The 140,775-nt window shown below is 29.4% G+C and overlaps 14 protein-coding genes and 1 pseudogene across 32 annotated transcripts; 7 read left to right on the forward strand and 8 right to left on the reverse strand.

Annotated features, from left to right (window-relative positions):
- Nucleotides 1–2,143: 2,143 nt before the first annotated feature.
- On the reverse strand, nt 2,144–3,983 carry LOC149891506 (uncharacterized). The gene has a single exon (XM_090077080.1). It carries the CDS (start codon nt 3,736–3,738, stop codon nt 2,227–2,229), a length of 1,512 nt encoding a protein of 503 aa, XP_089933206.1. The 5' UTR covers nt 3,739–3,983; the 3' UTR covers nt 2,144–2,226.
- A 4,382-nt stretch (nt 3,984–8,365) lies between these two features.
- On the reverse strand, nt 8,366–10,360 carry LOC145194591 (uncharacterized). Its single transcript, XM_080072249.2, has one exon. The coding sequence runs from the start codon at nt 9,873–9,875 to the stop codon at nt 8,433–8,435; it is 1,443 nt and encodes a 480-aa protein (XP_079928375.2). The 5' UTR covers nt 9,876–10,360; the 3' UTR covers nt 8,366–8,432.
- LOC145186823 (lysosomal Pro-X carboxypeptidase-like) lies at nt 10,271–34,900 on the forward strand. Of its 2 annotated transcripts, none has more exons than XM_090078226.1 (15): nt 10,271–10,346; nt 23,383–24,739; nt 27,085–27,225; nt 29,644–29,745; nt 30,341–30,415; nt 30,827–30,884; nt 31,180–31,228; nt 31,317–31,371; nt 32,044–32,149; nt 32,233–32,349; nt 33,173–33,228; nt 33,422–33,586; nt 34,159–34,224; nt 34,318–34,439; nt 34,550–34,900. In XM_090078226.1, exons 2-15 carry the CDS (start codon nt 24,602–24,604, stop codon nt 34,770–34,772), a joined length of 1,473 nt encoding a protein of 490 aa, XP_089934352.1. In that variant the 5' UTR covers nt 10,271–10,346; nt 23,383–24,601; the 3' UTR covers nt 34,773–34,900. The 2 variants fall into 2 exon arrangements, with proteins under 2 accessions (XP_089934352.1, XP_089934351.1); XM_090078225.1 differs by having other exon boundaries at nt 10,318–10,439.
- Nucleotides 15,281–22,535, reverse strand: LOC149891507 (uncharacterized; annotated as a pseudogene). The gene is made up of 3 exons (XR_016449719.1): nt 21,500–22,535; nt 21,116–21,281; nt 15,281–17,448 (listed from the first exon to the last, which is right to left on the reverse strand). The product of XR_016449719.1 is annotated as an uncharacterized LOC149891507 (transcript).
- On the forward strand, nt 18,150–19,091 carry LOC149891508 (uncharacterized). Its single transcript, XM_090077178.1, has one exon. It carries the CDS (start codon nt 18,150–18,152, stop codon nt 19,089–19,091), a length of 942 nt encoding a protein of 313 aa, XP_089933304.1.
- A 1,530-nt stretch (nt 34,901–36,430) lies between the features above and the next one.
- LOC145192944 (L-threonine 3-dehydrogenase, mitochondrial-like) lies at nt 36,431–39,625 on the forward strand. Of its 2 annotated transcripts, none has more exons than XM_090080232.1 (8): nt 36,431–36,967; nt 37,539–37,581; nt 37,845–37,915; nt 37,993–38,315; nt 38,442–38,532; nt 38,623–38,790; nt 39,046–39,147; nt 39,262–39,625. In XM_090080232.1, the coding sequence occupies exons 1-8, from the start codon at nt 36,847–36,849 to the stop codon at nt 39,399–39,401; spliced, it is 1,059 nt and encodes a 352-aa protein (XP_089936358.1). In that variant the 5' UTR covers nt 36,431–36,846; the 3' UTR covers nt 39,402–39,625. The 2 variants fall into 2 exon arrangements, with proteins under 2 accessions (XP_089936358.1, XP_089936359.1); XM_090080233.1 differs by having other exon boundaries at nt 36,595–36,967; nt 39,046–39,144; nt 39,258–39,487.
- Nucleotides 39,626–44,107: 4,482 nt separating this feature from the next.
- On the reverse strand, nt 44,108–56,769 carry LOC145182927 (uncharacterized). 4 transcript variants are annotated; one of them, XM_090078684.1, is made up of 10 exons: nt 56,170–56,765; nt 53,888–53,958; nt 53,631–53,709; nt 53,444–53,550; nt 52,338–52,374; nt 52,100–52,219; nt 51,382–51,595; nt 50,385–50,795; nt 44,388–46,139; nt 44,108–44,267 (listed from the first exon to the last, which is right to left on the reverse strand). In XM_090078684.1, the coding sequence occupies exons 1-10, from the start codon at nt 56,491–56,493 to the stop codon at nt 44,245–44,247; spliced, it is 3,138 nt and encodes a 1,045-aa protein (XP_089934810.1). In that variant the 5' UTR covers nt 56,494–56,765; the 3' UTR covers nt 44,108–44,244. The 4 variants fall into 4 exon arrangements, with proteins under 4 accessions (XP_089934810.1, XP_089934814.1, XP_089934812.1 ...); XM_090078688.1 differs by lacking the exons at nt 52,100–52,219; nt 52,338–52,374 and having other exon boundaries at nt 56,170–56,769; XM_090078686.1 differs by lacking the exons at nt 52,338–52,374; nt 56,170–56,765.
- Nucleotides 56,770–58,908: 2,139 nt separating this feature from the next.
- Nucleotides 58,909–60,452, forward strand: LOC149891509 (uncharacterized). The gene is made up of 3 exons (XM_090079520.1): nt 58,909–59,098; nt 59,172–59,816; nt 60,073–60,452. The coding sequence occupies exons 1-3, from the start codon at nt 59,050–59,052 to the stop codon at nt 60,354–60,356; spliced, it is 978 nt and encodes a 325-aa protein (XP_089935646.1). The 5' UTR covers nt 58,909–59,049; the 3' UTR covers nt 60,357–60,452.
- Nucleotides 60,453–66,973: 6,521 nt separating this feature from the next.
- On the forward strand, nt 66,974–91,287 carry LOC145187767 (sodium channel and clathrin linker 1-like). Of its 2 annotated transcripts, XM_090077861.1 has the most exons (26): nt 66,986–67,085; nt 67,533–67,597; nt 67,689–67,714; nt 69,520–69,592; nt 69,685–69,740; nt 69,974–70,079; nt 70,511–70,582; nt 70,707–70,757; nt 70,959–71,024; nt 74,209–74,279; nt 77,377–77,467; nt 77,638–77,729; nt 79,173–79,259; nt 79,354–79,444; nt 81,312–81,410; nt 81,711–81,782; nt 86,670–86,744; nt 87,144–87,292; nt 87,704–87,816; nt 87,906–87,985; nt 88,081–88,217; nt 88,461–88,520; nt 89,510–89,588; nt 89,668–89,763; nt 90,049–90,149; nt 91,049–91,287. In XM_090077861.1, the coding sequence occupies exons 1-26, from the start codon at nt 67,043–67,045 to the stop codon at nt 91,116–91,118; spliced, it is 2,121 nt and encodes a 706-aa protein (XP_089933987.1). In that variant the 5' UTR covers nt 66,986–67,042; the 3' UTR covers nt 91,119–91,287. The 2 variants fall into 2 exon arrangements, with proteins under 2 accessions (XP_089933988.1, XP_089933987.1); XM_090077862.1 differs by lacking the exon at nt 74,209–74,279 and having other exon boundaries at nt 66,974–67,085.
- On the reverse strand, nt 81,549–86,462 carry LOC145187744 (glutamyl aminopeptidase-like). The gene is made up of 7 exons (XM_080064213.2): nt 84,969–86,462; nt 84,519–84,840; nt 84,020–84,162; nt 83,628–83,950; nt 83,144–83,394; nt 82,804–82,992; nt 81,549–82,731 (listed from the first exon to the last, which is right to left on the reverse strand). The coding sequence occupies exons 1-7, from the start codon at nt 86,098–86,100 to the stop codon at nt 82,359–82,361; spliced, it is 2,733 nt and encodes a 910-aa protein (XP_079920339.2). The 5' UTR covers nt 86,101–86,462; the 3' UTR covers nt 81,549–82,358.
- A 6,952-nt stretch (nt 91,288–98,239) lies between the features above and the next one.
- LOC145187755 (ubiquitin carboxyl-terminal hydrolase 4-like) lies at nt 98,240–115,653 on the forward strand. 5 transcript variants are annotated; one of them, XM_090079816.1, is made up of 27 exons: nt 98,240–98,753; nt 98,995–99,113; nt 102,271–102,522; nt 102,857–103,002; nt 104,195–104,253; nt 104,888–104,915; nt 105,194–105,222; nt 105,573–105,739; nt 105,830–105,960; nt 106,547–106,705; nt 106,955–107,065; nt 107,148–107,261; nt 108,466–108,549; nt 108,636–108,730; nt 109,022–109,099; nt 109,223–109,351; nt 111,149–111,195; nt 111,366–111,457; nt 111,542–111,662; nt 111,801–111,868; nt 113,814–113,929; nt 114,057–114,161; nt 114,243–114,287; nt 114,394–114,466; nt 114,746–114,776; nt 115,163–115,251; nt 115,347–115,653. In XM_090079816.1, exons 1-27 carry the CDS (start codon nt 98,605–98,607, stop codon nt 115,461–115,463), a joined length of 2,754 nt encoding a protein of 917 aa, XP_089935942.1. In that variant the 5' UTR covers nt 98,240–98,604; the 3' UTR covers nt 115,464–115,653. The 5 variants fall into 5 exon arrangements, with proteins under 5 accessions (XP_089935942.1, XP_089935943.1, XP_089935944.1 ...); XM_090079817.1 differs by having other exon boundaries at nt 105,576–105,739; XM_090079818.1 differs by lacking the exons at nt 98,240–98,753; nt 98,995–99,113 and adding an exon at nt 99,360–100,055.
- Nucleotides 115,654–120,602: 4,949 nt separating this feature from the next.
- LOC149891510 (ankyrin repeat domain-containing protein 40-like) lies at nt 120,603–128,022 on the reverse strand. Of its 5 annotated transcripts, none has more exons than XM_090078927.1 (2): nt 127,883–128,022; nt 120,603–121,447 (listed from the first exon to the last, which is right to left on the reverse strand). In XM_090078927.1, the coding sequence occupies exon 2, from the start codon at nt 121,425–121,427 to the stop codon at nt 120,801–120,803; it is 627 nt and encodes a 208-aa protein (XP_089935053.1). In that variant the 5' UTR covers nt 121,428–121,447; nt 127,883–128,022; the 3' UTR covers nt 120,603–120,800. The 5 variants fall into 5 exon arrangements, with proteins under 5 accessions (XP_089935053.1, XP_089935056.1, XP_089935055.1 ...); XM_090078930.1 differs by having other exon boundaries at nt 120,603–121,428; nt 127,883–128,008; XM_090078929.1 differs by lacking the exon at nt 127,883–128,022 and adding an exon at nt 126,478–126,612.
- On the reverse strand, nt 121,335–124,403 carry LOC145183519 (vesicular inhibitory amino acid transporter-like). Its single transcript, XM_090078926.1, has 4 exons — nt 123,705–124,403; nt 123,360–123,444; nt 121,880–123,276; nt 121,335–121,428 (listed from the first exon to the last, which is right to left on the reverse strand). The coding sequence occupies exon 3, from the start codon at nt 123,231–123,233 to the stop codon at nt 121,887–121,889; it is 1,347 nt and encodes a 448-aa protein (XP_089935052.1). The 5' UTR covers nt 123,234–123,276; nt 123,360–123,444; nt 123,705–124,403; the 3' UTR covers nt 121,335–121,428; nt 121,880–121,886.
- Nucleotides 128,023–131,492: 3,470 nt separating the features above from the next.
- On the forward strand, nt 131,493–132,975 carry LOC145195635 (vesicular inhibitory amino acid transporter-like). The gene has a single exon (XM_080073395.2). It carries the CDS (start codon nt 131,597–131,599, stop codon nt 132,872–132,874), a length of 1,278 nt encoding a protein of 425 aa, XP_079929521.2. The 5' UTR covers nt 131,493–131,596; the 3' UTR covers nt 132,875–132,975.
- A 128-nt stretch (nt 132,976–133,103) lies between these two features.
- Nucleotides 133,104–138,995, reverse strand: LOC145183471 (retinal homeobox protein Rx-B-like). 4 transcript variants are annotated; one of them, XM_080058831.2, is made up of 3 exons: nt 138,813–138,995; nt 135,531–135,706; nt 133,104–134,803 (listed from the first exon to the last, which is right to left on the reverse strand). In XM_080058831.2, the coding sequence occupies exons 1-3, from the start codon at nt 138,928–138,930 to the stop codon at nt 134,363–134,365; spliced, it is 735 nt and encodes a 244-aa protein (XP_079914957.2). In that variant the 5' UTR covers nt 138,931–138,995; the 3' UTR covers nt 133,104–134,362. The 4 variants fall into 4 exon arrangements, with proteins under 4 accessions (XP_079914957.2, XP_079914962.2, XP_079914971.2 ...); XM_080058836.2 differs by lacking the exon at nt 138,813–138,995 and adding an exon at nt 137,221–138,616 and having other exon boundaries at nt 133,979–134,803; XM_080058845.2 differs by lacking the exon at nt 138,813–138,995 and adding an exon at nt 135,883–137,069 and having other exon boundaries at nt 133,979–134,803.
- Between the last annotated feature and the right edge of the window lie 1,780 nt (nt 138,996–140,775).

Raw genomic sequence — 140,775 nt, forward strand, 5'->3', positions numbered from 1 at the left:
TGCAGGCATCTTGACAACGTAACGTATAAATATAATTAAATAGCTGCTAATTGACATTCAATATAGAATTTAATTGACATCAATAAAGAAATGGTTCTAATAAGCATGTTATACTAATTATTCGAAAATCAGATGCATAATTATATATGAATTTTATTCGAATAGCCACTTTGAATTTATTGAACTATTCGATCGTAATTTGCTCCAATCACGACCTACTATGTTTAAAAATGTATCACTATAGGCCATAATTTAGCTCCTTTACAAGTAACCTCTACAAGTACCACAAGTGCACGTTTTTCTAATGTGTTTGATGGTAGCATGGAATCAATCATGTAGTCTACAATCAAACTGTCAACTTTCCTCTGATTTCGCTGTGAATTGCTGGATGTGACAAACAGATCAGTCTGAATTGCACTTTTACCCTTGTCGTCATTAAAGTTTTGTTCTTTTGTATGCTGATTTTGCCATACTTTTCTTTTTTGTATCATATTTGCTAATCAGTAATCTGTGTTCAATCTGGATATTTAGAAAGTACTACTCTCTGTATCTTTACTTTCACTGGAAAGCTTCTAATCCAATATTTTATATAAGAGAAAGACGAATATTACTAACTCTCAAATTTAGCAAAAAATTGCTAGTTACATTTTTGGCTCCTGATTGCTCATAGTTGACGTAATTAACACATTGGGAAATAACTTTATTGTCTTTCTTTGAATTCTTTCGAAAAAAAACTCCATCAAGAATAATTGCTAAACTTATATCACCGGGAATCTTGTATCAGTTTTATATAATTTAAATGTAAGCAATACAAGAAATGATTTAAATCATGATTTTAAATCTTTTACCCAACATTGTATATAGTTAAAAATAAAAAAATAAATAACGATTTTTTCAGTAAATTAATTCATTATATTTTCTTTTTTATTTAAAGCATTGTATTTTATTGTCTCCCATTTTTAATGACCTAATATGCTTTGAGTTTTCATCGTTTTTCTCTTTTTGTCTTTATTTTTACTTGATGAGATGAGACTTATTTTTATAAGCTCATTTTTGTGACAAGAATCATGAATCTTAAACTCTTAAACCCCTTTTTACGCGTTTGTTTTTTAAAAAAGTATTCATTTGTTACTTTTCTTTACTCGGGTAAAGACGGAAATTCGACCTATCGAAAACTTATTAACATCTTTTATCTGTAACTTTTACATTTGTCTTCAGGCGGATGTAGATGGTAGATGTTATAACTATGCTGAGTAAAAATACTTGTTTTTTATCTTCACTTATTTCAAACCGTTTTTTATCTTCATTTGGGCCCATTCAGTGGATTACAATCTAAATTTCAACAAAAACTTGGTATTTTAAAATATATTCAATATTTGAATGTTAAAAAATTTATTCAAATATAATCTTTTATAAGATTTATAAGAGATGCGTATTTGAGATCCCGACCGAGATTCCATCAGTAATCAATCATCACATATATGCCCCACCGCCCTTGGTACCGTTCTTTTATCGTGCAAAAATCCTGGTAAAATCTTTCGTCTTGTTATTCACACTGAAATCTCAAAGATTTTCAGGAAATCAATCCAGATTAGAATGTAAATAATGTAGTTTAATGCTCATGTTGCATCCCAAATGTTTCAAATGAGACAACATATCGTTGACTAATTGTAAGTAGTTTTCTGATTTACGATTCCTAATAAAATTTTGTATCAACGAAACAACTTTAGGTACACTTTTCAAATTAAAACAAAACAAAAAGCCAGTTCAAGTTCAATAAAATTCTCTTTAAATATTTCACGGTTAAAACTTTGCTTTGGGTTTCTATGAGTTTGTACAATCAGGCTTTTTTTTTTTCCTATTTTAGAAATTTGCATTTCCTAATTTCATCAGTTCTCCAAAAGTTTCATCAGTTCTCTAAAACGAATTTACCTTTCGGGTTTTAGACTTGGTTATTGAACCTGAGGTTTATAACCAATTATAATTTTTTGGTCTTTAGAAAAACATGCCTTCTATGTTATTTGAACATTTTATCTTTCAAAGATCATTTTGAGTAATATTTTACCGGGAGTAGAAAAGAAAAGAAAGCTTTAAAAACTTAAATATATAATCAATAACTAAAAACTTAAATATATAATTCATCTTTTGTTAAAATATTTCATTTTTGTTATTTTACTTTATTCGTGTGATAACTAAAATATTTAAAAACAATGAGTTTTTAAAACATCATGCATTGTTCTTTAGTTCATTTCGATGAATAAGTTTTTTTACACGCCTAATAGAGCAAGAAAGTCCTAATATAGCTAAAAGACACGCTGCTGAAGCTCCTATTCCATAATATTTTCGCTTTTCTAACACAAAGCTCATACTAATAGGCCCTGTAATCATGGCAATACGTGAAGCCACGGAGAAAAAACCTTGAATGATGCCTTGATTTTCGAGCGGAAACATTTTCATTGTGAGGTTTTTTGTCGAAATAAGGTTAAATGGTAAAGCTACAAACATTAGTGAAACTATGATAAAAAAAATGATGACTCGTAAAGCTAACTGCTTAGTCATGCTTTCAAGCACGACCAATCCTGTCGAAATAGAAGTCAATATTAGTGAAAGCAATATAAGATACAACTCTTGAATAGTTATTTTTTTGGATAGGTAGATGATAATTAGAAACACTATCAAAATAATGCAGCTACCACCAACATATACCAAACTGGCTGCAGCTGGACTCCAGTGATAATCAAATTCAGTAACGTAAGGGAGAAGCAATTCAAATTGAGTTTGAATCATCCAAAGCACCAGATCCGCAAAAAATACTACTAGAAACTCAGCCGAAGAGATTGCTTTGATTGTGTTCAACCAATAACTACGTAAGAGGTTTGTTTTTATAGACTCTTCGCTTTCGTCGTAATAACTATCTTCTGATTCTAATATGTATCTATCTGATAGTAAACCAGTTAATGAAGACTTGTCGCTTTCATTCTCTGATTCATCAAAATTATCTGCATAAATCAATTTTTCCTGTTTCACTGTTTGAGTTTCAGCATTTTTCCTCTGTTCATCTTTTCCTTTTAAAAGATTGCAATAGTACTCCTCTTTTTCTTTTCCAATATTATAAACGCAACAGACTGTTAAAAGCTCATAAATAATCCATATACATGCCATTACAACTCCTGGAAGCGTAGTTTTATCCAACACCCACGTATAGAGTATAAAAGAGTTTCTTCCTATAACAACATTAAGCGAAGGCCCTATCATCAGACCAAAAACGCGACCTATTTCTAGAAAAGAGAGTATAGCCAATCTTGTATTTGACGAATATAAATGAGTTAATTCTCCTGCAGCGCATGCAATAAAACCATCACCTAACCCACTAATAAACCTTCCAGAAAGAGGATACCAGATGGAGAAATTTATTGAATACACTATATTTCCAATGATCTGAAATAAGTTCAACACAAATAAAAGTTCTTTAACTCTGTTGGTTTTGTCATACATGTACCCAAATATTGGTAACGAAGTAATTGCACCGATTGGGTACAGAGCAACAACCATTCCCATAATAATTCTACTTTTATTAAACCTGTCCATGTAAATTAGTGCTGTCGGCAAAATAACAGAATATTCTGCACCTGAAATAAACATTCTTAAAAATAGCATTCCGATTAAAAGTTTTTTCTTAATCTTGAAATATTCTTCCACCATCGAATTCTTATTGTTAGATACTTTACTTACAGCCATCTTAAGCTAATGTCAAATTTTTGAATCGGTTGCTTTCAAATCTTTTACCGCTTACAAAATATTTTTAACAGTAAATCCATTAAAGAAGATTTAAAAACCATTGTTAATTGAGGAATAAAAATTAAGCGTATAACTTCTTCTACACAGTTAACGTTGTACATGAACTTCTTCGCAGATTTTTTACACTTTTATCAATCTTCTGACCTCATGATCAACCAAAAATTTTGATCACGAGGATACAAGCACAAAAATCGCGTGGCATCAGACATTTTTTAAACAGTTTAATCTTTAAGGAATTGTTCGTATATGATTATTCACATTGGAATATTTCTAATTACCAGATAACCGACAATGAGTGATAACGAACAGGACCGATTATTATTTTAGACTATATTGTGGCTTAAAAATTTATTAGAAAAAAATAATAATAATTAAGTAGGAAAAAAGGAAAATCGTATTAAAACACGCCTACACCCACACTCGCACACACACGATAAAATAATCGTATTATATCATTACTCCTAATAGCATGGAATTACAAATTATACGATAGAAAGAATCTAAAAAGCTTTTCTTATTCGTGAATCAGGATTAGTGATGTGTAGAATATGTAGATAAAAACGTCCAGACTAAAAAACTGTTTTCATATGGTCCGGCACAATACTTCAAATCATTCTTCGAGATCATATTCCTCGTATTCTGTTTTTCGGCTTGATATTTAAGATACTTTTTTCTGTCCAGGCAAAAAGCTGATACTGTGGTGTTACCTTACAAAGTATAGGCTTTAAGAAAGTCCTAATTTAAGAAATGACAAATTTCGTATATATAAAAGAAACATTTGCGGAAAATAGCTTTGTTATTTTAACAAGATATCTAGTTAGATAAAATAACTAAATTTTTTTCTCTAAATGTTTATTTTATGTATACAAAATTTGTCATTTCTTAAATTAGGACTTTCTTAAAGCATAGGACTTTGTTTGTTCACACCACGGTACAAAGGGACAAATGCTAAAAAAAAAAAAGGAGGTATTTTTAATAGGGACTTAGTTTAGTGGCTTAGTTTGATAAATAAAAGTGGTTTGTTAAGTGACCTAATTGCGTTACGTAATTAATATATACATTAAAAGAACGAGATAAAAGACGTGTTAGATTACACTAACCGAAAAAAAAGTTTTTTTTTCTCCTAAGTTTTTTTGGTTGAAATAAGCAAAGATTGTTGAGCAGATTTTTAAAAAATCCAATAATCCATAATAATAATAAATCCATAAATAAATTCATAAATATTCTATCACGTACAGTTTTTCTCATAAGATTGCTGGTTGATGCGTATGTTATATTGTAATTTTCTCATAAAATTGCTTGTTAATCTGTATGTAATGCTGCATTTTTTTTCCAGATTACTAAAAAGTTTAAAATAATTACAATCAAGAGCGAGTTGAGCATGAGTTAACTATAAGGACAATTTTTGATACAACTGTGGGAACTTCATCACTAAAGGTCAAAGAAAGAATTTAGTCGAGCGACTCAAAGCTGCATATCAATTTTCTCTGGTATCAAACTTGGTGACGAGGATAAAAGTTGGACTCCTCATTGTTGCTACACAATATTTATTCTTGGCTAACACAATAGCTACTCGGAAACAAATGTTCAATGCCTTTCTAAATACTCATGGTGTGGCGTGAACCAACCAATCATGTCCGATTGTTACTTCTGCATAACTAACATAGCAGGGTTCACAAAGAACAACAAACCAGCTGTAATCTATTCAAAATTTCCGTCAAGTTTTGCGTGATACTGAAAATTCTGTGCCCTTCAACCAACGCATCATCCAAACACCACAGCTGATGATGGTTCAGATGAAGTTTAGTGTGATGTCGAAGACCAAGAAGATGGTTTTTATAAAGAAGAATTGGACAAGAATGAGCCACACTTTTTAACTCAGGTCAATTTTAACGACCTTGTAAAAGACCTATAACTTTCCAGGTAATAGGCAAAGGTTTTGGGGTCCCGCCTTGAGCAGTGAAATCTTCTGCTAGCTGAAACCAACGTAAGCCATTTCAGAACTAAACATACAACATTGTTTACATTTTATGCTAAGGAAGACACTTATTGTTTAGGCACAGATATTAATAGTCTGTTTCAAGAGCTTGGCATTGAGCATTTAACAAACAGGAAACGAATCATGCCTATCCAAAATTGGTCCTAAATTCAATTAAGAACTAATCTCTTTAAAGGAGAAAATCACATTTAAAGTTTTTTAGATTTTTGCGAACTTGCAGCGCAGTTGTAAATCCTTTTTTTTTTTTCTTCACTTTTTGGTAAAAGCAAATTTAAAAATATCAAAAGCTCTTTATATATATATGTGTGTTGGTTATAACAAGAAAAAGCATCAACTCTTTAAGAGTTGGTTTTTGCACAAGGACGTAGAGCATTGGTTTGGTATTTAAAGCCTTTTTAAAAGATGAAAACGGATGTTTTACGTTTTTATTCTGATCTTATTATTGACTATAGAATTTTCAAAGTTTAACAGAGCAATGCCTTGGCACGTAGTTTGCTGGCAAAAAAAAAAAGAAGCCAGATATTTTTTGTCTGTGCAAAGATATAGCTCTTAAATTAGGAATCACGCCTTTTAAAAAATGCCCATAATATAGGAACTTTTTGTGCTTTTTATGCTTTTTAAAGATTCAAAGTCCCATCAAATAACTTCTTTAGTAATAATATCATGCGACTAGTGGTTATGGGAATCTATGGTAATTAGATTTCACATTTGCGTGTACTTTGCCTACAAAGGGTCCTTTTTTTAATTAGTTTTGTATAAAATTTGGGGTAGAAACCTCTTTGTAGGAGGCATTTTTTCTAATTGTTCTGAATTTTAAACATAAAGACCTCTTTATATTTTAGTTGTTAACCCAAATGTTGGTTTTGTTTCTATTTAAAATGGTTGACAAAACTTGTTTAAAATGGTTGACAAAACTTGTAAATAAACACAATATAAGAACTTTTTAAATTTTATAATTCAAAGAAAATTTGTAGAAAAACCTCTAAAGTAATGTTAGGGCTTCAAGTTCTTTTATTTATGTAAAATATTTATAACCTTGTTATTTATAACCTTGTTGTGCTTATTTTCTTGTATTAAAATATCTCCCGAAATCTTTAATGGCTTTGAGCAAATTTATTTAACTGTTTAAAAAAGTGAAAATGCTTCTTGTTTTCCGGAAAATGTTGCAACATCAAAGTAGCCAAAAGTAAGTTGTCAACTGCCAAAACAACTAAATTTTTTTTGCAATTAAATATTTACCAACACAACTTGTGCTGAAGTTACTTTTCAAAGATTCTCACCACTGATGATTCCATGTAACAAGAAAAACTCATCAAGATCGTCGGCAATCTGAACGCATCCTTTGTTTTTCAAAATCTGACAGATAAATTATTGATTTAATTAAGGAAAGAATATTAGGTCTTTTTTTTTGGGAATCTCATTGATTTCAAAGAAAATAGAGTTCGATTGAGCATTTGTAATTCCTGCAGAGCAATAACGTAAAAGAATGGGAAGGGAGACAGAAACTTGCCTTTTCCCAAGCTACAGACTATAACAAAGTGGTTGTTAGACCACAGACCAGAGGATTTGGTTTTTGAGATTGTTTATTTTGCCAAGTTACCCACCTAAAAAAACATTCTAAAAAGCCTAATTTTTCAACGAATCAAAATTTTAGAGAATTATCAAGTAGCTTTTACAAACTATGCTCAAATTATATCTCAGTGTAATCAAACTAGGAGTAACACATGATTGTTAACAAGCCGCTAAGTTTGAAAAAAAAATAGCAGCTGATTCCAGACCTGCTGAAAAAAATGCTTCCAGCAGGTTTAACTGATGGAACTATGTTAAGTGAGTCAAAAATCAGCGAAGGTCAAGAGAAACTGTCCATGAAGCTCCTTAGAAAAAGAGACTAATTGTCCATGAAGGGTATCGAAGTATCCAAAAAAAAAAAAAAGGATTATAGCGTCAAAAAGTCTACTTTGAACATGAATGAAAAAGTCTACTTTGAACCGAAAATTGAAAAATACCTTGAATACAAAGCAAATTCAAGTATACCAAAACCGGAATCAATTAGAATATCAAGTTTACCAGAACATTCTTGGGATGAATTAGCTTTAAACAATTACATTCGGGAAATGGTTACTTTTTATAAAGAGGATTTTTATTCCAGATACTCTTTAACACTTAACATTGTAAACAAATTGGAAAAAACTTTAGCCATATTTGGACATCCTAACAAAATAAGAAACGATAGCCGTACCCCTTTCAAAGTGAACCGTACATCCTTTTAAAGTGAAGTTTGAAAATCGAGTTTTAAAAATTCTAAAATAAAACATATCAAAGTAACCCCGAGGTGGTATGGTTGAGAATTATATGCAGGTAACAGGAAAACAACATGTATGTAATTATAGATGGGCCCCTTACGCTACAACAGGAAAATCACCAGCCACGTTATTATTCTAAAAAAATATCAAAAAACAAATCGCCGCCGGTTGAAAAATCACTTTTCAATAAAGAAGTTAGAAAAATTAAAAAAAAAAAAAATGAGTATGCAAAAAATGAGAAATATTTAGACAGGAAACGTTAAGCTAAAACAAGAAATGTTGTATTTGCTTTCATTCATTAGTATTAAAAAAAATTTTTTTAAACACTCTGCTCAATCAAGCAATATCTTTTTACTTTTTTCTATTTGAGCAATCATTTCTTGCTCTTGTTTCTTGATTCGCTTCATAGAAGTGAACAATAAGATGATTCCAAATAAACATGCACCAGATGCTATTGCTGCATAAATTTGTCTGTGGCCAAAAACCAAACTAATTAAAACAGGTCCTCCGATCATTGAAATCCTAGAAGCAGACGAGTAGATTCCTTGAATGACTCCTTGGTTTTGCACTGGAAACATCCTAGTAAATAAGTTTCTTGAACACACCAGGTTAAAAGGAATAGAAATAAATACAAATAAGCATATAAATAAGAATATAATAACTCTTTGATAAATCTTTTTCAGGATACTTTCGCAAATTAACAATGTTAACGAAGACTGGGTAAGAATCAGAGAAAAAAGCAGTAAATTGATATCATGAACCGGGTATCTAGGAGAAAGTATGTAAATCAAGAAAAAAATCACCAACAAGAGAACTCCACCACCGATATATATTACACTTGTTAACAATGGTGTCCAACCATATTCAATTTCTGTAATGTAAGGTAACAAAACTTCAAACTGTGTTTGAATAAACCATAAAACAAAGTCCGTGTAAAATATCACTAAAAACTCAAATGAAAAAATTGAATTTCGAAGGTTTGCTAAATAGCTTTTGGATAAAGGTTCTCTATTGGATGCAGGATCTACACTAAGTATAAAAACTTTGTTTTGCTGTTCAGTTGAATTTTGTTGTATTAAAAAAGCATAATTTTCTTTTGGATTTTCAACCAACGTTTCGCTTTCTTCTTCTTGTTTAACATCAGAAAGAGACAAATAACCAACCACACTACAGTCTTTCAAAGCTATATTTGTTACACAAATTAAAGTCACAAAACTCATTAACAACCAACCTATCGCCATGGCAGCACCAGGCAAGGTTTTGTAATCCAAGATCCAATGATGAAAGGCATAAGAATGATGCGAAATGAAAACATTTACAGCAGGTCCAATTATCAATCCAAAAACTCTTCCTGATTCTATTATTGACATCATGCCAACTCTTGCGGAGATTGAATAAATAGCAGTCATTTCACCAACGGCGCAAGCCATAAAACCATCTCCAAGGCCAGCAACAAACCTTCCAGCGATCGGAAAATACTCTGAATAGTGTAGTGCGTATATTAAATTACCAGCAATCTGAAGGAAATTTAAAAATAGCATAATTTCTTTCAACCTCTTCGTCTTGTCATAAATAAATCCAAATACTGGTAATGCCAACATGGATGCAAACGGGTATAATCCGACAGTAACTCCTATTTGCAAGTCACTGGCATGCAAGCTTTTCATGTAAGGAATCACAGATGGTAGAATAACTGAGTACTCTACTCCACAAAAGAACATTCTGATAAAGAAGGAAAATATAAGCAAACGCTTTTGAATCTTTCTTTCGAACATTACTGCGTCTTTAAGGCAATCGTCCTACTAAAAATCCCCAATAGTTTCATTTGACGTTGAAAACTCACGTTGCATTTTTAAAGTGATAAACTCTTTTGGTGCCTTTAAACTGGCAAAGATGCAAAACTAACAAATTCAAGAATATTTTATCAAATATTGAAATTGCTATGTTACTTCATTTTCGTAATGTTTTATTTACCCAGCTTTATTTGTTTTTTTCTTTTAGGTTAATGATGCTTCCAATCTGGCTATCAAACTGCAAAAAAAAAATTCTATTTGTTATCACCATGTTAAATTTCAACATAAGTTTCATAAGGATAGTATTTATGTTAAGATTGCTAACTACCACATTCCGAAAAAAGACATGTCAGGCCTTTGATTTATAAAAAAATATTTAGTCCTATCGTTAACAACACACATACAAAAAAAAAAAAAAAAAAAAAAGAAACTGCGATAAAAACAATGCCAGTGGTATGGAGTTTAAGTTCATTAAAAAACTTTTTAAATGCTTCTTTTTTATGAATTCGTTTCCGATCGTTTCAAGTAAAAAATGTCTAACATGAGGTATAATCGGATTTAAATTTCTTTTTACTATCTTAAGTTTTAAGTTGACAAAATAATAATGTTATTATTGAATTACATTATAAAACAAAGAAAAAAAAAAGGTTATATTTAATGTTAATTATTTTATTTAATGTTAATTATTTTATTTAATGTTAATTATTTTATCTAATGTTAATTTTTTTATTTAATGTTACATATTTTAAAATAAAAACAAAATCCAAAACCATTTGTATCGTAAACACGCTGTAAAATTAACTTTTGCTACAATGAAGTCGATTTTTATTTAACTCCATGTAAAAAAAATGAAAAGAATTACGAATGAAAAACGGTTCTAAAAGATATTTTTATTTTAAAGTTTAATTGTACCAAAGTGAACAGTGTTTGCTTTTGGTGAAATGAAATTTCTAATTTATTCGATAGTTTTAGAAAAAAAACACTGTTTCAATTATTTTACATAGTTAAAATTTGACAACTAATCATATAAAACGCAATTTTTATATCAAATTTTCAACAACAGCACCTGTTTTGATTACGGAGGCAAAAAATTAATCAAATCTTCCAGGTATCTTCCCAGTATCTTCTCAAAGCATCAGCAAATCAATTTTTTTCAACTGCACATTTAAAAATTGCAAATTTAAAATATTATGTTTTGTTTCATAACAGACAAATAGACCTATTGATTTAAAGCATTTAGAACTTTTGAATATTGCCCAAAATCAAGACGCGGCTTGATATAAGTTTAACTTTAAGGATTTTACTTCAAATGTTGGAAAAAAGCCACTATACAAGGGGACAGGGGGCCCAAAACATCCAAAAATCATTGTCAACATTACATGCTGAAAATTTATCATTATCATTGACGCATGTTGAGAAAACTGCAATTCCAACGGAGGGGATTGCAGTTTTATACTTATGCAAGCAGCCCGCCTTAAAAAAACTTCAGGGTCCCTAAAGGGCAAACCCTTCAGGAACCCTAATGAGAATGTCCGCGCCGAATATCAGGGTCCTTTAAAGGCTAACCCTAAAGCGGCCAAAAAAAAAAACCACGCTTTACTAGTCATCCTTAAAGTTAATGAGAAAAAAAAACTAAACTAGATTTCAATATTCAAAAACTTACAATTGGCTGGATAGGTGATACAGGTTGTTGAAAACTGGGAACCTTTAAAAAAAAAATCTAGCAACAAAACACATTCATATAAGAACAAATAAATCATCTCATCACAACAAACAGCAGAAAAATAACTTTTACTTCCATCAGATAAACTAAGAGATGTTCTTATGCAATCAGATTAGAATTAAATGAAAATGATATTATAAAAATGATGATATTAAATGTTCGAATTTTTTTTTCACTCTAATTCAAACAGAAATATAACAGCTTTATATGAAGAGATGAAAAATTGATATTTGTTTACTTTCGTGACTTTCTCTTAATAGAACTTCATCTGAAAAAAACAATTTTCTTTTAAAATAAACCTTTTAGCACTGTAAGGTTCAGCAATCTATGAGTTTGTTCAATTAGTTTGACTAATTACACTTAGTAAAATAACTAACAGCAATCTTTATAAAGTTTAGATAAAAAAAAGGCAGTCAGATACTTGTCTGACAGTCAGTAAGTAGGATGAGATAAAAGCAACAATGTACTATAATTACTTTTATAACATTACCTTGATATTCTTAAATTATCAAGATTATTAGCTGCTACATATATTGTTGTATTGCCTTTTAATCTTGAAACAAAAATATCAAGTTGATTACGACGTTTTCTTCTTTCAATTCTTGAAGCCATTATTAATTTATACAACAAATATTTTGTTTCTGTTATAGAATTATAACTTTATTATATTTAATAATTCATTAAAAATATTTCAAATAAAAAATGATCATCATGATTAATGTCCATCAATACTTAGAAGCTATATGAACGGACAAAAAAATTGAAGCAAATCTATTATCTAACCATGTAGCTTTCTCGCAGCGAACACAACGTTTCAGTTCTACATTTTCTCTTATACTAAAATACTCTCCTCTACATAAGTTTTGCATACAATTTTTATTTACTAAAATCCGTAAACATATCTCAATTACTAACATAAAAAAACCACTCAAATCATATTTACAATATTAAAAAAAAACAAGGTCGCTTTATGGAGTTTCTTTCTGAAGGGTGAAAAGTTGTTCTGTTAAATCTTTTTTTTCCAAGTTTTAAAGTTCCAGAAAATTAGAGCCGATTTCGGGCCAGCCCGAATTTAGCCCTTACCCACCCCTTATTAGGATCTGCCCAAAACACACCCTAGTTTTTAAAAATCATCAAAAGTAAATTAATTTCAATCTGAAAAGAAATGTAAGCTACTATTTTTAAGTTTTAATAAAAAAGTTGTTTTATTTACCATGAATCGTCATTGAGTTGACTACCATCACACTTTGCGATAAGATCCATTACAATGAATGTTAAGACATCAACCGCTTCACTTCCAAGAGTACAATTATCTGAGAACTGGAGCCCGTCAGTCGATTAATGGAGCTCCGTCCCTCAACCATTGTTTAACTGTTTCAGATGGGCCCATTAATCTATGATTAGGTGTTCGACTACCAGCAAAGTGCTCATTAGCACTGAAGATTTGAGAACAACTAGCCTCACTGAGTATTTGATTCGCCTCAACAGACACTTCTCTGATACAACCAGATAATTCTTGGTATGTATCTTCAACAAAACGTCTGGAAAATATATCCTGTGATTAAATTTTCGAAGAAACATCATTTAAACTAATATTATGGTGGCAGGCCTATGAAAACAGAGATTTTTGATCAAAAATTGAAAAAAATAGGTAATTTATGTAAAAAATAGGTAATTTATGTAAAAAATAGGTAATTTATGTAAAAATTTATCCTCTATCTGCTGATATATGACTTGTTTAGGTTTGATCAAACGAAAAGGGTTTAAAATAACATATTTTATTAGCTAATTTATTTTTTGGATTTTTCTCATTTTGAGATTTTTAGTTGTTTTTTTTTAAGTTTAAAACATGATATAACCAGTTTAAATGAAACAACTAAGCTGAAATTTTCAGGATATGTTCTTTATACATGTAGAATTCATTTGTCATAAAATTTTTAAAATTTCTTTTTTTGGGGGGTTACAATGTGGTTTTATCTGCCAGAGTTTTTATAAAAATATATATTCAAGTTTAAAAGTCAATATAATCTGAACTACAAAGGCAAATTTAAAAATCCTGTGACAAACGAATTTTATACATATGTAGAACTACTATACCAAATTTGGAGTTTTGATTTATTGTCATTTTTGAAAAATTGTGTTTTGAAGTTTTCGTTTTTTTACACTTTTTAATAAAGTTTCGAGGCCAGCGAGGCACTTTTATATATATTTTTTTGATTTTATGTTTAGTTATTTTATGTTTAGTTAATTTTATTGTAAATATAACTTTGATGCTTAAAAAAGTTTTTCATAGGCCTACCACCTTAAGTTTACATGGGTTAAAGACAGCAAGTATCTTTTTAGTCTGCATAAAAAACACCATTGTGCTGGAATACATAATTATTGCATACTCAAACCATTGACCCGCAATGTTTACTTAAAATATCCGATTGTCTGAGTAGCATCACGGTTTACACTGTTTATACTACGGTGGCGGACTATTCGCTTGAAGGGCAAGGTAAATTTTCCAGTGGCTTTCAATGCTAAAAGCTCAAGAGAGCAAAACTGTAGGGTAATATTATTACATGAGTAGTTTGTTGACGCGCTGGTTTTGTCGCTGAAAAAGCCTCTGAGCGATCAATAAAGACAATCTCATACTCAAGCAGATCCCTAAATGGTTAAATCCAGTTTTGCGCATAAATCTTTTTCTTCGGTTAATAGTCGGTAATACAAAAGTTTTTTTTGTATTAGGGTAATTCCGTGTCAAAACAACAACAAAATTTCAAAAAAATAACCCACTATCTCTAAATGACTTAATTCTTTCAACAAAGATACTTAACTAGGCTAAAAAGAATTCCACAAAGTTGTTTTAAACAAATCGGAATATTTTAAAAGTTATGCTCGTTTAAAATTCAAAACTTTGTAACATTTTTACTTATCATGCGCCCCTAGCAACGTCCTTAGTAACAAGAAAATGTCAATACATACGTTGTTACCTTAACTATATTATTTCATAATTTGAAATTTTCCACATATTATTAGATGCTAAACCATAAAATTATACTAAGAAATAATAATTTTTTATATTTATTAATAAATCAAAAAGAGTAAACTGGCATTTTTAATAAAATTTAAAAGTAAACAGGCTTACTATAAGAGGAATTACAGAAAAGGTTATGATCTATATATTTCCAAACTTCATATTCTTAAAGTATATATAAATACCTAAAAAAAAAAAAAAAAAATTGAGTTGTTTTTCGACTCACTAATCTAAAAAATTTAATTTTTATTTTTGATTGAAAGAATATTGAGAATGAGACAGAAAATTGATAGGTATTTATGTTTAGGCACAACCAGAAAGTAAGAGTTCTTACTTATGTGTAAAACTACAATATGCATATGTAATAAACTCAATTAAAAATACTTAAATATTAAAAACAGGCATTTTCACTCAGAGCTAGTCAAAAATAAGAGGTATTTTCACTTAGGTATAAAAATGCAATATTCATGACATACATGTCTATGAATAGTATTCATGTCCGTAAATAAACTCAATTTTAAATATCAAAACACATTAATTCTTTGAATTCCATGTTTTTATGAATTGACAAATTTATATTCAAATCAGTGAACTTCTTCACATATTCCTTTGTTTTTCTTTGGACTGTAAAATAAAACAAAATTAGGTAATATTTGTTAACAAATGAAAAAATATTGCCATATACATATCATAGACATATGCAAACTGTCAATTCTAAGAAATAATTGATAAAAGGAAGCAAGCAAATGTTTTTTAAGATTCAAGGGCCATGTTGGTGCATAAATTTAAATCCCACATCAACTTTGCACATCACTTTGCATCTCACAATTTTTAAACTTGTAAGTCAAGATAGGGATAGTGTCATCACTGCAGTATTTCATCTTAACTTCATTTTGACATACAGGAATAAATTCATGAAAGTCTCTTGTTCCTGGTATTGTTTTTACATTTTTAAATCGTTCAGATTGTAATAATCTTGTTTCTATCAAACTTTCACTTGAAATATAAATAAAGTTTATACCTTTGATGTTGTTAGTGCAATATGTAAACATATCACGTGAGTTTAATATTTGATTTGTAGAAACTCTCTACAAACTAGCATTAGCTACAAGCCGTTTAACTGTTCCTCCTATACCATCACAAGGTTGCTTTCCATGGCTGGTTGCAAAGAAAACCCATTTTGCATCTATTCCAAAGTCTGATTTATGCTGACATAGATTAAAAAAATTTTTGCAGTTTTTATATTGAGATGAACAGCCATCAGAAAAGTAGATCACATTTACAATGCTGGGTATCTTTTGCTTTAGATTATTGATAATTGATTTTTGTATCTCGTAAACCATTGGTACATCATGATTGTTATCATCTGATATAATGCAATATGAAGTGGATTGCAACACTTGATTTTCTTTATAGTACACAACTACTGGATGAAGTGTGCACTGAAGATTATTCCAATGAAAACCTTGTACTTCATCCTGCACAACAAAACTATAGTTTTCTGCAAAATCTCCTAGAACTATTGCACTATTTGATGGCAGTTCTTCTTTAAGATTTTTTAAATATTTAGATTGGCATTTAGAAATATATGAATGTGCTGTTAGCTTGACTAGTTTTTCCATCACCATATTTACAAAATCTGGTATGCTTACAAGCTGTATAACTAAATCTGATCTATCAGTAGTAACCCATTGGTTAAATTCGATAGTATCTTCTTCCTCAAACTGTCCTATTAGTTCGAATAGCTTTTCTTCTAATTTAGATGTATTTTTTGGACATTGTGTACATCGATGTAACATGCATTCTTTGTTTTGCATATCACAAACAATAAATTTATATAGTTCATGGTAATCAATTTTAACGGGTAGGAGAATTAACTTCATGTTTTGATGGTAGATACAAATGCACACAGAATGGGTTCCTGATGAGTTTGGCAAAACACACCATTTAGGTCTTAAAACACAAAACTTGGAAAAACCTAACTTTACATGTGGATATCGAACTTTAAATGAAACAAATAACTCTTTTAAGCTTGATAAAAGTAGTCGCTTTTGCATATGGAGTTTCCAACTAACACTTACAAAATCCTTTTGACCAGGCATCTGGCGAGAGTTTTCATCATCTTCATAAAAATTTTTTACTAAAGTATTTATTTGATCAGGGAGCATTTTACCTCGCTTAGTTTGTGGAACTGCAAGAATTCCTTCCTTCTTTGCTAAAGATCTAGATTTTATTATTAGATACTTTGAAACACCAAAATACTCACTAGCTGCTTCAATTGACCATTCTTGTGGGCACAAAGTCAATATTTGAATTTTGTCCCTAAATGAACAGCATTTTTCAAGTTTATCTTTTATCAAAACTAACATATTTTCGAACTGAACAACTTTTTTTTTTAAATCAAGAATATATTCATTATCAAAAACTTCAACTTCTGTCAATGGAATTTTTAAAGAACTTGATAACTTTTCTTTGAAAACTGTTGTAATAGTTTTAATTTTTTTTTCTCCCAATACTCATACGATTCGCAAATGGCTGTCCATGAAGCTTGACTGGTGACACGCCAATTATACTGAGACAATCCGAAAGTTCTTGTCTATTTTTATTTATATCAGCTTCTTGTTGAACGTGAAATACATTTTCTTTATTTATACTTTCATTTGTGTAATCATCAGAAATATCAATGTTATCAGTATTAATTTCAGTGGAAGCTTTTAATTTGACTAAGCAATTTGTACAAATTTTTTGACCAGGTACAATATTGAACCTGTTGTTTAAAGCTATGGTTCTTAACGTGACTACTCTGAGAGATGCTAAATTAAAAAATATAACTTCATAAAATAAAATATGCCTAGTATTAACAAACATAAAGACCTTAAAGGCGCTACTCCACTTTCTCCCCCCCCCCCTAATTTTATGATTGATTCTGATAGAGAATTTTATGCTGATTAAGAATCGTATAAAAACATGGGTCTCAAAATCAACGGAAAGTGCTCTAATCTGATGTCGAAAGTACAAAAATATACCACAAATCGCTAATATTCGCCATCTTGAAAAGTGATTTTTTTTTGTTTAAAAGTTATCCTTTCAAAGTATCAACAGCCTGGTTTTTATTTTTTATATAAAAGATTTCGAATAAAAGAACAAAGAACCGGTGCGTTAAGTTTCATAATCAGGTGTATTGACCGCATTTTTTTTCTCTTACCAGGTAATGAAATTCAATGGCATTTACTCTTATCGCGTCAATTTGCTTCAACTGGATTCTTAGTTTGTTAGCTTGAGTGTCTTTTAAAACTTTTGTCAAATAAGTTGAAAAATTCTTTCATTGATTATATTTTACAATTCACTTTAAAACAAGATAAAAATTTTTTAATTATAAAAATAATTCTTTAAAACTATTGACTTTCTTTTAAAACTTCAAGTTAACCCCCCGTGAATTCATTTTCATTATGTTTGTCATATAAAAAGGAGTGCTTCAGAATAGTTTTTCTGCTTCTTCATTTATCTACATATCATGGCTCTTCGAAGACCAACAATAGACGTTTTTGACTCACTTTCTTTGACAGAAATAGGAGCAAAATTCAAATACGATATCGAAGCTACAATTCACTGGTGCAGAACTTATGGTTTACTCGCTGAAAGCATGAATTGTAGTGTATGTAACGTGCCCTGCACACAGCAAACAAAGAATGGGTCAGTTGATCAAGTTATTTGGAGATGTCCAGTCAAGCGCTGCAAAAGAACCTTTAACATTAGAAAAGGCAGCTTCTTTGAGAAATCTCACCTACAATTGTGGCAAATATTGGGCTTAACTTACGCTTGGAGTAGAAGTGCAGGTAAGAGCCGGGGATTATCAATAAGTGATTTAAGGCAAGAGTTAAATATCGGAAACGACAGCACCATTGTTGATTGGAATCAATTTTGCAGAGACATTTGCGTCTCATATTTCCTCAATAACCCTGATCCAATAGGCGGTCCAGGGTGCATTGTTGAAATGGATGAATCTGTTTTTTGTCGAAGAAAATATCAAGTTGGTAGAATAATCCCGCAGCAGTGGATATTTGGTGGGTATGAACCTGCAACGAAGAAAGGCTTTTTGATTCCTGTCCAGAACCGCGATGCTGCAACATTAATTCCTATCATACATCAATGGATACTTCCTGGCTCTATTGTCTGGAGTGACATGTGGAGAGCATATAATGATTTGCAAGCTCCAGCATATTTACATGGTACCGTTAACCACACCCTCAACTTTGTAGATCCACAGACAGGTGTAACAACAAATCACGTGGAAGCTATGTGGTGTCGAGCAAAAGCAAAATTCAAATCAATGATGGGGCCAACTAATCGCGAAATGGTAGCTGATTATTTATCCGAGTTTATGTGGATGCAGAGATTTTCCGAACACCGGTTTTTTCACTTTTGGGATCAAGTTTTAACAGCATATCCTGTTTGACATCCTGTGTGCATCAAACGTAACATACATTATAATTCATGCCTAAGGTTGTGTAAATCAAAAAACGGCTATTTTCATAGCCACACAAAATTATTAAGAACATTTTTTGCAAAGAACATTAAGAAAGCCCTTTTTTATTACTCCATGAAAGTTTGTCTTTCCAATTAATTTTTTTCTTTAATAACAAAAAAAAAAAAATAACCGAAAAAATAATCGTAAATTCTGTTACAAAACTAAATTTCATAAGAAGGAATCGCAATTTCGCAAGAGCGACACGTTTTATAACTTTATAACTCGATCGTCTGCCTGATAGCTCTGGAAAGAACTTACGCGTCTATATTAGCCATTCCAGACGATTTTTTTATAATTCAAATAAACATATACAATGATTCTTACGTCGCGAAAATAAAAATAAAAAACGTCATAAAATATGCGAAGGAATATAGATATATATATACATAATTTCTGTATACAAATCCTTAGAATCTATTCTTCAAAAAAACATAAATAAATACTTGTTATAAAAAGAGAAAAGAAAATAAAAAGAAAATTTCGTGTTTTTTGTCAAACGTCAGATGTTTTTCGTTGAGCCGTGGAATCGCTATCTATATTAAACCAGAAAAAATTCCTTATAGTAAAAACCAGGCTGGCAATGTTTTGCGGTTAAAAACAATATCAACCGTAAAGTTAGTGAATTCAAGATGGCGAATATTAGCGATTTGTGGTATATTTTTGTACTTTCAACATCAGATTAGAGCACTTTCCGTTGATTTTGAGACCCATGTTTTTATACGATTCTTAATCAGCATAAAATTCTCTATCAGAATCAATCATAAAATTAGGGGGGGGGGGGGGGAGAAAGTGGAGTAGCGCCATAATCTCTCTATGGAGATTATAACCAAAACGGTAAATAAAAATGCAAAAATAAAATTGCAAAAATAAAACAATAATAAAATAGATATGTGCATTAAAAAACAGTGAAATAATTTTTGAGTCTTACAGGTATTTATATATAAACTATTATTGTAAAGATTTAAAATGAATAGATCAATACCTTTTCTGCAATTAATCTTAAACTATTCATGTTTACTGAAAAATTATTGATAAAAACCCGGTTTTCATCTTAAAGTTTTTATTCAAATATAAGATCTAATAACTTTAAGTAATGATTTTTGACTTCTTTCTTCAAAAGTTTCTATGCCTATTAAATTTTGTAAACATATAGTTAATGTAACTGTGCATACTTTAACATTTAAGTGTTGCTATAGACGTTGCTAAGAGCGCGGAGAATAAAAAAAATGTAAAAAATCTCAAACTTCAAAGACCCATAACTCTCAAAATAATGAAATTGGCTCCAAATTATTTTTGATTATTCCTAACGACGGTATTAAATACATTTGTGCCAAAAATCAAGTATTTCTGAGATGGTGGGTTATCTCGATTTGTTGTTTTGACATGGAATTACCCATTACCGGCTATTAACAAAAGAAAAAGATTTATGCGCAAATATTTCCTAAGAACTTTTTAGCTTCTAATCTATTATCTAAATTGTGTTAATATAAATATAAAATAGTTATTTAGTGAGAAATACTGGCAATGAAAAAAACGTTTTTTGTGTGTAGATGTTGATTGTTACTGCTTTACCCCTAAACCAAAAAATAAACTTTGGAAATCTTTTTAGAATATCTACTTTTATTACATTTACTTGATACAGTACTCATTTTTTTATAGTTGCTTTGAAAAAAACAACAATAATTATCAAGAACAATGCTAAATGGCTAGACATTGAAATTAAATTAATTTCAATGTAACAGCAATAAGTGCAATAGCAAATTCTTCTTCGAGCTTCGATGGTCAACCATCAAAATTATACTTTCAAGTGTTCTTCAAAAACTAAGTTCGATGTGTTTGCGAATTTCAACAAAGCCACTTTTTAAATGAGTTATTATTTCAAAAGTTTCACTGAATAAATAAATAAAAAAAAAAAAAAAAGCTAAAATTATCAACAAAGTAAAATCAGATACCAATGTAGAGTCACCCATAAAACTGGAAATAAAGCATCTGTAATTGAAGTATTGTCACTGATGCTAGATTTAAATATGACCAGGGTTGTATTTCAACTTCACAGAAAAGCTGCAATTACGAAACAGTGTAGGAACCCAAAATCTTCGTCTACTTTATATTGTTAACCTTTAAAAGGTTTAAAAAAGAATCAATTAGTTTAATATTCATTGAAGAAGCCACTTTGAAAGATGAGATTTCTAATATTGTTGAAACTTGAGCTGAATTATCTTATGGCGAGTTCATTTTAGTCAGATGTAACGTTTAAGTTATACTATGATCAGAAGAAAAAAGAGAACTTGATCAGAAGAGATTTCAACAAATAACTTATTTAAATAATGAATAACCGGTATTACTCTTTGATCACCATCGGACCAACGATAAATGACAAAGTCCAAACTGCCTCATCAAATGTAACAAGTTCAATTCAATGCTGTGGTATGTTCACTAAAAGAAATGAACAATGTTGACATAAATATGAAGCTTCCTTATTCACCGGATGGACTTCATCACGGATTTACCTATACCTCATACATTGTATTTCATACAAGTTGCCAATCACAAACTCTTGCTAAATAACAAAAAATCAACATACAAAAGTTATTCCAACTAAAAAAGGGACTTGTTGTTGACTACCCGAAATGTTGAGGATCAGAAATATCAAATGACGGCAACACTGTTTGACGAGCCTTTTCAAAAGAAGATGCATTCGCCAAAATTACAGAAACAAACAAATAATTTTAAAGCTGCACATAATCCTAATTTATATATTAGGTGAATTTTAAATTAATGTCAGCAAGTTTTGCTTACTGTATCTGGCAATCGTAAAACTCTACACCTGCTTGTACAATTGGTATAGCATGTTTTTTCTTGTTGACTTGCAGTCAATAGATGAGAAAAAACTACACAAAGCAATAATTAAAAGAATTAAGAACTGTAACAAAAAAAAAAAGAAGATTGCATGGAAGATCACAAATAACGGCCGAAGCCACCCAAGTTGACGATATTTTAAACATGGAAAACTGACCCTTTATATTCTTTTACTTTACTAGCAAACCTAAGGAGATCTTTTTCTTGATTTTTTCAACAAAAGGGAATCCAAATTAATTTGGAAAAAAATAATTGATTCACCTGGCTTCAATTTTTCTTTCAACTAGTAACAAATCATTCTTCAGTTAACATCGTACTTTGCAGCAAGTTGCTCGTGTGTCAGCTTTTTAGACTTTACATTCTCAAAACATTTGGACCAGTTGTCCTCTGTATGGTCAATGGATTTTCTGATCCTTACCTTCCTTTTGTAATGATACGGCAATAGGGAAAAAGTTTTTATTTCATTTGATTCGACGTAGAATCTACAAAAAAATTAAAACAAAGAATAGAAATGTAATTTTCTGCAGATGTTACTCTGCTTAAAATTTTAAAAAAGTGTTGTTGTCTGATGACCAATAACGTCTGAAGTTTCTTCGCTCTATCTAAACGTTTCTCTATCGACAATAAATTCACTTCAAACCAAATCTATAAAAAATACTATGAGTCATTCACTCTCTTTTGTTCAATTTTGTGATCTGAAGCACAGATAAAAGTTAAAAGAAAAAACTTTGGTTTTTCTCTGTTTAAATAAAACGATTCGTGTTGCCAAAAATCGGGTAATAATAACCACGTTTGACAAAGGTGGTTTTTTTAAATAAAATCTTCAATTATGATAAGTGAATGAATGCATTGCCGATTTGTGCGATAAGAGTTAAGCACGAGTTTGGTTACTATTCAGAACAAGTTGTAGAATCATTTCATTCAAGCTTTCTCAACGAATCTTGAATTAGATTTACGGTTTCCAAAGATGACAGCTTTAATGCTGATTATTTAAAATATTTGTGATCAGTTTTAATAGGAAAAGCCTTGTAAAAATGGCAAAAAATTCCAGGTAACTTAATTACAAAATTAAATTTTGTCCTCCTTTTGTGAAATAGAAGAACCACACAGATGTACAGCTGTCAATTATTACTTATGATTTAATCCTATTATGTAACTTATTCCTGTCATATACTTAAAATTTGCTGATAATGATTGTGGCAGATTTCAAGTTGTGTGGTGTAAAGTGAAAGTTAAACATTCAATTATAAACTTTCAAAAAACTACCAAAGATAACTAACTTATCAAAAATAATTCTCTTTCATAATTTATATTTTATGTAATAAAAAATTATATATTTTTAGTTTTTACTTTATTTTAGGAGACTGAGAGTTTTATGAAGATTACTTTCAATCAGAATTTTTCAACGGGGTGGGAAGATCACATTATTGAACCCTTTGTCATTTTCTTGAACTCTGAGTAGATTCTTAACTTCAGATTCCAGCGGTAGTAAGTATCATGTAAAGCCCCCGTCACTTTGTGGGGTTAACTATGCATGTTAATATTTTCTGAACGCCAAAGTAATTTTTAAGTTTAATATTTTTGATGAGTTTTACTCTTTTTTAAGGAATTAGAAAAGTTTTAATAAAAAATATTTCAGATGACTTTTTTTCAGGGGAGGGGGACAAAGTTACCATGATTTCCTAAAAAGTTGGTTTACTTATCAGGATGCACAACCAATAGTACGTTCTCTTCATAGCTGAGCCTGTTTATTAGTCCTTAACAACATGCAATTAAAATTTTTCAAGTAATCAACTTTTCAATCTAAACGTACTACATTTGACTACTGCCCTCCGAGCTTCACACCGAACACTAAATATTTGGAAATTTTGGTTCCGAAGAAATAATTGGTTGACGTCATTACGAATCATCAACAAATATAAGGTTAACCGAATAGAAAGCATCAAATGTTAAAGCAAATTTTACGTTTCTTTGAATTAATGCAAAAAAAAAAAAAGCCTAAAATTTTTTTTTAAGCTGACAATTCATTAAAAATCATCGTTTGGGTTGTTTTGATTATATGGTTAAAAAGATGTAACAGGGAGTGGTAGAAAGAAAAAAAAAACTGTTCTGTCCATGAACGTAACATTTCTTCGATAAATGCACATCATGTAAAAGCTACAAACTTTTTTTTCACGTTTCTGATGGCACCCCCCACTTTCTGTGATCTACATTAGTACACATTATCTTTAAATATTCAGCATGATATTAACAGGCAAAATAAAGTCTAGGTTTTTAAATTCTGTCCATGACAAACAATAACTTTTTAATTGTACTTAAAAGCTTCTAACTATCTACATACGAATGAAAACCTTGTTCCTAGAAGCATTAATTAAACAAATGTCAAATAATTTTGTCGTTTTAAAAAGAAATTAATGAACTTCTTAAATATCTTTTACTGTCTACAAAATGTTAATGATAATTGTTGAAATGTATGCTTATTATGTGCATATAACTTTTATACATAAGATAGAGCTGCAAATATGCATTGTGTACAGTTCTATATTATGCTATTACATCTCTTTTTAGAAACATTGTAAATGTATTTAGCAGTGGTGATATTATTGTTGTTTGTCAGTATTGAAGGTCTGATGTCTGCTGTGCCTTTATTTCCTAAACAAAATGCTAAGCACAAAGAATCTGGTTATCATTACACAACTCATTGGTTTCCCCAAACAGTAAGTATTATAATTAAACACAGTAAAAGTTTGTAAAACAGTTGCACAAAAAGGTGACTTTACAAACATATAATGTGTATGAATTGTTTAAAAGCTTTATGCAAATTGCATATTTTAACTTCACTGCACCTTAACAAAAAATTAGCTGAAGAATTAAAATGCTAAAATTACTAAGAAATTAAATAAAAATACTTTTGAAAATTTGAAAATCTAAAAATTGTTTTTCATATATTCTAGTTATACTTTATATGTATATTGATTTGATCTTTCTATGTTCTCTTTATCATTACTAAAAATATCCATTAGATTATCAATTACACTGTGCAACAAAAAATTATTTTTGGCTGAACTAGGTAATATATCTAAGTAAATAAAAGTATGTTGGTTGAGATTATAGTATTAGTTTTTTTTTTTTTTATTACTCTCAGCTTTTCCAGAAAAATGAAAAAGTTCTTTTGTAAAAAAGTTCTTTTCTACAAAGTGTTGTATATATTTATTGAATAAAATTTTTTTTATTCAATAAATATATACAACACTTTCTATTTTAAATCTGATTTGATTTATGGGGTTCACTTATATGTAAGGAGTCTGCCAAATGTTAATGTTTGAGATAAAGATTATTCTTAAATCATTGCATTTCTATGACATGAAGGAAGTTTGATACTTCCTAGCATACACAACAAATGTTAAAAATTTATGTAAATAAGTATATCAATAAATAAGTAGTAAAAAAATACAAACATGAAGATAATTTGTTTTTTTCAAAAATATTGAGAAAAAATGAAAAGTGAATGATTATTTTCAAGAATTTGTCAATCTAACCGCAACTCTAACAAATAATGTTAAAGGGAAGGAATTCTTGGTCAAATTAATAAACCAAAAGTACAGGTTTACTCTGTTGCTTGCATCATCTCTTAGTATGGCTCCTGTTAATATGCTTCATTATGTCAGATTGACTTTTTCATTTATATCTTGTTTCTGTTTCTCCCATTTATATGAAACCATGTCTAAATTCAATTGCAAAAATAAATTGTATTCCTTCTGGTATGCTAACAGTATGTCAATATTAAAAATCTTTATCATTATTGTTTTTTAAAGTGATAAAATGCCTTCTTGTTTTGTTTTCTACATTTGCCCATCTGTTTTATTTGCTGTCGAGGAGCTTATAAACTTTATTTAAAGCTTATCTAGAAAACACTTTGTTCTAAAAACTTAAAGAAATCTTTACCTATGTCTATTTCCTAATTTGCAGCCTCGTATTAGATTTAAAAAATTGTTGAATATCAGCATTGAAACTTTTATGAATCTGTGCTGGTAGACTCAAATGGCAGATGCAGATTTCATTGTCAGGTAAAAGGGCTGTCAAGAGAAAAATAGTAATTAAACCTCTCAATTTAGATTTATAAATTTTTAAAGTCAATATAACCTGAAGTAATATAAAGGCTAAAAAACCAACAACTACACTTTTAATGTCTTAAAATATATTCATCAAATGTCATTATCAAGATGAGTTGCAATGTCATATTCAATATTCAAGAAGCTTTATTCAGATAATCTTGTTTATTGACATCAGCTAATAATCCATTCAGCAAATGAGCTGTTAAGTAACAAAGCCAAATAACTTTAACTGCAAAAATATCTGTCTTTCTTCGTTCAGAAAAAAGTTATTGAATGAATCTTTGAATCTGACATGGCTGGCATTTGAATTTGGTGAAGTGCGAAATAAGGGTTAGTTGGATAATCTGTTTGTCTTATTTTAATTGTTTGATTTAAAAAACAAATAAAAAACATAGCTGACAAATTAAAATTAGTTTTTTTTTTATCATGTTTATAATTATTATAAACTGCAATTCACTCAATAAAGAAAGAAGTTCAATAAAGAAATTATGGACAAAGCAGGTACTAATCTATGAATTTAAAAATTTGCTGAGTGGATTATGAAATTAAAAAATTTGCAATCGGACTGGATTATGAATTTAAAAATTTGCAATCTGACTGGATTATTTTGCTGAAAAAGTTTCTAAGAAGTATAACATTTAAAACTGTTCTTCCATCTGATGCACTTGATGGCAAAGAACATGAGACATTGGGATTATAAAATTACTACTAAATTTAATGTTAGTGATGAACAACAGTGATTTCACTTTTCAGTTGTTAAAATGATAAGTCTCATGAATTAATAGAGGACTTTTTTGGTAAAAAAAATGTTATTTATACCAAATATTTGTGGTAGATAGGCGTTAAAAATGTGTATTATAATTTTAGTAAAATCTTACAGCAATTTCAACAATTCCTAATAATTATAATGTGTATTTTTTTATTTTCAGTAACATTTTCTATTCTAGCTTGATCACTTTGCTTTTCGTGCCGAAGATTATCAGTTTGCTCAAAGATATTTGATTAATGATGATTATTTTAAACCAGGTGGTCCTGTATTTTTTTACACTGGCAATGAAGGAGATATTTCTTGGTTTTGTAACAATACAGTATGTTTTTTTGTTTAATTTGTTAACTAAAATATCTGCTCTCCATTCTACAGAATATTTTTAAAGCTGTAACTAATTTCAGAATACTAGCCTTTTTCAGTTTTAGTTCTGGATTGCCCTTTTTTGTAAGTTTGCTTAATTTTTGGTCTTTTTTCAAGGACAAAAACTCTTTGGAAAAAAGTAATTCAAAAAATAAATATGTGATTTTGCTTTTAACAATCTAGAAATTTAAATGAAGCATCTTAAATTAGCTTTTCTTCATCTTCCTTGGAGCTAATAAATAGTCACATAATTTTTAAAATGTTTTTAAATACTTAAAAATTAGAAATAATTATATAAAATATATTGCTATATATTTTTTTAAATATATCTTAACTTCTATATATATTTAATTATATACATACATATATATGTATGTATGTATGTATGTATGTATGTATGTATGTATGTATGTATGTATGTATGTATGTATGTATGTATGTATGTATGTATGTATGTATGTATCTATGTATGTATCTATGTATGTATGTATGTATGTATGTATGTATGTATGTATGTATGTATGTACAGTGTCTCAAAAAATTATCCGACCAAACAAGTTTTTCCCAAAAAAAAATGTTTACGCTCTAAATTATACTAAAAACAATGAATAGCGATACTTACTTTGTCTGTCATTTTAATTCTAATGGGAATAGTATGTTATTTAGCGTTCATATTTTTTGATTCATGCTTCAGTTGGTTTATTATTTGTCCTAAGAGAAACTTAGTATTGAATAGGCTTGTAAAAAAATTATCCGACCAAGCGATATTTAGGTAAGTTTAATTAATTTTATGTGAAATTTGTTGAAATATTTTAGCAAATTTTTATACAATTAATGAAATTGCATAACAAAAAACTGTTTTTTTGTAGTAAAAAAAAAAAATTATGTATAAAAAAAAGGTTTCATGTTTTTTTAAGTAAAATGGTGGGAGGTAAACGTCACTGGACTGTTTCTCAGAGAAATTTAGCTGTTGATCTAGTCAATCAGGGTAAAACCTATCATCAGGTACAGCAAGAGACTGGAATTCCTCATAATACAGTATCCGACATAATGAAGAAGTATAATTTGATCGGAACAACAGCCACAAAAGAAGGGCAGGGTCGCAAAAAAAAGAGTTTTGATAGAAACTTAATTATACAAGTCAAGAAAAATTGCTTCATTTCTGTTCGAAAACTGGCTGAGCAAGCTGAAGAGAATTATGGAATAAAATTATCCCATCAGACAATCAGAAATCGTATCCGAGACTTTTTGAAATCCCTGATTTCAAGGACGACTTGTGTGTAATAAACCATTTTTGAATAAGAAACACATGAATAGAAGATTGGAGTTTGCTAAGAAGTTCAAAAACATGCCGTTAAGTTTCTGGAAAAAGATCCTGTGAAGCGACGAATCGAAATTCAACTTAAAGTCATCTGATGGAGCCCAAAAAGTTTGGAGAAAAGCCGGAGAAGCCTACAAATTAAGCTGTGTGAGAGGAACTGTCAAGTATGGCGGCGGTAACGTGATGGTATGGGGTTAAATGGCTTGGAAGGGTGTCGGAAAACTCCAATTTATAGATACTACAATGGATCAGGTGCAATACAGAAACATATTAAAGCAAAATTTGAAGTCATTTGCTCGAAAACTTCGGCTAGGATCTGATTTTACATTTCAGCAAGATAACGATCCCAAGCATAGTGCCGCTAAAACCAAGGAGTGGTTTGCTGAAAATAACGTTGAGGTCTTGGAATGGCCTGCACAATCACCGGACCTTAATCCCATTGAACATTTGTGGGAAATTTTACACCGAAAAATTGGAGATCGGTCATTTTCCAAAAAAGATAACCGCAAAGTGGCAATTGAAGAAGCCTGCGAAAAGATTCAACCAGAAGAAACAAAATCTTTAGTTGAATCAATGCCTAGACCTCTAGAAGCTGTAATCCAAGCAAAGGGAGGCCCAACAAAGTATTAAAATAATTGTTTTGTTATATAATTATTTGTTATGAAACAAATAATGTGTTTGGTCGAATATTTTTTTGACAATAAAAAAACGACCTAAGTTCCTTTATTTTAAGACTGAAAACCTTGTGATTCATATTTTACATTAAAATAAATAAAATCTATTTAAAAACATGTTCTTTTATTTCATTAATCTTGAGTTTACCAAAAAAGTCTAAATTTATGAAAATACAGCACTTTTTTTAGGAAAAATATTTAAATAAAATGTTTGGTCGGATAATTTTTTGAGACACTGTATGTATGTATGTATGTATGTATGTATGTATGTATGTATGTATGTATGTATGTATGTATGTATGTATGTATGTATGTATGTATGTATGTATGTATGTATGTATGTGTGTATGTATGTATAGATCAAACACATGTTTGTTTGTAGGGATTCATGTGGGATATAGCAGAGGAATTTAGTGCAATGCTAGTTTTTGCTGAACACAGATATTATGGAGAATCAATGCCATTTGGAAAAGATTCTTATAAGGTAAATTAATATATGTTAATAAATACATTTATGCACAATCTTTATGTACAATTATATGTACATATCATAGGTAATATGTATGATATGCACTTTGTAATATGTAAACAAAAAACATGAGAAAGAAAACATTCCAAACAGTGCATTAATTTACAAACTTATTAGGATGGTGTAAGATTTCTCTGCTGGAATGGGGTTCTTTGGAAGATCAAAGTACTATTGGAAATAGCAAAAGAGTGCTGTTGCTATAGTAAACTAATAGTAACAGTATATTGCTGCTATTGTAATGAAACTTTTCCATATTTATGTCAGCTAAAAAATATCCTGTAAGCAATTAAATTAAAATATGGGTGTAAAAGTGTTATGCATATTGGTAAAAAGAGTAATAATCTATAAATATGCCATATTTATTGAACACTATTCATTATTGTTAGAGCATTATATAAAACATTTTCAAGAGAATCTTTAAATTTCAGAATGCAGGACATTTTTATTTTTTATATTTTATATATTTGTATCATATATTTTGATATTCTTGATATTTTAATACACCAAGTTAGAAACTCATTTCAAATTAGTAGTAAATAGTTTTCTTTAGGATGCATCTCACCTTGGATATTTGACTTCTGAACAAGCTCTTGCTGATTTTGCAGTTTTGATTGATTATATTAAGGTATTTTGAATTTCTTTAAGTTTTGCTTTTAAGATAAAATTTTTAGAAATGATTTATTGGGTTTTCATTTCTGTTTCAAATAATGAGTGTTCAATTTTTTGAGATTATTTCAAGAAGTGTATATTATTCTGCTGTTTTGACAGACTTGATGTTTTGTAGCATTTTATAAGGCTTGAAAAACTAATAGTGTGTTTGTTTGTTTGTTTTTTCACTAAGAATCTTTTAACTAACTATGTAAATGAAACTGATGTAAATAATTGAATTTTTTAAAAATTTATTTCAATTTAAAAAACATTTTTTTTTTAATGTTTATGGTTTACTTTTATTTGAGTTTAAATAGAAAGTTTTTAAAAATGTTTGCTTCATTTTTACTTAGCCATAAAAAAACTCTACTTCAAGTTATTTTTTTAGGTATCTTTGCCTGCAACTGCTGAAAGCCCTTTTATTGCATTTGGTGGATCTTATGGTGGTAAAAGTGTTACTGTCATTAATAATTTACAGAGAAAATAAGAATGTGTAACTTAATTTTAATGGTGTTGTAGAAACAACTAAAGGATAAAGTGTTTTTAAGATTTTAAATTTGAAGACAGGAAGAAATTGATATTTTTTTAGTTGTGTAAATAATAAGGTATTGTTATATGTTACAACTTTATTATTTTTTGGAAATAACATTTGCCTTGCTTTTCTTGATGGTATTTTAAAAAACATTCAAGTGTGTTTTTTATCTAAATAAAATTTGTATATTTTTATTATACTTACATTAGGTATGTTGGCAGCATGGTTCAGAATGAAGTACCCTTCTTCAGTTGTTGGGTATTATTTTTGGCTTAGTTCATAAAATATATATGGAAGGTATAAAATTGAAATTCAATGATTATGTCATATTTTTGTGTGTTTTTAGTGCCATAGCATCCTCAGCACCTATACTTGCTTTTGTTGATATGAATGATTGCGAGGTAAAAAGAGGACAGCAAAAGTTACTGTTATATCTTTATTAAATGAAATGAGACCAAAAATTTATGTGAGAAATAAAAAAATTTCCTAGAAATTTTTAAGTTAAAGAAAAAATTTAATGTAAAATTATATAAGCTAAATGTGCTCCATTATCTTATCTTTATGTTTTCTTATCTTATCTTTATGTGTTCTTATCTTATCTTTATGTGTTCTTATCTTATCTTTATGTGTTCTTATCTTATCTTTATGTGCTCTTATCTTATCTTTATGTGCTCTTATCTTATCTTATCTTTATGTGCTCTTATTTTATCTTATCTTTATGTGTTCTTATCTTATCTTTATATGTTCTTATCTTATCTTTATGTGTTCTTATCTTATCTTTATGTGCTCTTATCTTATCTTCAAAAGAATAGATTTTTTTCATAATATTCTCCATCGTTTTAAAATAAAATTTCTTTTCAAATGTTTTCTATTGGTTTCTTGTCATGTTTAGGGTAATACTTTTTTTGGCTTGACAATAAAAAATAATGTAAAAATTAGATTTAAAAATAACAGTTACAAAAGTTATAATAACAGTTAAAATCTTTTATTCTTATTATTTATTACTTATTATTTATTACTTATAATAGTAAATAATAACAAGAATAAAAGATTTCAATAAGATTTGTTTTTAGTTGTTTTATCAAATTTGCACCAATGATTTCAAACTTGCTGGTGGTAATGCCTGTTCAACTTCAATAAGAAACTCATGGCAATCTGTATTAGATATCGGACAATCAGGTAATTTTATGTTTTTACTTGTTTGTATATTTGAAGTTGAAGAATAAAAAAAGACTTTCTCTCTTTTCTTTTTTGAAAATTAGAGGCTGGTCGTTTGAAACTATCTGAATTGTTTAAGCTTTGCAACCCATTGAAAACATATGACGATGTTTACAATCTCAACAATTGGTTTAGTGAAGTTTGGGTTAATTTAGCAATGGGTATGATTCTAATGTTTAGAAACTTATTCTTTCTGTATGAGTTTGTATTTTTTTTGTTTACAGATTCATCATCTGCTAAATTTTAAGTTGTTCTTTTCAAGCTTTGTGAAGTGGCGAAACATGTTTGTATGTGGTGTATTGGAATCACATTTCTATACTTGAGTAGTACCAGGCAAATTCATGTAGCTTCAGAATATATTCCCAAAGTTTGATACAATAATTGTAATATTAACAGTGTTAATAGGTTGTATATAATATTTTCAATAACTTACTAAAATTAAAATGTTTATAGACTTTTTAAACGTCATGCTTTTATAGAAATGAGTTTTTGTTAACTCATTGAATATTGTAACATTGGTACATAATAGTTGGTACATAATGGTTGGTACATAATGGTTGGTACATAATGGTTGGTACATAATGGTTGGTACATAATGGTTGGTGTAACGTTGGTTACAATATAATAATGTAAAGTTGGTTGAAAAAAATTTAATGAGGTTAATAACATCCTTAGTTACTGTTGCATCATCAATCTTCTTTAATGATCTTTTAATGTGTACATATATGAATGTATATGTTAAGCTTATCCAAAAGAATTAAAGATATATTTGGTGTGTAAAAGAAACTACAAGAGCAATATTATGATGATTAAAGAAACTACCAGAGCAATATGATGATTTTGAATATATTTAGAAACTTTTTTACTTTTATTGTGGATTTTTTTTTTTTTTTTTTTTTTTTTTTCTTAACTCAAATCTATTTTTTCTTTCTTACATCATGAATCTATCTTTTTAATGCTAGTTACAATTATTTTTATTTTCAGTTAATTATCCATACCCAGCTAACTTCCTTGAAGATTTACCTGCATGGCCAATTAATGTAAGTTGCATAATTTTCTTATTTCAATTTTATTTCTTCCTTTCACATAAAGTTTTCTATGTTTTTTTTGGAAATAATTTTCAAATTAATTGTGTGTTTGCTGTACAAATGTCTTCATAAAAGTTGTAGAAAAATTTTGATGCAATTTTTTAGTTTTTTTATGTCTTTAATTTTTATGTCTTCAAACTTTTAGGAAGTTTGTAAGCACCTCCAGAACAGCAATGCAACAGGTGATGAATTGCTCACAAATCTTGCAGATGCTGTAAATGTTTATTTTAACTTTACTGGTCAGGCGACATGTTTAAACACACAACAGCAAGCATCTGGGAGTTTGGGCGATCAAGGCTGGGATTTTCAAGTAATAATTCTGTTCCCTTTATTTATCTGTTTTTTTTTCTATTTCTTAAATTTTTAAAAATACTGTCGTCTTTTATAAAGAGGGTAAGGAATTCTCTCTGCAACAATCGTGTAAGCAAGGTTACAAATCGTGTAAGCGAGTAGAATCGTTTTAACCCATTTACGCCGGCCGTCCTCATTTGGGAACGCTTAAAAAAATAAACATGCAACGACGTGGGAAGAATTTTTTCATACCACACATCTGCCTAACGTCCTCATTTGAGGACGCATCATTATTTCAATACTTGGTTAAAAAAAAAAATTTTTTTTTAAATAAATGTAATAAATATAATCTAAACTTCATGTTTTTGTTTCATTTTACATTATATCCTTCCTAGTTTCTTTTCAGGCGTTAATGGGTTAAGAACAGATTTTAAGTTTTTTCTCACAAGAAGAGGTTGCAAATAGTGTAAGCGAGTAGAATCGTTTCAAGGACAGATTAAAAATTTTTTTTTTCAGTATGAGAATGTAAATGTTTGTTTCATTTTGTCAAAAATATCCTTTTACGTCATTCAATTTTTTGTACTGCACTAGGCATGTACAGAAATGGCCATGCCTCTGTGTCAAGATGGAGTTCGAGATATGTGGTTGCCATATAAGGTATAAAGCATGTTTTTTTTGTTTTAATTGTTTTAAACATGAAAATGGAGTAAAGGTAATTTCATGGGGGTAAATAAGTATTTTTTTACTTAGTACGACTTTGATGCGTTTGCAGCTTCATGTAAACAGCAATGGGGAGTAACAACCCGTAAATACTGGACGCAATCCGAATATGGAGGGTTTAATCTTGCTGCTGCAAGTAATATCGTGTTTAGGTAAGAAATAATTTTAATTTATTAATTTTGAGTTTGTAAAATTTTTTTTTTCTTTTTGTCAAAAAAAATCATGGTTTTGTGTTTTAATAGTTATAAAACATAATTTTTAGTAACGGCAAGCTCGATCCTTGGTATGGTTATGGGGTACTGAAATCTGTGTCCCCAAGTGTTAAAGTTGTTATTATCGAAAATGGCGCACACCATCTTGATTTAAGAAAATCGAACTCGCTTGATCCGCAGTCGGTAATCGATGCTAGGAATGAACACAAGAAGAATATTCATAACTGGATAAACGAGTTTCATGCTCAACGAAATTACGTTGGTAAAATCTAGGAAATATCGGTTTTCAGTTTGTAATATCGATCACGTGTAAAATTTTGATATTTTTATGGTAAAAAAGATTTTTGTAATATTTTATAATTATTTGATGCACGTAATAGTAATATAAAGAAATCATCGTTTGCCGGTTGTACTTTTTTCGTCATACATGTGTTATATTATACACGCGTTATACATCCGTTCAATATATATATTGAATGTTGTAACGCATTTATAATATAAATAAAAAATTATACATATCGGTTAAGCACATTGTGAAACAGCTTGCAGTCAGTGTAGAATCGAAGTGAACCAGAATCCTGTTGTGTGCCTAAAAGGAGCATATATATATAACCCAATCGAGAGTTTAACTTAATTTGGAACTAAATAGAATCGATTGGGTTCAAATCTGATAATCGAGCTGGTCAGGCCTTACGTGACTTTCTTCCATCCAAGCTTTGATTGTGTGAGTTCTTCAGGCAGGAAGTAATTCTTGTTAAAATTGCCACCATTTGTTTCAATCAGTCAGTATGTTTGCTGATGGAACTATGCAGTTCTCTAGCGTATCTAGCGATAGGTGTGTTGGTCGGTTCAACCTAGAACATTCTTAATGCATCTATCACTGTGTAAAATGTATAACTGCATTCGTTTGATAATCTCAATTAAGCCAAGTCTCCAAATAAAGATATTCTGTAAATCGTTTTCCATACGAAAATCTCCAAAAATAGTTTAAATCCTGTTTCTGTATGGCATTTTAAGATCTGACATCACTGAGAGGAATGTTTTTTATTTTAAAAGTTGAACATTATTTTAAATATGTTTGATAACGCTCACCAATGTAAAGTTGCAATGAAAGTTTCTAAAATTCATTACTAAAATATACTTAACAACAATAATCTTTTTACAAAAATCTTTTCTCACTTCGGATGACACAACATTATAAAAAATGTGTTTTATTGCTGCAATCAAAATACAATAAAATTTAGTAGGATCGTTTTATGAAAAAACCAAAACCATAAAACTTGTGAAAAACATTTACACATTACAATTTCGCTCATTTAAGGGGAAAAATTTTAAAATAGCCAATTATCGAAACATTTCCGACCAAGCAATAAATATCGTCGGTTGACAAGTAAAACTCGTTAAGTGCAATTAGCTGCAGTGCCACTTAATGGGTTTTACTTGTCAATAGACGATATCAAGTAAATTAAATTCTTTTTTGTCATACTCAAAATAGACCGTTGCAAGGTTTACTTAGAAAACTTGGCCGAGTTGATAAAATTCAGTACGCATAAAATAATATATTAATTGCGTACTGTGTTTTATCAACTCGGCCAAGTATATAATTTATTATATAATACACTAAAACATTATATATTTGGCTGGTATATAATATATTATAATATATTAATTGTAAGGTAATCCACTTTTTGGGATGATTACCTTATATACGACGATATATCAAAAATTTTACAAATATTTGTAGTATTTTATAAAAAAATTTAAAAAAATACTTTACTGTTTTTAAAAAACATCAAGTGCGATTTTTTTAATTATTCTTTTTAATTTAAAAATCAAACATTTAAAAAAAAAAAGATTTAAAAAAAAAACCCAAGTTGAAAAAAAACCGAAAACGATGCGTAAGAGAAATTCGCAAAAGTTTTAAAAAACCCGCTGATTTTTTTTAGAATTTTTGGAATGCTCGTAACGAACGAAAATGATTATCACACCCTCACCTTGCCTTAATTGCTAAATTTTGCTAAAATTTAAGCTTTCTCGTCACCAAACTCATATTTCGTCACTCAAAGAATGAATGAGGTTTTTTTTTGTTAGCATTAGGCGCTAGTGGTCCGAAATATAATAAGCATAGCCAGCGATTACTCAAATGGTGTTAATTTTCGTGTTTTACATGAAAACTCACCTACCTGTAATTATGTGCAAGTTATTCATACTTCATTAGACGTTTATATTTATCAACATCTGCAGTTTATAAATATGCTGAATTTCTAATAAAGTTTTTTAAAATAGTTAACCAGTAGATATATGTAAGTTTTTTAAAAAAATCTAATATTTATGCATTTGTTTGCAGATGGAGCCGTTGTTTTTACTAAGAAGAAGTTACAGACCGCTAAGAAAGTTATTTTTTACTAAAACATTTTGTCAACGAGCTAATAGTACAAAATCTAAAGAACATAAAGTACTAATAACAGGTAGATAATGTTTATGTTAATGCAATATAATTATAAATAATTATACTTCAAGTATTAAAAAAACTTCATAATTGGATGTATAAGTTGGTGTTGCCTTTTTCTGAGCAAGGTTATATACTTTCTCTGAAAAATCCATAAATATACTTTTTATTTTCTGCATTATCTGTATTATTAGATCAATTTAAAAAAGAGAGAAGGTACTGCTTATTAATTTATACATGATATTTTTAAAGTTATCAACTCTTTAGTCAGTCCATACAATTTTAAATTTTTCATCACTTAAAATTTGTTAAATAGTCATCTGATGAAGACATTTGTGCATTATTTTCTTCAGAAAAAGTTTATATGCTAGTTTTCTAATCAGTTACTTCAATAATAATACAGAAAATAAAGAATTCTTAAACTAATGATGATTAACTCAAACCTCTTTTTAAAAAACAAAATTTTATGCTAGTTTTACAACTGTCTATAAAAAAGACAACATCAAATTTATATATTGTTACTAGCAAGGTCAAACTTCAATTTTTTGATCAAAAATATTTTTAGCAACATTTTTGAAATTTATCTTTAGGTAGCCTTGGCCAACTTGGTGCAGGCATTGCAAAAAAGCTAAGGTTAGTATAAAGTTAGCTGCTCTAACAGGACTATTTACAAAAATCAAAGCCTACTTCATAGGTCAATGACTTTTAAAATTGGTTAAGCTAGTTAAGCATTTTTTAATTTCATTTTGTCATTAATTTTCCAATTCTGCAATGCAACTTTGTCTTTACAAGAATGTGTGTAGTTTCTGGTTGTTTCTGAACAAACCTGTAATATACATTTTGTCACTTCAAAAACAACACTTTTGAGACAATTTAGTGTAATCATAAATGTTTAGATCAAAATACGGCGATACAAATGTTGTGATGTCAGATGTTGTAAAAGCACCGGAAAACGTTATTTTAAGCGGTAAGATTCGTAAAAAAATGTTTTTTTTCTTCAGGAAACTGAATGAAGATCCCTACTTAATATTTTGAATTTTTTAGGTCCTTTTATCTATGCAGACATTTTGGACTACAAGAACCTTCAAGCAATTGTTGTGAACCATCAAATAGATACAATTGTTCATTTAAGTGCACTGCTAAGTGCCATTGGAGAGCAAAACTTGTCTGAAGCTTTAAAAATCAATATATATGGTTTTCATAATATCATTGAAATTTGTCGTAGGTATGGATTAAAGTTATTCTGTCCAAGCACTATTGGAGCATTTGGTAGTGATAGTCCAAGGAATCCTACTCCCAATATAACCATACAGAGACCTAGAACAATCTATGGTGTATCCAAGGTGCATATGGAATTAATGGGAGAGGTCTCTATTTAAGTTCTTGCATTTAATTTAAAGAGTATTAGTTTTGCTTATTCCTGTTATAGACAAATAAAGGTAAAATTGCCATTAGAAAAATTTGATGTATACAATACAATTATCTGCTTTTAGTACTACCATCATCGATTTGGTTTGGACTTTCGTTCTGCAAGATTCCCAGGTGTAATTTCTGCATTCACACAACCAGGAGGGGGTACAACGGGTTAGCGTGTAATTTTTTTTTTTAAATATACTTTTCTTTTTTAATTATAAAGTAAACAATTTTAAAACCAAAACATTTAATATTGAATAGACTATGCTGCACATATATATCACAGTGCTTTGAAAACGGGCACCTTTGAATGCAACTTGCGTCATGATACTCGTTTACCAATGATGTACTTGCCTGATGTCATCAAAGCTGTTGATATGATTTTGGAAGCTCCAGAAGAACAACTTAAAGTGCGCACTTACAATATTAGTATGTTTTTTTAACTTATGACATTCTTCAATGATAATCTAATGAAAGATTAAATTTCGTTTATAATGAAGCATAGGCTAATGTTTATAATACAAAATGGTGTTTTTTAAAAATTTTTTTTTTTCACTTTAATCAGTGTTCTATATAGTAAATAGTTTGTGATCAGTCAAAATATGTAAGTAGTATTGATAGTGTTTTTGTGCACTGAAAGTTGTTTACGTTAAAGAACCTCTAAAGTATTCATCAAAATTTCAGCTGCTATGAGTTTCACACCTGAAGAAATAGCAGAATCAATTCGCTATTTCATACCTTCCTTTACAATCACATATAATATTGACCAAAGTAGACAAAAAATAGGTAATCTATTTTTTTCATCAGAGTTTTCTAAAATTGAGATTTTTTTTAATCTTATTTATTGGGAAATAATTTTCTTGTAGTTTTAATATTTACTTTCTGATTATTTTTTTATAGCTGATGGTTGGCCAGAACAATTGGATGACTCAGATGCTCGGAAAGATTGGCAATGGAAACATGATTTTAATATTTTTGAAATGTCGAGAGACATGCTTTTACTTCTGGCTCCTAAGTATGGGAAAAGCTTAATAGTGTAGTTATTTATTTGGATTTATGGAAAAAATCATTTATTGCATTTACTTTTATAGTCTTTATACCACCTATTTTATATTGCTTTGACAAATTTTTTTTTTTTTTTTTTTTTTTAAATAAATTACAACATTATTTATTTTTAATTATGGGATTAGTAATTCATAAATTTTATGTAACTATTTTCATATTGAGTTTTTCAAAGAAGATCTATATTGAAATTGATCAAAAAGTTATTATATCTTTTCTTTTGTGCACTTTATGACAAAGCCAATATTACATCACCTATGCTCTTTTAGTTAACAAGGAATGGTTCTAAGTTTTTGAACTAGGAAGAGACTAAAAATTGTCAAATAATTTTTTTCTTCTCCAAGATTACATCTATATTTTATGTTTTATGGTTTATTAGAACCTGTTAGCAAGCAACACTTTGATTTGTAGGCCATCAAAGTTAAAATCTTATACAAGTGACGAAAAGAATTCGTAAAATTTCTACTATTTCTTTTTAGACACTTGTGGTACTTATTTAATCAGCTGATTCTGCTTTTGCTAGCTGATAATGAACCTTCTAATTTATACAAAAATGTGTAAGTCCAGACAGATTGACCAGCAGAAATTCATTTAGAAAAACTAGCCTCTCTAATGATTTTAACTTTGAAATTAAAAGCAAACTTTCTGTTTAAAAAAAAAACCTATGAAATCATCATTTAAAGTCAATATCTGGTGATGTAAAAGTTACATGTGATGGTAGTCTTATAAATCAAGCGTTTTTCGATTTTTTTCATACCACTCGAGTGGTATGAAAAAAATTACCAAGAGTGCACTCTTGGTAAGCTTTGGATAATTCAGTATAGAGAATACATCTCTTCTTTGACTTATTTTTTAAAAGATAATAGAAATCTATGGCTCAACACATTCGATATTTATATTGATTAAGAATGAGAAAGTTTAGTTAAATTGTCATACTTAAATGAAATTGAACAAGCTCCTAAGCTAGTAGAAAGGCAATAGTTTCCACTTGCTTAAGCGTTTTCTCAGAAAATGCGTCTCATGCCTTACTAACCCATTCAGGAATAATTGAAAGCTGCAAAGATCCTTGAGTAGATTTTCCTGTTATTATCTTTTCGAGATCGATCAAGAACAACACGCTATCAAATGCTTTTTAAAATATTTATTGAGGCAGCATGACACCAAGATTTACGATGATTGAGAATGAGGATGCTTTTCTTTGTTTTTGAATAAAAATTTCAATTGTTTAATTTTAGTTTTCTAAAAACTTATCTCAAGTCGAACGAAAATCGCTCAGCAACTACATATTTATACTTAAAGTACAGATTAAATAGTAATTATTGAAAACATCTTTATTTAAAAAGGTATAATAGGCCCCTGGGGGTTGCAGTTGCACGATGAATAGGCCTTTTGTAAAGACCGCTGTAATATATCTAAACGAAATCTTGTTCAAAATTATTAAGTTAAAATAATTGCCTCTATATGTAATGGAGTTAAAACCATAGTGGTGTAAGTCACATTTTCGTTAAAATTGCGTATGGTGCTGTGTGAATTTCTAAAATAAATTACTTATTTTGAGGTAAAGTAAACTAAGCCAAAACTCAAAACATCTACAGCTAGAAAGCAGCACTTTCCACGTATAATAATAAAATGTCCGCGAACCCTTCTTTTTCTTTAATTGCATGAAATATGGCTCACACCACAACCGTTTTGATACCATGTTTTCTTATTTATGAAAATTGTGCGTCAAAAATCTTGATGTTTCGCGGGTAAAACAAAGTTTAGGACTTTGCGCAAAATTTGTCAAATTAATTTTTTTAAATTTTGTCAACTCTCTAGCGAAATATTTAAAATCATCTGAGATAACAAGCTGCAAATGTTGCATACGTGGTGGCATCGGTGCTCCTGTCTGTATTCTAGCTACTTCATATCGTTTGATCTAATCATTAAGTCAGCCTTAAGAAGAGTTGGTATGTTTATATAAGTTAATTTATATAAGTTAATTTATGTAAGTTAATTTATGTCAATTAACTTATGTCAATTAACTTATGTAAGTTAATTTATGTACGTTAATTTATGTAAGTTAGCTTTTATAAGTTAATTCGTCGTTACACCCGAATTTCTCGCGCTAAAAGCTTATTTGAAGTTCATAACTCTTATACGCAAAAAGAAAAAACGCTTGCGTATTGTTTTATACCACTGGTATTCATGGTGCATTCCCCTTCTTTTTTATCTTTTCAAATTATTTGTAAGCAGCAAAGTCATCGAGTAATAAGAAATGTAAGTTTTTCTTTTACCGGTAGGAAATATGCGTATTTTTTTCTCACTCACTTTGCAGAATGTGAAAGAAATTTGCAGAATGTGTAAGAAACTTGTTTCACTCTCCTATATCTATGGTATTCATTGTGCATGTATTTTATCAATGCACATTGGTGCTTGTAATCTACATTTTAAGGGTTAGTGAGCAGGTGCAGTAGTGACTTCGAATTCTTATTTATAAAAAGTTGCAAACAAATAATTGGATTTCGTTGGAAACGATAAATATCAGCAGCCTAAGAAATGTCATAAGGCTCCGTGAGGTCATTGAACAGGTCGATTTTAATTTTTTACCTGTTCGGGTATTACTTTTTTCAATGCCGCTACTCGTTCGGTACCTGAAATCGTGACCGTTTGGTTCCCGATAAAAATACAAATAATGATAAGCAATAATTCTAACAGGGAATCAAACAAATCAAATCAAACGGGAACCAAAACATCTACCTTTTCGATATCATGTAATTTATAAAAGTAAGTCACAATTAAGGGTCTGCGTATCGTTTCAATTCCGTATTGTTATCATTCCGATATGATAGCGGAAAAAAAAAAGTGTAATCGGAATGATTACGACAAAAAATCGGTAAAATTTTTTTATTCGGTATTGTAGTTAGTTTAAATCTCGGTATATACCAGAAATCTCGTCAATCCGATGACTTTTTTTTTTCTGCTATCATTTCGGAATGATAACGATACAGAAATGAAACGATACGCAGACCCTTAGTCACAATCAATCGCATAAATCGCAGTTATCATTACGGAAATAAAATCTAGAATAATCCCAACTGTGTACTTAGAGTAGTTTATAAGAGAAATTTTTAAATGACCAGTGCTTTTTGGAGATAAGTTTTTCATTTCTTGAGCATTCAAGAATACAAAAACACGAACTGAATCAACTTGTTCATCAAGTACTGCTGGTGCACAAAACAAGGTTAAATGAAATAGAACAAATTAAGAAGTTTCTTAATTAGTTCCGAAAAATTATTGGTTTCAATCGCGTAAACTACCGCCCGAAATTATTCAAATGGCACTACTTTTTAATGTTATCAATATTTTACCAATAGATGAAGGGAGAAATAAAAAAAAAGAAAATTACTTGAACTAGATCCTCTATTACTATTAGTTAAAGTTACTTGAATAAACTAATTTAATTTATAACTTGCTCTCATCTATGTAACCACTTTTAGCTGCAAAAACCACTTTATATATTTCATAATCTCTTCTGTCACTCACTTTTAAGTTTTTACGTAAAAACTATAAAATAATTCCCAAAAGTAAAAAAAGATTTGTGTAATTACACATATCTTTTTTTACTTTTGGGAATTATTTTTTTGACATTTCTATCGACCACCAAGCTCTGCTTCCATCAATCGCCTCTTCACTGTTGTCACAGATATTGGATCTTCTCGGGAATTATTTGTACTGTTTGTACTTTCTGGTGCAATTAATACTCTATTTTTTTAACTAGTGGTAGCAATTCTTCTGTCTTCATTAGCAGAAGCGATTTGCTGACGTCCCGATAGTTTCCGATTGACGACACTTCCAGTTTCTTCTTTCTTTTTTATAATATTCCATACCGTTGAAGTAGAAATTTTTTTGCAATTTGTCCCATTGAATATAATTTTCTCGCCACAAGGTTAATATTGCCAATCGTGTTTCTACTGGATAATTCGCTTTTTCATATCATTTTTTACTTAAAAATATCTACTTTAATAAAATTAAAGTAATAAAATAATAAGAGAAATAAAATGTGTAACTAAGCTTCGCTCTTCTAAAACCGTATCTTAGCTTTCTTTTGAAACGATGGAATTTCTTGAGTTATCTATCTTTGTTTAAAAGAAGAAATTAAATTTCGGCATTTTTTTTATGGACGGTAGTGCCCAAAATATTGTTTTATGAGGTCCCATATTGTGCGGTTAATTTCTGAGCCAACATTTTTAAAAAACTGTGTTCAGTTTTTTAAATCATTAAAACTGGCAGCTTTTCTCTAAATTTGAACTGAGATTTCCTGATAATACAAAAAACTAGATGATTTATTGTTGAATTTTTTATTTAGATTTTTAGTATAAATGTAGTTCGCTTAGCCTTTCTACGAAATTGTCAGAAAATTAAACTTTGTAAAAAAAATCTTAAAAGGCTTTGACAAGAGCTGTTTTCATGTAGCGGGCAATTAATGCTTAATACAGTTGTGCATAAAACGTTTAAGTTCACATTCTGCGCCAGTGGACCAACTTGGTTAATCCGCTCAGATTTAAAATCACGCTTTAGCTCACTATTAGGATTTTAAAAATATATACTTTCACAGTTGGATTTTTAGTCGTTTAAAAAATAAATTCTTACATTTTAATCCGAGCATTGGTTATGGTTTTTAGAGAAATGATAATGCAGCAAAGAATGCATGGGAAATGCGATTGAAAATCAATATTTACAATAGAATTTTGATTAAAATGAATTAGAAAATTAATCCTTTATATTAGAAATTTTTTCATAATAAATAAATCCATTAAAAATTCTATTTTCGTTCCTGTCCTAAACTTCTGACATTAATTCTCCTAAAAGGAAAAAAAAGGTTTAACTGAGAATATTTTAAGATATGAATTAAAAAACTTTCTAAAAAAAAATATTAAAAATTGATCCAAAAAAAAAAAAGAAAGGGAGATATATATAGTTACCGTTTCTAGCTGAATAGCAGAATCGACAATGTAATCTCGAGTCAACAACGCGAACACGAACAATGTGCTTGTCGTTTAAATATGCTCGACAAACAACACAAAAAAAACATTTTATATGCCAGTTAAAATCGTGCCCTTCGATGCTTATTAAACGCTCATCGTTTATAGTCCTTGAGCAAGATGTGCATCTAAATCGAAATTTATTTCCGGTCTGTTTTGGTCCAGCTTGAAATGTCGAAGATTCAAGAAAAGCCTCATGATCAGAGTAGTATCCTCGATTGTGGACTGAGTTATCACGCCGATAATCATTGAAAACCTCATCGTCATCAGAAAAGCAGCTCATGGTTCTTGATCTTCTGATATTTCTGACTAAGTTTGATCGCTCGTATACCGGCTTATTATCCGAAGAAAAGTGCACAGAAGATCTTTGTTTTAAATTACGCACATTTACATGACTCGAAGAAAGGATGGAAGAATGATAAGGTTGGATAAGGTTTTTTTTTTCATCATCCCGAAAAAGATTTTCTTTTGATGTCTCTAAAACGTGAACTTGTTGAGCCCGGAAATGCATAAGACGATTAGCCTCTCTCTCAATTCTAGCTTCTTCCAATTCCCTTTCACTTTCTGAAACTGGACAAGCATTTATTCTTGCGTAAGTACTAATCGGTCGTGGTCTGACTGGCGGTAAAGTATGTTTGTTAAATTTATTAATTTGTTTATCGTGTGATTCTCGCCACTTTTTCAATTCTTGTTGTTTTTGCCAAAAGTTCTCCTCCTCTCTCAAAAGCTCAACAATATCTGGAGAAACTCCTAATCTTTCATGTATATTGTCTTGTGCACTGTTCTTCCTTAACCATTCTTTAAAGTTTTCGTCGCGGTTATTTAAAATGTCTTTTCTAGCAGGAGGTGCGGATGTTACCCCTTCTTTTGAACGTAAATAAACTCGGTGCCTACCATCGGCTGTATCCCAGGTATATTCAGGTTCTTTAATATGAATGGAATTGTTTCTTTTTAATGGGGCATCATTCGGAGGATTTAAGTACTTCGGCGGTTTTAACTTTGATTTGGCTGCTACTAAATTGACAGCGTTTATCGTACTATCTTCCTGTGGTTCTGAATCAAGTTTATTGTATTTTCGATCATTAGATGGCAGCGATTCACTATGGTTTTTTTCATTGCTAATTATTTCATATATTTGTTCTTTATTTTCTGTTTTGGTTTCGACCACCTCCAAATTTTTTTCGTGCTTCGGAGATTTTCTCTTATTTGATTTATCGTGTTTATCGTGTTTGTGATTTCGAGATTTTCGAGTTTCAGAACGCGAAATTCTGTCAGGGCTCTTCGGACTTGCGATAGATTCGTAATGATTTCCACCATTTTGAACATTATCATCTTCCAGTTTATTTTTTGTATTTTTATCGCTACTACTTTTATGCTTCTTCTTTTTTTCTTCTTTTCGGTGTTTCTTTTCATGACTTCCTTCTTTTAGAAGTGCTGGCATTTTCCCGGATATATACTCATCAGTGGATGAATTCTCCTCGCTTGTATATTCTGATACGCTGCTAAGTATTTCTGGTCTGGTTATGGTTTTAAAAAAATTTTCTAAATCTTCTTTTGGTAACAAATTCTCATTCTTTTTAATGCTATAAGTATTTCCTACCGTCAACAAATCATTTACTACGTTTTTTAATTCAGTAGTTAATTGAACATAACTTAGTGCTTCTTTCACGCTTGCTTGAATCCAATTGATTTCTGAGAAGAAAAAAACAATAGCTGAGGTGAATACAATATCTAAACATCTCATTAGGATTGTAATTAAACTATTAGAGCAATGCGTCATTGTGTTTTGGAAAGAACATAAAATTGTTAAAAAATCTGAATTTAATTTTTGTGTAAAGACAATGTTACAATATTACAAGCAAATGAGGCAAAAGAACTGCTATTGCCTCACTTTTTTAATAGCTAAACCGTCAACATTCTGAGTAAAAGAGTTGAGATGTTCAGCAATCTTTTTGAAAAGCAGTAAAGCAGTCTAGCTTTTTTAAAAACTTTTTAAAGTTAATCCACCCCTAGCAAGCGGACTATGGAAAACAATAAAAATAGACTATGGTAAGAATAAGCGCCATTTATACTCGCACATATCATATATTAAGTTTTTTCTTTGTTATGTGAAATAATGCAATATTGCTAATGATCTCTTAAAAAAGTTCTAAAAATCCGACATAATTCAAAAGTAAATTAACAAATTCAAATAATTAGTTTTGTTGCAAAAAATATAGCTTCTCTAAAGAAAACTGATTTATTTAAAGATGCTAGCAATAGAATGGTTGTTTCGTGAGAGCTTTCTTTCGAATTTATGCTTTAATTGTAATATTAGTTACATCCTTGGTCAACCTCAACTGTCTCTTTTTTGTTAATGTTACCGTAAGATAACACCAAGTATGTAAGCACAACAAAAAATCAAAAAATCAAAAAAAAAAAAAAAAAAAAAAAAAACTAGCATTACATAAGCGGGGCGGAGGGAGGAAAGAGAAGACAAAAAAAATATAATTTAGACTTGGCCGGGAGGTTATGTTACGATTGGTTGTATCTAATTAGTAAAATAATTGATCATTTAGTCCTGATATTTTTTACATTGAATTCTTAAAAAGTTTCTTAGTGAAAATTAATATAATAAGACATTTACCTTCTATCCACGCAACTCTGTAGTCATATAATGCTTGAATAGTTTCATTAAATCAAGACTTAGTAAAATTTAAAAAAATGGAAATAAAGCGAGTTAATAGAAATAAGGCTAGCTACCAGTTATACCAAGTGAGGCCAGCTGGCTTGAATTTAAGCTAGCAGTGGCTTGAATTTAAGTTAGTAGTGGTGAGCGTTAAATTTTAAAATAAATCTAAAACTTTTTACATTTAGTAAAATGGTCTACCGGTAAAACTGAATAATTTTTTATGCCTAAAGGCACCAATTGCAACCAGAAAATGACTAACTTTTAATGCCTAAAGGCATCAGCTCCAACCAAAAAATAAAGATGAATAGAAAAATTGAAATTTGAATTGTAATGAATTCCAACGTCATATATCACCCTTTTCTTTTTTATTACGTTTATGTTTATTGGCATTCAGACTCATTAAGGCTCATATCCTACATGTGCATCTTGCACGAAGTGTAAAAATTCAAATGGCTTTAACTGCAGATCTCCTTTCAAAGAAAACTTTGAAAATTTATAGTCATGAAAAAGTTATTTTTATAGATGTTAAAAAAAAACAATCGAGAACAAAAATAAAATAAAAATGACGAACTTCCTTATTCAACTAAAATTTCCCTGAGGTTTTCGCGAACCTTGTTTTAACAAAAACTTTCTCATACAAAAATAAAACAAATCGACGGTAAAAAAATTATTATTTTAGTTTAAAAAGTACCACAAGGCAATTTGTGGCATTTACGGAGGTTTAAACTTGAAGCGTTTTATTTTTAATAAGGAAATTTATTACAAGTGCAGGGAATATTTTGGACATTCGGTTTAAACACCGCATCCAAAAAAAAATTACCGCATCAAAAAGAGTTTAATTTTTTTTGGCATTAAAAGTTTTAACCGTCAAAAAGAGTTAAAATCAAAACTGGAAAAAGCCTTCTAAATTGGAAATTTATTTTTTAAACGTATGAATATTAAATGTTTAATGTTAAGTAAATAAAATGTAAGAATAAAAATAAATAAATGATAAATAAAAAGGCTCTTTAAATAACCCTTATCAAACCATGTTTTAAAAAATTTAGGGCCAACCTCCAAAACATATTCCAATTAGGTATAGGCAATATAATACGGTCTTAGTTTTGATTTTTTCTTTAATTGTGATTTATATTAGTTTTAATTTAGTTTTTTTTCAATTTTAACACGAAATTTAAGCTTAGTTTCAAACATCTAATTAAAAAAGCAATAAAGTTTTACAATATTACATTTACTTCTTTATTTTATTTACAAGTAAATATTTATGAAATATTTTGATTATTAACTTTTTTTCCAAAACTATATTTACTTTTTAAATTTATTGGAAGATTTTTTTCAGTTTAAAAACATTCAAATACATGTAAATATTTATGTAATCGTATAAATTATTGATTTTTAAAAGAAAGAAATTCTTTATATTTGTAGCTATTCTGAAATTTTAGACTTATTATTTTAACTTTAAAACTAAAAAATTATCAAAATCGATTAAGTGGTTCCTCAAAATATTTGAAAAATCTCATGGGTCATTATCATTCCGGACAGTCTTTATAGTATGACACGCATAAATTAAACGTGAGTATGGGATACGTTTACGTGATACTAACGAACTTATATGATTTTTGTTTTGATGTTTTACATGTTAAAAAAATGGATTATTTAAAGAATAAATGGTTTTTGTGTAAAAATAAAAACAAAAAACAAAGAATTAACTTATTACCATGATGATGTATTTTCTAGATAGTGACATACTAAGAGAATTCGTAAGAGTGATACTGGTCAAAATGAGACAGTGGGGCAGAATCCGTTTAAAGTTGGTGCCCAAAGGATAAACGGTTAGGATTGTCATCAAAAACAAGCGGAAAGATAACAACAACAGCCCTGATAGCCACAGCAGACATCTTAGATAAATGTATAGACCATATATATATGGTCTATACATTTATTTAAGATGTCTGCTGTTTATAAAACAGGTAGTAAGAAAGTAAGAAAGCCAGAGGGTGAATAGAAGCATCAAGGTGTTAATAGGTGTCTATGTCATTTCCTATTCATAACTTTTTTATTTAGACTTAAGATTCAATAAATTTATTTATGCAAAACTAACACTAACAGCACATTTCATCATTGAGTGTGAATTTAAACTTTGTTACGTGTAATTATTAAGTATTAAAAACGACGCCGTGCACTCATTCATTTCTAGCTTCGTAAGAATAATCTGTAGTATACCTATGAAATACTTTTACAGCAACTTTCAGTTTGATACAATTTTGATTGTCAAAGTAAATTAAGGATAATGAAATGATCTTTATAAGTCTTAATGATTTTTACATTTGCATAAAGACATTTTTTATTTAAAGAATACATGCATTGGTTTCAATTCTAGTTAGCAAAACTAGAACTAGAAATTCTTCAGTTATATAAATTCATTATTTAAAAAACTTCAACTACTTTTTTAAAATGATCTTCTGTCGCTTTGCTTTATTTAGCACTTTCTTTTGAAGTAATTAAATTGTAAATTTCATATGTAAATCATTTTAAAATTATCTCCGTATGTTGAATACTGAGTTTCTAAAATCAGAATTAAGACAATTTTTTCAAAAGTTTTAATTACATGGTAATTAAAAGTTTAAAACTGGTTTTGGTAAATAAAAGCGCGGCTATCACTTCACTTTTTAAACCGAAACTTTTTTTAAACAACGCCGCAATCGTGATTTACGCAAACCCACTGATGCTAAGAAAGATTCAGTGTCCATAGATTCCCTTATAATGTTTCTGAAAAGTCATTTCTGAATAACGTTTATAAACCGAATTTGAAATCGCTTCTTACGTCAATTTCTGCCCACAATATTAATAGGTAATGTATTACAAAGAATAGAAAAGATTTTCTAACGAAATTAAAGAAAAATTCTTTACTTACGAAATCTATAACGAAGAGAAAAAATTTTCTCTGCTCAGTTTTTATAGCTGTTAATCTTTTGAAAATTTGTCGAAAGTTTTGTAGCAAAACAAATCTCTCCACCTTTGTGCGATAAGAAATGTTTACATAGTTCGAGAATGTTAAATAAAGAGAAAATTATATGTGCAAACTTTGAAATTACCGCGCAGAGAATACCTAGCAAGCATTGCTTGATTTTAGGAGCATTCGTTAATTTTTTTGCGTTTCAAGAGTTTTGAGAACTCGTTTAAGATTAATCAACAGAAACTGTTAAAGCTAAAATTCATAATTTTATGGTGCTGCAAAAGCTGAAATATATATATATATATATATATACCTGCATGTTGATAGAATGTTTTCTGATGCGGTGAATTCTTTGATGGAAAATATTCTTTCTTTAGTTCGTTTTTCACTTCGAGTTTATTTTGTACATGGTTATTTTCTCTTTTCTCGTTTGTAAATTCTTGCAAAAATCTGTTTAAAATATTTATTTCTTCCTCTGAAGGTTTGGATATCGGCTTAACAAAGTCGCTCATGTTTTGTTTTTCAAATGAATTTAACGGTTTATCGGTTTTCGAAATTCGCTCAAAACCTGTCTTTTCTTTTGTTATACTTTTTTTATTGGCTTTTCGGTTTATCGAAAACGTCGCTTTGCTTTTTTTTTGTGAGAATTGCAGAAAGGGTGATCCACAAGTTCCGCTTGAAGTAGCATAACCATCATCCGAAACTGTATTGGGTGATTCTGGTGCTGAAAGAATTCGATTAATATCCCTTTCAGAGTTTTTTAATTTTAGCAATTCTTATAAAATAATGGTTTTTCCACATTTCAAAAAAATCATCAGCAGGAAAATAGGATCATTATAAATGTTATAATGGCGGATTAATAGTGTCGTTATGGCGGGCTAATTACGCTTGGAGTGAAACTTTTCGTTATACAGTTGCAAATTATTGAAAATATATGGCACAGGTTTACATATATTAATGCGCAAATTTTGAAAATGAGGACGAAAAACCAATGATATATTATATATACTAGATGTCTAACTTGCGGGATTTTAAAGTGAACGAAAAGTGAAGCCGCTTTTTTTCTTTAAAAATTAAATCCACCATTTGTAATAAGGGCAAATGCTATATCCGACGTGCGAAATAAAAGTTAAAAATGCATATTTTTGCCCGAATTAGAAATGGCTTCCACGGCTTCACTTTTCGGATCGAAGTTAGACATCTAGTTTATATAATACATCATTGCGAAAAACAAACTCAATCTAATTTTTACACTAAATTTTTCACCCGTTTCACTTTTTTTAAGAAATAAAAAAAATGTAGGAGACTACCTGTTGGAGATGAATATGGGCTTCGAGTTTGTCCATGACTGCGTTTGTTTCTGGTGTTCTTGTTCTTCAGCCTTTGAAGTTTATTGAGAACCTCAATTTTTTCTTTAGGTTTAATGTAAGATCGAAAAGTAATTGGCTGGGGTGTTTCTGTTTCGTCACAATTTACAGGCGAGTTTTTAACAGTGTCTTGATCACTTGGTGAGCATTCAGAACACTAAAAAAATTTATTAGTAAAATTCGGGTTTTTTCACTTACACATGCGTTAAGAGTTATGTTTCCCAACCTTTTTGTGTGGTGCCCACCAAGCCTTTCTAAAACTCATATGCTCACTTTGGAACAAAAAAAATAATTTTTTAATATTCAAAAGTTGAATTGTTAACTGAAGAAATTTTAAAGTCCATTTTTGAAATGTTTCATTAATAAGCAAACTAGCCCCCTGTGGGGTTCGCACAATTTAATGTTTAAATAATGTTCATACAATAATAGATATTATATGATTATGTATAACAGGAGCGGATCCGGGGTGTAGCAAGTGAAGCGATGTATAATATTATTTATTAGAATGTCAAAACTATTGGGAGATGTAAATGTTTCTTTTAAACGGTCAATTATTACTTTTTAATGAAAATTGTTATAAAAATACTCCTAACCAGGTTTTTTTTATCAACTTTTTTTAATAAAGCAGATTTTTAAAAAACCGTCTTAAAAGATAACTAACCATGGTTACATTGGCTAAATCTTCGATGAGAAACAACTGTCGAAAAACATCTAAATTAACTTCCTTCACTTGAACCTTTCTTTTTGACTTTATTATCAGTTGGTAGAAAGTTTTTAAGACCTGAAAATTTATAATACAATTCATTTATCGTTTTCAATTTAAACATTAAAAAAAACATTAACATCACGGCTATATTTTCTGAGTTAACAGTGCTCAGTTATGAAAAATGGAAGCATACTTTTCTTATGCTGTACATCCAAAGCTCATCCTGGAAACTGAAAACACAGACTAAAATAAATTTCAACCAACATGATTGTCATCATGATAATCATTTTGATCACCCTTATTATGATGATTGTTATTTTGATCATTACAATGATCATCATAATCATCATCGTGATCATAACTATAATCATAATCATGATCATAATCATGATTATAATCATAATAATTGATAATGATTATATAATCATAATAATTGATAATCATAATAATTGATAATGATTATCATGATGATTGCCATAACCGTTATCGTTGTCATCATAATGATCATGAAAATGATCACTATGATCATACTTATGATCATCATGATTGTTATCATGATTATCATAATAATTATTATGACCATCATGATCATTATCATGACCATCATGATAATTATCATGACCATCATGATCATCATGATTATCATTATCATGATTATCATCATTATCGTCATCATTATCATCATCATTATCATCATCATTATCATCATCATTATCATCATCATTATCATCATCATTATCATCATTATCATCATCATTATCATTATCATCATAATTATCATAATCATAATCACTATCAAAATCTTCATCTTATCATCAGTACTATTATTATCATCAACACCATCATCACCCCGAAAATTGTTTTTATATAAGCAACGCGAATTTTATCAATATTAAGAGAAAAATAAACGTCTCAGCGTCTTATTTTTAAGAAGATCATTATTTAAGAAGATCGTAATCTTCTTAAATTATGATCTTCTTAAAGATAGCCAAGATAATAAATTGATAAGATAATTAAAAATTCTAGGACAAGTTTTAATTTATAGACAAATTCATCGCTAAAAAAAAAATGATCTGAAGTAATGGAGGCATTAACAGCAATGGAGACATTAAATGTAATGGAGACATTAAATGTAATGGAGACATTTGTAAAATAATGGGAAGTAATGGAGACAACTATGGTGACATTTGTAAAGTGTAGGAGACATTAAAAGTAATTAAGCCATTGAAATTAATGTTGGACAGTTTAATGTGGTATACAGAAGATATAATACACGATTATCATGTCTTAATAACTTACTAACACTCGGGGTGATCAATTACGTATCTCCAATCCTCGACTGTGAAAAGATCGCTTTCTTTGATTCCCAATTTCTTGCATTCTCTTAGAAAGTTAAAAACCAACTCCTAAAAGTGTCAACGACGAAACAATTTTCATAATTGTAATGCGGATGGAGAAAGATGCAATTAGTAACTAAACAGTTTACCCTGCGATTCCACGCAAATTTCGATATTTTGCGATTTATCTTCTTTTTATATGAGCTGTCATCGATTTTTGATAATAATCTGAACAAAAGAGAAAAAGATACGGAGGAAAAATAACTATTTTAAACATTTTTTAAAATTAAAAGAACTAAAATGTTGGGCAGGTTTAAAAAAAAAAATGCTTAAAGACGAGAAAAACAATTTAAGGTATTTGCTAATCCTTCTTTAAAATCGCTCTTTACAAAATACAACACCGCACTTGTAAAGTATTAAACCGTCGTCCAAATTGTTCAACACATTGGTTTCCTCCGACGTTGTTTTAGTTGTTAACTATAAATAACAGTTTAAACCGTTAATTTCATTGTTAAAACCACATTTTAAACAGAATTTTTTCAACACACATATAAATCAACATTTTAAAAAAAAACATGCATTGTAAGTTAATGCGCATAACATAAATATATCACACGCATTGATATTTTAGGATAATAAAATTATGTCGTAAAACATAATAAAAATGTAGGTATAAGAAATTCTATTGCTAAAATGGTTTTTTGTTTTAATTTGTTGAAGTAATGCTTGTTTAACACAATAAAAGGTAAAGGCTTCAAAATGCTTATGCAAACACTTTCGAGATTTTATGAATTACTTTGTTAGTTTTGCTTTAAATTCGCTGAAATCGAGTAAATCATAAAAAGTTAAGTTTTTCCAATGCAAATAAAAAATCTTAAATAATTCTTAAAGCAATAAAGAAAAAATTATGTAGACAAAAGTAACGAAATAATATTAAATGGCAAAAATAAATGAAGGGGTGTAGAAAACATGGAGTTTAGTTTTCTTTTAACTTCTATGGGTAATGTTTTCATTAGGGCATGTTTTCAAGCGCGTGTTTTTTACAAATCTTTTAAAATATTTGTAGCAATAGAATTGTGCCAAAGTTTAATTCCTTAATGCTCATATCCAATATAATCCACATTCTCGTGATATCTATGTAATATATTTGATTATTATTGAATAAACAGATTCGCATGCAAATGACTTTGAAATAAAAATGTTAAATCTAACGTGGTTGAGACAAAACAGAAAAAGGAAACTACACTTAAGGTGGGAGAAACCATGCATAATAGGATTAGAGTTTAGAATTCCTAAGTTTAATGGTTTCCCATACAGAATTGATTTGCAAGAGGATGATTACATACCTTGCCTTTATTTGAAACAAAATTCTATAACGAAGATTTCAGAAAGCTATTAAAATATTCTTTGTGATTAATTGAGAAAAAATAACGCAGTAATGTCAGATGAACAACGCATGAACATATTGCTGGTCTCAGATCAATCCTTTTGTCTCGGGTATCTTATTCAGCCGTATTTCAACCTCAGAGCAGGACATTCAAAATCTTTACTGGAGGAATTCCAAAAAACAGGAGTCCCACTACAAATGACTAAGGGAAAAGTTCGCTTACAACTTTATATTGCACCGACTAAATCTCAGAGCACGCGGCTCCCAATGGATGAAGAGAGAACCAGAGAATACAAAAACATATCCGGTGAAATAGACATTGTATTTTTTTGCTTTTACCTAAACAATTCGAGGACTTTAAACAACATTCGAGGAAAGTATTTAGATGAAATTAAACAATGGTTTCCGAAGGCGCAACGTTACTTGATTGGTTTAAAAATTGAAGAAGTTGTAGATAATAAAAGACAATACCTTAGAGAAACAATCTCAATACAAGATAGGTTCTTAAAAAAAGAAATGGATGTTACCAAAAAGGACATAAAATCATTGAAAAAGTGCATCAAGGCTAAAGCTTATTACCCTTGCAATATTTTAAGAAAAAATGACGAAAATTTAAATTTCTCAGAATACGTTACGGAAAACGAAAGAGAACTTGTTATGTTGTTCGAAACGCCTGTAAAACTATTTTACCGGAAAACGTCAAAAAAATGCATTTTACAGTAAACTCTTCCTCGGCAACCTGGCGTTTACACAAATAAAGATGTCAGTTGTCAATTCTTACACTACTATCCGATGTTAAGTTCTTAGTTACTTTAAAAGTAACTTCAAAACAAAGAGCGAAGTATTTTTCCAATTTTTATTTGATTTTATGGAAGTATTTTTTTAATCTTTTTTTATAAATATTTCATTATTTTATATATATTTCATTACATATTATGTTTTTTTAAAAAAAATCTAAAATTCTCTAGTATAAAAAAATCAAAATCATTTGTGAATACTCTTATTATCAGAGTTGATTATTTACTTTATTTACATTTAAAAAAATGCTTTGATTGGAAATTCAAGTAATATCACAAAAATGCAGCCCTAAAAGTCTCCGACCATTAATTTCGTCAATGAAATAAAACCCTTTTGTCTATACAACTCGATTAACCAAACAATCAACTTATATCTGCAAAACGTTATGCATACATTTAAAACGATTTAAATATTTTGATTTTAAAAAATTTTCACAAAAAACACACTTTTAAAATAAGCTTTTGAGATGTCTAGCAATAAGTTTTGATCTTTAAAGGACTAACCTGTATCCATTTTCTTAGCTCTTCCAAAGAATCAAGGATTAATCCATACTCGTTTAATGACCTTTCTTCGTATTCGTAATGACTCTTGTTTTGAGTTTCAGATCTATAACGATTTGATTGCATTTGAAGATATATGTCTTCAGAAGAGACATACATATCGGACATGCTTTTGTTTTTGTTAACTGCGTAATTAGGTTCGTATCCAAAAGAAAACCTGGTGTCATTTGAAATGTCAATGTTAGAGGCAGAGGCAATATAAGTTAATTCGTCTTCAAAATCAAAACTGTTGTCTTTCGGTGAGCTGGGTTTACTCCATTTTAACATTTTCCGATTTTTTTTTGGACGTGTATTTTACATAACATAGGAAAAGTTTGTTTACAATAAAATAAACAACAAGCTCAAACCGTTTTTGTTAAAATATCCTCTCAATTCCAGCAACGCTAAACAACGCATCTTTTTTTTTTTTTCGTTGACTCTGTAATCTCGTTATTTAAAATAAAAATTTATTTAACTCGTCGGTTCGCAAGACCTTCATTCCATACAATTCTATTAAGTCTGTTTGAATGCAAATATCTTTTCAGCTCATTTATCCTGATAGATTACCGATAAGAAAAAATAGTTGAAATAAAATCTTTTTAATAATTAATGTTGTGTGAAATACATTAACAAACAAACAATTAAAGAAACAAAGACGTTGGTTTTCGTTACGCAAACGTATGTACATGCGATTTTTTCATATTTCCGACGACAAAATTTGCCTTATAGCTGCATGTGTTTCTACATTGAGATTCTTGATGGTTTTAAATCATGGCCTACTTTACAACGGTCTAAAAAAGACACTCAACCTTGAGTGAAAAAGACACTCAACCCTGGGTGAAGCTGTTAAATGAGGAGGAAGATATAAAGGAGCAAAACAGTTGCGGAACAAGATCTTTTACATGCACATCCTCAAAAACTCACACTCAAACACGGGGGGGGGGGGGGGGGGGCGCTCTATTCAGTTTTTTTTAGTAAATGTGGCTACATATTATTTACTAAAGCTTTAAAAATTAGCTTCGGACTGAAAATACCTTTATGTGATTTCTCTGATTTCTAATTTCTTTAATTTCTCTTATTTATAAAGAGAAATGTAACAATATTAATGGGTTTCAAAATTAACAAGTTTTTAAGTGAAATCATTCTGTTGAAAAAGTGTTCATCTTGATCTCTTTTTTTTAATTCAATTTTGGTTTTTATAAAAATTTCTTCATTTTTAACTAATTTTACAACTGAAAAGATTGATTGTGCTGTTTTCTTTGTTGGTGTTTGTACGCCCTAAGGAAAAGTTAGCGGAAAGGCCAAAATAGAAATCATATTACATAATTAAGTAGTATCTTTTAAGAGTTGGATTGCATTATGGTAATGTGCCCACCAAAAACATCGTGATACATACTTTTTGTAAAAGTAGTTCGTTGTTCTTAGTATGGTCAGTTGTTCGTCATAGCGAACAATAACGAGCAATTGACTAATACTTTTAGATTCAATTTTGGAAGAATACTTGATTTCCCTGTTATAGTCTCACAAAACGGAAACTCTAGATTGCAAAGCATCTTCTTGGTTCATATTGAAAATTACTCTTTAAAAAATCATCAAAACAATTTTCGTGTAGAAGAAAACTTTTTTACCCTCTAATTCTAATCTCAAAAATTATAATTAATTCAATTATGTTAATTTTGTGACATGGATTTATAAAGGAAATTACTATCCTTTCTGACTTTAGATGTAAATTTGCTTAATTCAAAACACAATATTATGCTTAATTACACTAATTTATATTATGCTCTAGAAATCGGATGAGGGGTAGAGATTGATATAAAAAAGATCTTTCAATGAGAAAAAATTGAGAAAAAAGAGAAAAAACCGTGAGAAAAAAGATTTGAACAAAGGATTTGAAAACAAGTTCACTAAATTTGCTCATTTTCTTGCAGACGAAAAAATAAATCTCTGAGCTTGAATCAAAATTGAAAAGAATAGTTAACAGATATTTGTATGGACTCTTGTAATGGGGCATTGTTCTAAATTAGACAAACTTCCATGCTTTTGTATAGCTTTTTTGTAAAATTTAGAAAGAAAAAAAAAAGCAAAAAAAGGAGAAACATTAGTTTAGTTTTTTTGTAACAGTTTTGAAAAAAAAAGATAAGACAATTTATTGAGTTAATTTAAGTTAATTAAATTGAGTTTAGTAAAGAAGCACTGGACCTCCGCTAAAAGAAACTTAGCCGTGAGTTTAGTAAATCAAGATAAGATATTTAAATAAGTTGATATGAAAACTAGAATTCCATCAGTGGCTATCATCATCTAGGTATAATATGATTGGGTGCTTGAGAGAAAAAAAGTGTGTTGGAGCGCACTGTAATTATGTTTAAGGCAACAAGACTTATTATCTTGTTAACTTTTAACAAACTAGACTTTAATCGAGAGGCGCGTAGTCATGATGAGCTGAGAGCAACCTCTTCCGCATTTAATCAAGGGCGAAGTCCAACACAAAAAATACTTAGAGATATATAAAACAGATTATAAATATCAAGAACTAAAATGTTAAAGCAAAATACACGTGTGCTGAAAATTTATTTCTCTATTTTATGAATTTTGTTGTAAAAAGTTACAAGAGGTTCGAAAGAGCTTCATTTTTGTTTCCATGGAGATGCCTTATATATAAAAAGTTATTTTTTTACTTTTTTAAACATGCAAACAATTTTGATAAGCCGACAATGTTTTCTAAACAACTAGAAAAATTAATCTAATTTTAATGTAACTTAAAAAAATAAACATTACCTGAAGTAAACACATTGAGGAATATGAAAGTCTTATTAGAAAAAATTTTATTAAGAAGCAAGAAAAATGGTTTATTTCAATCTGATATGTTTATCATCATTTTATTTTGTTTCAGGTAAAGTTTGAATGCTTTGTATGAATGATTTTATTATTTTTGTTGGCTTTTAACGAAATAAAATTATTTTTAGGTAGTACTCAACTTCCAAATCTTTGGTGGGACATGGAAACTTATCAAGATAATATGATCCGTCCAAAAGGAAAAAACGATTCATCCGCCCAACTGTTAGATGGCACTGTTGTTGAAACAGATTCCTCTGGTTTGAGACAGGGTCATTTTCTTTATTTTAAGGGCTCAAATACAGGGTTTATTTTTAATAGCTCTTCAGCTCATTGCTTCATGAAAAATAACACTTCATGTGTTGAGGGGTTCACACTTGCGTTTTGGGTCAAATGGAGCAACTGGGGGCAGACATTCATCATAGCATCGCCCTCTCTGCGAATGTTGTTTTTTACTGAAACAATCGTACCTGTGGAAATTGTAAAAGAAAATCAATCTTTGGTCATATTCCACAAGCTGAAACCTCAATCAGATCAATGGCAGTTTTATACCATTGTATTCAACACAACTTGTTTGGAAATCTTTGTCAATGCGGTTGCAGAGGAAATGAGCTGTAAACTAAATAAAAATTTCGTAACTAAATTTGATCAAGACGTTATAGCAGTGGGTTTACAAGATGAAAACGCTACCCTTTTTGCAGAAATGTATATTGATGACTTAATGATGTGGAATAGAGCCTTAAAGAAGAATGAAATAGAAAACATTTTTACATATGGTAAATTATTTACTTATTATCAAAAAGTTAAATAAATACAAAGTGTAAAAAATTTTTTTACTATAAAATTCATCAGTTTACAAAGTATATAAATAAAAAATCTATTTAAACAAATTTTTGAATAATATTTTTGCTCACCAAAGACATCAATGATTGGCTCTAAAATACCAGATGATAAATACCAGGTGATAAAATACCAGGTGATAAGTACCAGGTGATAAATACCCAGCGAATTTATTATGTTAACTTTTCTTAGGATTTGAAGTCGCTAAGGTACGTGGTGGCTGCTCAACAACTCTGCTAAATAAAGATCAGTATCTTCAAGGGCATATCATCCAAGAAAAACAGTTGCAGTCAGTTGAAGAATGTTTGTCTTTTTGTTTAGAAAATGAAATGTGTCAATCTTTTAACTTTGAATACAATGGAGTTGGGAATAGGAAAATTTGCATTTTGAACTCTTTACAAACTCATAATGCACCCCAATTCGATTTTATAAAAAAAGACGGTTATTTATATTACGATGTTGAAAAAATTCTGTGACTTTCAAATTTTTGGTGAAAATTTTTCTAATTTTTATTTACTAAAATCAAGTGCTAGAATTTTGTATTAAAGTAAAGAGTTAGAATTTTGTATTAAAATCAAGTACTAGAATTTTTCAAATTTTAAACATTTGGATAAATATTTGGTTTTTAAGTAATGATATTTATTATAGATAAAATTGATAAACTTGAATGCCGAAAATTGTACTTAATTTTGTGTCTACAAGCCTCTTAAAATAAAAAATTTTTTACAAAAGATTTTTTAAACGTTATATTGCTTAAGTTGGGTAATTCCATATAAATTTGGGCTTTCACACAACCGTAACGGTAACACTAGAACAGTCAAAACAGCCACCATTTCCACCAAACTTTCCATAGTTGTTAATTACATTAAGACAAAAAGAAATTTCAGAATTTTATGCAAAAGCAGTTCTCATCCCTAAGTTTTCTTCAATGCACAGTGAATCATCTTGAATCATATGCTAGGCAGACAAAAGTCAATTCAAGGAACCAATTGGTAGATAATCCCATGATATTTCTGAACACTCCCTAGAGAAAAATTTCAAGTATTAATCAGCGCACGTGTTTTTAAGTGTTGAATCATTAGCTCTTTAGCGACACTTAAAGATAAACTTATTTTTGTTATCAAGCTAGTTGCAATTTTTTCATTGTAGCAATAGCTTTTAGAAAATTTATTGTGAATAATAATTATGACAGTTGCGATGAATTTTACTTGAGAGAGTATGTACTTTATATTTTATTGAAAATTAAGTTAAAATAAGTGGTATGACTAGTGTTCAGTAGATTTTAAAAACACTTTATAAAAATTGCAATTTATTTTTCTTGTTTTAATTTTCAAAGCATGTAACTAATCCACATATATCCAGGCAAATTTTTTTACGAAAATTAACCACAACCCTGAGGTGTTTAGATATAAAAATTTGGCTGCCCTGGTCTGCGCGTTTAATTTTTGTATAATTTTTTTAAGACCCAGAATATTCTATTACAAAATTGGAATTATTTGAAGAAAGGCGAAAACATACAAAGGAAGAGTAAATTCTCTTCTGTGTGACTTCTGAAAGACAGAAAATGTAACTGTGAAAATAATGATTCGCGACAGAAAGACAGAAAATGTAACTGTGAAAATTGTGATTCACCAAAAAAATCTTGTTGAGTAGAGGCCTTAGCTTATTATGTAGATTTCAAGTGTACTAGTAACTCATGAACAAACAGAAAAGTGGTGTCTAAAAGCAGGACATAAAGTATTTCCGTCTTACCATAAGTTATGCAAATCCAAAAAATTGTGTTACCCTCCAGAAGACTTTTACTTCTTTCTCAGAAACACAGGCTGAAATTAAAATTTAAGCGCCATATTGAATAAAACAGCTGAGTTGTTAAGGGAAACACAAAGCCAATTTTGAACCCTCTAAGTTGTCACTTAAATTAATAAGCAAATGGAGATGTGAAGGAAGTTCTGGCAACAATACCTGCAAACAAAGATTTGAGAACTCCGATGCTAATAATGCTTTACTGCAGACCAATTGAATTTATCTTTTCAAAAGAAAAAAATCAAGTTACTGTAATAGAAGCTAACAAAGTTTTGAAAGAAATATGTGAACTTCTTCCAACACTGTGTACTGTTGGTGAATCTAAATTTACTGTGAAACAGAATCTGTTACTTACGATGGCAGACGGAAAAGTATCCAATGCTTTAACTGATACGCGTTCAACACAAAAATGTTATATCTGTGGTGCTACTTTCTGTATTAGCACCACAGATATAACATTTTTATGTTGGACGTGTGTTGGTAAAAAAGAAATTTACAGTCTTGGTTTATCTACCTAACATGCTTGGATCTGTATCTTTGAATGCTTGCTACACATCAGTTACCGCTTGGACATAAAAAAGTGGTAAGCTAGAAGCAATGAGGATACATGTCATATTAGACAACGTTCGGAAGAAATCAAACAAAAGGTTAAAAAAAAAATGGTACTTGTAGACAGGCCGAAACCTCATTATGGAAATACAAATGAAAAGAGATTACAGGATTTGACGCCTAATTAAACAAAAAATTTAGTGTTTTGTAAAGAACGTTTTCTTCTGGCCATAACATTGATTGCATCAAATTTGAAAAACTTGGTTCTGAAATTAGAACTTAATATGTAGATTTGTATTCGTAGTTGTACATGCCTGTTACATGACTGTTACATGACTGTCACATGACTGTCACATGACTGCTACAGTGCACAAAATTTTAATGCATAGTACTGAAGTTATAAATTCGTGTATTCTTCCCATTGGCCAGCTCTCGGAAGAATCTCAAGAAGCACGAAATAAAGATTGTATAAGATTTCAAGAGCATCATTCTAGGAAAAAGTCGCATATCTACAAGTATAGATTTGCTGAAAATGCTCTTAACAACATCTGACCCTGTTATCAATTCACTTAGAGAACTAACAGAAAAAAAGGAGCAAAAAATTGCTGGAGATTTGATTGTCCCGCTTCCAACAATAGCAAATTGTAATTGTCCGATGAATCATTTAATGCTTCAAATGAAGAATTTTCTGAAGATTCAAGTGTTGAGTGTTCGAAGGATTCAAATGATCAGTTTTCTGATAACTAAATATAATTTTTGCTGTATAATTTAACGCATCCTTGTTTTTTAAATATATTTTTATTTGGTACTTTTTTTTATTATAACAGTTGTCGCAATGATGAGGAAAGGATGGGGTTGTTGCTATGATGAGGGGGGGGGGGAAGGAGTGTGGCCGAGGGGGTTTGCCCCATCTCTCCGTAAAAAAAAAAAAAAAAAATCTCCGCATATAAAAATATAATTTTGCTAAAATTAAATCATGTGAAAAAATAGAAATAAGGATGCTAGGGTAATCATCCTAGCATCCTTATTTCTAATTTTTCACATGATTTAATTTTAGCAATCGTCAATATTGTTGTGATGCTGAACAATTAGTAAAGAGCGAACTTTACAGTTTATCTTGTAACGATAAATTATTTATAAATATTGAGTCATGCGTAAGAATATTATTCATAGCGGCTTTTTTTAATTCAACCAAAATATCTGTCCATTGAACCTAATTTGCTGTATCACATAAACTTAACTCTTAACTTACTATATGTGCCACCACTTCATTAATGATTTTTTTTTTTTTTCTCATCATAGTAACCAGTTAATGCTTTTTAAAACAAAATGTTAAGTAATGAGTTATGGTACTCAGTTAAGGATGCGGAAAAAGTTTTATAAATCTGCCTACCCCAAAAAATGTTTAGCCGCCCCATCTGCCCCCCCAATCTATCTACTCCACTGTTTTTTATTAGTTACGTTTTTGTTAATTTTTTGCTTTAATTTTTGTGAAAAATGATATACTTTACTTGGTGATTTTAATTGTTTGTTTATTCGATTTTAATTCATCTAATAGATGAGATGAATTAAAAATGAATAAAGAAAATGCTCTAGATATAACAACAGCATTTTTTATTGTAACAGTATTAGATACTACCTAGTTTTTTTGTTTACTCTCTTAAAGTTCTATTTGTTTCATAGCATCTAAAAAAAATAAATTGTCAAGCAACATTAAAGTGTGTGATTATAATAAAACTTTTATTCAAATATTTTGACTGAATCGACTTTTAATCGACTTATTCGATTTTAAAAATGCATTAGTCGATTTTCGTCGACTTTGAAAAGTACATTAATCGATTTAGTCGCAGTCGAATAATTTCAAAGTCGTAAGAACACTAATTTTGCTGCGCCATCTATATTCTATTTTTTAGGAAGTTAAAAGTTTTAAAATTGCGGTTCCTTTGCTAAATTTGGCCAATTTAAGCTACTATTCAAATGGTTATAAGTTAGGAGTGAGAAATGTTTATTAGCTAAAATTTGGAAGTTTCTCTTTTCTTAAAAAATTAACAATTGAGCCAAATTTGGTGGTTATCTAAATGTTAGCTTTTTTTTTTTGCTTTAACACGTTCGCTGCCGAGCTATTTTTAACTACGCGTTATTTCTTTGCCGAGCCATAATGTCTGCAATGATTAATATTTGCCGAGGCTGTTTTGCGTGGTTTCATTCTCACTGCCAAGGCTAGATATCAACATTTCAATAAAAAAAAAATTTTTAATCTGAAATAATTCTATACTATTTTTTATTCTGAATATAACTGACAAAAAAAAAAGCACTACGAGTATACTCGTAGTTTGGCAATGGCGAAGGAATTTTTTTCTCCAGTGCCGAAGTACTCGTAACACCGAAACGAGTATAACTCATTGCGGTGACTACATCTTTTCAAGATGTAATTGAGAGCTTGAAAGTTGTAATTAAGAAACGTAAGATGTAATTGAAAAATACAACAGGTAATTAAGAAGTTTTAAAATGTAACTGAGAAACCCAACATGTAAATAAGAAATCGCAATATGTAATTTGAAACATATATTATAAGCTTTTCTCAATTACAACTTTCATCTTCTCAATTACAACTTTTGTTTCTTAATTACATCTTCCATGTTCTAAATTACATATTGCGACTTTTAAATTACATTTTGTATTTCTCAATTACATCTTACGTTTCTTAATTACAACTTTCAAGTTCTCACTTACATCTTGAAAAGGTGTAGTAATGTAGCTTATTTTATGCATTATTATTATAAATAGTGTTTCAATTTTTTTGCACATGCACATTGGCAGTTATCATGAGTAAACAAGGTAATTTATATTTTGTTTTCTTAATTCTAAATTGTTGTGTTTTTTAGACTAGAAGCTAAAATATATTTGACAACTACATTATACTGTATGTTATTGAAAATGTGAAAAAAAATTTGAAGTACACAATAAGATGTTTTTTAATACATTAAAAAACATTTTAGTGTGCACTTCAAATTTTTTACACAGTATACTAATTAATGTGTTTTATAGATGAGTAATTTCTTTTTTATAAATTGATAATTTATAAATTTATCTATCTCCTATTAGCTCAACACAGATATTCCACTATTGGATCAGCACATATGATTATGGAAGACTGTGAGGATAGTGAAGATGATGATATTGAAGATTCGGATTCTTTTTTTGCTTATACTACTACCTCTTCGCGTTTGACTGCATCAGAATCAGATTCTGAAGATAATAACACTTAAGAAAGTGATGACAATCAGTTAACAGACGTTCATCTAGCAGCCACTGCAGAAGATTTTATTAATGCCGCCGAAAAGAGCTAAAACAACGGGTGGTCCATCTAGAAATTAAAACCAATCGAAAGATGAGCCGAGTATTGTAAAACAAATTCAATTTACTGCCGATCCTGGTTTGAAGATAAATCAATAAACATACATTTGTGGTACTTTAAGAACTGACCGAAAGTCAAATCCAAAAGAGTGTACAAAAGCAAAACTGAAACAGGGAGACGTTATAAGCAGAAGCAGAGTGGGTGTAGTGGTTGCTAAATAGAACGACAAAAGAGACGTGCTAATGATTAGCAACTTGCATTCGTTGCAAATGATTGAAGTGACAAACAGGAGAGGAGAGAAGAAAATGAAACCCAACATTATTAAAGATTACAATCAATCTATGTCAGGAGTAGATAGGGCGGAATAAATGGTATCATACTATGATTGCCTAAGAAAGACAATTAGATGTTATAAAAAAGTAGCACTTCATCTCTTTAGTTTTGTTTAATGCTTACTGTCTAAACAGCAAATATGGAGTAGATAACACAATTTTCTTGCTTAAGTTTAGAGATCTATTGAGTGAACATTTGAATGAAATTGTGCCTAGAATCACCAGTAATAGTACTTGTCTTCAATACCACTACTTGTCTTCAATACCACCGAATGAAAAGAAAAAATTCCCAACCAAACCATGTCGAGTCTGCTCTAAAATAAAACGTAAAGAAACACGATATGAATGTGCTGTTTGTGAAAATAGGCCTCCGTTATGTATTGGCGAATGTTTCAGAATGTATCATTCAACAGAATAGGTTTACACTTGAATTTTCATGAAATAAAATTAAATCAATATCAATGTTTTATCTTTATCTGTTTTAAGCTATTTCTGTCTTTGTCCGCATTTTTTGTTAGGTTCCCTGGATTTTTAAAATAAAAACTTGAATGTAATATTTTCTGAAATCAAATATGAAGCTAAGAAAAAAAAAAAAAAAAGAACAGACAAAGCCAGTCATGCACAAATGATATTTGAAATAAGTTAGTATAACTACGAGTATTCTCGTAGTTGGCAAGCTCATGACGCCAGCTTACTACGAGTATTCTCGTAGTTGGCAAATAAATGACGCCAACTTACTACGAGTATACTCGTAGTTGGCAGCGAACGTGTTAAGTGGCTCCGTAGGTTTGCATCTTATGTACTTTATTAGGAATTGTTCTGCAGTTTAGATATGTTTATGTTATTTTAAATATGGCGGTAAAAAAAATAAATTCAAAAATTTGAACTGTTAATTTTTTTTATCTATTTATTTTTTTATTTCTAATAAAATTAAAAATTTGCGTGTTGACCGATAGCTTATGTTTTATTTTTTTGTTTAGATTTATTTTTTCATTAATTTTGTCTATTTACAACATCGATTTTTTTCTATTTCTGTTTGTATATGCTTTTCTGTGTTAGCTAATATATTTACAACATTTATTTGCCAAAAGCTGCCTCTTTAATTAGTCAATTTGTGGAAATGATAGAAAGAGACGAAGAGTTGTTGTTTTTAAAAGATCAAGGTAAGTTATAAACATTATTTAGCTATCTTTTATCATACACAGGTGCTCTAAAAGTCCATCAGCATTTGTCTTATTTAAATATTATATAAAGATTTAAATTGAATTATCAGGGATTTATGTTTAAGCTTTCAATATCATCTCAATCCCTTAAGATGCAATATAGAAGCTCACTTTTACTTTTTTCTATTTCTTGTTGTAACATTACACAATCTTTTTTTCTAATATGGTGTTTACTATCTGTATTTGTAAATTTCAATCTGGTATCAACATTAAAGTTAATTTTTGTAAAAATATATATTTTTTCACAACCTATATTGAAATAGTTATAAGCTACATAAATACGATATAAGTCAAGAATATTTATTTTTGTTGAATTGTTTAAGAAAAAAGTTGTTTTCCAACAATTTTAAAGTTATATAAAGGTTTTAAAAATGCATCATTTTTTAGTAAGTCGTCTGTCATCTGTACTTAAATCATACCAAAAGAAATATCCTCCAATTACTGACATAAAGGTTTTTTTTTTTTGTAAATGGATTGTTAGTATTTTTTTTTTTTTTTATTAAAATAAAAAGCATTGTTTATTAGTTAACTTTCTCTTTTTAGGATGAAGTGTGGATGTACGATTCCAGGTTTGTTGATCAGTACTTTTCCTTATTATCTGACTATTTTGATATTTAGGCTGGATTTTTTTATAAATTGCGTGATTTCAATAGCAAATCATAATTGTCTAAATCACATGATATTGATTTAAAAGTATAATCAGTTTTCATAGTTATACCTGTAACTCAGGACTACTTGTTGACTTTCTTGGTGATGAAATAAGAACATTTTTAAAACTTATTTAATTTTTTTTTTTTTAATTGTAGATATTACAGGGTGCAAAATTTAAAATTGTGTGCTCTGCTCAAGCTTATTCCCTTTCATAAGCTAAATCATGAAATATTTACACAAATTATGTTCAAAATAAAACAAAATTGTAACCATGCAACCATGTATAGGACAACAGTTATAATCTTCTTTTGTAATATTTGTTCCATCCAGCACTATCATCACTTGAAAGTTGTGCTTTACAAAATTGTTGTGGTAATTTGAAGATCAAAGAAATCAAAGAAAGGTTATTTAAGAGTATTATGATGTAAAGATGTTTTTAGAGATTACTGTTAAAGTAGACCAAACAGGTTTTTGGTAAACTAATTTTTTAAAAATGAATAACAATTTTTCAAATTAGTAAATTTACTTTTATCTTTAACATTATTCAAACTCCTAATCAAAAATTTTATTTTTGTTATAAACAATTTATAATGCAAATATTGTTCCATAAATATTGACTGTAACTATTGGAATGTCTCTTAACCCCTAAAGCATGATAAACCATGATCATTTCCTTAGTTTGTATAAAGCCACAATTATAGCCTAGGTTTTTGGTTTAAATTTGCTAGGTTTTAAAACTATGACTAGTATCACTGGAATATCAGTTGTGGTAATAATTGATCCTACTTCTTTTTTTTTTTTTTTTTTTTTTCATGTTTTTAAATTTTACATTTTTTTTTTATTGTAAGCACCAATAAGTGACAAAAACTTCTGTTATATATGACATACCTAGATTGTAAAAAAGACAAATATCTTACTATATATTATTGCCAAACCAAGCTTCACTGAAGTGAAGAATAGAAAGAAGAACTTAATCAGAAGCTAAAGGTAATTACCCTCTATATTCAAACCATGAAGTTTAAATATAGCGCTTCTCTGAACATAGGGCAGTGCAGACCATAAGGTCTGATATAGGCCAACTCTACATCTATGTGCCTAAGCAAATAACAATCAAGTAGTCTACAAATGTGGTCCTTTTTATGTTTGGCTAGTTGTTGTATTATCACAATACCAGTTGTCACCATTGTTAAGTGTATATTTCATGATATTTATTGTTGGAAATTAGGCTGGAGGGTATCATCCACTTAAAGCTTTTATAAAACAATGGATGTTTACAAAACTCCATAATGCAAAAACCATCCCATATCCACCTCAACACACAGTTCATTGGAAGGTCCTTCAAAACAGCCCATTGGTGTGGCTGGGCTCAATTACTTTATTAGCTCAGTTTGGGAGTGTCAAGCCTTTGACATATGAATGTGGCCAGGCTGTTTTAAAGCTTATAACACAAGGTGTAGGCACTAAAGACTTCATATAGACAGTGTACATAGCTTTTGTGAATGTAAAGCATATGAACGAAAAATGATTTTTATGACTTTCTTTTCTTTTTTACTAATGTTTCTCTTAAATTGCTGGCTAAAATTAAAGCTTTGATTTTACCCAGCACTTAAGGGTGAAAGGTTGAAAGTTCTTTTTTTAAGTTCAACCTCTAAGCTTTCTATAAAATTATTTTGAGCTCCTTACTTAAAATGCATGATTGGTTTTACTACTTTTAATTTATTAGTATGCTGTCTCCTCTCCTACTGGAATATGACTCACTTATAAAAAGTTTAAAAGAAGATATTGATTACTATAAGGTAAATGTTCAGTTTCATGTAAAAATAATCAAAAAGTGATTTTGTTTTGTAATTTATAAATTTATTAACAAATGTATCAACTGTTCTCTCAGAATGAATTCCATAAACTACAAAAGCAAACACAAGATGTTGTTCAAGAAAATGTTAGGTATGTCTACAAATATTAGGTATGTATGTAAATAAATTTTAGATATGTACATGAATGTAGGTTTTAATGTTATTTATAACTGTTTTGTATAGAGATTTTATTGAATTGTTTCAGACGGAAACAGCCTGCAGAAAAGGTTGTTGCTGCTAACATAAATTGAGTGTTTGCTGCAGCTAAGAAAATTATATTTGTCTTAACTATCACTAATTTAACATTTATTGCTACTGTTATAGATTACATGGTGAACTTCGTGCAAAAATTCAGCTGCATGCTGATAATTTGGGGGATGATTCATTTAATTTACTACAGCTTGAAATGAAGTTAAAAAAAGTAAATGAGGTATTTTAAACTTTTATTCTTTTTCTGCTAGTTATCTTAAACACTACTCATAAAATATTTAGAAATACTATTGTAATATCACTGGAATAGCGCTGATACTTCCATTTCTTTATTTTTGTTCTATTTACCTTCTTTTATTGAATTTTTTGTTGTTGAACTATTCTGTCTGTTAGCTGTATTTTTAACATTACCTTTTTTTATGTTTTTAACATGTTAAATGATATTTAAAAGATTATTTTTAACCTGTAAATAAAGTTATGGTAGTAAAAATATTTTTAAAGCAGTTCAAGATTCATTCACTCGAAGTTTGTAGTGTTTAAAAATTACTCCCTTGCAGAGTTCTTAATTTTAAAACTTGGTTTTAAAATAATTTCTTGTTGAGCCTATGGCTAATCTCTAAGTGCATAATGGTTTCTTGTTATTTCACACAGGATAAGAATAGCATCACCAAACATTTAGATGGCGCAAATAAAGAACTTGTGAAATTAAAAGAGGACTTGAGGGTAAGTTTAAGCTGTAGGAATCTTTTCAACAAGAAATTTTAATTTATTGATATTGGTGTTGAATATTTAAAGATGGAACTTTCTAATTCATTATTACACTTTTAAATTTTATTCTTGTTATTAGGTTAAAGGGAATGATATAGGAAATTTACTTTCAGAAAATGTTATGCTGAAGGTAAATAAATCTTACTGATAATCAAACAACTTTGAAAAGAATCCACTTTAAAATAATTCGTTTTTAATATAACTTTTCATGAGATTTTGTTGATTAGCAATTAACATGCTTATTGACAATTTGGTTTTTAGTTTGTTTTTTTTTTATTTTTGTATTTCTTACAAACTTAATGCTTTTAGTAATATCTGATAATTTTTTTAGGATGATGTTGCTCAAGCTAGAATATTTGCAACTGATTTACAAAATATAAATCTGCGGTTAAAAGCTGTGAGAAATTTTTTCATTTGATTAAGACAATTAGTATTTTTTGTAGTTGCAGTTGCAGTGGATTTGATTGAGACCATTAGTATTTGTTGCAATTGCAGTACGTTTGATTAAGACCATTAATATTTGTTGCAGTTGTAGTGCATTTGATTAATATCATTAGTATTTGTTGCAGTTGCAGTGCATTTGATTAAGACCACTAGTATTTGTTGAAGTTGCAGTGCAGTTTTTAGGCGATTCTTAATATTTTATTTTTATTTACAATTTTTTACAGGGTTTAAAAATTACTTAGAAGTTTACCAATCATGTATTAACATTTACCGATATGGAACAGACTGCAATTATGAATTTGCAAAAATAGATAATATAATAGATAAAATAGGTTGTTAATAAATAGATAAAATAGGTTGTTAAAAAAAGAAATTTGGATTATATTTTCTGATAAAATGGCAGAATTCATGGTATGATTACTGCCTTAATCAGAACCTTATGATATGCAGACAGTCTGTTCCAGAACATTTGATAGACCATTAAAGCTGTTAAACTACTTGTGCATCCTATTTTCTGAAATGGAACACCTGTCTTTATTCATTGATATTGCTCAAAAATGTTAATTGAAATATTTACCTCAAAAGATTCTAGATGCTAAGCCTAATGATAGAATATTACTTCCACACTATGATTACTGCTGCAACCAGACTTTAAAGGCTACCCAGATTAGTTCCTAACTACTGTCAACAAAGTTTGACATCATTATGTTACTTAGCAATTGCTTTACATTTGTTGTTTGTTTTATTGAAATATACACTACCATCCATTATTATTCCAATGGCATAAAATTTTTTTAAAAAATGCCTAAATTTTATATTTTTTTTATTTTTTATTTTTTTTTTGTAATATTGATAAATCATGAACACAAACATGAAAAGATGATTTAAATAAAAAAATGCTTAAAAAAAAAAAATCATAAATTTAATAATGTATCCTTTCATATCGTCTCAAATGGGTGTTTCTTTACCTAAATATACTCATAAGATAAACCATAATAATTTTTGTGGTTTTCAAGATTAATGTTCATGTTAAGGTTAGAGATGCTAAGAAACAAAAAGATTTAACTATTTCTTTGTATTATATTTTAAAAGGTTAAATTATTATATAGTTTTACCAGGGTGAAGTTTAATAACAAATGTAATTTTGTTATTTTTATTAAAGTTAAAATTTTAAAATAAAAAATGGCAAGAAAATGCAAATTATCAGAAGAAACACAGTTTAAAATATTTAGATTGTGGCAAGAAAAATATTTAATGGAATAAGTTGTGAAAAAAAATTAAAATTCTTACTTCAACGGTATGGAATATTATAAAAAAGAAAGAAGAAACCAGAAGTGTTATCAATTGGAAATGGTCCGGGCATCAGCAAATTACTTCTGTTAATAAAGACAGAAGAATTGCTACCACTAGCAAAAGAAATTGGTTATAATTGCTCTGGAAAGTACAAATAGTAAGAATAGTTCCTGAGAAGATCCAATATTTGTGATAACAATTAAAAGGGGATTGATGGAAGCAGAACTTGGTGATAGATTAGCTGCAAGAGAACCAATTTTTTGGCTCAATAAGAAAAGAAGGCTACAGTGGGTAAAACAATAGTAAAAATTTACTTTTGATGGCTGAAAGCGTGTTCTTTAGACCAACAAGTCAAAGTTCCAAACTTTTGGTTTGAAGAGAAGAGCATTTGTTCAAAGAAAAGTTGGTAAATGGAGTGTGTGGTGCCAACTGTAAAACGTGGTGGAGGTAGAGGTATGGTGTGGGGTTGTTTTGGTGGTAATAATACTGGGAATATTGTTAGAATAGACTAAATAATCACAAAAGAAGTATTTTGGGGTATTTTAAGAAATCATTCCACTCATTCAAGAAGTTGGATAATTGGAGAATCATTCTTTTTTTTTAAGAAGAAGCAATCCTCAAAACTCTGTAGGAATCATTTAAGTGAATTAGAAAATGATAAAATAAATGAAAGAATGATTTGGCCTCCCCAATCATCCAATCTTTCCCTTATTAAACCTTTATGGGATGAATTAGAAATGTCAAAAAATTAATGCCCAAGAGTGAAAAAGAAATGTGGAAAAAATTTAAGAGCGAGTGGCTTTACATATTCATGGCATTCTGCCTTCAAAAATTGGAAAGTTTTTTTAGGCAGAATGCCATATGTAAAGCAGTTATTGCCACTAAAGGTGGTTGCATAGATGAGAGCAAGTTGTAAATTAAATTAAGTGTTAGTTTGTTAACAAGTTAATTTGTTAATCTATTTTTAAAGTAACTTTAATTAATAGTAATAGAGCATATAGTTCAAGTGATTTTCGTTTTTAAATTTTCCTTTCATTTTTAAAATTTTAAAATTTCCTTTTTTGTAAGTAAAACATTGATAAATTAAAAAGTAGTTTTATTGCCAAGACGCTTTTGGTTTTTTATTTTTTATTTCTTAAATTGTTTTTTGTTTCTGTGATTGGTTTGCAGGCTCATATAAATGTACAAATTATTTAAAGTTTGATTTTTTACATATCGCTTAAATTTTATATGTAATAGCTCCTTTAAAATTAAATATGGACACTTGATGAATGTATTTAATTTTGTTGTGGCCCCAATAAATTTCCGAAAAGTTGTTAAAACACCAAAAAGTTGTTACATAGTTTAAATATTTTTGAGATTCTTATTAAATTTTTTAAGTGCAGCACAATTATAATCTTTAGCTGTTGTGATCATACTCTTGAAAACAATGCAAGGATACAGATAGTGAAGAAATATTTTCTTAGCTGTGTATTGTTTCTGTATTATCCTTATTGATGTATTATGCGGTTCCAAAAGAAAACACTTTTGAATTAAAAGTTGTTAAATTGTTGCAAGTTGTTTTAGTAGTTTTGGTTCAATTTAATATATATAATATTTATATTTATACTCAAAATTGTTACATTCAAAAACTCTATTAAGCAATCACACATAATTAAAAATTAAACCAAATGTAAATTTTAAGAATTGCAGAGTAAGGTTTTTTTTTAAAGAATATGATTGTGTTCTTTTAGTTGACTAGAGTAATCCTAGTATCATCCTTGTCTTGATTTTTCATGATTTCTCATCCTAGTTGTCTTGATTTTTTTTCTAATAATTTATCGCTACAAATAATTTTTTGATAGGAACAAGAAAAGGTTTTAAACACTATTGAAGCATATGATTCTCAGATTGAAGATTTAAAGTCACAAAATCGGTACAGATGAAGTTTAATGTCACTGTTTATAACTGTTTTTTACTACTTATCTCTTTTTTACATTCAATTAACATAAAATAAATTAAATTAGTAATGATGCTTGTTCCTAAATCAGTTTCTTTTTAATATTTTAAAGTTAATGACTGTACCACATGTGGCATACTAATTTACTTATCATAGTTTATATAATTAGGTTGAATGATAGATATTTTAATTTGCAAAACTATGATTTTTGTGTGGTTCATATGATCTCTACAACATATGGTTAAAAATTACTATTTTAAAATGCAAAGGAAAAATGTCTGTAAGTAGTAGCAGCCCTTTATGTGTGTATGACCTTTGATGACACTGATAATATTTAATGTATTCTAAAAGATGGTCTTCAATATCAAAAAAAGTCTGGTGAACAATTGCAATATCAAAAGAATTCCTAGAAGCAATCTTAAAATGGCCCCTTTAGTGATGATAAAAACTTTGTCTTAATGCAGGATAGGGCATCCTGTCATTCAGCAAAATCAGAAAATTTTTTATACAGAATGCCATGTCGCACAGCAAACCTGGTCCAAGTCTGGCTTAGAGAAAACACTATGTTCTGACATAAAGATGTAGGGCTGCCATCTGCATTGAATATAGGCTCAAGTTTAAGTAGGTTTTGTGTTAAACAACACCCAAACTTGAATGAACTCTAGCACTTCATGAAGAAGTCTTGTGGCAACCTCTCAGCTGAATACATCCAGCACACCTACAAGAAGATTAGGCCTCACCTGGAGACTGATTGAGAGTCAAGAAGCAACAACTTCTAAATCTTGAACAGTATACCTAGTACAATAATTAGCATTAAATAGGTGACAATCTTTACAGGCTTAAAAATAAAGAAATCTTTAGAGACTTGAGAAGGGTAATCTCTTTGTGTTGATTATGAAGCTAAAGTAGCTAAAGGTGTATTTACTGATCTTTAAATTACCATTCTCCTCCCTTTTAATCTTAAAATAGATTGATAAGAAAACTTTTCTGAGGAGTAGCTGCAGTGGCTGATGAGAAAATAGTACCAAAACCTGAAGACAAGTCATGTTCTTCTGACTTGTCTTCAGGTTTGGGTACAATATTCTCATCAGGCACTGCATTATGCATTGTAACTTTGAAAACCAACACTCTACTTGTGTTATGTACAGTCATATGTGGAACATCATTCCTGAGCATTAGAGAATTTTGCTGAACAACGTGGAGATAGTGTTCTTGCATAATTTAAACTAAGATGGGTAAGGTTTAAAATCAGTAGGAGCTGATTTGGGGTGGGTAAGGTTTAAAATCAGGAGGATCTAGATCATGGGGACAGTCTACTATAAGAGGTTGATGATTATGGAGTGATAAGAGTTTAATCTTGTTTTTTAAACAGATATTTTTACAATTATACTTTGTATTTTGTATTTAAACTTTATATATTTATATTTAAGTTGTACTTTTATATTTAAAATCTGCAAAAATATTTTTTTAAAATATGTTATTTCGTATTTGGCCTATTCAGAGGCCATTCCCTCATCTTAATGAAGAGCCCAAAAAGTTTGTAAATGGACATAGGCCATTTTAAAAGCTAGTTCCCTTTAATTGTGTTGTTCATCAAGCTTACCTTTTTGGTCTGTTTTTTGCCCCAATCACTTTGTCTGGATTTCAGAAACATTTTCTATAACTGCAGGGATATTACTCTTAGATAAAGTTTGATGAGTAACAAATATTTTTCTTCACGTTCAGTCCAGAGGTCCCTTTTACATTGTTCTTTGATAATTTTAGTTACAACAAAGAGCATCATGTAAAAAAAGCAAAAAAATCAAATCACTTATTAATTGTCAACTTTTATTTCAACTCTCTAATTGAAATATATTTAAGTTCAATATATCTTCTAGCAATTACATTTTAAAAAGAAGCAAAGGTTAAGGGTCATTGTAGATGTGTCAAAAGTGGTACAACATTTGAAGGAAATTTTATGAAAGCTCTTCTATTACAACATTTTTTAACTGATAAAAAAGTATTAATACAGTTATATATATATATATATATATATATATATATATATATATATATATATATATATATATATATTATTACTATAATACAAACTAAATAATTAGCTTGGTTTATATTACATTACTTAAAGTTTCACGCAATAGCGATCATCAGATGTTATTCAATCAATCATGTTTCTCTAGTACCTCAACAATTGTTTTCATATGCTTTGATATAAGTTCGTCTTCTACTGATCACTATTGCGTGAAACTTTAAGTAATGTAAACCAAGCTAATTATTTAGTTTGTATTATAGTAATAATATATTCGCTCTACTTATTCTACGCTGTATTGAGCACTCTTACTGGAAGTATTATATATATATATATATATATATATATATATATATATATATATATATATATATATATATATATATATATATATATATATATATATATATATTAAAAAAAAGGTTTTTCTGGACCCACAATGGATTGGGAGAAAAATTAGTAATGTTGTACCCACAATGCTGGTACATCAGTGTTTATGCTGGTACAACAGTATTTATAATCCTAAAGATTGTTATTGAACAGAAGTTTAACAAAAAACTTTATTCTAAGTTTTATTCTCAAAGAGGTTTTTTAAAGATAAATTCCAACTTTTTTTTTTTCTTTCTTATTTTTATCAACCTTTGTTTTCTATATTATGAAAATATTATTTGATTTTAAAAAACAAGAGTTGCCATCATGAAAATAGTTGTAAGAATAATTTATTTACTAACAACCTATATTATGAAAATATTATTTGATTTTAAAAAACAAGAGTTGCCATCATGAAAATAGTTGTAAGAATAATTTATTTACTAACAACCTTAATGAATACAAATTATCAATTCAATCAAAATATATTTAAAAATATTGTGTTAATCTACATGAATTTAATTGTGGAAGCAAGTAATATTAAATGCAAAAAAAACTTACTTGTGGATTAGGTATACAAAAATATTTGGTCTTATAAGGTAAATTACCATGCTATTTATCAGTTGATAATAACATTATTTAGATGTTTCATGTGATTATACTATAATATTTCAGAAAACTTTCCACTAAAAACAAAACTTTAAAGACTTTAAATGCTGAACTTCAATCAAATCTTGAGCAACAAAAAGAAAAGTTTAACCTGGTTGTAAGTTTTCACACTTCTTTTGTATAAAAGATTTATTGTTGCACCGATTGTCATTACTTTGAATAATTACAAAATAATCATGTATCCATATATATAAATACTCATGTATATTCAAAATATTCAGCAATTTAAATTTTTTTAAAAACTTAATTTTTTTTTGTTTTACCTAGAAAAGAGATGGAATGAAAGAACCATTAGCAGAGAAATCTGCTGAAGGAACTATTCGTAAATTACAGAATGAAATAATAGAGTTGGAAAGTCGGTAAATTTTTATTAAGTTATTTGTAACTAAGTAACTACTTTTAATGTAGTAATTAAAAGTAATTAGTTACAAACTTTTACAAAGTAAATAAAATTACTTTCATAATTATTTTTTATGTTTGCTTAAAAATGTTACTTTAAATATTTTCTTGTTGCTTTTTATTTTTTTTAAAAAATAGTAAAACCTCTTGGCACCAGTTTTTGGGAAATCAAGTTCAATTATTGTTTGACTAATACTCACAATTCAAACAACACTTTCAAGTTGCCATTATAAATATTAATTTGTCTCTTCAGGCTGCAATAATAATTTAGATTCTGTCTCTTAATCAAATGATAGTTTCCTTGTTTTATTTTAGCAAAATCTTTAACATTATTTCCAATGTTATGCTATGTCTTTTTCTGCTAAACTAGTGGCTAGCCTTATGAATCTCTTTTGACTTATGGAATTGCTCAGACAGGTCTTTATTAACTTGACTTTTTAGAAACTTTCCTCTCAAGATTTCTATCACAGTAGAAACAACAGAATTTACCAAAATGTGAACAGAAATCAAACACTGCATTAGCATGTTTTACATCAAGAAATCAGCTATTTTACATCCTGCAAAATATAAGAGTTCAATTAGTTTCTTCATAATACTATTTTCAGAATGTTAATGACCCTTGGGATTTTTTAAATATTTCAAGAACCACTTAATTTATTTTAATTTTTTTTTTATTGTTTTAAAGCAAATTTACCTCCAAATACAATAAAGCTAATATATCTTCTCATTTTAGTTTGGACACCATGGATGAGTTTTTTTATGATAATTTTCATAAAATTTTGTTATGCCACACCCCAAATTTGGCAGAATTGAATGATGTCTGCCACAATTTTGCCCTTCTTAAGCAGTTTCCATTTCATGTTTGCCCAAAAATTTTCAACTAGACAAAGTTGTTGCATGTTTGCTTAATTCATGTTTTTTGGGACAAAATCAATGTTTGTTTTTTTTTGATACTATTTGATTACACTTCTCGTGTAATGATAAAAGGCAAGATCTGGTCAGAAGATGGGCAGATCATCATGCTTTCAGATCATAGGCATGTAAACTTTGGAGTTCCTGTTATTTTTGATGTTTGCTGAATTGCTGTTGGGATCAGGCCGATTCTGCTTCCTGTGTGTCTTGTAGCCATATCTCTTTTTTGACCTCTTGAATTATTGACTTGGAAACAAAAAATTTTTTTTGGATTTGCATTGATCCCTCTAATCAATTTAGTTTTTGATCAAGTTTTAAATTCAGTTTTTGATCAAGCTTTAAATTTGACAGACCTCTTCCTTAGTTTCTGAATTTAAGTTCACCTGATATTTTGATAAAATCAATCCTTTATTTTGAGAAATGTTTTTTTTTTTTTTTTTTTTTTTTTGTCTTTTTTTACTTTTAAGTTTAATTTCTTCAACCCATTTTAGTGTAGTTTCATATTCAAAGGAGTTAAGCAAACTGCGTCACGAAAAAAGTGATTTTGAAGAAAATCTGGCTGCTTTACAGAAGAAAAAGTGAAACTTTTTTATTCAGTTGCAAATACTTAGTTGTTTAGTTTATGAAATGTATGAAAAGTCTTTATACTGTTATGACTATATTGTTTTGTAGTAGCGCACTGGAGGAAAATGAGTATCAAGCTGTGTTGAGGGTTCGTGATAGTCTTCAGTTAATTGAAAATGCTCTTTTAGAAAAAGAACAGGTAACTTTTAAATTAAATCTTTACATTTAAGGAAATTTTAAGGTATTTTTTTCATTTTTACACAAGCTGGCATAAATGCAAGTATGATCTAAAGACTTGTTTAAACACAAACTGGAATAAGTGTAAACTGGTATAAGAGTGCCACACATTTTGGTTTAAACCATCACAACTGTGATCTAGCATGATACAGCTGGTTTATGGAGAAATTAGAATAAGTGTGAATTGGTATAAGATTTCATACAATCTAAAGCAAATGTAAACTGAAGGAAGTGCAAATAGGAATAAATGGAAAACTTTAAATTATTTTATATTGTTTTGATATTTTGGAAACTCGTTGAGTTTGTAAAGTATTGCGCTTAAGGAGATATATCAATCTACAATATTGAGCTTGTAAAGTATTTTGCTTAAGGAGATATATCAATCTACAATATTCCAATATTCTCCCTTTCATCTGATTGTTTTTAGATTTGTAAAAAATCAAGGTGTTTTAATGTTTCATCCTGTCTCTATGAGGTATTAGTAACACCAAGATTCATTTTCAAAGATTATTCTCCACTTGGTGAAAATATATGATGAGTATTCTCTTTCAGACAGATATTTCTGGTTAATTCTTCCAAATTTTAGTAATTGACAGTCTCTGCAAGAATTTTGTTTGTTGATTTATTCAAAGTAGATGCCATTGTGTTGCTTTGGAGTTGGAAAATCCTGTATTGAGCTCAAAATCAATAATGTCTTGAGTTATGAGAGCATTGGTCAAAGAAATCTGTGTGTTTGAAAAAACAAAACAAACATGGCATCAACAGTTTTTACTGGCAAAAACTGTTGATGCAATCAACAATCATGCCAGTAAACAAAGATCATTTATTTCCAGTATATCAATCTATTCAGCTTCATTTCAAGTTAAGGTTTTTAACTTTTGATGTCTTGTTCCAGCTGTGTAAGTAACTTCAACCTTGACCATGTTAAGATACTTTGTGTCCCTTGCAAATGAAACATGCATAGTTCAGAGAGTGGGTTTATCTGGATGGTTCAAGTAAGAGAGGATTTATCTGGATGGAGTAAAATTTAAACAAACTTGTGCATCATTTTGATTGTTAAAATTCAAATCTTTTTTTATATTTGTTCACTCATTCAACTAAATTTGTTTTTGTGTTAAAAACATAAAAAGCACACAGCTTTGCAACTTTATGATTCTCACTTGGTATTTTTGAATGATATCTTTAAATTATATTTTTGAATGTTATTTTTTCATGGTACAAATTGTAGTGTAAAAAGGAAGTCAGTTGTTTAAAACAGAATTGTAAACAAACTGAATAAAATCTGAATTTTATTAACATTGAGAAAGTCATAGGAAAGTGGAAAATGTGACACTCCCCTTTTTAACATTTAACTTTTAGAAGCTCAAAAAAAAAAAGAAGTTTCCTTTTTTTTAGATAAATTTAAATAATAAATACCACACTCAATAAATATTATATAAATAATAAAATTAAATAAATTTTAGATAAATAGATTATAAATACCATATTCAATAGTAAGATAAGGAATGCCATGCTCAATAGCAAGGTAGCTAAAAATAAATCTAAAGAGTGCTAAGGATTTACTCTGGTTCGCAGCTGATAAATTCCGCTTATTTAGCTTTCCCTATAAAAATATTGACAAGATTACCAAATTTCAATACTAAACTTTTTATTACTTCTAATCTACAACCGTTCCGGATTTTCTACTGTAGAAGAAAATCAAAGCATCTTAACATTAACTTAAATTTTTTAGCAAAGGTGTAAAGCACAAAAGATCAAATAAAACAATGAAATATCAGTCAGCTAAATATCTGTAGATAAATAGTTTTTTTGATTAAACCTAATTATAGGCTGTTGTTAGTGAACAGCAGAAAGTGCAAGAAATCATCAGACTTCAAGAAGCACTAAACAACTTAATCAGTCGCACTGATGAAGAGAAAAGGAAGGAGGTTAGTTGAAATATATTGGGGAAAATGTTTTCGCAGTTTTTAAGAATATTTATTAATTACAAATACACAATCATGTCAATCACCAAAGTAATCGCCATTAAAGAAAAGAATTTTTGTAAATATGTAATATTAATTTTCTTTTTTTTTTTTTTTCTCTTTTTTTTTTTAATATTCCCAATAAAAAAAAAAAATTAGTGTTAAATGATGCATTAGTTTTTCGTAAATTTTTACTTCAATTTTTGTTGTTTTTAATCGTGCTTTTTAAATCGTCTTCTCCTCCTCAAAGTCCCCTCTATTTAGATTGGGCGTGTAAAAGCGCAGAGTGACAAAGAAATTTACCATTTAATGGAAGATCTTCATTACCAAGAGACTGTAAGTATATTTTTTCAAGCCGTAGGTGAGCTGTAACTTGATTTTTATTATCATAGTTTGTTACCAGTTGCTTTTGCTGACAACCTGTCTCTAAAAATTACTGCTTTAAAATATTGTTGCAATTTTATTGGCTGTTACGTGAAATTTTAAACCAGACAAATTTGCTTCTTTCAAATTTGCTCCTGTATCAAGAATAGAATTTATTGCATGACGAAAGGATGTTGCTAAACCCCTTGGTCTTCTGTTAAAAAATTGTTTCAATTTTCATATTCTTATATTTTTATGACGCTAGAAGTGCATGATTTGAGGAAATTATTTACATCTACATCCAATTAAAGTTTTTAAAACTGCAAAAATAAAATTTTTTTGCTTTCTCAAGTTGTATTTTGAAAGTAGGTTCTCACTTAAGAAATTTTTAAACTGTTACAAAAATAGAATTTTATGCATGTTAAAAATAAAGTTTCAGGTATAAATTAAAGACTTTAACAATGGAAATCTTTTTTCGATTTCATTGTTATACATCGGAAACAGCCGATATGCCATAGATGTTTATAATCTCAATTTCATAGTCAACATCTAGTTAACGTTGTTCGCTAACCAGCGATTAAGGTCTTCTTCATTTCTTTTCTTCCATTCTATTTTTGATTTAATTTTTTCAATGGATTGTTTAACTGCTTGATTTCCACTTCCTAAATCTTTGACATTCTTAAAAAAAAGCTCTATATTTGTCAAATCCTGTTCTGCAGCAAAACTACTAAGTACACTGCTAAACATTCTGGCCAGGAGAAACAATTCGTTTCCGTATCTTCCCAGTAACATGTCAAGATTTTTCTTAACGAACTGCCATGTCAGGTCTCGCCCAATGCGACTGCTGCTGGCTATGTTACCCAACAAATAGGGTGCATCTTGCGATCCAATTATATTTGTATCAAGTGTGTAATTTAAAAGCCTAGGAAAAAACGAAATATAAAATATTGTAAAAATCGACGAATAATTCATATTTTATGAAAGATTTATTTACCTTTGCAGGATCGTTTCGTTTCTTGATTCTGCTAGTGACATCAGAATGCTGTATTTTTGACTTCCGCCTTTCAAATAAGTTTCGTACGCGTACTCCCAAAACTCGGTTGTACCGTGTGAAATGGCACAACTGCGTATTAAAGGGTGTAGATCGGCCTTTACATTTATTTCCTGCCCTTTCATCCAGTTTCTAAAGAAAAGACCAGTCTGTTTTTCTTTTTCTATTTTTTCTAAATATTTATAACAGTAATGAGAGTATTTATAAGAGTGTTGTATTTATAAAATCTTTATAAAAATTTCACTTTTTTTTTTTTGATTTTGTTTAAAGCGTTCTTAATTACCTGAAATATTCTTTTGCATCCTCAATAACTTCTTCTGTTTGAAATTTACAAGCCGTTCCAAGCACCAAAGCCTGTAGTAGACCTTTATTGATTGAACTCGTACCACCCCAGCCTACATCAGTTACTTTTTGCGAAATTAGGTTTTTCACATAAAGTCGTAGCTTTTCTCTAAATGTATCCCTTTCTTTAACACTGTCCATGAAACTAAGCTCTGCTAGTGTCACTTGCCATGGATAGTAGTCGCCTTCTTTCTAAAGGAATCTCCTTTTTTATAGCTACCGTTTACACTGCAAGTTACATATGGTGTTTGAAAGTTGTTGTATTCTTGTATTTGTTGTGGTTGTTGTTGGTGTAATTTTCTTGTATTTGTTGTGGTTGTTATTGGGATAGTTTTCAGTTAGTCACCGGGTTTTTTTAAATGGAAATTTCTAATGTATAAATTAATTTAAATATTTAAAAATACTTTAAAAGATAAATAATTTACTTTGATATATTGTATTGCATCAAGAACTTCATCGATTTTTTTTTTCCCCGCTGCAACCATACTGAATAGGTCAGAAATAATACCAGTTCTATCCTGCACCGATAATTGGGTATGGTTTACTTTTAATGTTTCTTTGATAGCATCAAGCGTCTTTCTATCATAATTTACTTTGTAGTACATTACATGATCAGGATTTATGATCCCATCTATTGGCAATTTAATGGTGGCCTGTTCTTTAGTTAGCAAATACATGGACATGTTTCCATTCGTTTTGTACATTATAGGAACTTTCCATGTATAATTGAACAAAGAGGAAGAGCCAGCTAAAGTAATAAAATAAAATAAAGTTCAACCGTCAGTTTTTGTTCGAATACACATTTATGCCTACTAACCTGATTTTGATGCGTCTAAACTGAATCGTTCTTGAGATAAGATCACAGTTTTGTTATCAATCCGCTCTACTGAGATCACTGGAAAACCAAGTTGTAAGGTCCAAGTATCCATCACGGATTTTACATCCTTACTGCTCGCTAAACTGAGATCGTAAAGTTACCATTACAACTATACATACATACATACATACATACATACATACATACATACATACATACATACATACATACATACATACATACATACATACATACATACATACATACATACATACATACATACATAAACAAAACTAAAGTCCTACTTAGTCTTATGTATGTATGTATGTATGTATGTATGTATGTATGTATGTATGTATGTATGTATGTATGTATGTATGTATGTATGTATGTATGTATGTATGTATGCAGGCATATGTGAAGTTCCTACATTCCTAGTCTTGTATTATTTACTTTTTTCATTTCTTTTTTTTTAAATTAAAAATGATTAAAGTTCTACCTTAATTGTTCCCACAAGTCATCTTGATCCGCATTTTTATAGGCGTATGTATTGAGATATTGCTGTAGCCCCTTTTTAAATTCTTTCTTTCCTAAATAATTCTGAAGCATTTGAACGATGCACGAGCCTTTGTTGTATGTTATTGTGTCAAATATCTCTCGAATTTCGTTAGGGCTTGTTGCTTTCGTTGATATAGGGTGCGATGTCAAAAAGGAATCCAGTTTAAACGCCGGTATCATAAGTTCTGTTAGAATTTTTTTCATTGGTTCAAATTCCGGTTTGACATCCTGTGACCCACAGTAACCGATATAATTAGCAAAACCTTAATAAATGTTTACGACACCGTTTGTTTTTTTTTAACTTATAACAAATCCATAAAAATACCTTAAATTTATATCATCTCATTAGAATAGAAAATCCTATAAACATACTTGGTCATAACAATTTTACCTTCTTTCAACCATGCGTCTGTCCAAAATTTCATAGTGGCCAGATTTCCAAACCATTGGTGAACTAATTCATGTGCTATTATCGAAAATGTCGATTCCTTATCTCTTTCTGTTGATGCATTTTTGTTTATGAGCATTTTCGCGGACCGGTAAGTTATCAAACCCCAATTTTCCATTGCTCCTGGTCCAAAGTTTGGTATTGCAACAATATCGAGTTTTTCGAGGGGAAACGGTATTGCAAAGTATTCTTCGTAATATTTTAGTAGTGTCGCTGTCGCATTTAAGGCATATTCGGTTTCGGCAAGTTGGTTGTAGGGTGCCCAGGCTTTAATAATTAAACCGTCGTCGGTTGTTAATTTAATGTTGCTATAGTTCGAAACTACCCAACAAACGATGTAAGTAGACATTTTAAGCGTTGTTTGGAATATAGTGGTCGTTTTCGTTCCGTCACGGCTGAGTGATTTGATTGGCATATTTGAGAGAGCGTGATACTTCTCATTATGCGTAAGAGATAATGAGAAATTCGCTTTGAATTTAGGTTCATCAAAACAAGGAAACGCTTTTCGTGCGCTAATAGGAGAAAAAAATGTCGATGCAACCTTGTGTGTGGAATTGTTCTCTTGATAATTGCTTTTATAAAATCCACTGAGATCTGAACGTAACGTTCCATTAAAGTTAATAGAAATTATGTATAGATTATCAGCTAGAAGCATCGAAGCAACTTCGATGACGTAATACTCATTTGAAGGGTACATAAAGTGTTCTTTAATCTGAATTCGGTTACCGTCAAGATTCTGCAAAAATACATCATTTATTTGGAGATCGACTTGATGCAAAATAATGATATTTGTTGTCTTCGCTACGAAAATATAAATACTAACCAAGCCTTTAAACAAGTCATTGTCCATGTTTACATCAATAGAAAGGTTGTAATTGTACGGAACAATGTCATCAGGTAAGCGCATGTTCTCCCATAATTTTAAGTTTCTTTTCACGTTTTTTTTCTGCGTGGTTTTGTTGCCAGTTGTTGTTATGACACTTATTAGAACTACAACAAGCACCAAAACGAAACCGATAAAAAAGATAATTTTTTTTGATTTCGAAGAGATACGAAGTCCCCTTATTCCACTCATTCCTCCTACGAATCAAATTCTTTAGTGTCTTTTCGTCTACAAATCTTACAATCTTAAGCTATATAGCAAATATACGCATTTTTTAAAGGTTCTTAAAACAAAATTAATCCGTGGGTATATAATCGTTCAGTCTCCTAGTTATTAGCGTTTTTCTTTCTTTCGGTGTCATCACACATTTAGTTGCGACCATTCAGGTATGTTATGTTGCGACTTAGCGGTTGGAACGCACAGTTCACACAAATCGTTACAAAGTATGCCGAACGAACAGAATAACCAGCTATTAATTCAGATTAATCTAACTCGTTGTTTCCACGAAACTCGTGTTTTAAAATAGTCTTGAAATTTAAAAAAATCTTCAATCTGTGTCCCTTTTGTTTATTTAAACAAAAGATTTTTTCGTTATTTTAAAAACTCCTATTACAACCACAAATTGACTTACAGTTTATTTTTCGTTAAAAATCTCTTCATGGAATATTTTATTTACCAAGGATAATCCTTTTTTTTTTTTCTTTTTTTTTTTTTTCCTGAGTTTTTATAATTTTTTGTTACTATAATTACTAATAATTTAGGAATGTGCTGAAAAACAAGCGTTGCTCGAAAGAACGTACCGGGAGAAGCTGTCACTGGAAAAAGAATTAGAAAAGGTTAAATTCCATTTTTTAAATTTAATCCTGTAAAAAAGGTAATTTTGCGACAAATGCAGGTGTGGGCGTAATTTTGCGACAGAAAACGCCTAAAATGCAATATGTTGATTGTTGACGTTTATTCTCTGCAGTTGAACTCAAATATTTGAATGCTCCATTATGATTTGTTACTTTCATTGTTCTCGATGTAGCTATTTCTTCAAGTGAATCAGTAAATTCAAATAAATTTGTCAAGTAAAGTAAATGAAGTAAATTCAAATAAATTTGTACTAATTCCCAAAAGATTTGCAGCTGTAAAAAGTTCCTAAAGTTTCGTAACGTACAAAGTTTGTACGATGTTTGCCTAGATATTGAGCAATAAAAATTAAAATAACCCTCTCATGATGTCTCTTTGTTCAGATATATCATGAAGGACCGATTGAAGTTACGAAGGCGGGGCAGACGTTGGATGAGCTTCATGCCAGACTAGCGCGGGCAGAATTGGCTCGCGACGAAACTAATATGCGAAACGAAAATCTTCAGACAAGTTTTAAAAGATTGCAAATTAGGTTGTTTACGTTTTTTTCTAAAATCCATTTTTTGATTTAAACGTTGATTTAGCTCTACTTTGTATTTAAAAAAAAAAAAAATCAACAATTTTAATCATTCTTTTCCTTGCTCAATGATTCGCTTTTATTCGAAACATTTTAGGCTAAATTTTGGACCATTTTATTCCCTTCACATTTAAGTAGCGTTCAGTTCAATTGCTTTACACAACTTTTTCTTGTTCTTTTATCACCAGATTGGTGATAAAACATCAAGACAAAGGTATGTAAAGCAACGGTATGAAAAACGAATTTATACAACGAATTTTTACAAATTTAAATCGACGTGTGTGTGCGTGCGTGCGTGCGTGTGTGTGTGTGTGTGTGTGTGTGTACGTCGTTTTTTTTTGGAGAATTTAAACGAGTTACTTTTAGATGGGAAAATGAGAAAAGCGTTTTCACCAACAATATCAACGACTTAAATAAAAAAGTTGCCGTTTTAAAGCAAGATCTCGATGAAATGACGGAATCAAGATTAAAGTTATTGGGTATAGTTACATATGTTTTTAACTATTTACCTTCTCGTAAACGATGTTTAATAAAATAATTGTAGAAGTTCGAAACGCTTCTGTTTTAGAAGAACTAAACGCTTTGAAGAAAAACACAATGGTCAATCGCGAAAACGAAGCTCGTGAAGAAACATCAAACGCAGCGAAGGTGTTTTTCGCTCTATTAAAGAACTTAAAACATATTGAGTTCTTGTTTCAAAGATCTTTGTTAAAAGTGAGTTTCTCTAACAGTTCGATTTTTAGGTGGCACTTTTGGAGCAAAAGTTGGAGATGAAAGAGAAAGATTTCCAATCTCGACTTCGTGCTACTGAAGAATCCAATAAAGTTGCTACAAATGAATTGCGTGATATGCTAGGAGTGCAACAGAAATGTGCATCAAAGTAAGAAATTTAATGAAATTGATACATTTTGATAATTATTAATTCCTAAGTTTCCTAAATTCTTAAGTTTTGTACAAGGCACTATTAATCAATATTTATTATACTTTTAATTTTTTGCAGACGATAGGGCGGGACTTTACAGCGAAAAAATTTGTTACGGACTCCTATATACTATAACTCTGATATTTTTTGCAAATGATTATCTTAAAAAAACAATACCTAATAAGATTTAGTTTCGTTAAGATGGAGAGAAGAATCACGTGCGTTGTGTCAGAAGTTCGAATTACAAGTTGCCCAGCTGCAGTAAATTTCTTGTTTCTTTCTTTTTTTTTCTTTTTTTTTGTTTGTTTTTTTTTGTTTGTATTTCCCTCAAATATGATTTTCAGTATCGGGAAAAAATATTCCAAATACTAAATATAGTTATTCTGAGATTTTTTTGGATCGTTTTTGGACCGTTTTTGAAAATAATACTACCAATGTTACACGAAAAACCTCAAGTGTTTCGCTTCTTGGATCGTTTTTGAAAGTAACAGTATTACACGAAAAACACGAAAAACCCCAAGTGTTAGATTTTTTCGTTTGTTTTTAAACGTTTTAAAATTACAACAATAGTATTAACAAATATGGTCTTATCGTACGACCTACATCACTATCTTCATCATCTGTCTTCACTTTATTTCTACCTTGAATAATGAATGAACAATGTTTGCTCTGAATTAACTTTTACAAACAGCAGTGTGATGAGAAGCACTCACTTTTTTTACAAAGTTGTTTAATAGCACAAAAGAGTTAAAAATATTGATGTTGAAGTCACGTTTTTCCTGTCCGAAGATATGTTTTCGAGAGTTTTCTTTGTATTTTTTTGTTTGTTTTTTTTTTAATGGAGGTGTGTTAATTTTGTTTTGTGGCTTCTTTAAAAAATCTCCATTCATTTGGCGTATTTTCCCTAAAACATCTTTGTATTGTAGTATTCGCGTTATATCAATGATTATAACAATGATTAGTGGTTGGGAACGTTTACTCATCTTTCCCAAAATAAAAGATGCGTAAACAGTAAATACAACAAATTATCTGAATATTTATCATTTTTACATTATGTTGTGCACGTCTTCTTGTATAAATGTTTGAATGCCTGGCGTGTTTTACTTCTTTTTTTTTTTTTTTCCTTTTTTTTTTCTCGTTAACAAGTCTGTTATTAGTAAATATTTGACATATGGTATATATATACATATAAAAAAGTTGGCATAGGGTTTACATACATATAATACTTAAAATACTTTGCTTAATACTAGAAAAGTGAAAGATGATTTGACACGCCGCAACCATGATCTCTCTCGCATGTACAACGAGAGTTTGCAAAAAACTAGCGAGGTTTGTGTTTTTATGTTTTTAAAGTATAAATTGGTTTTTACTTTTTGATGAAAGTTTTGCAAAAAATCTTTTTTTTCAGCTAGAAAAGTCTTTTTATTCGCAGCAAGTGACAATAGACAAATTGCAACGTTTGCACTCCACCTGTGAAGAGAGAATCGAAAGCTCTAATAATCAAGTCAGTCGTTACTTTATTATTTTGTTTGGTTTTGTTTGCACATAACTGAGTGTAGATGGCAGAGTGCCTCATACTCAAAAGAAGGAAAAATTTTGCGACCATTCAAAAGCCACCCCTGGCTTTTTTAAAAAATGTAAAATGAAGGCGTGTTTCACTATTTTGTTATAGTATCCCCAAAAGAACGGAGATTTACGGTTAATTGATCATAATCAAATATTTCCTGTGTTTCGTTTATTTTACTACAGGTTTTTTAAAGATAAAACTCAAAATGACTTTTTTTTTTAGGTTTATTCTCTTTTAAGTCGTGAAAAACAGTTACTTGAGTCCCAAAAAGCCTTGAATCGAGAAATCGAAAGACTCAGGTTTAATTGTATGCAATCGAGCAGGTGATATATTTTACATTTCTAAAATCTTTAAATGTTTTTTCGTTTTTTAAACAGGAAAAAAAAAAAAAAAATTGGAACTAAAAATTAAAAGTTCTCTTTTGAATAGTAAGATTGAATTATTGATAGCACTGATTTCAGTACACAGTGGTGCATTTTTAAAGTCGTTCCAAACATGAATTTTTGAGCAAATACCTCAATAACTGAAGTTTTTTTTAAAAAGCAGACTTTAGTTAACAAGGTCACCTGTTGAAAAAGGTATCTGGAGTAGCTTAGTAGCATATCTGGGAAACTAGTTTTTTGCGGCGATAAATTTTCTAACATGCATGTTTTAGAGCGCCAAAAAAAAAATCCTGTTAGAAAATTGGACCTGATGAAACCAACTTGATGACGTTTTTATCCAGATAACTATGTAAATGGCGCCTACTTCTCGAAAATAAAAACTGCCTTAAAAAATTGAAAGCATGAAAAATGTCAATAGCTGTTTTAGAAGGATCTCAAATTTAAGTTTAATTTATGGGAATTAAGTTTTGCGAATAAACTATAAATATTCTGTGTAGTTTAAATTTAATGTTGTCTTGAAAGTCAAATAATGAAGTAGTTAAAACTTTCTGAAAAAAGATCTAAAGATTTTAGTTGATTGCAAGTTAAATTTGCTGGTTTTAAAGTGGTAATGTATTTATGTGAATCGGTAAAAACAATGAAGTAAAATGAGTTTTAACGAGGTTTGAGGCCTTGAACTTCGATGTGTGAAATTACAAAGGTTTTAATTTCACAAGTTACTAGAAAGTTATTTTTAAATTTTTAAATTCCTTTAAAAATTTACTTATAAATTTTTAAAACAAATTAAGAGTAACAACTGTTGGTTTTGAAGAAAAAAAAATCTCATTTGTTTTTTCTAGAACTCAACCGCAACCCATAGAATTACAATGGGATAGTTACATCAACGAAATCAATAAGGAGATAACATGATTTGTTGTTGCTAAGTGTTGTTTGCTGTTGATCTTGATTTTAAATGTTTTGATTTTAAAATAATTGTTATTTGAATAAGCGTTTGAAATTGTAAATTTTCTTCTTTGAAATGTATAGGATGTGTTCGTTGACTTATTTTAAGTATAAATATATCTATAATACTGTTGTTCTATAAGCATCTTGACACCGCCCAGCCTCCCCCTCCTTCCACCCATCGTTTTTTAATGTTTTTTTTATTTTTATAAATAACAAAGCCATAAATTATAAAATTATAAACAACAAATAAATAAACAAGTGACATTCAGACACAATCAGGTGAAGAAGGGACAAAAAAATATTTAGTTACTTTATTCAAACAAAACATGAAATCAGGAAAAGTTCGGGGTCATTCAATTGATATTGCCCTAAGTAAAAATATTTTAGGTCAACTTTACGCTTTTGATATACTTAATAAAAGTTTTTTGCAACTAAGAAATTTACAATTTAGCATATTGAAATATTATTTGACTGGGAGGCTACTAACCTTCTGATATGTTTGGATGTGGACTTGAAACGGGGACTGAGTAAATTGATCGCTTCACAGTCCCTCATTAGTCTAATCTGGGGGTTTTGGCATGCATGGTAAATTTCGTAGTACTAGTTTAGTGCGTCAACTGAAAAGTTCTTTCTCCGAGAGGTTTGCAGTTTTGAAATTTGTTGAATAGAATCGTATCAAATGTAAAGTTACAAAATATTTTCATTGATGACATAAAATCTATTTAAGCAACCCACATAAAAATTGCAAAAACCAACAAGAATTCCTTTTTTAAATAAAATTTATTTAGAAAGTTTTTCAGAGTGCAGATTTTGTCAATATATTTGCTCGTATTAATCACGTTCTTCAAAGTGCAGACTTTCTTAATAAATTTGCTCGTATTGATCACGTTCTTACCACGCTAATAATTTACTTCAAATAATTTTAAATAAACTGTGGGCAGCAGTTTCCACTCATTTCGCAAAAAATGATTTACGATGATTTACTTCTCCTTACGGTGGATCTGTCGGAAACATCTTTAGTATCAGATCCTCTAAAAATATTGATAATCTAACAAATTCGTATTTTTACATTTAACAAAGTTAATGAAAAATTAAAACCTTAAATTCTTAACATTCATAACTTTAAATAGTGTTAAAATTTTCAAAAATTTATGTCTGTAAGATATTTAGAAAGTGTTATTATTATTATTATTATTATTATTATTATTATTATTATTATTATTATTATTATTATTATTCAAGAGAACTGTACACGAGTTCTTTTGAGTGAGCTCTAACAGTTTACTGTTTGATATTGTAATTTTTGTATTTTATTCATATCCAATTATGATGATCCTCTGAATTTGGATTGGATTCACTTGCGTTTGGATTTCATTCAATTTTTTGTTGTTTGTAAAGGAGCAATTTTCTTGTAGTGTTCTTCGTTTTTTCATTTACTGTTTTTATCTTATTAGAAATCTGGAGACTCTCCAAAACAACTTCTATTCACAGGGTTCATTAGAATATTTGTGATTTGGTCCTCTAGGAATGACTGAAAGAGACAAAGAACGCATTTTCAGTTACAAAGTTTTTTGTCATATTTTTAGTGACGTTGTGTCAATTGTGAAATTGGTAAATCCTTCATCTAATAGAACAACGTTTCTGCTATTTTATTTATTTTTTTCAAATCCTTCGAGGATTTTTACGTCAATAAAAAAAAAAATACCGGTTTTTGGTTTGTTAATTTTCTCGAGGATTTTTTTTAAGAGCAAAAAAAAAAACAAATCTTCTTTCTACAAAAACGTTGTACTCAATAAATGCATGATGACTTAATTTTACTAAATGTAAGCAAATAAAATATTAATCAAATATGAAAACAAATCTTAAGTAAACACATTTAATGAAATAAAACCTTTGTGAAACTTGATCACAGTAACATGCCATACTTACTTTTGACATGGTGCAATTAATAAACATTCTGTTAGACCACATACTTAGCCCTAAACTATTTTTAAGAAATATTGCAAAGTATAAATTACAAAAAATATAAATTACAAAAAATAAAAAGATTATGTTAAACTTTTTTAAACAGCAAAATTGCAAATGACTTATAGAGCTTTTTTTTTGTCCACATACTGAACTAGAATCTTCAAATCCAAACAATGTTAATAATGCATGTCACAAAACTTGTCCGAATAAAAAAAAAACTTAAAAATGATTAAAGGGGACTTGATTAGTGTTGTTATGGTTACTACTACCAATTCCTTATCAACGATTTTACAAAATAAAATATTATTTAGTTCAAGTTACTTGGATGAAAATTTGAAAAACAATTCTGTTTTTTTTTATTTTTTTTTTGTTTTTTCACTTCAACTTCAAATCGTTGGATAAACATCTGCGTTTCACATCAATCGTAATGGAAGGATATTTTGATCACAAAGTTTGATCACCGATAATGTTTTCTATACCACCATGAATATATTATGACAGTCAACAATCATACTATTATACTATCATACTATTGATTCTTTTGATAAAGTGGTTCTTAGCGCTTCAGATGAGAATACAGCACCATTTGGAACTAAGTTTGTTGTTGATATTATTGGACATTCTGCGAGTGTCATTCCACTCAATCCACCAATAGATTTAGAATTTCAACAGCTTTTGTTAAATATAACTAACCATTTCCAGCCGATAGGACCAGCAGAAGAAGGCGATTCTGACCCGGATTGTGTCAGGATGGAAAAAATTAACCAGTTTTAACAGAGCGAGCAGAAGAAGAAGAGTATAATCCGGAATGCAGAGAACTGAAAAGTATTCGCCAGTTTCCGCCTGCAGAACCTGCAGGAGAGCTTAATCTGAAATGTGCAAAGATGAAGAATAATGGTCAATAGTCAGCAGCAGCAGCATGCATTCAGGGATCTCATCCGAGCCTTGGTGATTCAATACCTAAGCCTACGTATTTCATTCATAAACTGCTCTTCACCGTGATCGTAATAAGATAAAAAAATTTGTATCGAGCCACCGTCAATCAACTGGTAATGACCACATCAACTTTGTGGAAGTAGGAACAACAACAAAAACTAAGTGTAAGTCACTCATGCTGAGAATAAACCAAGCTCAAGTGACAAGACGAAAGAAAATCCGTTCCTTAATTTGAATTGCTTTAAGTTTTACGTGTAGACCTTCACATTCTTATTTTTCTTCCTATTTTCAGTTTAAGTAGGAACATTTACAACCGCATGTTTTTTTTAATTCTTTGAACTGATTTTGTTATTTGAGAACTAGATCTATAGATTCATTAATACTAGTCCTAATCGTTTTATTCAGTGGCTAATTGTCGAAACATGGCTTCATAGCTCCCCCCCCCCCCCGCCCTTCCAATCATAATGTGAGGAGGGAAAACGAAAAAAAATATGAACATAACTTTTAAGTTTTACTCGACTTAAACATATTATGTGTTAAAATGAAGAAAAAAGCGAGACAGCGAAACACCAGGTGGACACTCATGTACTATTGCATGAAAAAAAAAACCAGTCGCACCATTGAAGTTTAAAACTGTTCTCGCAACAAAACGACCAGAAAACTCAACTGTAAATACACTGATAAAATGTTGTTAGTTGTTACGGCACAATTCTGTAACTATTTTATAATTTTTGCAATCAGGTCGAGATCGGAGAAAAACGCAAATCAAAAGATAGCTGGTAAAACCCATTTTAGAGTCAAAATAAAAACACTAAACGAACTTGAAAATAAAATCAACTGTTATACTACAACACCTGATTTAAGAAAATTCTGTGGGCGCAAAGAAAAAGAACATTTAAGAAAGTCTAGCAGAATCTTTGGGAGGATATTTAGGAGAAGTTTTGGGAGATTTTTAAAAAGATTTCATCTTACTATCTTTATTCGTAAACGTGAAAAGAGTATACTTGAGTTAAGTATTTGAGGGTATTTATTAAATATTTGAGGGTATTTATTAAATAAAACATGAAAGGCAATTAGTTAGATTTGGGGAACTATTATATAATTATTAAATGTATTAAGGTTTTGATTAGTCCTATATGTAAGACCTAAGTTTTAACAGTAAGTAACCATGAGAGCGTTTCCATGACTAATAGTGCTTTATTTCATATCTAATTTTACCACTTTTTTGTGGAGAGCCATTTGCTTTCTGTTGTTTCTAAGGCGATATAATGCAATTAATTTCAATAAAATGCTATTTTGTGCTTTGTTTGTGCAACGTTTAAATTATAAATGTGAATCTTTCTTTCCAATTTAATACTAAAGTAACAGGCCACTGAATATTATAGAATTGTAGAGTTGAATTGAATGGGCTTTTACTGTTTACTAATTGAAAATCATATCTCTAGTAGTTAAGATTTTAACTTCAGGCCTACGCACTAATAAGCTCACTACTTGCATACTTAGTCGAATCCAGATGCAAAAACGCTGCTTAAATAAGTGGTTTTCTGGTATTACAACATTCACCTGCGAGATTTGTTTGCCATAGGAATTTAATTGCTTTACGTTTAACCACATTCGGCCAATTTCATACTAGGTTAGGTCAGGTCTGTCATTGATGCTGTTAACGCCACATCTTCTGTTTGTATTTTCGTCAAAAAATAGTTCGAATTTTATCATCATCAGAATCAAAGTATGGTGGTTAAAAAGCAGATGTAAATCAAAGTCTTCAAGTAGCACTTTACCGCTACCTTATGCAATTTTGGAAAAAATTAAATTTTTTTAAAAAAAATTTAATTTAAAAAAAATAAGAATAAAAAAACTTGGCATTGGGATTTTAGTTTCTCTTCTTGATTCTCAATTTTTCAAGGATTTTCAAAATCAACAGCCTTTTGGTCTCAAAGTATATTGACTTTTTGATTTTCCACCTTCAATGGATAAAAATTTACCATTTTTTTTCCGATAAAGTTTTTTTGATCATCTTTCCAATGAGATCGAAGTAAAAATTTCATTGAACTGTAAAAAAAGAAAAAATACTATATTCCTAAATCATAAGAAGTTTTGTTAGAAAAATTTCAAAACAAAAACTTCATGAAGTTTATACGAACAAGTGTTAATTTGAAATCTCCTCTATTGGGAAAATCTTAGTAAGGGTGCCCATCTAGCAGCAAAGCTCACCATCAGACATTTTAATCGTATTCACTTTTTCGATTTTAAGCTATGTGATTTCCCAATGTGTATTTACCCAGGAAAAAAAGTTCTATAGAACTTCTATAAACTTTTTAAACATATGGCCTATAGAAATTCCATAGAAATTCTGTAGAACTTCTATAGAATGTCTATTAATTTCTGTAGAATTTGCTAAACTTTTTTTTTTATATTAAAACATATAAAAAAAAAAAAGTTCCATAGGAATTTCTATAGAAATTAGCAGAGATTTAATAGAAATTCTATAGAATCCTATAGAATTTCTATAGGCCATATGTTTAAAAAATTTATAGAAGTTCTATAGAACTTTTTTTCCTGGGTAGGTGCGATGTTATGAAAGCCCAACTTTAAAAGATCGTATTTCAAATCCTCATTTATAATTCAAAATCGTTAAATTATTGCTATGATAATAATCGATATTCAACGAATTTTACCTGGAGTGATGCGAAATGACGATACCCCGGCTTCTGTTTAAAGATGTACAGTTCTGTTAGAGAAGCCTCTTCGGAAGAAATTACATTTGAGACAATCTGGAAAAAAGAAACATGAATCTACCGAAAGGAAATATGCTAAGAAAAAAACAAAAAGCCTTCAGTCTTGAATTCCGCTTTTAATCATTTGGCATTAACTCTACATAAAAATAGTAACAGCATTTAACATCGGCGCTTGTTCCATGATCAGTCACTGTTGATATAATCCCTCTTGTTTCAATATCGTAATTCAGAAAAAAGTCTCTTTAGGTGCCGAGCAGAAAAAATCGACCACGTTTTAAATTTCTAGAAATCTTAAGAGGATAACATTAGGATGCAAAAGATTCTTGATAACAATTTGCTCTGTAAACAGCTTACTCTTTATAGAAACTCGCCTAAAAAAATCCCTTATTTTGTAATTCAAAAATACCAAGGGAGAGGTCGAATACGTTACTAAATCCAAGTTGGCACGTCTACTACCGAAAATAAATGAACAAAAATATGCGAATAAAAAATGTAAATACATGAAAGCAATTGAAAATTCACTGCAAATCTTAATCCAATATTGAGTGTATGAGTTTATAAAAAAACCTCCGTAGGTTATTACCTTCTGAGGGTAATAACTAATGCAATGGTATAACGAAGCTTGCGATGCCTAATGTAATTATCCCCACAAGGTAAGAGCTAGTTAATAACGAGGAACTGATTTCAAACAGTTAAAGGTTTTTAAGTGCACACAACTGTTATTTACAGAAAAAGATTTTATATTTTTTGATCTTAAACCAAACTAAATTCATTGCAGTACATTTGTGCATGCAGACAGTGTTAGGCAAGATCTAATGGTCATTATAGCTTAACCTATATAAGTGAGATCAAGGTACACAAAATAAATTTAAAAAAAAAAAGCATTTTTGTTTCAAATTATTGATTGGCTTCAACATAATATTGGTATTTTGTTATCTAACATCATCCCAATCATTGTAAGTGAAAATTCTCCAAAATATGCTCGTTTGAAACCAACCAACTTGGCAGATCAGGTTTACAATAGCTTAGAGCCATGGGTTTTTATCAACGGAACGGGTTGATACAAGCTCTTAACAGTCCTAAAATCAGGAAGAAAACATTTTATAAAAACAACCGATGAACCCGTCGAGGATAGTTTTTATAAAATGTTTCTATAAAATGCGTCTCTAAAGTGCGGGTTACTTTTAAATGAATGATTAATAAAAAAAATGTAATTGCAAAATATTTTTTTAATTAACATATAAGAATTTTTCAACAAAAGCACTTTTTTTTTACATTAACTTGTTAATTTCGAAGAAATTAAAACGTGCAGCTCCATAGTAAAGTGAATTTTTTAAAATTATTCCATAATTTTCATAGATATATTAATATAATCTCGACAAATGAGTTTCATTTTTCTTATCGACTGCCAAACTGTAAGAATGGATTTAACCGAATACTTACATTTGCAATATGGTGTGTGCGTATTACGAACATCTCCACATTCAATTGAGATGTTTTTTATATTTTTAATTATCCACATGTATATAATTATTCTACTAGCAGTTGACGACAGTATTTTAAAAAATATATCGCCGTTTTTAATCTTCAAATACTTACCCCTACTAGTAATAATAAAATTATGCACAGATCTGTTATTAATAGTAGAAGTAGAGCTTATTTAACTTACGAGCTTCTTAATAGTGAAACCACCAATATAATTTCTTTAAGAAGAATTAATTAAAAATAAAAAACAGATCTTTTTACATCGATAGAGTATTTTTTAGAAATGAACTAAGGTATCGAAATACACTCCTTGTGACTTTGGTATGACTATAAATAAAACAGCAGATGTTGGGCAAACCTGTGAAACCTCCTTCATAGAAAAAGCTGATGGCTACTGTAAAGAAAGTATAACGAAACAAAAAGATGTTGTGACACAAGCTATCAGTTCACCACTAATAGATGGTGACAAATGGTTATTAACTTATTTTCTACTTTTTATTATTAATTTATTGTATTCATTTCTGTAAAAATGTAATAAAGAAACTATAAAATCAAATAGAATCTATATAAATGAAATTAAAATAGTCTAGTAATAATAATTAAAAAAAATAGATGTTTAAGAATGATTAATATTGCTGAACAATTGTTAAGATCTGTATGATATTAAGATCTATATGATATTAAGATCTATATGATAGATTGAATATTTTTAGGTATCTGCTGGATATGCGCTGGTACAAGCTATGGGAGAATTATGTAAACCAAGATGACACATCTGCTTCAGAGTCCTATAATCCTGGACCAATTGACAACTCCATGATTGTTGACCCAAGTAAGTTTGTATTTGTCGTAGTTATAAATTTATAAGATAAACAATATCTTAGGTCAATATGACCAATTAATATATTAATTTTGCTATGTTTTAGTATTGTTCTTACTTCCTCTAACCAATTAATAATTTATTTTTAAAATTAATCTTTATGTACTTTATTGGTAAATGAACCATTAATAATTTAGTGTTGAAATTATTAATGATTTAATTCATGCTCTTGCTGAATTGGTAAATGAATACCAATACAGTAGAGAGCACAAATAAGAACTTTAACCATATTTTGTTCAAAGGCTAAAATCATGTATATGATTTGTATAACCAAACAACTGAGTAAACACATTTAAAACAAGTTTTTCTAAAAAATGTTTTTATGTTAAAGTAATAAAAATAAACTGTAACTAAACAAGTTCAGGTTTAAAATGTTGTTACTGTTACTTCTGTTTCTGTATTTTACAGCTTTTTACAATTATAATGTTGTGCTTTAAAGTAATAAACTTTCAATATCAGGTTCATAAAATACAAAAAAACTCCAAGTGCTGTAAACAACAAATATGCAGTCAGGCTCTTGGTTTTCTCCATAAAAAGAAGGGTGTTTTTTCTAGTAAACTTTGCTAAGGTGTTTAAGTTTAATTTTTTATGCTACTCTCTGAAAACTCCTTGTAAAAATCCAAAGCATGATCCCTTTCTACAATTTCAAGTGTCTTTGAAATGCTACACCTATCCAATTTTCACCATTAAAACTTTTTATTGTTAAAGAAAGCATTTCTAGATCTAAGATCTTTAAAGATATACTACTCACTATCTTTTTCAATTAAATCAGTTAACCTGGATGATAAAAAAATGGCAGGTTTCTCAACAAAGGAATAATTCTCAACAAATGCTTTTTTACTTCATCCCTTCATCCCATCATTTACTTCATACTGGAACAGATAGTGTTAAAAGGTAATCAAACATGTTATCTTCTTTATGCAATTAAGTTATTTATTATATGAATGTCTTTTTTAGAGTACTTCTCTACTCTTGTAGAGATTCAATCCTAATTCTTTGAGGTATAGACTGAGAAAAGTGGAGGTAAAGATGTACACTTCATTACCATCCAACTTTCCTGTCTTCAAGACAGCTGAAGTATTACCTTACAGTCTCCAAATGTTTTTAGTAGTCTTGTTTTGCAGTAATCCCTGATTTATGCTGTTAAAAGAAGTATTGTAGTGAATGTGGTTTTGTTTTGTTTTGTTTTTTTTGTTTTTGTTTTTGTTTTTTTTTTTTTTTTTTGGGGGGGGGGGGGGGGACTGGTAATTGAATATATCCTTATCATTAACTAGATCACTGGATCAACTGGATCAATATACTATTTTTTGTATCAGCTGTCAAAAAAATATTTTTTGTAGTTTATACTTTATTTAAAATTCTCTTGTCATCCTAAACCTTAAGGATATATCAAAAACAGATTCTGTCAATTCAACCTTTTGTCTGCAAGATTTTCTCTTGCTAAAACAGTACCACACTACAATTTTGTTTAAAACTCCATGAATATAAGTTAAACATGTGCTCTATATACACCATGGTAAATCCAAATGTAATTTTTTCTTTTTTTTTTAAGATTACCACAAAGTTTCAAAGGAATTTGAACTTTTTTTGGGTCCCCCTTATCTTTAAAGTTTATAAATATAGCTGTAATACTAAAATTTCCCCCTTCCCACCCTCCTTTTCCCCTCCCTACAAAAAAAACAAACTATAACTCATAGAATTCATGTAAAAGATATGAAGTTTTTTGATGTTGAAACAAATTATGCAGAGATGATACTACTTTGTCCTAAAACAGGCATATATTCAACATATTTATATGTTAGACATATGCATATGTCCAACATATAAATATGTTGTATATATGTATTCTCAGCATATAAATATGTTATATATATGTATTCTCAGATATATAGATGCTGACCTCCATTTGGTTGTTTTTTTTTGTTCATTTGTTTTTAAACATTTTACATTTATAATAGTCTTTCTTAACTTCTTGCAAGACATTTTGGTAATGTTTTTTCAGTTTTGGCTGTTGTCAGAGAATCAAAGCTCAGCTCCTTGCTCAGCATGTTTGTTTATATTTAATTCTCACATGTTGCTCATTGATGTTGGAAAAGGTTTTTAGGCAAAAGATTTATACAGAAATGTTTTTTTTTTGGGACAAAAAAATTAATCTAGCTTTATAGTGTTAAACACTTACCAGAAGTCTACAACTATGTTGGTAAGGAAACTGATTTAGGAAACACATGCTTTCTGTAATTTGTGTAAAACAATCTTGAGGCTTGAGCATGTTTGAATATTTGAACAGTGATTGAAAAGATATTTATACAAGGATTCTTTGATCATCTTTTGTGACATAAAACTTGTAAATATTTTTTGTGCCATTTAATCTCATAGCAACAAACATCCATGTTGTTTTTGTTATATTGAGCCCACAAGTATCCATTTGCTGCTTGGAGTAGTAAATCTCTTGTTTACAAACTTCAATGGTGTTAGGCCAAATTATTAGACAGGGGATTAGACAAATTACAGCAACTCTCTCAGACAGTAAGTATGAGAAAAGCTTCTCGCTTCACTCAGATTATCACACGTTAGGAATGTTGTCACTGTGTACTTAGACAACAATTTGAATCCTGTTTTTGAAGTTCAATAAAAGCAGTGTCTGGTTCCATCACACTTCACTGTCTACATTCTATCATTTATTTCAAATCATCAAAAGCATGTCTCAATAAGTATTTTTTAGGATGTTTCATCAATATCAAAGTCCCAAGTTTACAAACTGAGAGAGATAGTTTTGTCCCTTGAAGAGGGTTTTTAAATCAAGAAGTAAATAGTTTTGTAATCTTCTAGTCTATAGGTATCTGGATAACTATGAGAAAATAAGTAAATGTGTTTGTGTTTTTCTAAATCTTTCTAGTAGGCTATATCATACAAAACCTAACCAAATTTATTTTTATATTGAAAATGCTTTAAGATGATTATTTACAGTTTCAGTGAGGATTGCTATCATTATTCTTTAATTAAGATTTTTGAAATTTAAAATTAACACTGTTTTATAAGTAAATAAATTAATAAATGTATCTTTAAGTGGTCATTATCTAAAAAAAAATTTATTTCAATTTTTTTTTAGATAATGGCAAGTTAAAGGAACATTTATTGGAGCAGCAGGATTACATGCTTATAAATGAAGAAGGGTGGTCTAAACTTGCCAGCTGGTATGGCTTAGTGGACAATCAAGAACCTATTTGTCGAAAAGTTGTTCAACATGGTTTGTATATGAAGGAAACAAAAGTAGAGGTTTATCTGATTGAGTTGAAGTTGTGTTCATTTAATGATATGGACAACGTTGTTTTACGAAGTTTCAGCAAAGGTTCTACAATTGGTAAACAAAATATTATTCTCATTATTTCTAATTTAGACAAATTTTTGCTGTTTTTTTTTTTGTTTGTGTTACTTTTGTGTCATCTTATTTTTTGCTGAATCAGAATGGTAGAGAAACCTTTTTTTTTTTTTTTTTTTTTTTTTTTTTTTTTTTTTCAACAAAATGTTTGCTGCAAGGCAAAAACAATTAAATTTGTTGTCAGCAAATTTATTTTTTTTTTTTTCAGTCAACAGACAAATTTTTTATGATAGGTTTAGCAGTTACAAAAAACAGACATCATTTTATAATGGCTTATTTTTCATTTTAATTACAATCTTGCAATATATTTTTTTAGCTGAAGTTTTGGTTGAAGCTAAGAAGGCGTTAAATATTCCAGAAGATGTTGAAACAAGATTATGGTATAAGTTTATGCAAAACACTTATGAAATAATCACAAAAATGGACACTACTCTGCAAGATCATACAATTACAAGTGGTCAGGTAGAGTTGGTTTATTCAGTTTCTATTTATTGTTTTTTTTTTTTTTTTTTTTAATTTACTGATAAAACGAATTTATGCAAAAGATAAAAAAAAAGGCTAACTTTGTCATCCTTTATCTCAGGTTTCACCAAATTTGGTACAGTTGTTAATTACTTAAAATCCTTTTAAAAATGTTATATCTTCTTAGTAGCACAGTGAAATCTTTTAGTACCTGGGTAGTTTGAGGGTAGGAGAGCCCAAAGTTAAAGTGAGAATTCAGTATTTTTGATGTTATTATATTCATTTTAAAATTGCCATTTCACTTTTTATGAATGTTTATAGATAAATTTCATACAAAAAAAACAAGTTGAAACACTTAATTCTAATAGCCCTCTTCAATTTTGATGACTTTGCTATATTACTATTCATAAATATAGTTAAGTCATCAACATTTAAGATCAATTAAACTAACAATGCCAACTGTTTTTGAGAAAGTTCTCAGGTGGTAAATTCTAATGAAAAAAAAAGCTGATTTTTGTAGAATGTCTAATGTTAACAAGTTAAATCTATTTTCAAGAAATTTTTTTATACAGCAATTTATGGTTTATAATATTTACTAAGAAGAAATATTTTTCTAAGAGTTGGAAAGAAAATATAACATCAAATGACCAAATGAAGTAACTCAGCAAGCATATATAGCCAAATGATGTTGTGTAGGGCATCTGATTTTGGTAGAGGCATAAATTCGATGTCCAAGCAACATTATACAGATAACTATGTGTTAATATAGTGAGACTTTCTAAAACACAAAATAAATACCACATGATGCCAACGAAATATTGCTTTACCCAATGAATCTGGGAATTAAATTGTAATCATATTCTGATTGAAAACATGAAAAACTTTTCTAATTGTATAACATTGTTAAACTCATAACTGTTACAGGCTTAAAGAAACTAAACTTTTTTTTTTCTACAAGAATACCATGTTGTATCTATCATAATTAGAAAAAATGGTGGAGTATTACTCTCTGTTTTCAAAAACTAACTCTTTATGAAGGAGGGTTTAGTTTTACTAAATGTTACACAGTTTGATAAGCTTAGTAATGATTTTAAGTTAAAATGTTCTACATTTATAATGCAATATATTTATAATATTCTATATTTATGTTCTGTATGTCTTAGTTTTCTAATTTTTGCTGTTGATTTTTTAGATGCTTGTTCTTGAGTTAAAAAACAAATCTGGCGAGTGGCCCAGACAAACAAGAAATAGGTTTGTTTTTATTGTATTAAAGTAAAATTAAAAGTTACAACAAAGTTTAAAACTTTTGATGGTATTCTTTTTATATGTATATATTCTATGATATACATGATAGAATTATATATATTATTTATAATTACATGTATATTATAGATTATAGATATAGATTGAATTATAATCATAACTTATGTATATTCTTTTTATAATTTTTAACCTTTATTTTTATGGGGCATGTTTTTTTAGCATTCTTTCTGAAATTCCAAAAAATTAAAAGAAACAAAATTCCTCTCTTACATTTTTCTATCTGGTACATTCTTTATGTACCTTGCTGATGGACAAGTAACATTTATCTTTTTTGACTTTTTCTGAGAGAATAAAACTAATACAGTTAAAGCTAATAAGACAAAATAAGACCTTTTTAAAACAAACCATAAAAATCTTTATTGCTTTAAATATTTACTGCTTTTTAAATATTAGTTGTTAAATATTAGAAATCATAGATCTCTGTGGTAAATATATCATATGTTAAGACAGTATGTTTAGAGTCAGTATGCTGATTGTATATCCATCAGTCTGGAGACTTTATTTTATGAGGATATTGTCACTTGTCTTTAGAAAAGTAAATTAAGTTATAATTATTTTACAGGTCACTTTCTGGCTCTACATCAGGGATGGTTAGTGTTTTTGTTAAATTTCAATGGTGAAATTTTTTATTGGTGTTTTATTAGATAAGGTTGTGTTTCTAAAAAGATTTAAATCAAATGTTTTATGAGACCTGTTATTAAAATCTTATATTCTATTTTATTATAGTAATGTCCCATTTCTATGAAAAGGGATAGCAATAAACATTCATAAGCTTTTCAGAGTGACATCTCTTAACATTTTTGACTCTAAATGGTTGAAACTGAAGTTGTTAAATGAATGAAATGCTTTCATTTTTTTTTTTGTTCAGGTGACTTCAGACCAGAGTCTAGGTTCAAGGTAATTTTTTAAAATTTTGTTCTAGTTTTCTTTATGCTTGGTGAAGAGGTAATGAATATAATTTGTGCTTGCTAACAAAATAAAGGAATAAAATAAAACAAATTTTTCTTTAAAAATTGAAAGTAAGATTAAAAAGAGGAGTATCCAACATTTAAGGTTTTCAAATTTAATTTTTTTAATCAGAGATTTTAAAAGTTAAACTGATTCAAAACTTTTTCATAGAACTGTTCAGGCATACAAATATCATTACATTCCTGGTTATCTAATGATGTAATGAAATAGTGCATTTTGATTTTTTATTTTATGCATGTGCATTATATCTTTTTTTTTTTCTTTTTTTTTTTTTGCAGCAGTATTTCAGACAGTTATTCGTATATGGGATACGGAGATTCACGGCAAAGAACAATGTCAACAAAACCTGGCTTGTGTGGTCTGGCAAACATCGGAAACACTTGTTTCATGAACTCTGCTTTGCAATGTTTGAGTAACACCACCCCCCTTACTAGATATTTCCTTTGTATGTTGTTTTGATAAAGTCGTTTTAATGTAAGTTTGATCTTAAAGTGGTTGAATTTTTTAATGTTTTTAAAATTTATACATTTTGTAGCTGGAACTTTCAAGCATGAGCTCAATCCCAACAATCCTCTTGGGATGCAAGGCAAAATTGCTGAAGCATATGCAGAACTCTTACATCATGTCTGGGGATCTAACACTTATTTTACTCCCAGACATTTCAAGGTTAGCGAGATTTTCTAACTGAAGTTTAAGCTCATAAATTTTTCGTATACTTTACTATATTATATCTTACTATATTGTTGAATTTTTTATTTGCCAAAAATATTTTGACAGAAAAACAATAAAGGAAAGTAAAACAGGAAGTTTCCCAATTTGTACAATTACATCTACAATAATTAAGGAAAAATAATTTAAGCTTGTACTTATATTGTTATTACTTACTTATTTCCCTTTATATGGTTGGAGATATGGGTCTTGAGCCTCATGTTGCTTCAAGCTCAATGAATAATCCATTACATATTTAACATTTACAATATTGTGCAAACTTTAAGTCTAAAATCAAGATTATATCTATTACTTTTAGTTATAATAGCATTCATTTGGATATTATGAAATCGTAATTTTAAAAAGGGAAGTTATCTTTAAGTAATTGATACTTTAGACAACTAATTCTTTATGGCATGTTGAACTCATATGTGCCTCAGCTCAGCGTTCTAGAACCATTAAGGAACATGTAATTTAACAGTTTTGGATATTTCTACTTTGTTTAAAATTTGTTCATTTTTTTTTTTTTTTCTTTCTTTTTAAGATGCAAGTTGGAAGGTTTGCTCCACAATTTTCTGGTTACCAACAACAAGATTCACATGAACTTTTAGCTTTTTTGCTAGATGGTTTGCATGAGGACTTGAACAGAGTAAAACAGAAGCCATACATAGAACTTCAAGATGATAAAGGCAGACCTGATGAGGTTTTGTAATTTTATTGGTAATTTTTAAGTGAAATTCATTATACTGAAGATTCTCAACTTAATTTGTTAATCTTTGGCTTATTAATTTTTAATTGTTTATAGTAGCTTATATGTTGATATATGTTGCACCAGCTTTTATGTTGGTATATGTTATAGCAGCTTTTATACATAAATTCAGTCAAGGAATTTTTTTTTTTTTTTTTTTTATATTTACAATAATTGTTGTTGCTTTTTCTTTGTGTATTTAAGGTTTGTGCATCAGAAGCATGGAAAAATCATAATTTAAGAAACAGTTCTATTATTGTGGATCTTTTTCATGGATTGTTTAAGTCCACTGTGCAATGTCCTGTTTGTCAAAAAGTAAACACTTGTCAGTTAAGATGTTTAAATATTAAGGGTTTTATAAGTTTAATTATTTTTTTTGCCTTTTTATACTTTTTAGAAATCGGTGACATTTGATCCGTTCTGTTATTTATCCCTTCCTCTGCCAATAAAAAAAGAGCGCAATCTTGGAATTACATTTGTTCCTTTGGAAGTATCTAAAGCACCAATCAAAGTAATTGTCAGTAATAACTTAGACCAGCAATAAAAAAAACTTTTTTAACAATTTTGCTTGGTTCTTTTATTTTTGGGTGTGTAAATTCTTAAAATAATTATTTGGAAAAGTTATTATTACCTACCTTTTTTTTTTTTTTTTTTTTTTTTTTTTTTTTAATATTTGCGCATTTTAATATACTAAAATGTACAGTAAATCTAAATGAATTTAGAGTTAAAGTGGTAGTAAATGGAACTTCAATACTGCACTCTGTTTTCCTGCCTTATTCTTTTTTGCTTAGAGCTGTTAGTTTTCTTTCAGTTAACATAACCTCACTTTTCAGCTTTTTGCTTAGGTGCTCTAAGTGTGACAGTGGTTGTAAAAGCATTTCTAATAGTAATTTAAAAATATCAAAGAAACTTATTTTTGCCCATGTGCTCTAAGTATGACCATGGTTGTAAAGGCATTTCTAACAGTAATTTAAACATATCAAAGAAACTTTTTTGGCTAAAGAAGTATTTTAAATTAAAGACTAAAACTATCTTAGCAAATATGATAAACTTATCATAGGAAATATAATAGATAAGGACAAAACCTGAGATATTGTCTGAAGCAATCCACTTCTTACAAATCTTGACTTTTCCTTGACAGCATAGGTGATGTGAGTGAAGAGTGTGTGAGCAGGAGAGCAGTTTCACCAGAACATCAAAGAGATGGAGAAACATTACCAGGGATGGTAAAATAACATTACTGCTGGTTACACTGTAACAACAAAAAGCATCATATATCAGAGAAAATGCATCATATATTAGAGAAAAAGCATTAAATATCAGAGAAAAAGCATCATATATCAGAGAAAAAGCTGTGTAGCTTTTTTTCTGATATATGATGCATTTGCAAAGCTTCAAAGAGAAGAGATCATTGTATTGAAATGAGAGATAAATATAGTGATGTGTTCAATAAATTCTGTTACTAAATAAAAGTTCAGCATCAGTTTATAGCTTATTTATCCCATTTAAAATACAATCAAAATGTGAAAATGTGAGAGAACTGTAAGTGATGCAAGAAAAACTGATGCCAAATATGGTTTGAGCACCCAAAAATACATGTTCAGCTGCGTTTGTTCAAAAAGTTTTCATAAGTTTTATGTTGTTTTGTGTAACATAATAATTGAATAAATCAATAACAAGTTTTTTCAAAGTTACAAATTTAATCTCTATTACAGCTTAAAGTAACTGTACCAAAACTGGGAAACATACTTGATCTTACAAGTGCTGTTAGCAAGCTTACAGGAACTGACCCAAACAAGGTTCAGATTTTTTATCTTTTCTTTTTTTTTAAATATGTTAAATCTGATGATGCAGAGGATATTTTCTTTTAATTTAAATGTTTCAGATGGTGGTTGCAGATGTATTCCATTCAAAGTTTCATAAAATATACGAACCAAATGAAAGTTTAAGCCAAATGACAGATAGAGATGATATCAAAGTGTAAGAATAGTTGTTTACATTTTCTTACTGAATTAGGATAAAGTAAGTGAACAAAAAAAAAGTGAAAAACTTTTTTTTCTTTTTTTTTTTGAATTTATTGATTTTGTACTTCATGTTGAACTTTTAAGTTGAACTTTTGAAATAAAACAGCCAGCATAATGTTCCTAGAAATATCTTTTCTGAGTAAAACCTTGGTTTTAAAAATAATTCTGCAACCATAAATCATTATGATATGAGCTTAGAATTAGCCATAAATAATGGAATCTTATTAATAAAAAATGTCTTGATTAGATATGAAATTCCAATTGATATAGCAGCTTCTAAAGATGGAGAATTACTTATTCTTCCAGTTTACTTAAGAAATATGAGGTAAAAAGATATTTTTTTGTTCTTTTATTCCTTGGTTGAATTTTTTTTTGATGCAATATTTTTTTGATGCAATTTTTTTTTAATGCAACATTTTTCAAAAAACAATTTTTTTTTGTTTTCCAGAGAAACGAGTTATACCTACAATTATGGTTATTCAAATCATTCATTATTTGGAACTCCAATTTTTGTGTTTGTACCAAGAGACTCTGTTACTGCTAAAGACTTGTATAAAATCATTCTGCGGTCAATGCAGTAAGAGTTTTTCACAATAATTACTTGCTAACTTAATGATATATGTAATCTGATGAAAAATAAGGTTTTTATTCTGACTTTCTTTTATTTATGAAACAAAAAAAAAAGAAAATTAAATCCAGATAACATTTTAAAAAGACCCTTTAAAAATCACAAATTTCATTTTCATTGTTAAATCACAATGTCTAAAATTTCTTTTTTTTTTTTTGTTAAGCTCTTTGAAATCAGTGGCATTTATAAATATTTTATTGAATACTTTATAGATTGCATACTTAAAGATACAGGGGTTGGACAAAATAATGGAAACACCTTCAAAAACAAACATACCTATTCTAGTAAGGGGTAGGACCCCTTTATAATGACTCGTACAAACTTTGAATGTGTTCTAATGGAATTTTTGTCCTTTCCTCTATCAAAACTGTCTCTAGTTCTTCTAGTGATTTTGGTGTTGGATACTGACTTCTTAAATTATTTTCTAACGTGCACCACAAGTGCTCAATAATATTAAGATCAGGCAATTGTGGTGGCCATTCTGAGACTAATTTACAGTGTGGATTGGGGCATTGTCATCCTGGAATATTGTGTTGCCTTCTGGGAACAGTACTAAGATCATTGGATGGATTTGATTTGATAAAATAGTCAAATAGTCATGACTGTTAATTCTGCCATGAAGGAAAACTATTAGGCCAGCTAATTTCCACGATATTACTTCTCAGATCACAATAGGAAGAAAGCAATTGGCTTCATATGCTTCTTTAGGCTGCCTTCAGATGTAAACTTGACCAGTGGTTGGAAATAATATAAATGATGATTCATCTGAGAATATTACATTCTTCCACTGTTCCATAGACCAGTTCTGGTGATTTTTACACCACTCTAAACATTTTCTAATATTTGTTGTTGAAAGCAAAGATTTCTGGATAGCCTTCCATAAAATCCGGCATTATGAAGCTTCCGATGCACAGTTTTTGTAGAAACTAGATTTTTGAGATGCTCATTAAGTTTGGCAGCAACTTTAACGGCTGTTATTCAGTGGTTTTTGGTGGCAATTTGAGTAAGAATGTGATGGTTTCTATCAGAAAGCTTTTATTTTCCTTCCGAAATTGCACTTTGCTGACAAGGTTTTATCCTGCTTTTCAAATGCTGTTATTACTTTCAAGATTATACCTCTTGAAATATTTAGCATCTGGGTTGTTTTGATCATGCTTGCTCCTGCCATATGAGCACCAACAATTTAGCCTCTTTTGAAATCAGATAGGTCTGCCATGTCCAAGCAATTTTATTTTGTTAAACCAATTTTATCTGAAAAAAAATATATGTATATTACTTAGAAATATAGACAAGGTACTTAAGAAATAAATAATAAAAATAAAAATAAAATGGTGATTGACGGCTTTACAGACACATGTAAATCTGGTTGGCTATTATTAGTGGTGTTTCCATTATTTTGTCCAATCCATATAAGTTACACCATTATACTATTATAATTAAAAGAAAGATTGCACAATTTCTAACTCTCACTTAAAAGATTTACTTTTCTTTTATGAAGTGCTATGTCAATCCCAAAACTACTAATTTGAGTATATGTATATGTTACATATATATTCTCAAAGTATAAACATACTACATACATATATGAGGATATATATGTATACATTTATGCCCTTAAATATATATTTAAGGACATAAAAATTACAGTTTTTGTTTAGCATACCAAAAGGCGATGGCTTTTATTTTCATTGCTCAATGTTAAGATTGATGCATGGGTTTCATCATTGTATATTTTTTGAATTATAGGCGATTTGAACAGGCGCCTGCAATTGCTATTGATAAAGTTGACCAATGTAAGTTAGATGATAGTTAAGAATAATATTAATTATAATATATATTTAATAGATAATATTATTATCAGTAATAGTATATATTTGATAATAAGTCTAGTAATTAACAATTCCGTTTTAAAAACCTAAGAAAATTAAGATTTATTTTCATTAACATCCTGCTTGGGTTTAAGATAATGAGGACATATGCGATGATCATGATGATGAACAGAAAATCAAAGAAGACACATCTGAAAAAGACTCTTTTGAAGATGAGGAAAAGAAGGTCAATTTGGTCAAATGTATAACCATAAAAAATGTTTTCTCATTTGATGAATTGAAGGGACTATCATCTGTTTTATCTTTTTAGAAGGATGCTCTGAAAGGTGACACACCAGACTTTCTTTTTCAAATATGTATCGTAAATAGTGCTGGCAATCAAATTATGTCAGAACTGAGTTATGAAGACACTAAACCTCTTAATTTGAATGGTAAATAGCAATGTTAAATTATTATCAGTGGGAGTGTTCAATTCTTTTGTACTTCTTATTTATATTTACATAAATTATTTAAGGATTAAACAGTTTCCTCTTTTAATTTTATATAGACGACTAAAACTTTTTTTGTAGCTCATACTTACCTAGCAATCGATTGTACTCCAGAGTTTAAGAATAATCATTCAGAAACATTTGTGCAGGTGGATATATACTGTATTTTAAAATTTTTACTGAAGTAGTTTTGCAGCAAACTTTTTTATATATGTATATACACACACATACACTAGTATTCAAAAACATTTTTACTTTAAAAAGAAATATTGACATAAGGCAGAAATCATTTATACTACATTATATTAAATGCGGATTAGTGCCCTTCTACTACAGTAAAAAGTTTTCATTGGACTAATTTTGGCTAAAATGTTTCTTAAATAATTATTTTTTGATTTTGGTCAGATCAAAACTATTTTTACTTACAATTATAATTCAAAAAAGTATTGAAAAATGAATATAACTATCAAAATGCATGAAATCTATAAATATATTAATATTTGGTGGCATTGCTTTTTGAGGCAATCATAGCAGAATGTATTTGAGGCATTGAGTTGACAAGCTTACTAGCCTGTCTATAGGCATATTTTTCCATTTTTGGTGTAAAGCTGCAAACAAATCTTTTTTTTTTGTTAGTGTAATTTTCTTCTCTAACTTAATGCTTAATAAGCTCCTTCCATAAATCTTCAAAGGGATTTAGGTCAGGACTTTGGATAGGCTAGTCCAAAACACAGACTTTACTAGACATAAACCAATTTTTCACCAGCTTTGTGGGTTTAGAGTTGTTATCCTGCTGGAAACTCCATCTTTGACACATTTTTGGTTTGGTTGACATCATTTGATAGCATATGGTTTTCCATCAAATTGACATTTTATTTGGCATCCAAGTTGCTCTCAATTTAAAACTAATGTCCCTATACACACAGGAAAAATATTTTCAGATCATGATGCAACCACCTCCATATTTTACAGGTGGTACAGTGTACCAGGGGTCTTCTGTTTTTAGACAATTAACATACTTAATGCTCTTTGCTGAGTTTTACTCGAGCCATCCAGTTTTTGAAATTAATAATTTTCTACTAGAAAATCTTCCAAATAAATTGTTTTCACATAAACGTCTTTTCACAGTTGAATCAGTTATTTTTACATCAGAATACTTGCTGCATTCAGAAGTAATCTGTGATGCAGTAGGGCAAGGAGCATATTTGATGTAGCTGAAAATCATTTTTCTTAGTCGACCTGATCCAGGATTTTTTCTAAAGTTCCCCTTGAGTGCTTTTATCTTGATCCATGCATATATAAGCTGGTTGGGTGCTCAAAATTAATGAGCACCGTTAGCTTTTATGATTCCACATTTTGTAATGTCATTTACTACTGAGTTTTAAAGATGTTTGCTATGCTCCTTGTGTTATTCCATTTTCAAATGTGATTTTCTCAATTTTTAATGAGATTTGTTGAAAAAATTTTTGTGAAAATAAGAGAATAAAAAAAAACTTTTATTTTAATAAAAGGGTGTATTCTGTTTGTAACCTTTTCTAAAAGACTTTTTTTTCTAAAAGACTTTTTTTCTGAAAAACGTTACAAAGTGAATGCAGTCCTTTATTAAAATAAAAGAACTACTAATTAAAACTATATTTAAATGGGCGTACATTCCACAAACATTCCACAAACAAAGGCTTTAAAATTTTTCTGTTGAAAAATTACTGCATAAAAATTGATAGCAAAAATACTTTTGGCCACTGCTGTATACAATTTAATCAATTCGAACATATACATACATATACATATACATTACATATATATATACATTACATATACATACATACATACATACATACATACATACATACATACATACATACATACATACATACATACATACATACATACATACATACATACATACATACATACATACTAAATATTTATACATTACCATGTTAAAAAATTTTGAGTGGTTGGCATATATTAAGTTAAAAATTGTTTCACTAATGGTATTAGATTCATGTTAGGTAATCATGAAGTTCTAATTACCATACAAAGTTATACTTTCTTCGTTTTAAAGCATTTTCACATCCTTTATTTGTTTTTTAGGAGCCTAGGGAACATTCTTCTTGGAATGCAGAAATCCCTTTAAAAAAACCTGTTAACTTAAAGGATTGTTTAGATCTATTTTTACAAGAAGAAAAGCTTGGCGAGGATGACCCTTGGTAAGAGTCTAGTCAAAGTTTTCTTTACAATGAGATTTTATTTTATGAGTTCTTTTTTTGGAAAAATTCATACAGCCTTAAAACACACCCAAACTACTTAAGATATTTGCCATTAAAATGCAATTAGGTATTGTCCACAATGTAAGGTGCATCGACAAGCTTATAAGAAGTTCGATTTATGGACGCTTCCAAAAATTCTTGTCATTCATCTCAAACGATTCTCTTACAACAGGTGATTTAATTCTTTAGTAATAAATTTTACCAACTTTAATGTTTGATTTCTGTGTTTTTTTATAAATTTTTTTAAATGTAGATATTGGAGAGACAAGCTCGATGCTTTAGTTGACTTTCCAATTAAGTAAGTGATTCAATTGGTTTTCTCAAATTTGAATGATAAAAAACGTTCCTTAAATCTGTAGCCTCTCATTTCATGGAATGACTTTTTTGTTCATTGTTGTGTTTAGGCAATTAGATTTAACAGATTATGTAATAGATAAAAACCATCCTCGTGCTGTTTATGATCTACATGCAGTTTCTGTAAGTACACGACGCCTCTTTTATATTCTTTACCATGAATTCTGTATGAAATAGAGAATGACAACCCATGAAAATCTTATTCAAAGAAAGATAAAATGTATTGTAAATTATACTCTTTATTTACAAACAACGTCAATATAAACATGAATATTTTAGGTTCTTGGAAAAATTATGCCCCATTATTCTTATTACATCTTTAAAAAGATTAACCCTGCGCAAAAGTGTTTCTAAAAAGTTTTTTTAATAGCGTTACAAACTATGAAGATTTTATGTTTTTAGAATCATTTCGGAGGTCTGGGTGGTGGTCATTGTAAGTGAAATATTTTTTATTTTATTGCGTTAATATTTTACTGAGATTTTATAGAAAATGTGGAGGGAGAAGGATGAGAAAGAAGTTCATAATATAAATGACTGAAATTATTTTTTGTTAAATATCTCTACTATTTAAATTCCTTTGTCAAATATGTGTCGTATAAAGATATAACGTATTTTCGAGCAGATATTTTGATATTTTAACAATTTATTGACGTCTTGCGTAGATGATTATCATAACAGAGTCTAACTCCATTTTTGTAAATAATAAAGTTCTCGTTCGATTAAGTTTTTGAAAACTCAAAGTAGACTCTTATGACAGTCCTAGGTATTTTGCAAGTGATCCTTTTCGATTTCATTATATATGTTCTAATTTAACTATAGATACAGCTTACGGTGTTAACTGCTATGATGGACAGTGGTATTATTTTGATGATGCATCTGTAACCTCAGCCAACACGGAGGCAGTTGTCGTAAGTTGTTTCTTTTAGAAAAAGTTCCTTTTTCTTGTCTTTGGATGTTTTTTTTTTGTTTTTTTTTCTTCAAATAAACGTGTAATCAAATTTAGTCAAAAGCTGCTTACGTGCTTTTCTATACGAGACGAGAAGATCCAGATAATGAAATGATGAATACAAGTGAACTTTTAACTGATGACTTCTGCGATGAAAAAATGGATTCTTCTTGAGAAAAATAGTTCACAAAAAACATGAGCTACGTCATGCTTAGTTCGTATTCAAATATTTTTAAAACACCGGATGTTACAAGAATTTTATCGGGTGAATAATCCCGTTCGTTTGCGCATTTTGCGTAAAATTATTCACGTTTTTAAGTTTGAAGTAAAAAAATTTTTTTTAAAAGAAGCAAAACTCGAGTCACTTTTTTTTATTATCTTGACGTAACTGGCACTTACGTCATTGACTTGTGAATTAAAATCTAAAACAATGTACAAAGAAATTCTAACTTCTTTTTTACTTTGTTCTGAAAAAAAAAAAATCGTTTTTTAAACCTTATGCTGTCTGACCCCAGATGAGATGAACTATCTCTGACCTAAGAAATACTCCATATATTTGAAATATTTTATATTTTCTTGGAACACTGACAAAAAAATACATTTTAACTTTTCATTGGATCATTAAGTATATAGTTTACCGTTATTGGATCATTATATACTTTACTTTTATAAACAGTTGCTAACAAAGTACGCTAACAAACACACAACAACAACAAAAAAGTTATTACATATAAACAGTAGTTGCTGTATACGCTGGTAAGCAAACAAAAAATGATCTAGTGTGATTCTTTTTGAAACACTAATTTCCTCTACTGTAATTAAACCTAAAATTTCATATTCCCCACGTCGATGTTGTATTCTTATGACATACAACACATCTTCCTTAAACACTCAGCTCATGGCCTTGGCCATCAAATCGAACATCTACTAGTAAATCTGCATGTCTTCCAATTGTCGCCTGTAATTTTTTAGTTGATTTTATAAGGACGTAATTTCTCGTCTAAAATCGAGTTATTAAATTTGTCATCATTAGGATGTAGAGCGAAAAAAAAAATATCCAAGCTACAACCAGAGATAAGTTAACATAATAGTCGTCAATGCTACCACCATTTTTTTTTTGGCTCGGATCTCAGGCTTGTAGGGTCGTGCCATTTGCAGATAAAGATTTCTATATTCAACTTTTCTAAATATTTTTCCTAATTTTGAGGACAGTGATGGTATCCAAGGTAATAATACTGTACGGAGGGTGTCACACTCGGATTGAATTTTATTTTTCTTTGTGGACCGTTTTAATAATTTGGTTTGCAATACTTACCAGTTGGCTTTTGTCGTAACCATTTTCGTTGAATATTTGTGTTAGAAAAGTACTCCATATGAAGTGATTTACATGTATAAAATCTCATTTTATACATGTAAATCACTTCATATGGAGTAAGCTCTGTGAACGTATTGCGCTTAAAAATTTGGGATCGTGATTTGAGTGAGGTTTAATTTGAATATTCGTAATGGCTTCCCTCCCGTAAACTTTAAACTCGTAATTACCTTTAGTGTTTTTTATTACCGTTACATCGAGGAAGTTTAAAGTTTTATTTTCGCTTTCGAGTGTATTTTATTGCAGGGTGTTGTTTATTCAAACTAAGTTAGAATTGCTCTGCTTCCTGAATTTTTGAGAATCTACCATAATTATCATCAACATATCTTAGATAAGATTTTAAATCAAGAGGGGGGTTTAATGCTTTTGCAATTTTAAAAGCATTTTCGTGATATTGTAGAAAATATATATATATATATATATATATATATATATATATATATATATATATATATATATATATATATATATATATATATATATATAATATCACATGTATGAAAAAAAAAAGATATATCAATGTATAATAATCTACGAAAGCGGTTGACCTGTTTGAAGAACACATTTTACTCAGCCATAAAAAAAGAATAAAATAACTCTTCATTGTTCTCTCTCTCTCTTCGTCTCTCGTTTAAGTTTTGCCGCACGGCATTTAGGTGCGTTCTCATGAGAATTCCTTTGCGAGGAATTAATGTGAAGTTATTTATAGGTGTACCCATCATTACATAATATATAGAATTAAAATAAATGTAAGAATACTTATAGAATTTCAATTGAACTTAAACAAAGAATTTAAAAAATTAATCTTTTTAAAACTCTACATCACTTTTCACAACAATTAAAAAAATAAATTAGCAAACATTTAATTAATAAAGAACAATAGCGTAGAGAGGTGGGGGCAGATGGAGCCGGCCAAACTTTTTTGAGGCGGTAGATTTACAAAACTTCTTATCTTTTTCGCATCCCTAATGAGTACCATAACACATTACTTTACATTTTATTTTAAACTGGGTACTATAATTTTCAACTGGGTACTATAATGAGAAGAAGGAACATATTGATGAAGTGGTGTTACATACAGTAAGTTAAGAGTTAAGTTTATGTAATACAGCAACTTAGGTTCAAAGTTCAGATATTTTGCTTGAATTAAAAAAACTCAATCTTTATAAATGGTTTATCTTTTTGAGTTCTAAAGATATCTTTACTAATTGGTCAGCATCGTGACAAAATGAGAAGATTGATAAAGTTGAATCAATTGAAAAGATAGAAATAAGGATGTTAGGATGATTAGTAGGAAACCCATAGTCGATTTAAATCGGTTATTCGGTTTTTCAAAGTCGACTAATTTCGACTAGTCGACTTTTGTTCGATTAGTCGAAGTCGATAACAACATCAGTAAAAATTGTTTGGAAGTAAAACGATGTGCAAAGTTTGTTAAGATGATCGTCCAGTAAGAAAAGACTGAATTTTTTTAAAAAAATGAACTTTCTTATTAACGTGAAGTTTAAATGAGAAACTGAAATGAGAAACTTGTGTTTTTTTAGAAAAGGTATACTTTCGCATGTCTCTTTTCTTCTTCTTTTTTTATATATATTTTTTAAAATTTACTCTCTTTGAAGTCATATATAGATTTTCCCCCTTAGCAACGTACTTAGCAACAACGTTATATTTTATCAAAACTATGCATAAATAGTCAACAGGTACTGTAAAGAACTGAAGAAAAAAATTAAGAGTTATCAGGAATGATAATAAAAATTAAAAATTGATAATAAAAAAAAAAGAGATGACGAAAGAGGAGTAAGATATTCTAAAGGACTATTTTTTTTTAAATTAAACTTTTATTTCGTTAGTTTTCCCTTTTTGTTATTTTTCGTATTAAAGCACACATATCTCAGCTTATAAAAAATCATCTTTAAATGAATTTTTTAGGATTTGTTTATCAGTGTATAGGTCTGTATGTGAAATAAAACCCAACTAAATACTTGAAGTTATCAAGAAATCTTGAGATCTTCTTTGAGTTTAATTCCTTTTTTGAATACAAGACTCCCTGGTACTGGCCGTATAATAGCTTTTTCGTCTGCGATGAAGGTAACTTGTAGTCTTTAAAAATGGGTAACCGGCCAGGTAACCAGCCAGGTAATGGTTCAGCATTTTTCCAGTAAACAATTTTATAAATTGGTAATATTTAATTTTTAAATAAATAATTTTGTATGTTTCTCTGGCTTTACAATTTTGTCGTTTGAGCTGGTATTTTGGTAGTCAATTTATGAATGCTTGGCTTTAGTTATGTGTGGCTGTAATCTACGCTGATTAAAGTGATTGAAAATTTTGATACATTTTTTAAAACTTAAATTATGCCAGAAAAAGTAAATTTTTTGACAGATTGTGATCTGATGGAATTGATGCTCGATTGTAGTTCGGTGCTGGCTTGTCTGTAAAAAACTATTGGGAGAATAGTTGATGAACTTTTGTGATCATTTTATGCTCTTTATCAACTTCAAAAATGGCTCCTTATAGCAACGGCATCAACGAGAATTTTTTTTCAGATTTGCTAGCTTCAGAGAAGAGTCGCTTCGTTTTTAATGAATCTAGGATCAAAATTGTTAACAAGTTGAATTCTTGTTTTAAAACGTTTCACGTGGAATGTTAATATTGGTTTCAAGCTCAACTAGAGTGTTATTTATAATTTTTAACCATAAATTTCATGAGTTTTGATTTATTTATCAATTTTGGATATTTTTTTCAAAAATACAACTTGTAACGACCCTGAGGAATATTATAGCTTAGAGTTTGAACGTTTTTTTAAAAATTAATTCATACTTTTATCTGTTTGGTGAAGTGAGCTGATTAATTATACAAGGTTTACCTAAAACTTCAGCAAGATTTTTTCTTTTTCAGATTTGTTGGTAGAACAAGTCCAACATTCTAATTTTTGTAGAAGTTTCCGGGTTTTACGATGAACATTGTTAAGCATGATTTATTTCAATTTTATGGTTAGCTTTTAAATTTGCTTAAACCAGTTAAACCAGTGTTAGATCCCTTTTTTGCTTTAACAAAAGTGTGGCTGAGTTTACACTTCTCTTTTTAATTGTTTTTGAAAATGTCCGAAACTTCAAAGTTTCATTTTAAACGAACTTCTTAAAAAATCATTTCGGACGTCTTAAAAAAAAAAAGCGAAATTTTAGATTTTCAAACGAAAATTAATGAGATCACTAAAAATACAAGATTTTTTTAGGGAATTTTTTTCAAAATCAGTTGGCAACCCTAAGTTTAAAATTTATAAATTTTAATAGTTTTTTTTTTCATATTTGCACAAATGAGTTTTTTTTATGGTTTGCTCCGTACGAACGTAGCAAAAAACATATAGATGACGTCAAGTCAATTTGAAAGAATATAAAAAAAACATTATCAAGTTATTTTTTACCCATTATTTGTTTTATCCCTTGATTCTTATTCCCCTCAACATAGCTCATTCTGCGCTATATAATACTAAATATATAACAATTATAAAATATGTAAACATAAAACGAATAACATATTAAGTAAAATAAAAGATTTATGTTATAAGTTGGTTGAAAACGTCCGTTAAACTCATTCTACGCAATTTAAAAATTAAGATTTTTATTGTCGGTCAAGTATGGCGCCCGAAAGTTTTAGGCACGTACGCAGCTCCGGTAAAATTATGGCTTTAAAAGAATGTTGAGTAGTTAGCCTGTAAGGTACGTTGCATCTCACAAGGATAATATAGGCAGGCGTAACTCGCAACAAAATTATGTCATTTGAAAAGTAAAGTCGGCAATTATTCACAAAAAAACGTTTTGTGGATTTAACTTTTTGACTGATGATTTTAAGTTTTTCTTTGGGTTTCAGGTTTTTTTGTTTCTTTATTTTTTTATGTAGTTAAAAATTTTGATTGTTTCCTTAAAAAAAAAAACGAAATGTAAACGTAGCTTTAGTTAGGTATAATAACTCTTTAAACTTCGAACCGTCAAATTTATGTGAAATCCAATATTTATGCTATTCTTTTAAGTTTAAATTATTATAAAAAAATATCAAATATAATCTAATTTAGTTTTTTATCCACTGACTAAGAAATAAATTCCGCCAAGTTTTATGTGAAAGTCAATTGACTCTACTTGTTAAACAGATCTTTTCGGTATGATCTCAAGCTCTTGAAATTGATGCAGTCTTTTTACATCTTTGTCTTTCCGAATGATCGTATTTGGGAGCTTTCGAATCTTAAAAATATCATTAGAGTCAATATTCATTTCCAGACTACATAAACTGACCAAATTCTGAAAAGTCAAGTTACCTAAGTTTAATTCGACCTCTATAAAATCAAAGTCATTTTCCATTCTGATTTTAAGTACAAGTTCATGAAAATTGGAAACGTTATCACTATGGTCAGATTTGAAATTCGTTCCGTAGACAGGCGAAGCTTCCGTTTGAACGTACTTATCTAGATATTTTGAACTTGTGTCCACACATCCTGAGTTGATTAACTTTCTGATGTTTTCGTTAAATGCAACATCAGCAGCTGTTTCGCCCAAGAAATTTGTTATCGAAGTTTCAGCTCGATGCTCCAACAAAATACAAACAAGATCTACATGCCCTCTCTTTGCTGCCCAGTGCAAAGCTGTCCATCCGTTCATTTTGTTTTGAGAGTTGATTTGCGCGCCCTCTCGAATGAGCTTATTCAACAGATTTTTATCTCCGATAGAAGCGGCTTCTCGAAGTTTTTCATCTGCATTTTCCCAATCTTCCATGCTACCAGAAAGTTAAGAAACTGATAGAAAAAAAAAATGCATATTTTTCATAAAATTCAAATTCATCCATTTTACTTGAATATGAATATATATATATATATATATATATATATATATATATATATATATATATATATATATATATATATATATATATATATATATATATATATATATATATATTCAAGTAAAATGGCTAAAAAACCTTCTCAAATTATTTCTATATCCTGGTTTTAAGTTATTCGTGGTTCTACGGCGAATAAAATTCGATAACAAGACAATATGCAACTATATGCTACTATACTATTAGTTAAAATGCTCTTATTATATGTAAAAGTTTGAAAAATGCACTTAAATATTAAATAGTTCGCATAGCTGCACATAGCTGCAAAACACGAAAATACAAAGACACCTATACTTTTTATATGAAAATATATTTTTAAAATATTTACAATGTTTTCAGCAGTTTTGAAACGCAAAACAGTTGTACAAAGATATCCATGAAACTATTAAACTAATTGTCATAGTGAGGGTACCGATAAATACAATTAATATGTCAATCCCAAACTCGTACCACCTGAGATGAAGACAATAAATCTTCATATGAAATAAGGCAGGGAAGATAAACTCCAGCGCAATCCCAGTGATGCTACCAATTAAAGCAAGCAAGTATGTAAAACGTGGAATAAACGCAGCCATAAATATCGTCGCCAGAACTAAGAGAAGCCTCATCATTTGAACCGAAATGCTGTAAACATTATCACCAAAACCTGCAGGAAAACATGGAAAATTGGATTTTTCAATAATATCAAAGCTTGTAAACATTGGCAAAGTGTATGAAGTAAAAGCTAAAATGGCCGCCATTGCATTTACGATTTGACGTACAGGACCAACCGGTAAGTTATTTGTAACTACTTCGTCTGTGTCAGGATAAAATGTCAGATCCGCAAAAATTCCCACCAAAATACTCATGATAGACATCGCTATAAATGCAAAATTAAGGGTGGACTCAAATTTTTCGGGTTTTTTCATTGTAGATTCGATGAACGGTACGAACGGTTGCGCTAAGTAACACGCCACAAGAATACCTAGAGCTGCTGGAAACTCATTTGCTTCAAAATTGTTCATATTGGAAATTTGCCATTCGTTCGATCTAGTGATGCTATACACTAAAATACTAACAAATATGATAATGGCGCTGGAAACTGTTAAGATACTAGTCCAGGCTACTTGCGATAGATTCTTTAACAGAGTATTTGGTAGTAATGGTATTCCTCCAATAATCGTCCATGCCCAAATCGGTAAGCTTACATCTGGAAATGATTTGTTAAACATAGCTCCAACTAAAATAGGGTACATAGTGGCGACAAAAACAAGCTCAACTACCATGAAAATCATCACCATAAGTCTTCCACCTTTATTCCAAAATGCCCCTCCGATATCTATGTAGCTGCTTCGTACTCGAATTCGAATTCCGTCTCGAACTTCATATAAGCTTCTAACCAGAATGATGCTGGTATAATTCGAAGCAATAGCAACAATTAGAAGTGTAAGAAGAGACCACCACCCCCCTGACTTGAATGTATATGGTATTGCGAGTATAGGAAGACCTTGAATGGTATTGCAAATGTTCCAGAACGTTTCGCAGACTGTTGTCAAATCCTCAGGACTTACAGAAGTTTCATTTTGATTTTGTGAAGAGTACTCATGCTCTGATCCAGAGAGCTCACCATTAGATTCAGGAAGATCATTTACTTGCTGCAATTCATCATTTCTTACTAAAGATTGTCGCTCTTCCGCAACCATTGATAACGGGAAAAAGTAGTTTTAACCGTTCATTGTCGTGAAACTGCATTAAAAATTAACATGTGGAAAAATGAACGGGATTTAGATATCAATAAATCCAGAAGATAAATGGTTGAATAAGCGTACCTTAGTTACAGTGAGCATTCGATTGCACACATGATTGATTCTTCGTGCAATTTTGAGCATATTGCGATAATTTGTGACAGAAAATCTAAACAAAAAAAGGCCGTTAAAAATTGATAAGACGAACAATGCGAAAACAATAACAAATCTTGGCGCGAATATTTAAAATTTCGCTCAAAAAAAATTTAACCCTGAAAGATTGAAAGCGAATGATAATTTTCACTTTAACTCATTTGTATTTCTGTGGAAAATTAGGATTCGTTGAGTGAAATTCACAAAAACAAGTTTTGTTTATGCTGAATAGAATTAAATGAAATTTTATTGCAGAAATAAAGTATTTTTGTTTACCTTTGAAAACATCTCCAACGGAAACTTTTTGCATTTCTTAAGAATAGTCTTCTTAAAATCTTCGAAACCTTTTTTGGAGACTTCGAGCTGCCCCACTAGAGAATTTTTCGTAAACAACTCTTATGACGCATCTGTTCAGTTATTTCTTTCTCTTTTTGTAATTGACAACTTTGCTGTAAATCTTCTAAGTGAATAATTGCATTTGCATTTATCTCTTTGGGTTAAAGTTTTGTTAAAGCTGCCTTTCTGTTAATATAGTAAACGGCAGCTTTATTGATAAATAATAAAGCTACCTTTTTTGTTAATACTGCCTTTCTTTTTTAGACTAATTGAAAAATAAATTATAATAGAAGATCGTTTTTCTCAAAAAGGTCGCTAAGTAAGATTTCTTTTTACAAAATTAAATCATATTACCGGTTTTTTTAGCGTTAATTTCATTAGTAAATTAGCTTTAAGAATTAGTTAGCGCTAAAAACATCTCTGTATTCTTAACACTATTTAATTCTTAAAACTAATCAATCTCTCTCAATCCTCTATTTTTCATGCTAACTGATGTACAAAACGGGTTAAGTCCTAAGTCAACTATTTGGTCGTCCTAGCCAACACAAGACTTGTTTTCTCTTCATCTTAACTTCAAAATGGCGACTACAAACAAAACTAATGATTTAAAGTTGGACGCTTCTCTTAGCACTTGAACACCTGGAAAAAATTGTAAAAGAAAGGAAACTTAAAAATAATTAAAAGAATCAAAGATGCTCATCACTAGGAAAAATAACTTGCACGATGACAAAAGATATAAAGCAATCATGCTGGATATTGAAAGTGATTTAGATTGAAAGCAGATGTGATTAGGATCGCCTTATTCGGAATAAACAGGACCAAAATGTTCTGCTGTTACTTTACATATCAATAGGCCATTCATTCTAGCCTTTAACATTCTAGTATTTAATTTATTGAAAAGGTTTTGTCAAGTTAATAATCAGTTTATTAACTAAACAAAGGTATATTTTAAGGCATGCTATCGGAAAAATCTGCCCACCTTTCTTGATCAAAAAAGGATGTAAGAAAGCTTAAATGTATTTAAATCAATATATTTCTGAAAAATTAAGACTGTAAAGATTACATATTAATAGGGAAAAAACAAAAAAAATTTAAGTTTTTACAGAAAATTCTGACTTTCTTTTTGATGCCTCCCATAAGTTTCTGGACAGAGTGATTTTCACTTAATTTCAATTTCTTTTTTATGATGGCCCAATATTTTTCAATAGGACATAATTCGGGGCAGTTTGGAGGACTCATCTTTTTCGGAACCAACATCACTCCATTATCATCGTAAAACTTTTGAGCATCTTTTGAGTAATGTATTGTGGCTAAGTCAGGTCAAAACAATACTGAAGTACTTCTTTGAGCTTTAATTAGTTGTTTTATAAGAGAAAGACAACATTTCACATATTCCGAAGATTTCATTGTGCCCAAACAAACATGAATTGGCGATTTTTTGCCGCAAGAGCAAAGTGCCTGCCAAATCATCAATTTTTCGAAAATTTATCAGTCATTACATACTTGTATTTATCACTCACATTTCCTCTTATTTTAGAAGCATAGTAGCACTGCCCAGGAATTTGTTTAAAATCCATTTTAACATAAGTTTCGCCATCCATCAAAAAGCATCCATTATGTTTTGTTAACAAGTTGTCATACAACTTTTGAGCTCGACTCTTTGTGGTTGAATTTTGTTTACCGTTTCGATTTGGCATTTTAACCACTTTAAAACTTTGATATCCAAGACTCTGTCGCCATTTGTGTACAAAAAAATTGGAAACCTTCAGTATTTTCGCTCGATATCTATCAGACCAATCAGGATTTTCTTCCAATGAAGTCTCCAACCGTTCGAGAGCTATAGGATTTGCTGTGCATTTTTTTTGACCACTTCCTTGTTTTCTCTGAATAGTTTTCTGTTCTGTAAACCGTTTAAGAACAGTATCTACAGTTCTTCTTGATATTTTTAATGATTTCGCCAACTTTCTATTCGATAAAGTTGGATTTTTTAAGTGTTTGTCCACAATCAAAAATCTTTGTTTAGTTTGCTCGGTTGACATTTTGAAACTAAATAATATTTTTAATTATTTTTTCTGCCAAAATGTTCTATTATACAAACACTACCACACAAAGATAATTTCAAAAAACGACCATTAACTAACTTTACCACACCGCAAAAGGTGGGCAGATTTTTCCGATAGCACGCCTTACTAAACCAACAGATTTAATAAAATATTTTTAGAACCTGGAAAATCTCAAAAAATTATTTTATTCCAGCTCTTTAGTCAATAGAGAAATAGTAGTTGATAAACAATTGATTCCAATAAATAAGTTCAGAAGTTCAGGTCAGAAAAATATTTTACACCTAAAAATGTAATAAAACTATGGCGAGTTATAATACTTTGAAGAAACTAAAAAAAAATGGGCGTATAATACTTTTCTATATTTTAAAATGTTTTTTGCTAAAATTTTAATGGAACTTAGAAGTCTAAGAACTGTTATTTTATTTTGTTTGATCTTTTTTTTATGAAATCTAAAAACAATTTTAGCAAAACCACTGAAACAAACAAACAAAAAAATAACAGAAGAACTTGCTATACTAAAGTATACTATGCTACTAAAAGTAAACAAGTAAACATAAAAGAAAAATTCAATTTTTAATCAAACAAATGCAACAAAAATGCATAACAATTGCATGTCAAATATTAACATCAAAATGTTAAAAATACTTTACATTGATTGTTTTGTATTGAAGCGAAGCCAGTCTTCTATTAAAAACCATTAATCATGTACTTTTTTTAAAACATTTGGATCTGCAAGGATTTAAAATTTTTGATTATCTTTTCGTTTCAAAAGTTTTAAGATTCTCTCTTATCTACACAGCACCAAAATGTACTTTATACTAAAATAAGGTTTATAACATTTATTGGATACATTAGAGAGAAATACATATCATATTAAAAGGGAAAACTTCTATTTAGTTTAGAGAAACCTGTGTGTAGGTAAGCATAACTATCATTTAGTATTTAAGCATGGATTCTAATATTTACTAACAAGGATGATACTTAGAGGAATTAAGTTAAGTTAAATTAAGTTAAATTAAGTTAAGTTTGCCAAATTAACTTCAAAAAATGATGGATTCAAACTTTAAGATTGTAAATGCCTAAGAACAAAAGAACTTTAAACTAATTTTAAATGGAAATGGAAACTGGATTTTTGGTTCAATTGGTATTTACAGTTAGTTACCAGACTTACTAAGTAAATGCAACCAGTTTATAAATATATAAGTATCTAAGTATATGTACACTTTATAATATAGTGCTTTAGCTAGATGTGTGGTTTAGCTAGATGATTGGTGTAGCTAAATGTGTGGTGCAGCTAGTTGGGGCTAAATATCAGAGATAAATTGTGAAAACTACTTAAGAATTAACTTTTGTTACTAACATTCCATCTTATGCTTGCCACCCATTTAGTTACACCTTTCTGAAAGCTTAAAATCTTAATGACATAAACAATGTCATTTATTTTTCATTTGTAAGCGCTATGACTAATGTAAATATTGGAAAATTTTTTTGTGAGTGACATGATTAGTAACCAAAATTTTTAATTATATCTAGCCATTTAAATAAATATGTATGACCAATCAAATTTAAAACTACATATCAACTTTGTACTAGGTTATACAGAAAGTTGAAATGAAATTCATATTAAAGCTTGTTAAGTTATGAATGTTTTGCAACAATAAGAGAAAGTAAAAAGAACTTAAATACTCTTTCCCAGGTATAGTTATTGAGAATACAAATCTTAAAAAGATGAGTTAAATCACTGAGATTTATATTTTTACAAATGCACTCATTTTAAACCATGTGGAAGAGAATAATTGCCAAAGAATGATTATCAAACCCTGTACTAAATTCACTCTTTTAAATTTTATGATTCAATGGTTTTCCTCACTTAAAGTTGAAGTTCATTTAAAAACACTTCTTTTCCCAATATAAACACAAATCACCAGGACAGACTGAATTCAACAGACTATTATTTAGGCACATATTAAGTTCAAAATCCCACTTGTATGGATATATGGAATTAGATATGTGCAAATATAGAACCAAACAGTAAAAAATATTTGCACTACCTACCTATATTTAGTAACACTTTAAGAAAGTTATTTTTAACAAAGCTAACTGACTTCCATTCTTGTGAAAACGCATACTTAATTTTTTAGGTAAACAAGATTCCGCACTTGAAATACTTGCCGAGTGGGACCCGAAACATTCACCCTCAATGATAGCTTTTTTGGATAACTTCGAAGAGCCGACTTTTAGATTTCTTTCAAATTTCACGACTAGAACAAGATGAATACTTTTTTCACTAGTGGAATTGAAAATTGAAAACATATTCAAGTAGTAAATAGTTTTAATATTATTAGCTTTATATAAAGGCATATATACAGTTATTGATAGTTTGATTACTAAGGGTTGACACAGAATCTTTGTAATCAATTGTCATATCTTGCAAACTCAGTTTAAAAAACAATATTTTAAAATTACTATAGCCTAATAAATGTGATATAAAATCAAATTATGATTTCTTTTTTTTGTCTAATGAACTTCTTAACATAAATGCGCACGGTTTTCTCAGCTTTTTAACATACTACATTCCAAAGATTCTAGATGCTGCCGTCTATTTACATGTGAGCTCTCGAATTATTTACGTACTCATGTATCTTCTCTTCTAAACCTTCTTGATAATAATCCAATTGTACTCGTCTAGATGGATTTTGGGACTATTGGAAGGATTTAGATCAAATGATGCACCTTTGGGGTTCTAGTGTTAGAGAAACTCCTTTTTTAGTGTCAAAAGCTCAAGTTGCGATAAAGTATTTCTTTTTATTTCCACAAAAAATACCAAGTTTTTTCCTAAGAAATTTTTTTTGCAACAAAACTTTTTGAGGATTTCTTTGTGTCTCCGTTATTCTAAGAGCTGGAACCTTTTATTTTATGCTTTAAACCTTTTTTTTTTTTTCGAAATTTTTTTATTATTATTCATAATAACATATAGTTTCTTGTTATCATCAATTGATACAATCTTCCTTCCACGCATATGATCTAAATAATAATTGGGCCTCTAACCTTTATAATTGCACTTTAAATACTCCAATGATATTTTTACGTTAGTTTCAATTTTATGTAGAAGGAATCTCTTAGCTAAATCACACTCAAATGTGACTTCGTCATCCAGCTTTTCTTTTGATATCTACATCAAAATTTTTATCTGCAGAACAGTTCTCCTATTGCGACCATTTTAAATTGAGCGCTTTTGTCGTGAGAATTCAGGATATTTTGCAAGGTTGTGCAAAATTTTTTCTCGTACTTTTTCATGTTTTGACGTCTTTAAGAAAAACAGTTTGAAGTATTTACTTCTGGCATTAGCCAGACACATAAAAAACTTTGCTAACAACTTTTAATACTTATTTTTGTTAAAAATAAAATTCTTAAAAAAGTTTAAAAAATTTTATTTTGCGCCAACCTTTAAAACATTAAATATTTTTTAAAAATTTACCAGTCACAATTAAAAGTAACAGATAAGTAAAAAAAAAAAGTAAGAAAATTCTGAATATTGATTTGTAATATATTTTTTTTAATCATATCGTTGTCCACACGATAAAAAAAAAACTTGTCCACACGATAACAAAAGAAGCGCATCTTGGTTTATATTATCTCCCTCGACCGAACAAATGACACAATTTCTGGCCATAATACAATACACATAATCCTAGAAAAAAAACTACTTCTGAAATTATTAATTATTACCCAGCATTTTTTTTTATAATATCCTATTAATTGTATTCTTTTTAGAATATTTTTCTTACTTTGTCAATATTTATTTTTTACGTGAGGTTTGGCGAGCGTTTTGTTATGAACTATTGTTATTTCTATTTATTTTTTAATTTCAGATTTTTGTATATCACTTTTTAGTTAAGACTGAGTAAAGAGACTAAACTTTATTATAGCAGAAGCTTTGTCCTAACAGTCCGGATTGGTAATGAAAGTGAGTTTTCCTCTCTCGTGTATTCTTGAAAAAAAAAACCACCAAACGCAGCAGGTATTGCAAATGGCGTCTTCTAAGCTGCTGAAAAGTAATTTGTAAATATATTTTGCAAAGATGGTCTTACACTATGCTGTTATGCTAAATTTTAAATAAAATATACGTAATAATGTGGTATAACAAAAATAACAGTTAGTAAAAAGTAAATTTAACTCTGGAAAATGTAAACATCTCCTCCCACAGGGACATAGCTAATAAATAGAATTATATCACCTAAATTACGTTCATTGTTTTATACTCATTTATTTACATATACGCACGCATAAACTGTATATATGAGCACTGCTCTAAATGAAATAAACAGGTTTATATATAAGTCAGTTTAATTTATTTTTATTGCACCATAAATCTTAAAAAGTCTCCTTTCGACGTAGATGTAGTATCATCTTGAGCTTGAGAATAAATTCTCACGTATCCTACTTTATATTAAACTTGGAGAAAAATATTTCTGACATTAAAATCGAAAACAGAATAATGGATTTGTACAATTCGCTTGCCAGCCAGTAACTCATACCCTGACCAAGTGAAGTAAAAGTTCTCTTTTGAGTATTTTCATTAACATTTTTACATTTTGTACCTCAAGGGTATGAGTTATAAATGCGGAGTATTTTTCTACAAAAGAAAAAGAAATTTGTATCAGTCATTAGGTACACGTACCGAGGGTGAGCTTCTTAACTGTTTTTATATGACAGTTGATATAAAATTTATCATTAAGTAAAAAATTAAATTCAGTTGCTTTCTGCCATTAAATCTAATTTCCTTTCCCTACTATTCCTATTCCCATACTGTAGTACTAATGTGTAACCTTGAATGTGTTTAGACGTCAAATAAGATAATCAACATAAACAATAAAATATTGCATGTCGTTTTCATTAGCGTTTTTACATTTACAAGTAAATTAGGTCCTATTCCTTTGGGAATTTCATGGGATATTTATGTTTACCATTTCTATGTTCATATTGCTAAATAGACGATGAAGTATTAACTATTTACTGAAAAGGGCAAGTATCTTTTTACAACTTTGTATATTTTTTATGACTAGTGAACTATAATATGTACTAAACATGGTGTAATTCAAAAAAATATCATTCTACAAACAACAGATTTATTAAATGTAACACCATAGTTTCATAATTTGTTTTTCACAACCCAAAATTATGAAATTATGAAGTAAAAAACGATAAAAACAACCAATATTCAAATAACAATTTGCGTCCTCGAAAAAAACTAATATAACACAAATGAGCTAAAATAAATATGAAAGAGGAATCAATTTTGAAATAATTGCGATTACATACAACAATATCGGTATTGATAGCACTTTGTAATTGGATCGGTTAATTACATTTCTCTCGGACATAAAACTCCGCACTTACTTATATTTTAGGTAATCCGATCAATTAAAAAGATTGCGTGCTTAAAAAACAGGCCAATTAAAATTTGATTGATAGGAAAGTTAAAACAGGTAGTCATAGAAGATAAGAACAATTTTAGTGCAATCAGGAAAATAAAAACATTTTTTTTTTTGCGCTTTATAGTAAACAGAGTTTGAATATCGACTATTTTAAAAAATACTTTATTGTAAATATCTTTAAAAAATAGTGGGTATGAAATCAGTGAAGCACGCTAAACCTTGGTTAGACTAATATAATTGAATTGTAAGATAGGACGAAGGCTGAATCTTTCGTTAAATCTGTTGATAATGAAAAAAGTAATAGGGACAGTCGCTCAGCGTTTTATGTTTAATGATGTCAGAAAGCATAGGAGAACAACAGCCAAAAATTCATAGCGAGAAAAACTCTGCAAAGGAGGAAGAAAATCTAACAACGATTTTTGAAACGTTTTTGACAATATGCAATACTATTCAAGGTTTGCCTATTTTAATTATACCGTATATTTTTAAGGCAGGTGGATGGTGGGCGCTATTTGCCCTACTGATCATAGCGTGGATTTCAAGTTACACAAGCATCATACTTGTTCGAAGTTTGTATGAAGTGAAAAACGGAGTAAAGCTGAGAGTTCGCCAGAACTACCTTGATATAGGTGATGCATTTTGGAAAGGAGGGGGTAGAATGCTTGTACTTGTCACTATGGTAATACAGCTGGTTTTAATATCAACAATGTATCCCTTTCTAGTAGGCGCGATGTTCAATAAATCTTTTCCAGATGCTAGTATCCCACTCTGGGCATGGACATTAATAGGAGGAATAGCATTTTTACCAAACTCTTTGTTGAAAAGTTTATCGCAAGTTGCGTGGACTGGTGTTTTAGCTATGGGATGTGCTGCTACCATATTTGTTTGTGTGTTTACTTATAGTTTAATGCATTTTAACAAATGGGATATTGACAAAATGGATCATTTTCAGTCAATGGAGTTTCCAAACGCTATAGGAGTCTTAGTTGCGTGTTTTCTTTCTCAACCCTTTGCACCATTTATAGAATCAACAATGAAAAGACCGGATAGGTTTGAATCCACACTTAAGTCTTCGTACTTTATAATGACAAGCATTATTATTTTTATTGGAATCGTCAGCCATATGACATTTTACCCAAATGCGGATAATATATTGACTAACAATTTACCTTCAGGCATTTTTCGTCAGACATTAAACTCGATGGCTGCCATATTAGCATTTACGTCGTATACGTTACCAATGTTTATGATTTTTGAAGTTATCGAGAAATCACATCTCACTTCAACTACAATAAAGAGAAAAAATTTGAATATTTACAGCATGCAAATACAAATTACACGAATAACAATATTGATATCCACATTACTGATGGCTGCATTTATACCGTGGTTTACATACCTTCTTGCATTTATTGGTAGCATTACAGGAATTACTTTAGAGTTTATATTTCCAGCACTTTTTCATGTGAAAATATACTGCGCCCAGCTAAAAAGGGTAGAGTTTGCAATGGACATCATTATTGTGTTTTTTGGGGTTCTTGCAATGACCATTAGCTTTATTGTATCGTGGGTTTCGTTGTACGCATGTTTTGCAGAAAAAATTTGCTAAAAGTAAATGATTTTAGTAATACTAGTAAATACTTTAAATTGAAATTAAATACATTTTAAACCAATGTATAACAATTGATATGATTGGTTAAAATCATTTTATTTTGAGTGAGTCCTTTCATAAAAGCGTCCTTCAAGGAGAACGTAGGTTAAGGGCAGTGTTAGAAATTTTTATACCTTACAAAAGGGGAGAGCTGTTGTTCAAAGTGAATACGCTTTTTGAAAAATTATTTTCTTTTTTTTATTGCTGGTACTTTCTTGAATCTTAATTTGGTCTTAAAAATCGTAAATTAGGCATAAGAAATCGCTTGGGAGCTTAAAACTAAGAGAATAGAACTTTTAAAGTTTTAGAAACTTTGAGAGAAAAAACTTTGAAAGGAAAAAAACTTTTAGAAGAAATATTTTTATACTTTATTTAACTTATGTTTAAAAAAATTTTTTTTCCAAAGGATATTAAACTGTTTATCCCCGTCATGGTTGATTTTAAAAGCAGTTTTTAAAATCCTAAATATAAAAAAATGCTCAAAGCAAAAAGGTGCATAAAAGAGTAGATTTAAAGATTAGAAATCTCATCTCAGTTTTACAGCTGGGAAAAAATAGAATTGGAATTATGAAATTTGTTTTTTATGTTTTTTATGTGAGTTTTTATAAGCTTTCGAAATCTTATGTTGATACTCTTCAACTTAATGTTTTTGCATACCTACATCTAACATTTTTTGTCGTTGTTTTGATTATCTTTTAAATTTTTGTTAGTTATCAACCCCTAATATCTACCCTCTTCCCCCTCTGTCCTTAACTGCAAGTATTAACATTTTGAGAGATGCCTTATAATCGATTTATTTGCTGATCTATTTTTTTTAAAAGGAAATTTTCAATCACTTCAATGGGATTAGTTGAAGTTCAACATTAAAATTTAATGACTGCATTAATATTATTGTTTTCAGTGGATAGACAGAAACACATACAAGCTTGTACATTAAATATAAGACTGCGAATTGAGGAAGATCTGAAAGTAAAAACCTGAAAGACAAAATTAAAAAAAAAATTATATCTTTAACTTTTTCTTTCAGGTTTTTAAACCAAAAGATAAAACAACTTTTCAAAATTTTAATTATACGAAGTTAATTTCTCAATATTTACATTTTTATTTAAATAGAAAAAAAAGGTTCTCATCTTAAATAGAGACACGATAACATAAATATAAAATTGCTCTATATAACATTTCAAAATAAAATAACTGAAAAAATAATTAATTTAAACAAGAGCAAAATAATACTCTTCATTGTCGCATCAGTTTGGTACTTTTAGCCTTTTTTGTCTGTATCACTTTCTTTTGATTTACAAATGAATAATCGAGTAAAAAGTTTCGATTTTAAAATTGATTGGTTAAGACTTTTGAATAGAAAGTAAGTTTGCCTGCATTTTTACACATTCATCAGGCTTATATGGTGTAGCCTGTTTGAGGCTCTACAGACATACAGAAGTCATTTTAAGCGTAAATTAACTGGTTTTGTCCTTTTAAGTTGTTGAATGACGAATGTCCAGCAAACTGTGTATCTTGCGGTGAAAGATCTTCATTTGATGTTGGAGAAATAACTGACCCTGTATGATGAGACATGTATTGGTATGAGGGAGGGCGAGCGTAGTTTCCAATCATCGAAGATTGTTGATAATGAGGATATTGAGGATAGGGAGAAGTAGATTGTGGGCAATACGGCGATTGAGCCCAAGGTTGGAATGCTGTATGATGCGAGAGAGGAGTTGGCATGTGGGTAGACATTGCTCTTTGTTGCGACTGAGCTTTGGGACTCGATGGTATATGATAAGGGCTTGATACTTCGCCATTAATGTTTGAAGCAGGCTGTTGATGAACTGAAAAACTCAGCTTCTCTCGCTTTCTCCATTTTGCACGTCTATTTTGAAACCATACCTAAATTTTTTAACAAGAAGCCATTAACAATAAACACAATAATATCTACGTAGTATAAAAAAAGTTCAAAAATCAATACATAACTAAAGTTTTAAATTAGCGATTGGTTCAGCTGCATGGAATTATATTCATTAATGCATGTAATACAAGGTAGCAGACAACGGTCAAAAAAAGATTAACTTCAAAAGTTACCATCACGCTGCGCTCTCAATTGTCCCTATTACAAAAGGTGTTTTAAGTTGACAGATTGGATGAAATAAAATCACACGGCAAAAAACCTATTCATTGCACGACTTAAAACTTCAAACGTTCCGATTCGTAAAAAGACATACCGCAGAATTAGGACTTTTGTTTGTAACTTCATAAAACATCATAATTATATTAATTACATAATTATATTTATAAACTTATTCTCCAGTGTTTAATACTCCTCTACTGCATTCTTACAATTTCCAGGTGCCTTAATACGAATTACCCCAGGTTAACGGAATCTAAAAGTTTTCTTTTTTTTCCCATTTACACAAATTCAATATTTAACTAAAATTCTTGTTAAGCTGATTCTTATAATGTTAATTTTAAAATGTCTTAAACTAGTTGATATCTGGTATAGTGGCCTAAATGCAGTAGTAAATGTTCGGGTAAAAATCGAGTAAAACTTGTGTTAATGAAAAAATAAATTTTAGTACAAAAGAAGACGGAGACAAAGAACATGTGGGGGGGTAATTACCTGGACTCTGGCTTCGGTAAGATGAACTCGTACTGCAAGTTCCTCACGCATGAAAACATCTGGATAGTGCGTTTTATCAAACGCTCTTTCAAGTTCGTCCAATTGAAACTGCGTAAAGGTCGTCCGGTATCTTCTTTGTTTTCGTTTTCCATTTGCGAAGCGTTGGTTTTGATATTCTACAAAAAAAAAAAAATTATAATAATAGCAAAAAATAAAAAATTTTGTAACTGAACCAAACGATTAAACACAAAATTTATGAACGTATTTTTTTGTGTTCTTTTTTATCTTTATTTTTTTCTTTCATGAACTTTTTACTTCTTTTACTTTAAACTTCTTTTCACGATCTTTTTACCTTCGTTAATCAGTTCTCTCATTTTCTTGTTGAGACCTCGCACTTCTGAACTGCTAGCCAATTGTTTAAACTAACTTGGAGAGATTAGTATGCAGAGACTGTTCAAGCTGCGCAAGGCATCACTACTTAAAACCCTTTTTATTTTGCGTACAATGACTGAATTCTATAATATAGTGCAAAGTATATGATTGATTTAAAATATGAAAAAGTCAAAAGTTGTTATGACAGTCCAAGTCAACAAATCAACCAGGAATATTATTTAAAATCCAAAGTAAATGGTATACACAAATAATTATCGAGTTATTATGAACAAAGTTGTTCCGCCAGAATATACCAAAAGAATTTGAGTTAGCAATAGCCATGCGGATTATGCGCCATTCAACAGTTTATGAATAGAATCATTTGATGCTGGAGACTTATTAAAATTAAAGATGCTTATGGTTTCTTGTTGACGTTGTTTTGCTGCGAGTTTAAAATGCAACGCGCTGCAGGAGCAAAACATTTTATAACTGTCTACGGTTGAAAAGAATTTGATGTTTGCTTATTTGAAAAGTCTCTAAGAGTTGTAATATTTTAAAATGATAGTCGCATACTATTGCAAGGAGGGGCAACGCAGCTCTTTTTCAATTTCTTCCTACAGTTCGCTTGCAGCTGTTTCCCAATAAATATTTTAAAACCATCTTTCAAAGTGAAGCTTTTTTGTCTCGATGTAACAAAAGAAAACACTTTTTATTCTTACATGGCTTACAAAAGCAAAATATCACATAGGAATAATAACGCATAGAAATAATAACGCATAGAAATAATAAAGCATAGAAATAATAAAGCATAGAAATAGTAAAGCATAGAAAAAAAAATAGCTCATAGAAAAAATAACGCATAGAAATTTAATGCATTGATTGAAACGCAAATATCAAAAAACTTTAAGGAAATCGAAAAGTTTTTAATATTTGCTGCAAGATTTAAATAAAAAAAATTTCATGACAATTCATTTTAAACTAAAAGCATAATAATTAAGAAACTATTATCGAAATCGTAATGACAAATTGTAACAATTATAATAACGATTGTCGATAACATTTGTCTTTGCAATATCACCCGCAACACAACAACAACAACATTAACAGCAAATGCAACAACTTAACCATAGCGAACAGAGATATAAACCAGTGATGAAAAAGATCGATAAAAGAATTATTGCAACACAAACGAAATGATAAAAAATGTTGATAATTTCATTTGCTATTCAAAAAAATGCCTTGCAAGAAACAAAAATTTTAGCAAACAAAAAAAAAAAAAAGAAAAAAAAAGAGAGATATAATAGAGACATTTAATCACCTTCTCCTTTGATATCTTTAAAGTCCGAGAAATTACTATTATCGTCTTGATTGCTTGGTAACAATGTCAACAAAGTCATCGTTAGGCTTTAGTAGATCAATAACTGGGTTGAGCTTCTTCCCTTGTTTGCGTTTATGTTGTTTACTTTTTTATAATCGCGCGAACTTATATCCCGCCAAGGTGACTCAATACGATATAGCAAGACGGTATCGAAATAAATATACAATACGCTTTTATTCGGTTTAGAGGAAGCTGTATCTAAAACTGGTCTTTGAATCGATTCACCGTCTTTTGTGCTGTTAAGTGTTTCCAACAATGACCTATTGTTTAATCTTATTGAAAATGGTTTCAAAGCCTGTCTTCAAAACGCTGATTCGAAACGTGTTCTTATAGCAGAGTCTATCTAGAGCTTTTCATTTATTTATCAGTCTATTCTCAAAAGAAACGGTGCGATTTCAAAGAAAAAGTAGCTTTTTCGAAAATATATTTTATCCAAAAGGGTTTTTAAGATGCCTGCAGTTTCTTGAGAAATTTTCTTATAAAACTAACTTCTAGTATTTCAAAAAGCGGCCAAGAAAAACCTCATACCATATCTATTAGGTATTACAGTTGCTAGATATCTAACAGATATATTACTTGTCTTAAACGATTGATGTAGCAGGACACTAGGGAAAATTTATGTTGCTTGATGGAGAATACTTTAAACATGTTCTTCAGTTTTCCGAATATTAATTTAATGTATTGATTTTTAAAGGTATTAAGGTTGCATATTGAGAAAGTATTACGCTCGCGCGCCTGAACTAGCATTACGCTCGCGCACTTGAACTTTTATCAACTTTATAGCATTCAATAACAACATTAAGTGTAAACCACTTTCAAAAATATCTTTAAATATCTCAATCAAAATAAAAAACTTTTTCTCCTCAACAATTTTTGGGGAACTTGATAAATTTAAAATTTATAAAAAAAAAAATAAAATTAAAAACATAAATTTTTTTATTTTTGTTTGAGCAACCAATGTTTTCTTAAAATTAGCATCTAATTTTGTTTTATAAAGCGAGATTAAGCTTGCTTATTTCAAGAATATTTTTCATCAGAAACAAATTAATGTGATTAATCTTAATTAGCCACGAGTCACCTTGCTGTGTCAACTAAACGAAACTCTGTTAATGAAACTAAAAACTTGAATTAATTATCCTTTTGCTGATCATTTATGATTCCAATAGAAGTTCAAGAAAATTTAAAAGTACATAAAAAAAACAGGTACTGAAGAATTGTTTCAGAACCACGTTGAAGTTCGATGCCTTACAGCTTGTAATTTTTAATAGCTAACTTACAAGTGATTACTTGCGGCTATCACTTTACTACCCACAGTTATTATCAATAATAGTAAGTTGAGTTTAAGTCACTTACATCAGTTACAACTTAAAATAATTATTTATGAAAATTAAATTAAGAAAGGTAAGAATTCAATTAATTAAGACATCCGAGATTAATATAAATATAGGAGTTTTAACATCCGAATAAGAAAGATCACCAGAATAAACAAAAAAATTATACCGGCGGGAAAAGAAGAAAAAAAAAGTTTATACCGGTAGAGTAATTTTTTTCTGAGTTCTCTTGTTTCGCGTCAATATTATGAATCCCCAAGGAAATACTGTCCTTGTTGTACGTTTGAATAACGGTCGGAAATTCTTGTTTTTTTATCATTCTGCGAGCGTTTGCTTTCAGCGAACCGCAAATCTTTAAAATTCAATCGTAAATATATACGTATCTGATTTTATGAATAACTAGATTAAATGTTGCTAATTATACGTCTGGGTAGGAGAGATTTTAAGACCTGCTTAACGTAATTTATTGTAATCAAAAGAAAAACTATTTGGAAGACTCGATGAAAAGGTCTTCTTATAGCAAACATTTTCTGGTACATATGAAATGTTTTGTTGCATAAAAAAACACCGAGAAAAAAAAATTTAGTTATAATTGCTCGAAAACTTATTATAAAAAAGATTAGGTATTTTTTCATCAATGTAGGCTTCCGGTTAGATTTGTATTTTTCAACTTTTCTTAATTGTTTGGTTTTATAAACAAATTATTTTTTGAGATAAAACTTAACCACACAAAATAAGTAAAAGCGTCATTATTTCTCCTCGGAAAAAACCGTTTTCATTTGAAGGTCAATGCGTGACATTATTCATTAAGATGTTCTGAAAATCAATGCTTCTCAACTAATTAATTATTTATAATAGAGTATATAAATCTATATTATTGCTAACATTTTATTATTTAGCAGGTCATCATTACTATGAAGAAACGTATTTCAACTGCACTAGAAAAACAATACCTAGTAGAATTACACTACATTTTAATATTTTTCTTAAGGTATAAAAACACAAGTTATTTTTTTCTGTGGACAAAAAAAAAAATTTGTGTAACTTTGATTTTTTTTTTTTTTGTACGCGTAAACTTGAAAACAAAGCTGCTTTTTGTTGACACAATTTTAAGAAAAATATTACAGGTGATGTTTTCCTTTGATTAGTTAAAAAATCGTCGTTGTGAAGCTGTAATTACTAAAGCTGTCTTCGATTTGTCGATAGGTGCTGTTCCAATTTAACCAGAGAGAGAAAACGCGTTAAAATTTAATGTAGGATTTATATAGGGACATTCCAGTCAAACTAATTAAAGAAGAGGAAATTTTCTCTATTAAAAATGATTTTTTTTAAAAAATTCAAATAGGAAACGAATTATTTGCGTTTGACCTTTTTTTCCTAAGAATATAAATTAACATTTTAGACATGACCTGAGTTTAAACGATTGGTTTGTTTAAAAGATTACTTTGGTAAAGAATTATTTTTTCTTTTTTCTACCGCTGTGATTAATCGCTCAAGTATTATAAGAAGAAAGTGTTGGTAAGGCGTTTGACGCCTACTGCGTAGTGCCGCACTAATCCGCGCTCTTCACAGTCATTTCAAAGTTCTGCTCTCTGAACAACGAGGCTGAAGATCAGCGTCCACCAATATATTTAAACTGTTTGCCAAAATATCGTTGAGAATTTTCATCTTCAGAACGAAACTGAAAAAATTGACCGCAATATACGTCATTTTTGTAAAGTAATGGTGCGAATGTTTTTGGAAAAATACATTTGAAAAAAACAAAAACAAAAAAAAAAAAACAAAAGAAAGAAACCTTTGTTCTTTTATTTATAAGTACTTATAGAAAAAAAAACAACAGTAAAACGATATCGTTTCACTATAATAAAAGATATTCAATTATTAATTTTTGTAAGAAAAAGAATTAAAAAAGGTCAAAAAAAAAAAAAACTCCGACAAAAAAAATTTCGAATTACATCAATTACAATAATTGATCGCACATCATTTTTTCGATTTATAAAAGAGAACACCGATTAGTTTGTTTGCAAGAGCTTTGTATAACAGCGAATCCCTTTTACTACGTTTTAATGCGTGTCACCTAATTATTATCAACTTTTACGAATATCTTTTAAGACGTCAATAGTAATTTGTCATCCTCACGGTTAATCCAATGTAATCAGCATTG

This window comes from Hydra viridissima, unplaced genomic scaffold, assembly GCF_058129835.1.
Source record: "Hydra viridissima isolate aposymbiotic clone 2 unplaced genomic scaffold, HvirCarnegie_v1 scaffold_2, whole genome shotgun sequence".
Classification (NCBI taxonomy): domain Eukaryota; kingdom Metazoa; phylum Cnidaria; class Hydrozoa; order Anthoathecata; family Hydridae; genus Hydra; species Hydra viridissima.

Excerpts from the sequence above, each read along its gene's own strand:
- LOC149891506 (XM_090077080.1), bottom strand. The coding sequence starts at position 3,738 with ATGGCTGTAAGTAAAGTATCTAACAATAAGAATTCGATGGTGGAAGAA.
- LOC145194591 (XM_080072249.2), bottom strand. The coding sequence starts at position 9,875 with ATGTTCGAAAGAAAGATTCAAAAGCGTTTGCTTATATTTTCCTTCTTT.
- LOC149891508 (XM_090077178.1), top strand. The coding sequence starts at position 18,150 with ATGGCTCTTCGAAGACCAACAATAGACGTTTTTGACTCACTTTCTTTG.
- LOC145186823 (XM_090078226.1), top strand. The coding sequence starts at position 24,602 with ATGTATTTAGCAGTGGTGATATTATTGTTGTTTGTCAGTATTGAAGGT. Across the intron at positions 27,226-29,643 it reads CTTGGTTTTGTAACAATACA|GGATTCATGTGGGATATAGC; the intron begins GTATGTTTTTTT and ends GTTTGTTTGTAG. Across the intron at positions 30,885-31,179 it reads ATTTGGTGGATCTTATGGTG|GTATGTTGGCAGCATGGTTC; the intron begins GTAAAAGTGTTA and ends TACTTACATTAG.
- LOC145192944 (XM_090080232.1), top strand. The coding sequence starts at position 36,847 with ATGGAGCCGTTGTTTTTACTAAGAAGAAGTTACAGACCGCTAAGAAAG. Across the intron at positions 38,316-38,441 it reads ATATGGAATTAATGGGAGAG|TACTACCATCATCGATTTGG; the intron begins GTCTCTATTTAA and ends ATCTGCTTTTAG. Across the intron at positions 38,533-38,622 it reads ACCAGGAGGGGGTACAACGG|ACTATGCTGCACATATATAT; the intron begins GTTAGCGTGTAA and ends AATATTGAATAG.
- LOC145182927 (XM_090078684.1), bottom strand. The coding sequence starts at position 56,493 with ATGTTAAAATGGAGTAAACCCAGCTCACCGAAAGACAACAGTTTTGAT. Across the intron at positions 53,959-56,169 it reads AGCTAAGAAAATGGATACAG|TTAACAACTAAAACAACGTC; the intron begins GTTAGTCCTTTA and ends TGTTATTTATAG. Across the intron at positions 44,268-44,387 it reads CTGCTATTCAGCTAGAAACG|GAGAATTAATGTCAGAAGTT; the intron begins GTAACTATATAT and ends TTTTCCTTTTAG.
- LOC149891509 (XM_090079520.1), top strand. The coding sequence starts at position 59,050 with ATGGTTTATTTCAATCTGATATGTTTATCATCATTTTATTTTGTTTCA. Across the intron at positions 59,099-59,171 it reads ATCATTTTATTTTGTTTCAG|GTAGTACTCAACTTCCAAAT; the intron begins GTAAAGTTTGAA and ends AATTATTTTTAG. Across the intron at positions 59,817-60,072 it reads AGAAAACATTTTTACATATG|GATTTGAAGTCGCTAAGGTA; the intron begins GTAAATTATTTA and ends AACTTTTCTTAG.
- LOC145187767 (XM_090077861.1), top strand. The coding sequence starts at position 67,043 with ATGATAGAAAGAGACGAAGAGTTGTTGTTTTTAAAAGATCAAG. Across the intron at positions 69,593-69,684 it reads AAGATATTGATTACTATAAG|AATGAATTCCATAAACTACA; the intron begins GTAAATGTTCAG and ends CTGTTCTCTCAG. Across the intron at positions 71,025-74,208 it reads TAAATCTGCGGTTAAAAGCT|GAACAAGAAAAGGTTTTAAA; the intron begins GTGAGAAATTTT and ends ATTTTTTGATAG.
- LOC145187744 (XM_080064213.2), bottom strand. The coding sequence starts at position 86,100 with ATGAGTGGAATAAGGGGACTTCGTATCTCTTCGAAATCAAAAAAAATT. Across the intron at positions 84,841-84,968 it reads AGACGCATGGTTGAAAGAAG|GTTTTGCTAATTATATCGGT; the intron begins GTAAAATTGTTA and ends ACATTTATTAAG. Across the intron at positions 82,993-83,143 it reads GATGCAAAAGAATATTTCAG|AAACTGGATGAAAGGGCAGG; the intron begins GTAATTAAGAAC and ends TCTTTTCTTTAG.
- LOC145187755 (XM_090079816.1), top strand. The coding sequence starts at position 98,605 with ATGACTATAAATAAAACAGCAGATGTTGGGCAAACCTGTGAAACCTCC. Across the intron at positions 99,114-102,270 it reads CTCCATGATTGTTGACCCAA|ATAATGGCAAGTTAAAGGAA; the intron begins GTAAGTTTGTAT and ends ATTTTTTTTTAG. Across the intron at positions 115,252-115,346 it reads CCAACACGGAGGCAGTTGTC|TCAAAAGCTGCTTACGTGCT; the intron begins GTAAGTTGTTTC and ends AATCAAATTTAG.
- LOC149891510 (XM_090078927.1), bottom strand. The coding sequence starts at position 121,427 with ATGGAAGATTGGGAAAATGCAGATGAAAAACTTCGAGAAGCCGCTTCT.
- LOC145183519 (XM_090078926.1), bottom strand. The coding sequence starts at position 123,233 with ATGGTTGCGGAAGAGCGACAATCTTTAGTAAGAAATGATGAATTGCAG.
- LOC145195635 (XM_080073395.2), top strand. The coding sequence starts at position 131,597 with ATGATGTCAGAAAGCATAGGAGAACAACAGCCAAAAATTCATAGCGAG.
- LOC145183471 (XM_080058831.2), bottom strand. The coding sequence starts at position 138,930 with ATGATAAAAAAACAAGAATTTCCGACCGTTATTCAAACGTACAACAAG. Across the intron at positions 135,707-138,812 it reads AGAAAAAAATTACTCTACCG|AATATCAAAACCAACGCTTC; the intron begins GTATAAACTTTT and ends TTTTTTTTGTAG. Across the intron at positions 134,804-135,530 it reads TTACCGAAGCCAGAGTCCAG|GTATGGTTTCAAAATAGACG; the intron begins GTAATTACCCCC and ends TAAAAAATTTAG.